We start from the raw sequence: 102,357 nt of genomic DNA on the forward strand, positions 1-102,357 counted from the left end.
TCAGCTCCCAAAGGAACTTGGATCAGCAAAGGGTCTTACTTCACTTGTTCCCAGTCCAGCCTAGGCAGCTTCTGGCTGACTCCTCTTCCAAACCTGAACCTGAAACCAGCTTGTTCCTGGCCAATTCCCTGCAGTTCCTTGGCTGCAATCAGCAGGTCATTCAGAAATCCCCAGGATTTCTTCATGAGGTGGACATCAGAGGCAAGGCTGAGTCCGTGACGTTGTGTGTTCCTTGTATGGTTTTCCACCTGATTCTTGCGAAAGTTTTCTTTCCCTAATGGAGTAGGATGACACAGGAAGCTGCTGGTGAGAGAGTTCATAAGCAAGATAATGCCCATCACCTTCATCTAAACCTCGGAAGAAAGAATAACAATTAGCGATTGACATACTGGACAAAAGAACACATATCTGCTGTCCTTCCCTCATCCATAGACACTCTCAAAGTACATTGTGGTCAATTCAAACTCTTACAAAATGTTGTCATGCAGAAAATGCAGCAACCAAACTATCACAGCAAGCTGCAGTAAATACTAATGATATAACGATCAGATAATCTACTTTGCTGCTGTTGATGGAAAGATGAATATTGGCCAGGACCCCATAAGGAACTCTCCTGCTTATTGCTTTAATAGCCAAAGGAGTTTTAATGTCCACCCAAAAGCCCAAATTGATTCAGTTAGCTTGGTTTGCTGGAAGACTGGTTTCCGGTGCAGAGTAATGCCAAAGGCATGGGTTCAATTCCCACACTGACTGAGTGACCATGAGGCTCCTGCCTTCTCAACCTCTCCCCTCGCCTGAGAGGTGGTGACCCTCAGATTAAACCACCACCAGAAATCTCCCTCTGACGAGAGAGCAGCCCAGTGGTGCTCTGGGAATGTGGCAACTTTACCTTTTTACTTCTACCCTAGCATCCGTCACATAGCCCTTCGTACAGTTAGTTACGTTACAGTTTTGTTGTAGTTCTCCACATCTTTGAGTCCAGATACAGTTTGTGGGACAGGTTTTTGTATTTAAGGAAGGGTATATCTGCATTGGAAACAGTACAGGAAAGTAAAGGTTTGTTTATTCTTTCATGGGATATGGCCTTTGCAGGCAATTGCCCTGGAAGTGAGTCTAAAGTCACATGTAGGCCAGAACACGTAAAGAGAGAGCAGATTTCCTTCCCTCAAGAACTTCATGATGACAGTGATGATCATCATTATTGTGGAGATTAGCTGAATACCCAATTCCTTGCATAGTGGACTTGTACACAAAGTGGGGGGCGGTAGGAGGGAGAGAACCATTCTTCACAAAGCTGCGAGGGGGAAGCGGGGAGAACCATCCTCCTCAAAGCCTGTGGTTGGGGGGGGGAAACCATTCTTCACAAAGCTGGACATGAGCCATGTGTACCTGCAATTGTGGTTAGGTGAGGATTCCTAGAAGTATGCCACAAGGGTTTGTCCCAATGTATAAGACATGTATAATGTGGGATATTGTCAGCCTGTTCCATTTTCCAGGGGACAATGGAAAACATTTTCACAAAGGCTCCCCCAGGTTGCCAGTTATCTGGGATGGCGTGCCTAATAACAGTGAAGACCAGTCCAGAGTACTTAGAGAACTTGGACATGGTGCTTAGACGTTTCTCTCGGGCAGGTGTATACCTAAGAAGGAAAAATGTGTGTTCCAGGTGCCCCAAGTGACCTACTTGGGTTGTAGAATTGACCAATCCAGGATACGCCCATAGGAAGGTGTAAAGTGACAGTGATCAAAGGAGTCCCGACTCCCACATCTGTACTGAAGCTCAGGTCTTTTCTTGGGCTGGTGAATTCTTATGGAAAGTTCATACATAGCCTGGCCTCTGGCCTGGCACCCTTACATCTGCTATTGGAAAAGGCTTCGCCTTGGAAGTGATCTCATAGCCAAGACATAACCTTTAGGGAAGTGAAGAAGCAGTTATCATCATTGAAGGTGTTGGATCATCACAATCCCAAGCAAGATCTGGCACTAACATGCGATGTCTCCCCATACAGCATCAGGATAGTGTTAGCTCACAAATGGCCCAAAGGAAAGGTGCGCCTGATAGTGTATGCATCCCACACTTTACCGCAGGTAGAGAAGGATGGTTTGGCGGTCATCTTTGTGAGAAAGTCCCACCAATACCTTTATGGATATAAATTTGTAATATTAACCACAAATCCCTGCTAGAGCTAGTCAGAAAGGACAGGGCCACACCCTTCCAGTAGCTTATATTGACTTCAGGAGTGGGCTCTCATTGTAAGTGTGTATAATTCCAAAATGGAGCACCATATCAGGAGGCCACGTAACAAATGCAGATGCTTTGAGCGCCTCCTGTTGGCAGATACACCATTGGCAATGTCACTGCTGGAAGAGTCCGTTCTAGTTTGAAACTTTCTGGGCACCCTTCCGTCACTGTTGCCAATATCAGACTGTGGGTGCAAAAAGATCCGTTCCTGGCAAAACAAACAGCTGATGGTGATGGGGGAAACCAACGGGCTATCACAACCAGAATTGAAACCTTCCTGGGCCCAGACAGACCAGATCTCAGGAGAAGCATGTTATAGGGAGCAACAGTGATTGTCCTGAGGAAAGGTCACTGCCAGATACTGGCTGAACTCCATCAGGGTCATCCAGGGATTTCCAAAATGAAGATGTTGGCGTGAGGTTCTGTCTGGATGACCAGGATTGGATACTGACATCGCTGCCTTGATGGGGCAGCGACCTGAGTGCCAACAAGGACAAAAATTATCCCCAGCAGCTCTGATTATGCAAGTCCTTTCGTGCGCTCACCATTCTTAGTCACTGGACACCCACTCAAAATAACTGGACGTGCACAGAGTTCATTCATCAAGTACAAGATGACAGTAGAAAATCCGAGAGTGCCTTTTGCAATACACGGACTCAACTCAAAGTATCAGTCACAGTTAATGGGCCATCATTCACCAGCAGGGAATTCGAGTATTTCCTAAAGTCAAAAGGCATTCAGCTCCATATCAAAAGGCATACAAGGAGAGCTTCATATCATCCATCATTCAATGGTCTGGTGGAAAGAGCAAAATGCAGGCTTAAAGAAACAACCTCCCAGCTTCAATAGATACCAAAGAGTCACAGTTCCAATTTGATTATCAGACCATCTTTCGTGCAATGACAAGGCTAGGTAAAGCACAATTGCTAATGGGGAGAAGACTCTGCACCAAGTTAAATCTGATCTTCCCAGACCTGGGGAGAGGGTGAAATAGCATCAGGAACACCAATGCCAGACACAAGACAGAAACAGCTTATTTAAGGGACAAAGTTTGGCGTTGAAACCACGGGAATGGCCCTGCATGGGTAAGAGGCATCATTGACGCAGGGTCAGGTCCTGTGACTTATAAAGTTCAGGTAGGTGAGGCAGTCCTGAACAAGCACATGGACCACATGCAAGCTGCCGACTGACAAATGGAGCAGGAACAACATATACTCAGCCCCTCAGAGCAACTGGAAATGCTGACTCTTCTTCCTCTCCATCTAGCATTGAAGAAACCTCGGAAGAATTTCTTCCGGTACACTCCGTGTGCAAGAAGTGGGCTCTAGTCCTGTACACACCACCCATATCCTCAGCTGAGTCGGAGGAACCGGACCTGGTGCGAAAAATCCCCAGGAGAAACTAGAAGACAGCCTCTGAAACCAGGCTGGGAGAGGACAGAATGTAATGATTGTAACAAGGTCAGCCAGATGGACCTCAACATCAACCCCTGCTACCCCCCCCCCCCCCCCCACCCCCCCCCAATTGGGGCTGTTAACATGGTCCAATCTGGGAGCCCTGGCTGACGGATACAAACAGGAGCATAAGAGGTTCTGTTCCCTCTGAGAGCTGGCTCTGAGGGAGCTGGGTCAGTGTCAAGTACTCTCCACATATAAATAATGGGCAACTTGGCAACAGGATATCAGACTCTGTGGAGTTATTTCAGTTTTTGTCTTTTATTGTAGATGTAATCACATTCGCATATTGCATATATTTCATGTCCTGATTTAACAGTGATCCATGTCAAACTTTCAGAATTTAAGGGATGATTATCTTGTTATCAACTCTCCATATTCTTAATTGATGAAGACTTGTAAAAATTACAAACTCCTGATCAATCACGAAAATCTTATATAAATTTTAATTCTAAGTGATTTTCTGGATGAATTTAAATATTTTTGAATAGTCTAATGTAAGGCACTTAGTTTGCAACTTTCACAAGTAAGATCCTTTCCTATGCATTATTTTAAAATTTAAAGTAACTGTAAGTAATCAAATTTATTTCAGAATCCTAGCCTGAAGGTTGTAACATTCCTGGCTTCCAATCAAGATCCAAAATCTGTTTGTGATGAAAGTCTTTTGTAACTGAGCGCATCATAATAACATCTTACATATTGCAACCAAATATTGATTTTAGATATAACTTAACTTTGACTTGACACTTTTAGGTTTGGTTAATCAGAGACTAGGCTGTTTTTTACATTTCAATATTGGCAGTACTTCGCATCACTGGTAATTTCAAATTTCTGTTAAATAGGCATCTTGTAAATTTCTTAAATAATTTGAATAATTCCTAATCTTACTTCACATAAAACATGCTGTATATAAAATATTCAAACAATACTTACGATTTGGTGTCCCTGGGATGAAGCTGATTAAGTTTCCTCAGACTAGTCTGAGCCTCTCTAACCTGTGGTTTGCTGCATTTAAATACTCGGCGATACAGCCAGTCTGGTATCATTACAGATCCTTTAACAAATTACAGATATCAGATTACAGGAAGATGAATATTGAATGGCGAGAGCCACTAGCGTATCTTCAGGGCAGGTGAATCCTGCCATTCAATTGCGAAGAACATTTTTCTGATGCTTTAATGAATCACTCATTGAAAGCAGAATCTTCAGTCAGTCTTTTTTTATTGTGGCATGAGTAATAGAATCTCTCAATTTATTTTCTTCATTATTAATAAGAACTGGAAAGTCATAGGAATTGATGGCAGCTTTAAACATTTTAGTGACAACAATTAGGTTGAATGAATGCTGTCGCACATCGCACTGTTTGCCTTTTAAGAAATGCATTGATTTAATATTGTACAAAAAAACTATATGTAAACTTTCTGACTGATTGATACATTTACCAATTAAGAGTTTAACCATTTTTGACTGGTACAGGAATTGAACCCACACTGTTGGAACTCTCACTGACATTTCATTATTTTTATTCTTTTTAATACAGTTGTGGAAAGGATAGGCTTTGTACAAAAGTTAAAATTTTTAATTGAACAAAAACAAATTTTTGACCGTGTGAGAAAGGAACTTCTGAAAGTTGACTGGAGTAGACTGATCACAGTTAAAGGAATGACTGGCAAATGGGGGGCTTTCAAAAGTGAGATAACAAGAGTCCAGGGGAAGTATGTTCCTGTTAGAGTGAAGGGAAAGGCTGGTGAGAGCATACAGTCATAGAGATGTACAGCACGGAAACAGACTCTTCGGTCCAACCCACCCACGCCGACCAGATATCCCAACCCAATCTAGTCCCACCTGCCAGCACCCGGCCCATATGCCTCCAAACCCTTCCTATTCATATACCCATCCAAATGCCTCTTAAATGTTGCAGTTGTACCAGCCTCCACCACTTCCTCTGGCAGCTCATTCCATACACGTACCACCCTCTGTGTGAAAAAGTTGCCCTTTAGATCTGTCTTATATCTTTCCCCTCTCATCCTAAACCTATGCCCTCTAGTTCTGGACTCCCCCACCCCAGGGAAAAGACTTTGTCTATTTACCCTATCCATACCCCTCATAATTTTGTAAACCTCTATAAGGTCACCCCTCAGCCTCCGATGAAAAAGATATTGAGGCTTTGGTCAAAAACGGGAGGCATAGACAACTGGAATCTAATGAATCTTGTAAAGAATTTAGAGAGTAGGGGCATTCTCAAGAGGGAAATCTGAAGGGCAAGATAGTCTTGGCAAATAAGGTTAAGGATAATCCAAAGAGATTCTATAAGCACTTTTAAGAGCAAAAAAGCAACAAGGGAGAGAATAGGGACCCTTAAAGATCAATGATATCATCTGTGTGGAACCATAGGAGATGGGAGATATACTAAATAAATATTTTGTGTCAGTCTTATTGTGGAGAAAGAAATGGAGGCTAGAAAAGGAGAAGTCTGGGAACTATAGACTTGTTAGTCTGACATCAGTGGTGGGTATGTTATTGGAGGGGATTCTGAGAGATAGGATTTACATGCATTTTGAGAGGCAAGAACCCTTTAGGGGTCGTCAGCATGGCTTTGTGTTTGAGAAATCATGTCTCACAAGCTTGAGTTTTTTTGAGAACATAACCAAAACGATTGAGGGCATAGTGAGAGATGTCTACATGGATTTAGTAAATCTTTTGACAATGTTCCACATGGTAGACTGGTTAATAAAGTTGGATCAGGATGGCTTGCCAATTGGATGTAAATTTGGCTTGGATGTAGGAGACAGAGGGTGGTATTGGGAGGTTGTTTTTTGGACTGGAGGCCTGTGACCAACAGTTTCCATAGGGATTGGAGCTGGGTCCACTTTTGTTTGTTGTTTATTCCGATGAGAACTTAGGAAGTTTGTCGATTACATCAAAATTGGTGGTATAATGGACAGTGAAGAAGAATATTTAAGATTACAAGGGGATCTTGATCAAATGGGTCAATGGGCTGAGGAATGGCAGATGGAATTTAAATGGATAAATGTGAGGTATTGCATTTTGCTTAAAAAAAACAAGGTCAGGACTTATCCAATTAATGGTAGGGTCCTGGGTGGTGATGTCAAACAGAGAGACTGAGTCGTTCAGGTACATAGTTCTTTGAAAGACAGGGCAATGAAGAAGACATTTAGCATGCTTACCTTCACTGCTCAGACTATTGAATGAAGGTGTTGGGATGTCATATTGCTGCTGTTATAGAATTTTGGTGAGGCCACTTTTGGAATACCATGGACATTTCTGGCCGCCCTACTATGGGCAGGATGTTATTGGATTTTGAGATTCAGAAGAGATTTACCAGGATGTTGCTGGGACTGGAGGGTTTCAGTTATAAGGAGAGGCTGGGTAGGCTGGGACATTTTTTACTGAAACATAGGAGGTTGAGGGGTGACCTCATTCAGGTTTATAAAATCATGAGGGGTGTGGATAGGGTGAATATCAAAGGTTTTTCCCTAGGTGGGGGAGTTCAAAACTAGGAGAAAGATTTCAAATGGAACTGGGGCAACTTTTTTCACACACAGGATGGTTCGCAAGTGGAATAAACTGCTAGTGGACCAGTCGGACCGAAGGGTCTGTTTCTGTGTTGTATGACTCTGAGTCCATTTTATCAATTTTGATTTGAAGCTGTGAATTGGGAAGTGTGAGCTGGAGATGACTTGTGGACTTTGGGAAACAGCTTATGGTGAAAGGAAAAGAACACAGCCAGGCCTGGAGGTTAATTGTAGGCTGATCCTTGATCAAAACATTCCTACAGACACACTAACCCAGAGAAAAGCATCATTTAAACAGAGAGCAGAGATTGGCTTTTACATGGGAATGGGTTTTGGCAAGTGTGAAAGAGGCCCTACATTCAAGCAGAGGCAGACATTGAATGGTAATTGAGGTCTCAGAAAAAGACCGTCTTTCTCTCCAGGTGGAGCCAGAGTTGGAGTAGTTGTTGTTTTGAGCTGCTTTTCCAGGGAGAGGTATTTCACTACTGCTGACACAAACTGAAGATTTGAAAGCTCCCTGCCTGATCTTCCACAAATCTAAGTTCTGCAGTTCTGCTACATGATGGAGAACACTCAAAAGAACTACCAGTTCAGAAATATCCCAATCCCCAATGACGGCGGAATCTGGCACATTGGTGCAAATGACAAGAGTGAAGCTTTACATCCATCTTCAGTAAGAAGGGCCGAGTTCATGATCCATCTCGAGTGGTCCCTGAGTCATGAAGGCCAAACTTCAATGGATCTGCTTGACTGGAAATAGCTGGAGGCAGGAGGTACTGCAAAGGATGTGAGCCCTGACAACATTCTAGGATTAGTATTAATAGACTTGTATGTCAGAACTAGCCGTGCCCCTCGTCAAGCTGTTTTAGTACAGCTACAACACTGGCATCTAACTGGCAAAGTAGAAAATTGCTCCTGTGCAGAAGGACAAATCCAACCTGGCCAATTACTGTCCCACTAATATATTCTTGCTCATCAGCAAAATAATGGAATAGGTCATGGAATTGCCAGTTGATTGCACTTTCAAAATGAAGTATCTACTCAGCACTCTATGGGGTCCACCAGTGAGACTTTACTTCTGACCTCATTACACCCTTGGTCCAATCATGGATAAATGAGCTGTACTGTAAAGGTGATTTGAGAATGATGCCCTTGCCATCAGGATAGCATTTGCCTGAGTATGGTATCAAGGAGTCCTAGAAAAACTGGATGCAATGGGAATTGGGGGCAACAGTCTCCCCTGGTTGGAGCTGTACCCGGCACAAAAGGAAGATAGCAACAACCCTGGAATTCCCTCTAACAGCCCTCTGGCTGTCTATACATCTCAAAGGTTGCAGTAGTTTAAGAAAGTAGCTTGACATTTATCTTCTCCAGAATAATGAGGAATAGGTAATAATTGCAGGCCTAACCAGTGATTCCCACATCCCATGAACAAATAAAAAGTATTTGTAGGGAAGTAGGGGTAATATTTTCAAAATGTTCAGAAAAGGGTGGTTTTTTTCTCATGTGATTCTACTGCCTTCAGTTTGTGATTTGTATTCACTTCATTTTTTGAATTACTATAGGATTTCATCTTTTAAACACTAAGCCAGGCACAAACTTCAGCCTGTAGAAGGCTAAATAAATGTCAAAAGTTATGAAATTTCCTTGAGCAGAAAAACTTTGTGCTGGTATGTCTAGATGACAGCAGTGTGAGCAACTGCATGGTGAAGCAATAATCAGAATTTAACACACCATGCGATGTTTGTAACCCATCGCCTGGAGGGTGGCAATAAGAACTGTAAAGGCAGCCGACGTCAGCCCTAACGCAAGTACCATATCTCATTTGGATGCTTGTTCTGCATTACGTGGGAAATATCTACTTTATGTGCCTCATTAGCACAAAATAATTGCTCATTGCTTTTGGGGAATGGAAAGCTAAGAAGGGACAACAAAATTGTTATTTGCAAAACATCATTAAGGGATGTTACTTACTTGTCCAAGTAAGTGACATATATAGAGACTGTACCTGGTCTGTATACTAACCATGCAGAATCACATGGATGATTGTCTAATATTGACTCAATTTCCTAACAGAAACATAGAAGCAGGAAGAGGCCACTCAATCCTTCAGGCCTGCTCTGCTATTCATCACAATCATGGCTGATCATTCAACTCAGTTGCCTAATCTGGTTTTCTTCCCATAACCTTTGATCCGATTCGCCCCAAGTGCTATATCTAGCTGCCTCTTGAATACATTCAATGTTTTGGCATCAACTACTTCCTGTGGTAATGAATTCCATGGGCTCACCAGGCTTTGGGTGGAGAATTGTCTCTGTCCTAAATGGTCTATCCTGAATCCTCAGACTATCCATTGGGAACATCCTCTCTGCATCTACCATGTCTAGTCCTCATCGCGATTTAGTATTGAGCTTCACCGTCAGATGTGTTGAAATAGCAAGTGAGATCTATCGGCTGGCCATTGATGGTAGTGCCTTTCACAGGCAAAATCATTTCCTTTTATCCCTCACTGACAGCCCCAAAGTCTGCCCCAGGAACAACTCTTTCCCAAGTGCACTTTCAGGCTCTGCTCATTCAGCCGCTCCCAGCGTTGATGTTCCTGAATCTGTCAATTCTCCTGGTACAGCTCCCATGTTCACTTTGAAAACTTGTAGTAGTCACACAGCTGCTTTAGCCATTGAGCATCAGGTTGGACCATCTTAAACACCATTGAACCTTAGTCTCTTCTAATCCCCCCCCCCCCCCCCCATATATATACACACACACACACACACACACATCATGGTCTTTGACCTGCTTTCAAAGGTCGGAATAGCTTTTATTTTGGGGAGAGGATGTAGTGATGATGGGATTTTTGAAACCAAACTATTTACATTTAGCTCCAACACAAAGGAGGACAGATTAGTGAATTTGGGGGAAATTTAAACAAGTTATTCAGCAGGTAGGAGATATGAAAAGAGAAAGCCAGCTTGATTGGCAACCCATTCATCACATACATAGTGCACTGTAGTAACTCACTCAGCACATCCTCTTTTTAAGACAGATTCTTAAAAACAACCTCTAGCTGAGGTTTTGTCATTTATCTTGTATTCCTTTGTAGCTGGTGACAATACTTTTTGATAAAGCTTGTGTGAAGCATCTTGGGACATTGGAATGTTGAAGTGACTGTTATAAATGAAAGATGTTGTTGGCTCATTAGATAAGCATCACGTTATGAATCATCGACAAAGCCAGATTATTGTAAAGTTTTATTCAAAATATTACAGTGAAAAAAGCCCTCATCCTTCCTGATCAATTAGACGTTGTCTTGTCTCCATCACTATTTCATCCATTATTTCCGGCTTCAGAATATCTTTGATCTGTAATAAGATCAAAAACAACATGGGCATATAGACCTTATACACAGTGAGCACATCTTTGCTTCAGTGGTAAAAATCTTAAAATCAGGTAATCACGAACCTTGCTGGATGCAAACCAATGCAAGATAAGAATGCTCAATCTCTTAGGGATCTGGATATACCTGATCAAGCAAAAACTTTTATGGTTTATAAAAACAGCCCCAAAAAAACACATTACTGACATGTAATAAAACAGATACATAAAATCATAGAATCCCTTCAGCACAGAAAGAGGCCATTTGGCTTATCAAGTCTGCACTGACCCTTTGAAGTGCCTCTCAAACCCCATACCCCAGCCCCATAACCTCGGAGGGGTTTATTTTGCAACCAATCCTTGGAATGTGGGAGGAAATTAGAAGAAACCCATGCAGACACGGAGAAAAGTTGCAAACTCCACACAGTCACCCAAGACCGCAATCAAACCTAGTCCTTGGCACTGAAAGGAAACAGTACTAACCACTGTGGCCACCCCTACCCAGGAACATTTAAAATGTATTCTCCCTTGTCAACTACTGACAGACAAAAAAAGGTAGACAGTAACTTCTCAATCAGGAAATAAATTTGTACATAGTGCTAATCTATAAATTACAATGACTGACTATGCATGTGTATCCATCCTCCATTACTGCAAGTGCTGCTTTTAATGTAGCAAATACATTCACAATATTATTTAAAATGACATTTGAAGTAGGGGTATTAAGTATTTAAACAGTACTATCTCAGTAACTTTAAGCCAGAAAGAATGAAAACTACTAATAGATGTGCAGAAATTAGACTCAACTTTCTCCAACCATGAAACAAGTGCAAAGATTTTGTTTTAAATTTCGGATTCTTCAAAGCTGCTCCATTTTAGAAACATTACCTGTTGATGCATTGAAGCTTCATAGCAATACAGAATGCTGGTGTCATACAGCAACAGCTTGTGAATATTCAGAGCAATGATGCAATTGCGGAGTCGTGCGATCACCTCTCTGTCTGATAAAGGAACTGGCTTGATCAGAAACAAAAGCAGGAGCAATGACATTACTATTGTGTGACATACAAATGTGCAAGTTAGGAATAGGAGAAAGCCACTTGACCCCTTAAGCATGCACCATTTAACAAGATCATTCTTCTGATCATCACCCCAGACATTTTCAAGGCCCTTGTTTGTTAAGGATCTGTCTTTAAAAAATACTTAAGACTCTACTTCAAGAATTATAAAGTCTCTCAACCCTCAAAGAAAGAATCACCTCGCCTGTCTTAAATGGGTAACTCTGATTTAAATCTAGAACTCTGTCTCTACAATTATCTGGGGAGAAAAATTCCAATAGGACAAATTCTAGTAATTTCAGTGTTGAATGCATCTCATGTTCATCTGTGTCCCCTAGTTTTAGTCTCTTCCACAAGGGGAAACATCCTTTCACCATCCACTGTGTCAAGTTCCCTCTTAAAGTTTCAATAAGATTCTCCATCTTCCAAACTCCAACTTTCATCCCCAACCCTTCAGCACTAACTTGGTTCCTCACCTCCAGGTTAGTCACAAATCCTCCTGCCTCATCGTCCTTCTGCTCAGTAAATGGATAAATCCAGATGTAGCCATTATTCCCAAGGATGATGGCAGCTCCACAGGGCAGGTTATGAAAGTGAGTCTTGCGACGTTTTACGAGTGAAGGGGATACCTGGACCAACGTTCCCTGGCCCAGCTGACCGAAGAGATTAAAGTTGAAGAAGAAAGAAAATGGATAAGGAGTCTCCTTTGCACAATGGCAAGTTCCAACATAAATGTAAAATACAGGAGTACTATAAGTTGTTGTTACAGTGGGATCCCTGAAACCAATTTACAGCACCAATCAAGCTTCATAGAAAAGGCTCCCTATATACAATTTCTGCATCAAGTCTACAACACATGCAAAGAGCATTCAACTTAAATCTGCTTTCCCAGTAAACCTGCAAATATTTCTCCTTCAATTATTTACTCAATTAAAGCCTATACTAGAATATGTATCCACCCACCTTACCGTCAAGCCATTCAATGCAAATCCTAACCACTGAACTGTATAATTCTTTTCCACTTGTCACTTCTGATTCATTTTAATCACCTCAGATCTGATCCATTCTAAGTATTGGCTGTGTACATGCCCAGTACGTTATGGGAAATCAAAATGGGCATTTTACACAACAGAAGTGTAGGGGATCATCCAAAAATCACTGCACTGCAGCTAATACTCCTTTAATTGCTGACCTACACTGGTTTCCAATCCAGAAATACATCAATGTTAAAATTAATGCCTTGCATTCAATGTCTCCAGGCCTTGTCCCTTCCCATCTTTAAGACCCTCAACCCTACAACCCTCCAAGATATCTGCACTCCTCCTTCTATGAATCCTCAAATGTCATTGCTTCACCATCAATTGTCATGCTTTCAGCTGCCTAGACCCCAAGACTAGAATTGCTTCCCGAGATTGCTCTCCCTATTTAAATCCTTTCTTGACTAAGTTCTGGATCACTTGCCCTGATATCTCCATATCACTCCAGTGAAGTACCTTGACAAGGGTTTTACTAAAGTAAAATGTGCTACATGAATAGAAGCTTTTAAATACCTGAATTTCTTTCTTCAAAATTGAGAAAGAAGCATTAGAAGTTGTATTACCTTGCCATACTTCAGACTCCTGGTGTGCAAGGACAGAGCACCATCTGCAAACACAGCCTGTACCTCTGCCTGAATATGTGCTAAGGAAAGTCAACAATATGTAAAGAAATTAAAAAGGTGCTGATCAGATCATAATTTAACTGAAAATGAACGACTTCCTCTTGTTCTTGTGGATGCCACATTTGATATTGAAGGATTCAAATGACATCATTATTGGTTCAGCCAGACAATATTCACTGATGGAAGTCACTTTCACTTGTGTTGAAATCTTTTCAATAATTCTGCATTTTCTCTCTCTTCCCAATGGAGTCTCACATCAGTGATCACCAGAGAGATAGATAAGACACAGGGACAAACTGGCAACAGAAAGCTAATGTCACTTACGTGTAGCATTAATCTGAGACTTTTCCTCTGCACTAAGTTCGCAGATAGGATTGAGGAGAAAATAAATTAAAATCAGTTTGAAAATAAACAAAGCTGTCCTCTTCTTAAAATGAACTGACTTCAATAATATTTATGCATTTCTTAAATTAGCATGTTTTTCATAACCCATTTCCCATTGAGCAAAAGCTCTTTAAGGTCTGAAAAGATTATATTCCCTATATAGCTAATCAGGCGTTTCTGGCAAACAGCAGCTCTGGAGAAATTGTATCCTGCAGTCACAATCTCAACTGAACAGGAAAATGAAGCATCCAGGTCCATAATTTACTGAGCAGTGTCACATCTCTCCAGGAGTGCCCCACCAAGGAAACTGCCCCAAGAACTCTATGTTACTCAGTTTAAAAAAAAGGATACACTGATCAAGTCTCCTTCTTGCAGATAATCCCTCATCATCAGTTCGTCCTCTGCAGATCTTCTTCTCTGTAAGTAGTCAAAGGTTATGTAAGAAGATGAGAAATATTTGGACAAGTAGCCTGCTTCAGCACTGATAACCCACACACAACATTTAAGATAGCCTTGGATTAAGAAGCAAGTCTGAACCCATTGTCCTGACCAAATTAAAGACGAATAGAAAGAGATATATAAAGAGTATGGGGCAGCACAGCGGCTCAGTGGTTAGCACTGCTGCCTCACTGCCAGGATCCCAGGTTTGATTTCAGCTTCGGGCAACTGTCTGTATGGAGTTTGCACATTCTCCCAGTGTCTTTGTGGGTTTCCTCTGGGTGCTCCGGTTTCCTCCCACAATCCAAAGACGTGCAGGTTAGGTGAACTGGCCATGCTAAACTGCCCATACTGTTCAGGATGTGTAGATTAGGTGCATTAGTTAGGGGCAAAATATAGGGTAACAGGGTAGGGGAATGGGTCTGGGTGGGTTACTCTACAGAGGGTCGGTGTGGACTTGTTGGGCTGAAGGGCTTGTTTCACACTGTAAGGATTCTATGATATCTGGGTTGCTTGCTCGTCTTCACTGAACTGCACGGCATCCACAGTCCATAACATATTCCACTCCAGAAATGTTGGAATAAAAATCCATGTTGACGGGGCTGAACTGGATCACCGTCTTTCAGATTAGTAATTAAACCCAGGCCTTATCTACCCTCCCAAAATATCCCACCTCAGTAATTTGAAGATGGCTTAGGAGTGTTCTAGACAATATCTATTCTATAAACATCACCAAGACAGATTATCCAGTTAATATCACACTGCTGTTTACAGCCGATTGCTTCATCTTAAGTGACTGCCAAGTTCTGGCATTCCAACAGAATTATATTCCATCAACTGTAAAGCACAGTGGGACATCCTGAGAGCCTGAAAAGTGCTACAGAAGTTAAGTATTTTTCCTTCACTTACCAGTTCACCTCCAGGAAGGTTAACAGATGATAGAAGCAGTACCGAGTCCAGTCTGGCGTTGGTCTCCACTTTCCATCGCTTCTGTTGCACCTATAATTGTTCAGGAAGGTTCAGTTACATTGCTGCATGACTCAAATTCAGCCTCTGCCGTTCTTCAGGCCAAGGGATTCTTAAAAAATATCAACAGAAAAATTAACATCAATCAGCTCTTTATAGCAGCAAGATATCTTGCATGCAGAGAAAGATGGCCGAGCACTTCACATTGTGCCGTGACAAAATGAGGGATTAGTAGGAAAATTAAAGCAAAAATACTTTTAAATTAAGACGGAGGACAGGCATGAATTGGTTACTGAATGACAGAGCGAGAAAGGGGTCCCATGCTTAAACAAACAGCTAACAATAGTAAAAATATCATTTAAGAGTTAGCCAGTCACTTGACCTGCTCAGCTAGACAATAAAATCATGACAGATCTGACTGTAGTCACAGCTCCACATTCCCAACTTGTCCTAATGACTAACAAAGAAATTGGCGTGTAACAGTTTATCTACCTCTGCCTTAAAAATACTCAATGACCTCACCTGCACCATTCTCTAGGGTCGAGAGTTCCACAGAATGATTTGGATATGAATACAGGAGGTATGGTTTGTAAGTTTGCAGATGACATCGAAATAGGTGGTGTGGTAGACAGTGAAGATGTTTATCTTGGAGTACACAGGATGTTAATCAGATGGGCCAATGGGCTATGGAATGGCAGATAGAGTTTAATTAAAATTAATGCAAGGTGTTGCATTTTGGTAAGGCAAACCAGGGCAGAACTTGTACAGTTAATGGTAGGGCCTCTGACATGTGACTTTGTAGAGGTTTATAAAATCATGAGGGGCATGAAAATGCTGAACAGCCAAGGTCTTTTTCCCCAGGGCAAGGAAGTCCAGAACTAGAGGGCATAGGTTTAAGGTGAGAGGGGAAAGATTTAAAAGGACCTGACAGGCATATTTTTCACACAGCGGGTGGTGAGTAGAAGGAAATGAGTTGCCAGAGGTGGTGGTGGAGGCTGGTACAATTACAACGTTTGAAGGCATCTGGATGGGCATATGAATAACAAGTGTTTAGAGGCAAATGGGCCAAATGAGACTAGATCAGTTTAGGATATCTGATCAGTACGGACAGGTTGGACCAAAGAGTCCGTTTCCATACTGCAAAACTCTATGCCTTGCAACCTTTTGAGAGAAAAAAAATTCCCTATTCTTAAATGGGAGACCCTGATTTTTAAGCTGCATTCCCTAGTTCCACTCTCTCCCATAAAACAGAAACACCCTTTCAATATCCACCTGTCAAGTGTCAATCACCAGAATATTAATTCAGAGAACCAACATTCTGGCAACTTGGTTCCAAATCCCACGGTGAATGGTAGAATCTGAATTCAATCTGGAATTAGGTAACAAAACTATCTGGTTCACTAATATCCTTTAGAGAAGAAAACCTGTCACCCTCACCTGGTCTGGCTACATGTAACTCCAGACCCGGTGGTTGAATTTAAACTGGACCCTGGGCAATTTGGGATGCTAGCATTGATAGCCCAATCCTATTTGTCCTTGAGAATGTAGTGGTGAGCTACCTTCTTGAATAGTTGCTGTCCACTTGCTGTACGTTGATCCACAATGCCAGGAGGGAGGGAATTCCAGGATTTTGACCCAACGACTGTGAAGGAACAGCGATGTATTTCCAAATCAGGGTGGTGAGCAGCTTGAAGGGGAACTTGCAGGTCGTAGTGTTCCCATGTACCTGCTGCCATTGTCCTTCTAGATGGAAGTGGTCATGGGTTTATAAGGTGCTGTCTAAGGATCTCTGGCAAATTGCTGCAGTACATCTTGTAGATAGTACACACTGCTGCTACTGAGTGCTGGTGGTGGAGGGATTGAATGGAGATGTGATACCAATCAAGCGCATTGATTTGTCCTGGATGGCGTCAAGCTTCTTGAGGGTTGTTGAAGCTGCAGCATCCAGGCAAGTATATTCCATCACAGTCCTGACTTGATTTAGGGATGCTGGTGTTGGACTGGTGTGTACAAAGTTAAAAATCACACAACACCAGGCTAGAGTCCAACAGGTTTAATTGGAAAACTAGCTTTTGGAGCATTGCTCCTTCCTCGGGTGGTTGTGGAACCTGATGATGGAGCAGCATTCCAAAAGCTAGTGTTTCCAATTAAATCTGTTGGACTATAACCTGGTGTTGTGTGATTTTTAACATTGACTCCTGACTAGTGCCTTGCAGATGGTGGATAGAGTTTGGGGTGTCAGGAGGTGAATTACTTGCCACAGTATCCCTGGTCTCTGACCTGCTCTTACAGCCAATGCGTTTATATGGTAAGTCCAGTTGAGTTTCTGAGTTATCATTGAGTCAATGATACCCCAAGGGTGCTGACAGTGGGGGATTCAGTAATGGCAATACCATTCAATGTCAAAGGGCGTTGGTTAGACTGTCTCTTAGTGATGGTCATTGGTGCGAATGTTACTTGCCATTTGTCAGCCCAAGTCTGAATATTGTCCAGATCTTGTTTCACTTGAGCACAGACTACTCAGTATCAGAGGATGCACGAATGGTGCTGAACACTGTGCAATCATTGGCGAACATCCCCACTTCTGACCTTATGGTGGAGGGAAGGTCATTGATGAAGCAGTTGAATATTGTTGGGCCTACGACACTACCTTGAGGGATTCCTGCAGAAATGTCCTGGAGCTAAGATGACTGACCAGCAACAACCACAACCATCTTCCTTTGTGCCAGCTATGACTCTAACCAGCGGAGTGTTTGCCCATGATACCCATTGATTCCAGTTTTGCCAGGGCTTCTTGATGCCATACTCAGTGAAATGCGGCCTTGATGTCAAGGGCTGTCACTCCCACCTCCCCTCCCCTCTGGAATTCAGCTCTTTTGTCCATGTTTGAACCAAGGCTGTAATGAGATCAGGAACTGAGTAACCCTGGGGAAACCCAAACTGGACGTCACAAAGCAGGTTATTGCTGAGCAGATGCCCCCTTCCATCACTTTACTGATGATCGAGAGTAGACTGATGGGGCAGTAATTGGCCGGGTTGGATTTGTCCTGCTTTGTGTGTGCAGGACATACCTGGGCAATTTTTCACATTGTTGGGTGGATGCCAGTGTTGTAACTGTACTGGAAGAGCTTGGCTAGGGGGAGCAAGTTCTGCAGCACACGTCTTCAGTGTTATCGCCGGAATGTTATCAAAGCCCATTGCCTTTGCAGTATCCAGTGTCTGCAGCCGTTTCTTGATATCACACGGAGTGAATTGAATTGGCTGAAGACTGATATCTGTGATGCACTGGAGGAGCCCGACATGGATCATCCACTCGACACTTCTGACTGAAGATTGTTGCGAATGCATCAGCCTTATCTTTTACACTGATGTGCTGGGCTCCTCTATCGTTGAGGATGGGGAAATTTGTGCAGCCTACTCCTCCAGTAAGTTGTTTAATTGTCCATCACCATTCACATCCAGTTGTGAAAGGACTGCAGAGTTTCGATCTAATCTGTTGGTTGTGGGATCATTTAACTCTGTCTATCACTTGCTGTTTATGCCATTTGGCACGCAAATAGTCCTGTTTGGTAGCTTCACCAGTTGACACCTCATTTTTAGGCATGGCCTCCTGCACTATCCATTGACCCAGGGTTGATCCCCTGGATTGATGGGAATGACTGAATGGGAGATATACCAGACTATGAGGTTACAGATTGTGCTGGAGTACAGTTCTGCTGCTGTTGATGGCCCACAGCGCTCATGGATGCCCAATCTTGAGCTGCTAGATCGGTTTGAAGTCTGTCCCATTTAGCACGGTGATAGTGACACACAACACGATGGAGTTTTTCTCAATGTGAAGGCAGGACTTTGTCTCCACAAGGACAGTGTGACGGTTACTTTTACCTAGACTGTCATGGACAGATGCTTCTGCAACTGGCAGATTAGTAAGGATGAGGTCAAGTTTGTGTTTCCCTCTTGTAGGTTCCTTCACCAACTGCCGCAGACCCAGTAGAGCAGTTATATCCTTTTAGGACCCGACCAGCTCGATCAGTAATGCTGCTACGGAGCCACTCTCGGAGATGGACACTGAAATCCCCACCCAGAGTATATTTTGCACCCTTGCCACCCTCAGTGCTTCCTCCAAGTGTTGTTCAACATAGAGGAATACAGATTCATCAGCTGAAGGAGGACAGTACGTGGTAACCAGTAAGAGGTTTTCTTGACCATGTTTAACCTGAAGTCATGAGACTTCATGGAGTCCAGAGTCAATGCCAAGAACTCCCAGGGCAACTCCTTCCTGACTGTATCCCACTGTGCCGCCATCTCTGCTGGGTCTGTCCTGCCGGTGGGATAGGATATAGCCAGGGATGGTAAAGGTGGCATCTGGGGTGTTATCTGTAAGGTATGATTCAGTAAGAATGATTATGTCAAGCTGTTACTTGACTAGTCTGTGAGACAGCTCTCCCAATTTCAGCACTAGCCTCCAGATGTTGGTAAGGAGGACTTTGCATGGTTGGCAGGGCTGTTTGTGTTTTTGCCACTACCTTTTCCAGTTCCAAGCTTGATGCCAGGTGGTCCGACCAGTTTCATTTCTTTGTGACTTTCTAGCGATTGATAAACTGAGTTGTATCAGTTGTATCAATACAAATTGCTAGGCCAATTCAGAGGGCAGCTGAGAGTCAACCGCATTACTGTAGCTCTGAAGTCACACATAGGCCAGATCAGCTAAGGATGGCAGATTTTCTTCCTGCAAGGGACATTAGTGATCCAGATAGGTTTTTCTGACAATTGACAATGGTTTCATGGTGATCAGTCAACTCTTAATTCCAGATTTTTTTTTATTGAATTCAGCCATGGCGGGATTCGAATCCAGGTCACCAGAACATCAGTCTGGGTTTCTGGATTATTAGGTAAATGATAATACCACTAATACTCACCAATATTCCACATATCTGTAAAAATACTATGCTTTTAAACTTCATTCTCTTTGTGATAAACAACATCATAACTTTGATTCAAAGAAATAAATCTTAAGACCAGTTAATGGAATAGAGAATATATGCAGGGATGCATGGAATTTGTGGAGTAGCTTGGGGTCTACTAATTCACAAAATAAAGGTGTTTCACAAATTTCTCACTGGCTGGCAAAGACTGTTGAGTTCAATCACAAATATGCATGCAAAAGTAAAGAAACTAGACCCAGTCACACAAGATATATTCCAACATAAGATATATTCCCAGCAAAATCAAATTTTTCTAAATCTTATTACATCTTTCAATACATTCTTTTTGGTTTAACTTCACCATCCTTGCCTTGTAATATCATTCTTGTCTATACTGAAAGTAATAATCTTCATCAGGATGCTCTTCTTAGTTGTGATTCCCTCGTTTTTAAATCTCTTCCCCATGCGGAACAATTTTCCGGGGTCAGATTTTGCTAGATCCCATCTCCATGTTGAATACACAGCACATCACAGTTCCAGTAATAAGGTCCACTCATTTCGTTGTCAAATGTGTGCATAAAATTTCAAATTAGTATCCCAATGCTAGTTAGATATCTTATTATCATGCAGATAGTTTCAATTGATTAGCTTCATCCAAAAACACTTTGTTTGTCCTGTTTTAAGTGCATTGTCTTCCCAGTCGCTAAAACAGTACTGCAGTTCTCTCAATTTATTAAAGGATATGTGTATTTGAAATGTTAAGTTTAGTTTCTTAATTCTTTCATAGGATGTGGGTGTCATTGACAACGTCAGCATTTGTTGCCTGTGACTCAAGTGGCTTGCTGGGCCATTTCAGATGGCAGTCAAGAGTCAACTTACTAAATTGATGTAGGCCAGGTTTCTTTCCTGAAAGGACATTAGTGAGGCAGATGGGTTATGGCAACATTTGATGGTAATTTCTGGATTTATCACTTAACTTCAAAATTCCACCATTTGCTGAAGTGGGATTTGAACCATACCCCTACGTCCCCAAATTCTTAATATGGCTTCAGAATTACTAGTGCAGTGTCATGATCTATTGTCATTATCTCTATTATCTCCCCAGCTCTGCAACTTGAAACAAACCGGGTGATTTTGAAAACTTACCTCTGTGATTCTGCCCACAACGACATCCCCAACTTCCCCGTTATATCTAATGAAATAAGAATTCAAATTGACAGAATTAATAGACTGTGTTTGATGACATATACTGGCTTCCACTGCAATGTAAAGTTTAAATCTTCCATTTTTTGTGTTTAAATCCCCTTCCCAACTCTAAACTACTTCAGCCCAGGAATTCCACATTCTACCAGATGTGGACTCTGACATAGTCCCCTGTTCCTTATGTCCCACCAATGCTGCCTATGCCTTCACCCATCTAGCCCTTCAAATCCAGATTTACCTTCTGAAACGTCTCCACCACTCTCCTCTTTTAAGATGTTGCTTAAAAAAGAAGCCATGCAGTCAGATTTAGAAAAACAAAGAACATTTAAAAGTAAACTAGTCACAACAGAAGTGAACCTCCACAAGTGAAAACACAACCAAAGCAACTGTTTTGCTGCTGGCACATGACAGTGATAGAAAACAGATCAACAAATGTGAACCAAATGTATTTTGATATTTGCACTTTCATTAATTGCTTAAAATAATCTCTCTCTCAGATCAAATATTTGTCACTGCTCTAATAGCCTCTTCTTTGGCTTAGTTGCAGATTGTATCTCATTATGTTCCTGAGAAACATCTTGTGATGTTCTAAGTTTTGTAATCGAAGTCATTTTATGTTCCCGGTTCAAATACAAAGCTCTTCTAAATTGTCACAAAGTCATGGGTTTATGGCTTTCGTAGTCAATTGGATGAAACTTTAGTGTTTCAATTTTCAGCTCACCAGAAAAATCCTGCATCCCAAACTAGTGAAAACAAAATTTGGTACAGGTAGTCACCCATAAACAGCTGTATATAGACCATGGCCCCCAAAGAAGCTTTGTATTGGTAATATGCCTTGAGTTAGCAATGTCACTTGCAAGTTAGAAGATTGTGGGCTCAAGTCCCTATCCTTCTACACTGACCCATTCCATGTTAAGCAGGTTTATTTGGAAGCACTAGCTTTTGGAGTGCTGCTCCTTCATCAGGTAGCTGTCCAACATCGGCTCCTCCACACCATTCACTGGCAGTCCAGTGAGGGTATAATAATGCTGGAGGTGCCACCATGTTATCACTGATTTTTTAAAAATGTATTTATTCATTTGTGGGATGTGGGCGTCACTGGCTGGCCAGTATTTACTGCCCTGTCCCCAGCTGTCCATTGAGAAAGTGATTGTGAGCTGCCTTCTTGAAGTTTCTGTGGGTCAACCCACAATGCCAATAGGAAGGGAATTCCAGGATATTGCCCTAGTGACAGTGAAGGAACAGCAATATATTTCCAAGTCAGGATGATGGGTGGCTTAAGGGAAACTTGAAGGTGGTGGTGTTCCCAGATATCTGCTGCTCTTGTTCTTCTAGGTGGACGTGGTCATCAGTTTGGAAGGTGCTGTCTGAAGATCTTTGGTGAATTTCTGCAGTGCATCTTGTAGATCGTACACACTGCTGTTACTGAGCGTAAGCAGTGGAGGGATTGAATGCTTGTTGGTATGGTACCAATTAAGCAGGCTGCTTTGCCCTGGATGATATCAAGTTTCTTGAGTGTTGTTGGGACTGCAGTCATCCAGGCAAGTGGGGAGTATTCCCTCACACTCCTGACTTGTGCCTTGTAGATGATGAATAGGCTTTGGGGGGAGTTGGAATGAGTTACTTGCTACAGTATTCCTAGCCTCTGACCTGCTACAATAGCAACTGTGTTTGTGTGGTGAGTCCAATGAGTTTCTAGTCAACGATAACCTCCATGATGTTGATAGTGGGATGTTCAATGATGGTAACACTTTTGAATGACAAGGGGCAATGGTTAGATTGTTTCTTACTGGTGATGGTCATAGCCTGGCATTTGTGTAGCACACAAGTTACTTGCCAATTGTCAGCCCAAGCCTGGATATCGACCAGATCTTGTTATATTTGAACGTTGACTTCAGGTGGCTGGCATTACTGCCTCACAGCGTCAGGGATCTGGGTTCAGTTACAGCCTCAGGTGACTGTCTGTGTGGAGTTTGCATGTTCTACCCATGTCTGCATGGGTTTCCTCCATGTGCTTCAGTTTCCTCCCACACTCCAAAAGATGTGCAGGTTACGTGAAATGGCCATGCTAAATTGCCCACAGTGTTCAGGGGTATGTAAGTTAGGTGCATTGCTCATGGGAAATGTATAATAATAGGGTAGGGAAATGGGTCTGAGTGGGATACTCTGCAGAGAGTCAGTGTAGACTTGTTGGACCAAATGTCCTGTTTCCACACTGTGGGGATTCTATAATGAACTACTTCAGTGACGGAGGTGTCACAAATGGTGCTGAACATTGCTAATGACTGCGCAAATATCCCTACTTCTGACTTTATAATGGAAGGAAGGTCACTGAAGAAACAACTGAAGATAGTTGGGCCTAGGACACCATCCTGAGGAACTCCTGCAGAGATGTCTTGAAGCTGAGATGACTGACCTCCAACAACCACAACCATCTTCCTACATGGCAGGTATGATTTCAACCGCTAGAGTTTGCCCCCAAATACCCATTGATTACAGTTTTGCCGGTGCTTCTTGATGCCACACTTGATCAAATGCAACCTTGATATCAAGGGCTATCACTCTCACCTCACTTCTGGAATTCAGCTCTTTTTGATGAAAGTTTACTCGCTAAGCTGGAAGGTTCATTTTCAGACATTTCATCACCATACCATCAGTGAGCCTCCGGTGAAGCGCTGGTGTTATGACCCATGTTCTATTTAGGTGTTTAGGTTTCCTTGAGTTGGTGATGTCATTTCCTGGTCTTTTTCTCAGAGGGTGGTAGATGGGGTCCAAATCGATCTGTTTGTTGATAGAGTTCCAGTTGGAATGCTATGCTTCTAGGGTTTTGTGTGTGTGTCTCTGTTTGGCTTATCCTACGATGGATGTGTTTGTTGTAGTCAAAGTGGTGTCCTTCCTCAACTGTGTGCAAGGATGCCAGTGATAGCGGGTCATATCTTTTTGTGGCTAGTTGATGTTCACGTATCCTGGTGGCTAGTTTTCTGCCTGTTTGTCCAATGTAGTGTTGGTTACAGTTCTTGCAAGGTATTTTGTAAATGACACCTGTTTTGCTTGTTGTCTGTATGGGGTCTTTTAAGGTCAATAGCTGCTGTTTTACTGTGTTGCTAGGTTTGTGGGCTACCATAATGCCAAGAGGTCCGAGTAGTCTGGTCATCATTTCCGAGATGTCTTTGATATAGGGGGAAGTGGCTAGGGTTTCTAGGCACGAATTTTCACAAAACCCATTCAGCTCTTTTATCCATGTTTGAACCAAGGCTATAATGAAGTCAGGAGCTGTGTAGACTTGATGGAACCCAAGTTGGGTTCCCTGAAGACCCCTTCCATCACTTTACTAATGATCGAGAGCAGACCCATTGGGCAGTAATTGGCCTGGTTGTGTTTGTCATGCTTTCTCTGCACAGATCATACCTGAGCAATTTTCCACATTATTGGGTAGATGCAATGCTGGGTAGATGTTTAAACATGAGCCCTACTGAAAGAATCATGGGGGTGGGGCACGAGTGGCATCGTCTTTCAGATTTTAATACAACCACTGCTTATGAAAAGGGAATCAAAATCGGTTTTAAGATTTGCTCTTTGCTTGATGACCAAATGCACAGACAATAAATGTTCAGGACTTGCCTGGTTTGAAGTGGCTTGACACATATCAACTTGTTCACTCTTTCCACAGCTCCAGCAACTGATGCAATTAGCTTGTCATCTTCCATGTAGGTACCATGACCTCTGAAAAAGACAAGACATATACTGTAATGAAAGTACACCAAAAAGTTACACACCCAAAGCAGGCTAATGGATATCTTTTCAAAACAAAAACGTTCAGCACTGAATTTGATTTTTTTTTGTCTACTTCTGTCACCATTGTATATTTTGGCTAGAACAAACGGATCAATCTCAGATTTAAAGTTATTAGCTGGACAACCATCTGCTATATTTAGTGTTTCCTAACTTCTAATTGCCATGGCCTTAATTTTAAAGAGTTGGTAACGTGTGGCACTGAAAAAGCACATAAAGTCAGGCAGCATCTGAGGAGCAAGAGAGTCGATGTTTTGGGCCTAACTCTTCTTCAGGGCTGGCTGTCAGTCTGAAGAAGGGTTATGCCTGAAACATTGACTTCCCTGCTCCTCAGATGCTGTCTGACTTGATGCGCTTTTTTCAGCACTTGACTCTCTGGTATCTGCAGTCCTCATTTTCTCCTCCTCTGATTTTAAATATCATGTCCACTTAGGATAACTTCTCTGTATCAAACAAACCCCTCTCATACACTTTCTAGGTCACTGATTCCCAACGGATATGTCACTTGCCACGTGGTGAATTGATATTGAGTATTATGTTACACTAAAAATTGAGTTGTGGTAATACACTCTGGATGCAACTTAGTTTATTTTCTGGTGGTTTTCACAAAAAAAATTGATGTACCTGAGCAACCAACAGTGTTGCATGGGTGCAATAAGGGCCAAAACGTACACTGCTGGCTAACAGGGCAGTGCATGAAAAGAAAATCATCTTAATAAATTTGTTGAAGAAAGCAGTATGACCTGAAAAGGAAGGTTACGAGAGGTTGGCCTTGGGCCAAGTCTCCAAATCGAGAGCGTGGTGCTGGTAAAGCACAGCAAGTCAGGCTTATGCTCGAAATGTCGATTCTTCTACTCCTTAGATGCTGCCTGACCTGCTGCACTTTTCCAGCGCCACATTCTCAACTCTGATCTGCAGTCCTCACTTTCTCCAAGTCTCCAAATGCTGTGTTCAGAAATGTCAGGCAAAGTGCAAGTAAAAATCAGAGCACAGAAGCCAATACTGTAAAGACATGTGATGACTCTTTTCCTCTCCACATCTCCTAATATAGCAATTGTAATAAAAGTTTGAAAAACCTTTTTAAAAATAATCTTGAGCACATGTCAAAAACCAAGACCAATTAAAAGCATGTCACCACCGCTTTTGAGATTGTGTACAATGCAGGTTACAGTGCAGGAAATTCACTTTTGAGGTTGTAGAATGGCTGTGGCAGGTTTACCAGTATCAATTGCTGATGGTCAAAACCTCAAAACTAAAGTTTCCTACAATCACTACAGTGTGGAAAGGGGTCATTTGGCCCATTACATCTACACCAACCCTCTGAAGAACATTCCCACGCCCCCATCATATCCCAGTAACCCCACATTTATTATGGCTAATCCAGCTCAGCTGCATGTTTTTTGGACTGTTGGAGGAATATGGAGCATCTGGCAGAAACCCATGCAGCAAACATGCAAACTCCATCCAGTCACCCAAGGCTGGAATTGAGTCCATGTCACTAAGCAGCAGTAGTGCTGACCACTGTGCCAATTATTTTATTAAAATTGCATTTATTTTGTATTGCAGCAAGTGTTGAAATATCAACAATCAAAGAAAGCCAACTCAGGGTGAAACTAAGTCACCCTTATAACTATCTATCTATCCAAACTCTGTTAACGTATATAAGACACTTGTTAGATCTTAGCTGGGTGCCACTTTAGGAAGGCTATGAACGCATTAGAGAGAATGCATAAGCAGTTTGCAAGAACACTTCCATGGATGAGGAGCATCAGTAACAAGGACAGACTGGAGACTGTGGAACTATTTTCCTTGGAGAGAAAGCAGCTGAAATGAGATTTGGTAGAGGTTTTTGAAATCAAGAGCAGGCTGAAGAGGGTAGATAAGAAGAAATTGTTCCCATTTTTTGAAAGGAACAAGAACAAGAAAGCATAGATTTCAAGTGACCTGCGAAAGAAACAAGAACAAAGTGAGGAAAAGAGGTTTTCACACAGCGAGTAGTCAGAGCATGAAACGTACTGTTTGGGAATGTGGAGGCAGCAAGTTCAATTGAAGCGTTCAAGAGGGCATAGGATGGTCATTTAGATAAAGTAATGTGCAAGAATTGGGAAAAAGCAGGAGACTGGCACTAGACGATGATACTCTTGCATCCACTGTGAATGTTGGAATTCAGAAATAAAAACAGTGCTGGTAAAACTTGGCAGAGAGTAACAGTTCACATTTCGAGTCCAATACAATTCACCTTGTCGGTTTTGTCTTTCCTAATACCTAAATTGGAAGTTTCCAAACTAACATTTCTTTTTGCTTTATATATTCTGCAGCGTCCTTAGTTTTAAAAGTTAAAAACCACACAACACCAGGTAATAGTCCAAGTTTATTTGGAATCACTGCTCCTTTGTCATTAAGGCACAGACGAGACCTGCTCAGTTACTTACAGGTGTGGTAAATAAGAATAAAAGTCAAAATTCTGCGGATATTGGAAATCTGGAATAAAGACAAAATGCTGGAGAAACTCAGCAGGTCTGGCAGCATCTGTGGAGAGAAAAAATTAACGTTTTACATTCTGAAGCAATGGTCATATTGGATCTCTCTCTCCATAGATGCTTGGAGAAACCTGCTGAGTTTCCCAAATATCACTTGGATGTCTGGTGTCGAGGCTGAATTAATGAATTAATCTAATTCTATTTAAGGAAATCCGAATTTGAACGGTTTTCAGTCACTGACCGTTGATAAAATGATATCAATCTATAGGCCGAAGGTGCACAGTCTACACACATGGATTTGCTCGCCTCTGGGTACCGCTGTCACGTTTTAAAACAGCACGTTACCTCATTTTTTGAGTTAGTTTTACCTCATGAAACCGGTGTCGGTAGTGATAGTGTCGCCCGGTGATACCAGATGTTTACCGACCTCCACCGGTAAAAAGACACGCTTTCGCGCCTTCGCTAACCGAATGTCCACCGCCATATTTGTTACTGGCACACCATCCTTCAGTCACCACTTATAATGATCGCCGCCATCTTTACTATTGGCGAACAGGCATCAGCCGCCAGGTATGACTGTGGATATAGGCAAAGGATCTTCCGTGCTTATCACCACTTGGAGATGCCGGTGTTGAACTGGGGTGTACAAAGTTAAAACTCACACAACACCAGGTTTAATTGGAAGCTCCGAAAGCTAGTTGTGCTTCCAATTAAACCTGTTGGACTATAACCTGGTGTTGTGTGATTTTTTTTAACTTTGTATCACCACTTCACCATCTTTAATGCTGGCGTTGCTGACGCAACTGAATTCCTAATACTGGAAGTCGGAAATAAACAAAAATGGAAATAATGAAAAGATGCACAGAATTAACGTTTCACTTCCACAAGTTTTCGTCAGGTCGCTCAAATATTTCTCGCATTTTGTTTGTAAAATCCAGCTTTTGCCATATTTAAAAGTGATGCTGATATCGTCAACTGTACAGCCGCGAGTTACACATTATTTGGAGGTGCGGTGTTGGACTGGGGTATACAAAGTTTAAAAAAAAATCACACAACACCAGGTTATAGTTTAACAGGTTTATTTGGAAGCACCGAGTTACACAGTTTTTTTAATTTTTAATTAAGATTTCCATCATCCGCACACTGAGCCGCTAGCTGCCACCTTTAACACTGGCCAGACGTGCCCACGCTATTTCCGCCATTTTTAACACTGGCCAGACGCGCCAGCACGATGTCCGCCATGTTTAACACTGGCAAGACGCGCCAGCGCTATTTCCGCCATCTTTAACACAGGCATTCCATCGGCCCCAAATGTATCGTTGCCATGTTTCTTACTGGCAGACCGTCGAATATGGTCGCTGCTGCCGGCGTCATTTTTGTTACTGGCAGAGGTTTGTCTCCATCCTCGCGGCCTCCATGTTTGTTGTTTGTGGGCAGTCTCTGCACTTTTATTCCGTCCTTAACAACGAATCAGCCGCAGGTTTGCTCTTAGACGGAACAACCTAAGAGAGTTAGAGTACATTATTGTCGCCAGTACTTTAACGCGTTTTACAAGGTTGTAGTTGATACGATGTTTGTTTCTGGAAATGGTGGGTGCCGCCATTTTGAGTCCACAGTTAAACCCAAAACAAATTCTAAACATTACCAAACTTAACCATAACTAAGAGGAGATAGTGAGGACTGCAGATGCTGGAGATCAGAGCTGAAAATGTGTTGCTGGAAAAGTGCAGCAGGTCAGGCAGCATCCAAGGAGCAGGAGAATCAACTTTTCGGGCATGAGTCCTTCTTCAGGAACCATAACCATAACTAACTAATATAAAAGCACACGTGGTAAATTTCTGGTCTCTGGATCCATTGTTGATTAATCTTACTTCGTGGAATCCCAACGATGCGGAAAGAGGCCATTCGGCCCATTAGACGTACCATGAGCCTGCACTGAACTTAAGAGCACCCCACCCTGTCCCTGAAACCTCACATTTATCATGGCCAATGCATCTAAAGTACACATCTTTGGTCTGTGAAAGGAACCCCAACCCCCAGCACAAACTCCACAGACACACGCGTGGTCACCCAAAGACTGGAATTAAACCAGGGTCCCTGGCTGTTATGAGGCAGCGGTGTTAACCAATGGGGCCAACATCCTGCCCCAAGCCACACTTCTATTGAGGCTGAGTATATTAGTTCATCAATACCTACTCAGTGCTTTAAAAATTGCCTTAAAAAAACCTTGTGTTTCTTAAATTTAGAAATAAACATGCTTCTACTATTGTCAAAAAAAGTGACATGGGAAGGGACAGGTTCTGGAATGCACTCCTTAGATGGTATGATTCACTTGTCGGTATGATATAAGTAGAAAACTGTCAAGCAACACAGAAAGGGCAGGTGAGTGGATTTCATTGGTTGTCCTCACTGTCACCCTTTGGGTAGATTGGTGCCTCCTTAGATTCCTGTTCATGGTAATACTGGACAAGTCAGATTCCAGAGTAACATCTGGATTGATGAACCATGCCTTTTTTTAAAAAAATGAACTACAAATGCTGGATAACAGAAACACAAAACAGAAATTGCTGGAGACACTCAGCAGGTCTGGCAGCAACTGTGTCGCCTCTGAAGGAAGGTTACTGGACTTAAAACATTAACTCTGCTTTCTCTTCACAGATGCTGCCAGGTTTGCTGAGTTTCTCCAGCAATTTCTGTTTCTGTTTCTTATGTCCACAATTCTGTTCCTGTAGTGTTAATCACCAGAAGTTGCCAATGTATCTTCAATAAAAAATGTAAAATTTATTACACAACAGAGAAAAAAAACTAGAAAATCGAAAACCATAAACACCCAAAAAACTTATTTTTCCCAGCAATATTCTTTATTGGTATTCATTCCTAATGTACAGATACCTATCTTCACTGGTTTGTTATGCAACTAACAAGGCTTATATAACAAAAATCTTGACAAATTGATATTCTTTCTGTACACAAGATGAAATTATTTCAGTTACTTTATCTCCCTAACACACTGTGTTGTTATTAGATAGCTTAGACAAATGTTTAAGGGTCAAAAGACAGAAATATTATGGCACAGGTGGAGGCTATTCAGCCCATCCTGTTAGCACCAACTCCTCAAATCCACATTATTACCTCGTGTCAATCTTCTGCTCTTTCACATATCTTTGAACATTATTCTTCACCAAATAATCATCAGGTGCTCTCTTGAATGCCTCAGCTGAACCTGCATCCATCACACTTCCAGGCATTATATTCCTTCTAATGGCTGTTGCACACAGTATGGCCCGTTTATGCATATAAACTAGGAACAAGAGAAGATTGTTTAGTCCCTCAGCCTGAATGGCGTATGACTACATCTAACTTATATGTTTGTGTAAATATAAATAGGAATATTGTCTGTGCTAGGCAAAGGATTACCTATTCAAAGCCCTTCTTCCATACATCTGTATATATCTTCTAAATTGTAAATTTATACAGCATTTTTCACAATCTCAGGATATCCTAAATCTCTTCTAAACCATGATATTAGTGACTTCATTAAGGTTACATAGCATATTAATTGTTACATCCCACTTGGGATGGTGTGCTGATGATTGAGCCTCACTATTCCCCAGGGTATCATAAGATTTAATCAAAGTCTGTACCGTTCCCAATTTACCTGACTGATGGATTCAAGTTAACAAAAAACAATGGCCAGACCCCCAAAAAAATACATTGGTGTTAAATCTGGAAAAAAAGATCCTGGGAAAATCAAAAGCATCAGTCCCCAAGCCTCAGTGAGGAGACTTTCTTCTTCTAAAGACAGTCTACTGTCTGATCTTTTTCTTCGGTTTCTTTCACTTTATGGCAGGAGGCACATGGCAATTGATACAGTCTTTGTAAAGGCTTTGCATTACTGGTTAAAGGCAACAAGTCATTGCAACTGTCAGGAGAAAATAATTATGTTTAACCAGGCCTTGGTTGGTTTTCACTGAATAGCTGTAGAGACAGAGCCTGCTTCTTCCAGTCTGGAGACTTTCTGCTCTCGTACACTGCACGCATGGCAACTTTCAGCTGCCCAGGATCCGATCACAGAGCTATTGTCAAACTGATGACCTCAACTGCTCTGAATGAACAATCTGTTGCTAGCTAAATTCACTTTGTAAACAAACACTTGTACTGGGTGAAGAGGCATCTCTTCTACCTACTGTGTTTAGATAACTGAGTTACAGTAACTTGCCTTTGAAGGTATAGCATTTCCTTCCACAGTTGTTGGTTTTAAAACAAAGTTTTTAAAAAAATTTTAGTCCACAATCAAAAATAAAATAAAAAGGTGTGTTTTTTTAATAATCCCAGTTAATGTTACTGTGGGACAAGTCAGATTCAGAGTAAAATCTGGATTGATAGTTTTTTTTAAAAAAAGGTGGTCTTTCACCGAAATAAACACAAGACTGCAGGTTTTGTTTGAAAACGGTAATTTATTACACACAAAAGAAATAAAAATAAATAAACCAAAACAAAGACATCTAAATATAGCAGTTTGTTGTGCTGTTGTTTTGAAATTTTTCAAAGTACCATCTAGTCCTCAACACCAAGTCTTCTCTATTAATTAAAATCCTGGATGCAGGTTTGCTCGCTGAGCTGGAAGGTTTGTTTTCAGATGTTTCATCACCATACTAGGTAATATCTTCAGTGATCCTCCAGATGAGGCACTGGTGGTGTAGCCCACTTTCTATTTACGTGTTTGGATTTCCTTGGGTTGGTGATGTCATTTCCAGTTTTTTTTCTCAAGGGGTGATAAATGGGATCCAAGTCAATGTGTTTGTTGATAAAGTTCTGGTTGGAATGCCATGCTTCTAGGAATTCTCATGCATGTCTCTGACTTGTTCGAAGACAAACACTACATTGAAAAAACAGGCAGAAAACTAGCCACCAGGATACATGAACATCAACTAGCCATAAACAAACATGACCTACTCTCACTAGTATCCATACATACGGATGAGGAACAACACCACTTTGACTAGGACAACACATCCTCTGTTTGGACAAGCCAAACAAAAATTCCTAGAACTGAAAATGTGTTGCTGGAAAAGCGCAGCAGGTCAGGCAGCATCAAAGGAGCAGGAGAATCGAGCGCTTTTCCAGCAACAGCAGCAGGTCAGGCAGCATCCAAGGAGCAGGAGAATCGATGTTTCGGGCATGAGCCCTTCTTCAGGAATGCGTCCTGAAGAAGGGCTCATGCCCGAAACGTCGATTCTCCTCCTTGGATGCTGCCTGACTTGCTGCGCTTTTCCAGCAACACATTTTCAGCTCTGATCTCCAGCATCTGCAGTCCTCACTGTCTCCTCAAAAATTCCTAGAAGCATGGCATTCCAATCGGAACTCTATCAACAAACACATTGACATGAATCCCATTTATCACCCCCTGAGAAAAAGACCAAGAAATGACATCATCACAGGAAATGACATCACAACAGGAAATGACATCACCCACACAGGAAACCCAAACACATAAATAGAAAGCAGGCTACACCACCAGTGCTTCATCTCGAGGCTCACGGAAAATGTTACCTAGTTTTCTTAGTCCATGATTGGTTTCCCTACAGTGTGAAAACAGGCCCTTCGGCCCAACAAGTTCATACTGACCCTCCGAAGAGTGACCCACCCAGATCCACTTCCCTCTGACTAATGCACCTAACGCTGTGGGCAATTTACCTAACCTGCATATCTTTGGACTGTGGGAGGAAACCGGAGCACCTGAAGGAAACCCACAAAGACACAGGGAGAATGTGCAAACTCCACACAGACAGTCATCCGAGGCTGGAATCAAACCTGGGTCCCTGGCGCTAGCAGGCTGCAGTGCTACCCACTGTACCACCTAGTAATGAAACGTCTGAAAATTGAACCTTCCAGCTCAGCAAGCAAGCCTACATCCAGAACCTGAGCTACAAATCTTCTCAAAAGTCACTAATTAAAATCCAGAGAAAGTTTCTCTCCCCATCAAATTTACTGAATTGCTTCTTCTCAGTTCCAGTCCTGTGAGCTATGAAGCTTTTTTCCTTGACTTCTCACAATAGAACTTAGAGTTTTCCCAATCTTTTAATCATTGTCAGTATTCTAACCAGAAACACCAACCTTTCACCGAGGTAACTTAGTTTCTTAACTGTTCTTAACAGTATCCTTTTTTCTAGCATAGATTATCCTTTTCACCCTAGTCAGGTCTCCTTCAAACTGAGCCCAAAGACTTTTGAATTTAAAAATTACTCATCCTAGATTCTGGTACAGCTAATGATCTGATGTTTCCTGTCTCATGACATAATCCTCCATTCAATTTCCTTTAATATTCCCAGATGCCTTGCTTCTTGGCACATACTGGTTTTAAAATCAGGCTGTGGAAAGACTGATCTAGTTAACTTTTAGCCCCTTCAGGATAATAGGCCAACGAACATGCTACTAGCTTGAAATCCAAAAAAAAGCAATCATACTCCTATCACAAGACTCTGGATGCCTGTGGTCGAGGAGAGCTGGAAATCATACTGGTGCAAACTTGTGAACATTTATTGACTTAGGCAGATATCAGCAGGACTCATTTGAACCTACCCTCGATTCCAGTAAATGATTGATTAATACTAATGATGATGATGATGCACTCTTTGCATGGCAACCATTTGCATACAGCTGGATTCTGCAAATAGCTATGTAATAATGACCAGATAATGTTTTTTAATGATACTGGATGATAAATATTGGCAACAGATATCAGGGAGACCCTCTTTAATCATCTTTGAAATAGTGGTATCTGATTTTTAAATTTTAGACCTACCCAAGGAGACAAATGGCAACTAACAATTTACGTCCCAAACAAAGATGCACTTTATCAGGACTGCAGTGAAACCAGATGCTGGATTCTGTTTTAAGTGAATCCAACCAATACTTTTTCTGTCACCCAATTTGTCTGCGTAAACAGCTACATGGATCCAGTTTTAATTCATCCCTTTCTACTCACTCAGGTTTTGCCCAGCCTATTAGGCTCACTTTATAAATTACAAAATATTTTTAAAAATCTTAGTTGACTGTAATAAGGCACTAGAAATGGGTCTTTTGTTGAAATTGAACTTCAGCATCTATGGAGAGAATTAGAATTAAAATTTTCAAACCAAAAATTTTTCATTATTTTTATTCATTCCGGAGGTGCCAGTGTTGGACTGGGGTGGACAAGGTCAGAAGTCACACGACACTAGGTTATAGTCCAACGGGTTTATTTGAAATCACAAGGTTTTGGAGCGTGGCCGCTTAATCAGGTGAAGTCTGAAACTTCATAACCAGAAGTGTTTGGTTAGAACACTTGATGGAGATTGAAAGATTGATTTAGATTATAACCTGGTGTCATGTGACTTCTGACTTTATTCATGCTGAGACTGTAGACGTTGCTGTCTACATCAGAACAATTATCTTTTTTTCTTTCTCTCACCACCAATAACAAATCAGCCAACTAGTCTGGGCATTTACTATTTTTATTTCAGACATCCAGCAATCGCAGTTACTGGACCCAAAACATTAACTCTTTCTCTCCACAGATGCTACCAGACCTGCTGAGTGTCTCCAAGTTTCTGCTTTATGCCATGAGCACTCCATATACAACAAAAATGAAATATTGCCAATGCTGGAAATCTGAAATTTAATGAAGTAAGTGCAGAAAATTATGGAAACACACAGCAGGTCTGGTAGCATCTGTGGAGAGAAAGAGCACCTGTACCAAGCACCTGTAGAAACGACCAATGAACCTTTCAGCTCCAGGTCAATTCAGCAATACGCAGGTTGGTGGGGCCGTCATCTTTATTCCTGGCGACAATGAGCATGGAGAGCGCCATCTTTCATGCGGGCAACGAATTCGGGCCCTCCCGGCCGCTAGCGGCGCTGTGTTGGGAGTTTTTTTAAAAAAACCCTCTTTCGGCCGCGAGTCTCAGGTATTCCTTCTCCCGCGAATGAAAACGGTCGCGGCGACGAATATTCTGCTCACCGTTAACAATAGAAATTATCGTCAGATTTTAAACCGTAATTTTGGTTAAAAAAAAAAGAGGATTTGGTCGGCGCGATGTTTCCTCAACAACGACAGCAGCAACATTTCCAACAGCAGCTACTCCAGCTCCAGCAGCTCATTCACCAGCAGCGGCAACAGCACCGCCACCCTCACCCTCACCCGCACCAGGGAGGATCCAACCGGTAAGGCCCTCAACCCAGGCCGGGGATCAGACTAGGCCCAGTATCATCTCCACATGAACAAGGGGCAGAATTCGGGATGCGCTGTGGTGGGGAAACGGTCTGGGGGGGGGGGGGGGGGGGGTAGGAAACGTGTCACTGAAAGACAGTTATAAGTAATGCGTTTAAATTACTAACTGTTTGAAATCGGATTTTTTTTTAACGACAGCTTTCACTTTGTTCGCCCGCTTCTGGGAGGGAAGGCGGTTTTTGTCTGGCGCTGCATTTAAAATAAATGTCAGAACAACCTTAGCTGAATGGGCATTTGCACTTGTCCGTGTTGCTGTCCAAACTTGACACACTCAACTACGGGAGTGCTACACTGTTGGCGGTGCTTCCTTTCAGATGAGACATTAAGATCCACCCCGCACAGACAGCACTTTGTGAAAAAGAACAGGGTAGTTCTTCCCTCAGTTTCCCGGGGCACTATTTATCCCTTAGCCAACAGCATCTAACACGTTATCCAGTCATTCATCACATTCCTGTTGTCGGACTCTTGTGATGTAGCTAACCCTGGATCCCAGCACCTCTGAACAAACTGGTTAGAAAATATCACATTGCAGTTCGCACTTTGGCTGTCATGTAAACTACATTACAACCGCACTTCAAAGCTTCCTTCGTTGGTTGTAATTTGGAGGTCTCGCGTTGGACAGGGGTGTACAAAGTTGAAAATCAACTAGCGAAAGTGAGGACTGCAGATGCAGGAGATTAGAGACGAGAATGTGATGCTGGAAAGGCACAGCAGGTCAGGCAGCATCCGAGGAGCAGGGGAATTAACGTTTCAGACAAAAGCCCTTCATCCTGATTCCTGAACTGCTGTGCTTTTCCAGCACCACACTCTCAAAAGTTAAAAATCACACAACACCAGATTGTCGTCCAATAGGTTTATTTGGAAGCACTAGCTTTCTGAGTGCTTTTGGTGTTTGTTAGTTATAAAATGCTTTAGTGCCCTGAGATTATGAAATTTAAAGTAGAAATGTAAGTGAAAAACAGTGCTGAAAGTACTTAACAGGTTTAATGACATCTGTAGATGTTTTGGGAATTTGACCTAACCTGACATTTATAAGAGCTGATCCTAGAGGAAACGTTGGGATGATACTTCAGAAAAGAAATTGAGGGTTTGGTTAGGAAAAAGAATGAAGCATATGGAAGGTATAGACAGGATAGATCGAGTGAGTCCTTAGAAGAGTATAAAGGAAGTAGGAGTATACTTAAGAGGGAAATCAGGAGGGCAAAAAGAGGACACGCGATAGCTTTGGCAAATAGAATTAAGGAGAATCCAAAGAGTTTTCACAAATACATTAAGGACAAAATGGTAACTAGGGAGAGAATTAGGGCCCCTCAAAGATCAGCAAGGTAGCCTTTGTGTGGAGCTGCAGAAAATGGGGGAGATACTAAATGAGTATTTTGCATTAGTATTTACTGTGGAAAAGGATATGGAAGATATAGACTGTAGGGAAATAGATGGTGACATCTTGCAAAATGTCCAGATTACAGAGGAGGAAGTGCTGGATGTCTTGAAATGCATACAGGTGGATAAGTCCCCAGGACCTGATCAGGTGTACCCGAGAACTCTTTGGGAAGCTAGAGAAGTGATTGCTGGGCCTCTTGCTGAGATATTTGTATCATTGTTAGTCACAGGTGAAGTGCTGGAAGACTGGAGGTTGGCAAACTTGGTGCCACTATTTAAGAAGGGTGGTAAGGACAAGCCAGGGAACTATAGACCAGTGAGCCTGATGTCGGTGGGCAAGTTGTTGGAGGGAATCCTGAGGGACAGGGTGTACGTATATTTGGAAAGGCATGGACTGATTAGGGATAGTCAACATGGCTTTGTGTGTGGGAAATTATGTCTCACAAACTTGATTGAGTTTTTTGAGGAAGTAACAAAAGGATTGATGAGGGCAGAGTGGTAAATGTGATCTATATGGACTTCAGTAAGGCATTCGACAAAGTTCCCCATGGGAGACTGATTAGCAAGGTTAAATCTCATGGAATACAGGGAGAACTAGCCATTTAGATACAGAACTGGCTCAAAGGTAGAAGATTGAGGGTGGTGGTGGAGGGTTGTTTTTCAGACTGGAGGCCTGTGAACCAGTGGAATGCCACAATGATCGGTGCAGGGTCCTCTACTTTTTGTCATTTACATAAATTATTTGGATGTGAGCATAAGAGGTACAGTTAGTAAGTTTGCAGATGACACCAAAATTGGAGGAGTAGTGGACAGTGAAATAAGGTTATCTTAGATTACAACAGGATCTTGACTAGATGGGCCAATGGGCTGAGAAGTGGCAGATGGAGCTTAGTTCAGATAAATGTGAGATGCTGCATTTTGGAAAAGCAAATCTTAGTAGCACTTAATGGTAAGGTCCTGGGCAGTGTTGCTGAACAGAGACCTTGGAGTGCAGGTTCATAGATCCTTGAAAGTGGAGTCACAGGTAGGTAGGATAGTGAAGAAGGCGTTTGGTATGCTTTCCTTTATTGGTCAGAGTATTGAGCACAGGAGTTGGGAGGTCATGTTGCTGTAACATTGGTTAGACCATTGTTGGAATATAACGTGCAATTCTGGTCTCCTTCCTATCAGAAAGATGTTGTGAAACTTGAAAGGGTTCAGAAAAGATTTACAAGGATGTTGCCAGGGTTGGAGGATATGAGCTTTAGGGAGAGGCTGAACAGGCTGGGACTGCTTTCCCTGGAGCGTCGGAGGCTGCGTGTTGACCTTAGAGGTTTACAAAATTATGAGGGGCATGGATAGGGTAAACAGACAAAGTTTTTTCCATGGGGTCGGGGAGTCCAAAACTAGAGGGCCTAGGTTTAGGATGAGAGGGGAAAGATATAAGACAGATCTAAAGGGCAACATTTTCACTCAGAGGGTGGTACGTGTATGGAATGAGCTGCCAGAGCATGTGGTGGAGGCTGGTACAATTGCAACATTTAAGAGGCATTTGGATGGGTATATGAATAGGAAGGGTTTGGAGGGATATGGGCTGGGTGCTGGCAGGTGGGATTGGGTTGGGATATCTGGTCGGGTTGGACCGAAGGGTCTGTTTCCATGCTGTACATCTCTGACTCTATGACTCTATGCAAGAAACTGTTAAATTGATGTATCGTACACTTTTTGCATTTATAGTCATACACATGGAAACAGACCCTTCAGCCCAACTCATCTGCACTGACCAGACATCCTAATCTGTCTATACCATTTGCCAACATTTGGCCCATATAGAACCTTCCTATTCATATCCCATCCAGATGCCTTTTAATTATTGTAATTGTACCTGTCTCCACCACTTCCTCTACAGACAGGCAGGAGGCTGGAAGAACACAGCAAGCCAGCCAGCATCAGGAGATGGAGAAGTCAACCTTTTGGGTGTAACCCTTCTTCAGGGTGCTTCTCTCCACCACTTCCTCTGGCAGCTTATTCCCTACATTCACCATCGTCTATGTGAGGAAGTTATCCCTCAGGTCCTTTTTAAATCTTTCCCCTATCACCTTAAACCTATGTCCTCTAGTTTTGGACTCCCCTATTGTAGGAAAAAGACTTTGTCTATTCACTGTATCCATACTCTTCATGATTTTAGAAACCTTTTACAAAGTCCATCCTTAGTCTTCGATGCTCTAGAGGATAAAAGCTCCAGCCTATTCAGCCTCTTCTCTTGCTCAAATCCTCCAATCCTGGAAACATCCTTGTAAATCTGTTTTGCGCCTTCTCAGGTTTAACAACATCCTCCCTATAGAAGGGAGACCATAATAGTGTGCTGTATTCCAAAAGTGGTCTCTCCAATGTCCTGTACAGCTGCAACATTACATCTCAACTCTGAAACTCAATGTTATGACCAATGGAGGCAAGTACTGCCTTCAAACCCTGTCTACCTGCGACTCCACTTTCAAGGAACTATGCACCTACACCCAAAGTCTCTTTGTTTGGCAATACTCCCCAGGTCCTAACATTAACTGTATAAGTCTTGCCCTGGTTTGCCTTACCAAATTATCTTGCCTTGCATTTATCTAAATGAAATTCCATCTGCCATTTCTTGGCCCATAAGCCCATCTGTTTGAAACATTTGTTTTGGGAGTTTGACCTAACCTGACATGATTATGTCCAATTCCTGTATGCAAACCTCACTGTCACTCTAAAGTTAGTGTATCTGGATAGGTATATGAATAGGAATGGTTTAGAGGGATCTGGGCAAAGTGCTGGCAAATGGGACTAGATTAGGTTATATATCTGGTCGGCCTAGACAAGTTGGACCGAAGGGTCTATTTCCGTGCTGTACTTCTCAATGACTCTGTGTCTGAAATTTATGATAATGCTCTTCATTGAAGCTTGAAAACTGCATGCTGGCTTGAAGCAAAGAGTGCTATCATCAGAGTCAAGTGGTTTACAAGCAGTTTTCAAGTCCGAACGATTTAAAGGCACAAAGCAAAGATAAAAGATAGCCCATCAAACTAAATTCCTCAGGAAACCACAGCATCAACTTGAAATGTATCCTAAGATGCTGCATGACAATACATTCAAATAAAGGTTATCACTGTTCCAAAGAGAAATCGGATGAATAACTTTTTCTTTTAAAAATGTTGAAGAGTTGGTATTGGGGATGGGAATGTGAGAGAAATGGAAACTTTTAGAGGAGGAGTTCTGGAGTTTAAAGGTGTTGAAAGTTAGAGGTTTAGTTAGGTAAATTTAGAGAAACTTAAATGTTTGAACTGGGAGAGAGTTACAGATGTGGACAGGTGTGAAGCCATGGAGAAATTTTAACAGAAGGATTAGAATTTTAAAATAGAGGCATTTGAGGGCTGGAATCTAATGTGGATAAGTGAAGAGAGTCTACTATTTACAACCTGTAACAGAATTGGTTCTCTACATTATTACTGTTGAAACTAATAACATTTCATGCATGCTGGTATGTCAACAGATTCTTTGCTGTTTGAGATGGCAGAATCTTTGCATGTTTAAATTGCATGCAGCTCATGTTGATGAGGTAAATACTGGAAATACAGCTTTAAGTACTTGTTTTAATTGGTGACCAACTCTGGTATCCTTTGATTTTCTTAGTCCAAAACTCTATGCATATACTTAATGGATGAGTACACCAGCTCTAAAAGTTTCATCATCCTGTGGGTGAAGAAATTTGTCTTTCAGCCCTAAATGATTAAACCTTTATCCTGAGACTTTGCCTTCTACTAGTTCAGGTGCTTCAGCTGTAAGAGAAAGTCACTCAGCATCTGTCTTGTCACATTAAAAATTTATGTTTCATTGAAAGGGTAGTTTGCTATATTGCTCTCTGGTTTCTGCTGATGGATAACCAATTGCTGGGGTCTGCAGTAAATCAGCAGTGACTGATGTGCTAGGTCTCTATTTGTTACGCTTTTTAAAACAAGTTTTTAAGAGCTCTCCTTTGATTCCAATGCACGGAGCAGTTATCACAGGTACATTGCACCAAGAACCTAATGTTGAAGAATGGGGAAAAACCTTACGTTTTACATCATTTTCATAAACCCGGGACTCTTTACAACCAACAAAGTATATCTTGAAATGTTGTCACTATAATAAAGAAAGAACTGTGGGAGCCAAATTGTATAGCAAACTCTGACAAATAGTAATGTTAAAAATCACATAACACCAAGTTATAGTCCAACAGGTTTATTTGGAAGCACTAGCTTTTGGAGTGCTGCTCCTTCATCACCTGATTGTGGAGAATAATATTGTATGACACAGAATTTAGAGCAGCTTTTAACATTACTATTTATCAGAGTTTGCTGTACACAATTTGGCTTCCACAGTTCTTTCTTGATTATAGTGACAACATTTCGAGATATACTTTGTTGGTTGTAAAGAGTCCCGGGTTTATGAAAATGATGTAAAACGCAAGGTTTTTCTCCATTTTTCAACATTAGGTTCTTGGTGCAATGTACCTGTGATAACTGTTCTGTGCATTGGAATCAAAGGAGAGCTCTTAAAAACTTGTTTTAAAAAGTGTAACAAATAGAGTGTATCATTTAATCTCTGATAGTGCATATCCATTTGAGTAACATCTCAGATCTGAGATAGGACTCAAACCCACACTCTGTATTGAACCATGGCTGACACCATAAACTTTTTAATGGACTCTGAAATGGTGGGACATCAAATGTTAAGGAAAAATATAATAAATGCCAGGACCCTGAACAGCATTGATGTACAGAGGGAACTTGGGATTCAAGTCCATTGCTCACTGAAAGTGGCCATGTAAAAGTGTATGGCATGCTTGCTTTTATTGGTCAGAGAATTGAGTACAAGAGTCAGGATGTCATGTTGCGGTTTTGTAAGACTTTGTTTAGACCCCATTTGGAGTATTGCATTCAATTATGGTTGCCACATTACAGGAAGGATGTGGAGGCTTTGAAGAGGGTGCAGAAAAGGTTTACCAGAATGTTGCTTGGATTGGAGGGTATGAGCTGTAAAGAGGGGCTAGAAAAACTTGGATTGTTTTCTCTGGAATGGCGAAGGCTGCGGGGAGACCTAATAGAAGCCTGTAAAATTGAGATGCATAGATAGGGTTGATGGTTAGAACAGAAAGGATTAGTTTAATTTGGCAACATGTTTAGCACAAAATCGTGGGCCCAAGGGCCCGTTTCTGTGCTGTATAGTTCTATGCCAAAAGAAAATGGTGCTCTTCTGTTAGGACATATTGGACATGAATAAAAACAACACAAATAACATATAGTAAGGCAAGAATAGAAAGAAAGCAAGCAATGCATAAACTACTGAATTTGCAGCCCATTAGTATAGACAGGAATTTGACCTGATGGACACCAGTTTTGAAAACCTGTATTTTAAATCCCCAAGTAATTCATGATGGGTCAAGGACCTTTCATCTTAATTCAGGATTGTCAGATTCAGCTGTTGGAGGGAGATTGACAAAATATTAATGTTGTGTTTAGCTGTATGTTTTGAGGCATGATGTAAAGATGGTTACATACTGGGAAGCTGAACTGTATTCTGAAAATGTCCTGATGTATTGACAACAACTTCACATGCAAATTTCCTGATATTGTTTACATCCAGCCCTGCTGTCAAAATACGATAAGAACCCCAAAAGGATTCATGCCATTTAAATGCTTAAATTAGAGTGGGAAATACCACAAGGAAACCTGAGCAAAATAAGTCCCACTGGAGAATTGGAATTCTAGAACCATTATTAACACGTACACAGATGGTGTGTAACACAATACTGCAATGAATTGTTACTAGACTTATTAAAGATTAAAATTGTTGGTATCACTTATGGTGTGTTGGAAAATCCATGTCTGTTACATTTTTATTTCAATCCCATGAATGTCTTTGTTGGGGAAATATTTTTGTTTTTTAATATGATTAATTCTCATTGTAGAGCCATGCAACAGCACCAGCACCAACACCACCACCCTCAACAGCAGCAACATCAGCTGCCACAACAGCAACAGCTAAACCTACGTCCAACCAGTCAGCCGTCACTCCTTAACCCGAATCCTATGCTGCAGCGTGCCCTGCTAATGCAGCAGATGCAAGGTAGCATAATATTGTCTCTCTGTTAATAGAAAGTAGACAGAAATTTACCCTGTTATAACACTTTCTTGAATACTTGTAACATTTCAAGCATTTGCATTAAGATAACATTTTAATATTTTGAAGCTTACTTTTATAAGCTTACTCTTGATAGCTTCCTAGACTAAAATAATATTTAACACCAGAAAAAAGAAAGAATTGTAGACATCTTTTAAATTAGTCATTCTGTATCTACTCAAAGCTGTGCAAATTTGCTATATGTCTGTGTTTGTATTGTTTTTTTTGGTTCACTGCATGTCTTAATTACATTAATTGATCACAAATACTGTTCAAAAACACTTCCTGAACAATTGTTTATGCCAATGGAGAGGGTGTTCTGGTATCTATGGTGATATAGAAACATGGGTTACTCTCCCAGTATGTTGACCCTCATACAATATTGTTATAGATCTCTGAGATTTGCTGGGCCTTTGCCAATTCTCAGCTGCTGTGTACAGAAGTGAAGCTTGGTGCTACTTTTAATGTTGCTGACTTGTGATGCTTCTAAATCCTGTGCCCAATCGTATATTTCCATAACCTAGTAAAAGTGCCCTTAAAACTAACTACAATGTGATTTATTTTTAAATCTGTAACTGAATTTCATTATGTTGCATTTCATTAGATTTTTAAAAGATTGTGGTAGGATCAGGCAAAACCAACATTCCATTGTGAAAGAGAACAAATATTTTATTTATTAAGAGTCCTTTGTGGATCTCAGCAATGTGGATGAAAGGAAATCTGAAGAAATGGTATATTTGGATTTCCAAAAGGAGTTTAATGAGGTGACCCCTCGAAGGTTACTATACAAATTAAGATTTTGTGGTTTAGAGATCAATATCATAATATCATTGGATAAAACATTGTTTAGCTAATAGGAAATAGTGTATGGATAAAGAGATCTTTTTCCAGGTGGCAGACTGTGACTAATGGAGTGATATGGGATTCAGTGTTAGATCCTGTACAAATTACTATCTGTATCAATTATATGGATGAAGAGACTGAATGTATGGGTAACCAAGTATTGCCAATGACACCAAGATAGGTGGGAAAGTAAGTTGTGAGGAGGTGATAACCCATCAAAAAGTTGATAGATAAAGTATTATGTGGAAAAGTGTGAACTTAACCACTTTGACAGGAAGATTAGAATAGCAGAATCTTACTTAGTTGGTGAGAACTTGAACTTATTGGTATGGATTGATCTGGGTATCCACGTGAATGACAAAAAATTAGTATGCAGATATAAAAAGTGACCAGGAAGGCAAATGGAATGTTGGCATTTATTACAAGGGGACTGGGATATAAAAGTAGGGAAATTTTATTGCAGCCGTACAGAGCCTTGGTAAATTCCTATCTGGAATATTGTGTATAGTTTGGTCTCATATATGAAAAAATATGTAATTGACTTTAGAGAAGATTCATTCAACTCATTGCTGAGATGAAAGGCATATCTTAAGAAATGTTGAGCAAGTTTCATCTTTACTATTGGAATTTAGAAGAATGAGATTGATCCATTGAAGGGACTTTGTAGGCTGAATGCTAAAAGGATTGAAATGCTGTCCCTCTTGTGGGGAAGACTAGAAACAATGGACATAATATAAAAATGAGAATTCTCCCTTTTTAAGCTAGAAATGAAGATAATTTTTTTTCTCTGAAGGTTAGTGGAATTTGTTTCCTCAAACAGTAGAAGCTGGGTTATTGAATGTATTCAAGACTGTGTTAGTTAGAATTGTATTAGGCAAGGAAATCAAGGTTATAGGGTTACAGAGGTGAAATTCAGACCTCAGTCAGACCATAATCTTATTGAATGGCAGATAAAGCTTAAAAGGGCTGAATTCCCGACTGATGCTCCTAAGTAATGTTCATTTGTACCCTTTTAATTAGATACTCAGATCTGTTGTTTTGTGTACTGTGTTTCAGCGATCAATGTAGTATACATTTTTGAAATACTTTTCCTGGCAACTTGCACATTAACCAAGTATTAATTTGTTAAAGCAAAATAATTTTTGAATCACCTGAATGGGGTGCCCTGAGGGTTTGATTTTAGGACCATTGATTGTTGCTTATAAATGACTGAATTGTTCAGACAGTACAATTTAGAAGTTTATGGATTGTATAAAACTTGATAATGTCATAAATAGTGAACAGAGTAACAGACTTCAAGAATTCAAAGAATGTTGAAATACTTTCAACAGCTAACATCTTCTCGAGAGTTTCTCCATTCACAGATAAAGCATGCCTTTGGACCACCGCCCACCCCTCCACAACCTGATCCAACAGACTCAATCTGCTCCCCGGGCACCATCATGTAAAGTGAAGAAGCTGACAACAGTGAAGAGGAGGTCAGTACGCTTTTTGTCAGTGGCCTTCCTACAGACATTAAACCATGTGAGCTTTACCTTGTCTTTTGAGCATTTAATTGATATGAAGGTTCACTGATCTAACTAATATCACAACTGGCCAGTTGGCTTTGTTACATTTAACAACAGAGGAGCAAAGAATGCTGCGTTCACCTAGCCTGCAGTTGCAACTGCTGCACACTCAAATGCGTTGGTATCCTCCTTCTGAAGCATCTCCGGAGGGATAGAAGTCTCATCAGTTTTGTGAAGCATTTAACTGCCCTTATCGAAGATATCAGATTTCTCTGAGGAGTGACGCAAGAACAGATTGAATTCTGTTTTCAGGTTGGACTTTACTAAATGAGATTTTGAGAACTGGCTCATTTCCTCTCGACTTGGAGGGGATGGAGTGGTCACTAAGGACTGTGGATTTAAGAACCTTACTGGTGAATTTTTTTTCCATATGGGACGATTCTTCAAACTCTAATTATTGTAAAGGACTAGTAATTTTTGTTGTTATAGTCATTGTATGCTGTGTGTCAATAACTTGCTGAAATACTGGCTGTCAGAGTCTTATGAAAGTGGTAGTGCCATCTCGGTGGTTGTCATGAAATGATAAAGGAGGGAATGAGAATATGTGTAGGGTATAAGCAGACAGGGAAAGAGTTAAGTTCTGAGTTTTGTGAAACAAGAGGTTCAGCTGAGCCAGACTCAGATCAGATAAGAACTTGCAGTTAACAATAGGGTGCTGGAGGCAAGGGTAATGGGTTAACAAGGTGGAAAAGCAATCATTCTGTAGGGCCATTTAACAATGTTGGAAGCATTCAGTACGTAAGGTCAGCTAACAAGAGGAAAAGTATCCGTTGTATGAATCCAGTTAACAAGGTTAAGAACATCCATTGTATGACAGTAAAGGGCTTGGTCTCTGCTATTGATATTCGTTGATTATAATGGTCACCCGATTAATATGTATGTAGCCTTATCTGGATGCTTCTCCCTGCAAGTGACTATATAATTTATTAAGAATCTGCTGTTCCAGAGAAGACTGTGAACTCATGTCTCTGTGCACATGGGCGATCGTTCTGTCTCCCTCTAGGGCCCGGAATAAAATGAAGGTAAAACTGTACGGTGTCTCTGAGCATTTTGCTTCAACTGGTTGGGAGTGGGGGGAACTGGACGACCATTCCCCCCTCCCCCGCAACCCTCTCCCCATCTTCAAATCAAAGAGATTTTGAAGAGAATGGTTCAAAGTTACCTGTTTATCTCAATGTGGACATGGGTGAATTAGTTGTAAGCCATATGATTCACCCAGAAGAGCCCACTTGAACAGTGGTACTTGTGCTACCTGTTTGGTACAGCTCTCTAACTAGTTTCACTCCTTGGCAGGTTCTGCCAATTTTTCCTTTCAAACATTTTGCCAATCTCTTTCGATTGTTATTATTAAATCTTCTTCTGCCATCCTTTCTAATATACAACAACTCACTGTGTGCAATAAAAAGATGTTATCTCATTTACCATTGATTCTTGTACCAATCACTATAAATTGTGTCTATGGTTACTGATCATCCTGCGAATGAAAAATTTCTTCACATATACCTGTTAAAGCCCTTCATAATTTTGAACAACTTTGTCAGAGTTTATTGTTTCAGTCAACATTTTCTAGTCCTTTGGAACCTTAGAAACATCAATCAGGCCATCTATAAGTGTTTTTTTTTAATGATAATCCTCACAATTTAAGCCTACCTCCTTTTCTATCATTCTGGTTGCTGCCACCTGTGTGCATTTAATAGGGCATTGCTTAGCTCAGTTTGCCGGACATCCCTTTTGCAATGTATAGTGATACCAACAGCATGGGTTCAATTCTCACAACGTGGAAGATCTTCTTTCTCAACCTCTCCCCTCGACTGAGGTTCTGGTGCCCCACAGGTTAAACCATAGCCAGTTGTTTGTCTCTAAAGAGAGAGCACCCCTATAGAACTATGGCGACTTTACTTTTAATAGCAGTTTTTGTTTTGCACAGTCGGATTTTGGTTTAATTTGTGTTTCCTGAACACAATTTGGCTTTAACCCGATTGATGAATTTAGACTGTTATTTTCCTTACCTCCATTGGCTATAGTGTGATTCTGGTCCCATTTGTTTAAATAGTGCAGCTATTGCGCGCTTTTCTTATAATGCAAGTTTGCAGGAGAACGAGACTATCATGTTATATCAGAATAGCAGGACTTATACACTTAATGGTAAGGTCCTAGGGAGTGTTGCTGAACAAAGAGACCTTGGAGTGCAGATTCATAGCTCCTTGAAAGTGGAGTTGCAGGTAAATAGGATAATGAAGGCGGCGTTGGGTATGCTTTCCTTTATTGGTCAGTGTATTGAGTACAGGGGTTGGGAGGTCATGTTGTGACTGTACAGGACATTGGTTAGGCCAATGGAATATTGCATGCAGTTCTGGTCTCCTTCCTATCTGAATGATATTGTGAAACTTAAAAGGGTTCAGAAAAGATTTACAAGGATATTGCCAGGGTTGCAGGATTTGAGCTTTAGGGAGAGGCTGAACAGGCTGGGGCTGTTTTCCCTGGAGCGTCGGAGGCTGAGGGGTGACCTTAGAGAGGTTTACAAAATTATGAGGGGCATGGATAGAATAAATAGGCAAAGTCTTTTCCCTGGAGTTGGGGAATCCAGATCTAGAGGGCATAGGTTTAGGGTGAGAGGGGAAAGATATAAAAGAGACCTATGGGGCAACTTGTCACACAGAGGGTGGTACGTTTATGGAATGAGCTGCCAGAGGAAGTGGTGGAGGCTGGTACAATTGCAACATTTAAGAGGCATATGAATAGGAAGGGTTTGGAGGGATATGGGCCGGGTGCTGGCAGGTAGGATTAGATTGGGTTGGGATATCTGGTCGGCATGGACGGGTTGGACCGAAAGGTCTGTTTCCATGCTGAACGTTTCTATGATGCTAATTGAAATAATCATCCAATACTCTCTTGAATGCCTCAGAAGAATCTGTACCACATTTCCAAGCTTCTTTTGCAGCGCCCTTTAAATCTATTTCCTCACTTCTTTCATGAGTGGGAACAGTTTCTCCATATCAACTTGTATCTAGCCTGCTCATGATTTTGAAAACCATTTAGTACATCCCCAGTTGGCCGCCTTTTCTCCAAGGGAACAGGCCCTATGTCTTCAATCTATCCTCATTACTGAAGTTCCTCATCCCAATATTGTAAACTGCTTCTGCATTCTCCAATGCATTCACGTGTTAGGTTCTTTTCTGAAGGTTTCACACATGAGATGCAGTTTGCACTTCTTTGATTAGATTTCCTACAGTGTGGAAACAAGCCCTTTGGTCCAAACAGTCCACACTGACTCTCCGAAGAGTAACCCACCCAGACCCATTTCCCTCCGACTAATGCACCGAACACTCTGGGCAATTTAGCATGGACAGTTCACCCGACCAGCACATCTTTGGACTGTGGGAGAAAACCGGAGCACCCAGAGAAAACCCACACAGACATGGGGAGAATGGTCAAACTCCACACAGACAGTCGCCCGAGGCTGGAATCGAACCTGGGACCCTGGTGCTGTGATGCAGCAGTGCTAACTACTGAATCACTGTATACACACACACACACACACACACACACACACACACACACACACACACACACACACAGAGTTTATTAAAGCTTGTACAAGTTGGGTGACTCCCTTTAACCATCCTTGCAGTCATGTAAGGTCGAGTCAAAATGAGGTCCTGAACAAAGAAAATACGCCCCCTTTTATACAGGTCATTTCGCCATGCCTCTGATGTTGTGGACACTCACCCACAGTCACATGCCCTCAAGATAACCCCTAGTTACTCACAGTCACCTGTTACCCTAGGTACAATGGCAGGATGAGATCATCTTCGGAGGTAATGCAAATGCTAATGCCCTCATCCTGAGGAATCATTATGCAGACGATGTCCTGACTCAGTGATTCCCCAAGACAATACAGGTGCGACATAACTCTGGCCAGAAAACATTTCTGAATGAAAGAGATTGATAGTTTAACTTGCCAATAGCAGAAGAGTAGGGGCAAATGACTATATAAATTAAGTGTGAATTAGAATGGATGGTCATTTGCATTCTTTCATGATTGTCATCCCCACCCAAAGACAATGCAGCTTAACCCTTAATATTACATTAATGGCCAGAGAGGTATTCCCATTTAATCTTTTAACATTACATTCCTCCCTTTTATCATTCCATGATAACTATCAAGATGGGACTGCTACCTTTCACAAGAATCTTACTGCCAGTATTGAAGCCAGTTATTGATACACAACATGCAATGATTATAACAATAAAAAATTTCTAGTCCATGCAGTAAATAGAATTTGAAGAATGTTCCCACGTGGGGAATAAGTTCATCAGTAAATATCTTAAATCCACAGTCATAGAGTCATAGAAACGTTCAGCATGGAAACAGACCTTTCGGTCCAACCCGTCCATGCCGACCAGATATCCCAACCCAATCTAATCCTACCTGCCAGCACCCGGCCCATATCCCTCCAAACCCTTCCTATTCATATACCCATCCAAATGCCTCTTAAATGTTGCAATTGTACCAGCCTCCACCACATCCTCTGGCAGCTCATTCCATACACGTACTACCCTCTGTGTGAAAAAGTTCCCCCATAGGTCTCTTTTATATCTTTCCCCTCTCACCCTAAACCTATGCCTTCTAGTTCTGGACTCCTCAGGGAAAAGACTTTGTCTATTTATCTTATCCATGCCCCTCATAATTTTGTAAATCTCAATAAGGTCACCCCTCAGCCTCCGACGCTCCAGGGAAAACAGTGCCAGCCTGTTCAGCCTCTCCCTGTAGCTCAGATCCTCCAACCCTGGCAACATCCTTGTAAATCTCTTCTGAACCCTTTCAAGTTTCACAACATCTTTCTGATAGGAAGGAGACCAGAATTGCACACAATATTCCAACAGTGGCCTAACCAATGTCCTGTACAGCTGCAACATGACTTCCCAACTCCTGTACTCAATACTCTGACCAATAAAGGAAAGCATACCAAACGCCTTCTTCACTATTGTATCTACCTGCGACTCCACTTTCAAGGAGCTATGAACATGCACTCCAAGGTCTCTTTGTTCAGCAACACTCCCTAGGACCTTACCATTAAGTGTATAAGTCCTGCTAAGATTTGCTTTCCCAAAATGCAGCATCTCGCATTTATCTGAATTAAACTCCATCAGCCACTTCTCAGCCCATTGGCCCATCTGGTCCAGACCCTGTTGTAATCTGAGGTGGCCCTCTTCACTGTCCATTACACTTCCAATTTTGGTGTCATCTGCAAACTTATTAACTGTACCTCTTATGCTCGCATCCAAATTATTTATGTAAATGACAAAAAGTAGAGGACCCAGCACCGATCATTGTGGCACTCCACTGGTTCACAGGCCTCCAGTCTGAAAAACAACCCTCCACCACCACCCTCTGTCTTCTACCTTTGAGCCAGTTCTGTATCCATATGGCTAGTTCTCCCTGTATTCCATGAGATCTAACCTTGCTAATCAGTAACCTGTCTAGGTGACATTCTCAGTGCTTGGGAGTGTCCTGTGAAGCGCTTCTGTCATGTTTTCTCCAGCATTTATAGTGGTTTGTCTCTGCCTCTTCCACTTGTCAGTTTCAGCTGTCCATTGCAGTGGCCGGTATATTGGGTCCAGGTCGATGTGTTTGTTGATAGAACCTAGACAGAGGACGATACATCTGCAACATAAATTCCCAGCTTGGCGAACAGAACCACAACAACCAGCACCCGAGTTACAAATCTTCTCACAAATTTTGAATCGGTCTCCCATGGGGAACCTTGTCGAACACCTTACTGAAGTCCATATAGATCACATCTACTGCTCTGCCCTCATCAATCCTCTTTGTTACTTCTTCAAAAAACTCAACCAGGTTTGTGAGACATGATTTCCCATGCACAAAGCCATGTTGACTATCCCGAATCAGTCCTTGCCTTTCCAAATACATGTACGTCCTGTCCCTCCGGATTCCCTCCAACAACTTGCCCACCACCGAGGTCAGGTTCACTGGTCTATAGTTCCCTGGCTTGTCTTTAACGCCCTTCTTAAACAGTGGCACCACGTTTGCCAACCTCCAGTCTTCCGGCACCTCACCTGTGACTATCAATGATACAAATATCTCAGCAAGAGGCCCAGCAATCACTTCTCTAGCTTCCCAAAGAGTTCTCGGGTACACCTCATCAGGTCCTGGGGATTTATCCGCTTTTAACCATTTCAAGACATCCAGCACTTCCTCCTCTGTATTCTGGACATTTTGCAAGATGTCACCATCTATTTCCCTACAGTCTATATCTTACATATCCTTTTCCACAGTAAATACTGATGCAAAATATTTATTTAGTATCTTCCCCATTTTCTGCAGCTCCACACAAAGGCCACCTTGCTGATCTTTGAGGGGCCCTATTCTCTCCCTAGTTACCCTTTTGTCCTTAATATATTTGTAAAAACCCTTTGGATTCTCCTTAATTCTATTTGCCAAAACTATCTCCTATCCCCATTTTGCCCTCCTGATTTCCCTCTTTAGTATACTCCTACTTTCTTTCTACTCTTCTAAGGATTCACTCAATCTATCCTGGCTATACCTGACATATGCTTCCTTCTTTTTCTTAACCAAACCCTCAGTTTCTTTAGTCATCCAACATTCCCTATACCTACCAGCCTTTCCTTTCACCCTGACAGGAATATGCTTTCTCTGGATTCTTGTTATCTCATTTCTGAAGGCCTCCCATTTTCCAGCCGTCTCTTTACCTGTGAGGATCTGCCTCCAATCAGCTTTTGAAAGTTCTTGCCTAATACCGTCAAAATTGGCCTTTCTCCAATTTAGAACTTCAACTTTTAGATCTGGTCTATCCTTTTCCATCACTGTTTTAAAACGAATAGAATTATGGTCGCTGGCCCCAAAGTGCTCCCCCACTGACACCTCAGTCACCTGTCCTGCCTTATTTCCTAAGAGTAAGTCAAGTTTTGCACCTTCTCTAGTGGGTACGTCCACATACTGAATCAGAAAATTGTCTTGTACACACTTAAGAAATTCCTCTCCATCTAAACCTTTAACACTATGGCAGTCCCAGTAGATGTTTGGAAAGTTAAAATCCCCTACCGTAACTACCCTATTATTCTTACAGATAGCTGAGATCTCCTTACAAGTTTGTTTCTCAATTTCCCTCTGACTATTGGGGGGTCTATAACACAATCCCAATAAGGTGATCGTCCCTTTCTTATTTCTCAGTTCCACCCAAATAACTTTCCAGGAATATCCTCCCTCAGCACAGCTGTAATGCTATGCCTTATCAAAAATGCCACTCCCTCTCCTCTCTTACCTCCCTTTCTATCTTTCCTGTAGCATTTGTATCCTGGAACATTAAGCTGCCAGTTCTGCCCATCCCTGAACCATGTTTCTGTAATTGCTATACTATCCGAGTCCCATGTTCCTAACCATGCCCTGAGTTCATCTGCCTTCCCTGTTAGGCCCCTTGCATTGAAATAAATGCAGTTTAATTTATTAGTCCTACTTTGTCCCTGCCTGCCCTGACTGTTTGACTCACTTCTGTTCTCAGCTGTACCCGTCTCAGATCGATCTCTTTCATCACTATCTCCCTGGCACCCCCCCACCTTACTAGTTTAAATCTTCCCAAGCAGTTCTAACAAATTTCCCTGCCAGTATATTAGTCCCCTTCCAATTTAGGTGCAATCCGTCCTTCTTGTACAGGTCACTTCTACCCCAAAAGAGATCCCAATGATCTAAAAATGTGAATCCTTCTCCCATACAACAGCTCCTCGGCCATGCATTCATCTGCTCTGTTCTCTTATTCCTGCCCTCACTAGCTCGTAGCACTGGGAGTAATCCAGATATTACTACCCTTAAGGACCTCCTTTTTAAATTTCTGCCTAACTCTGTCATCTCCCTTCAGAGTCTCAACCTTTCCTCTTCCAATGTCGTTGATTCCAATGTGGACAGTGACCTCCTGCTGGCCCCGCTCCCCCGTGAGAACATTCTGCACCCTCTGAGACATCCTTGATCCTGGTACCAGGGAAGCAACACACCATTCTGCTTTTTTGCTGCTGGCCACAGAAACGTCTGTCTGTACCTCTGACTACAGAATCCCCTAACACAATTGATCTCTTGGAAGCCGACGTACCCCTCGTTGCATTAGAGTCAGTCTCAATACCAGAAACTTGGCTGTTCGTGCTACGTTCCCCTGAGAATCCATCACCCCCTACATTTTCCAAAACAGCATACCTGTTTGAAATGGGACTCTTAGAGAGCACTCCACTCCCTCCAAGCCAAGTGGAATCTAGCCAGTTCTCCAAAGTCTCCTTCAATAAAGTCCAACCTGAAAACGAAATTCATTCTGCCCTACTGCATTACTCCATGGGGAAATCTGAATTCTTGGGTAAGGGCAGTTAAATATTTAACAAAACTGGCCTCCTTGCAGAGATGCTTCAGATGGAGGATACCAGTGCATCTGAGCATGCAGTACAGCACCTGCAGCAGCAGTGTAGGTGAACGCAGCATTCTTTGCTGCTCTGCTCCCACTCTGCTGTTAAATGTAACAAAGCCAACTGGCTGTTGTGATGTTAGTTTGATCAGTGAACCTTCATATCAATTAAATGCTCGAAAGACAAGGTAAAGCTCACATAGGTCAATGTCTGTAGGAAGGCTACTGACAAAAAGCATTGTTAGCTCCTTCATTTTCCATGCTCATGACTGGGAAGCTGATTGATCCTTTGGATCAGGATGTGGAAGGGTGGGCGGTGATCCGAAGGCATGCTTTACCTCTGAATGGAGAATCTCTCAAGAAGATGTTAGCTGCTGAAAGTATTTTTGTATTTCCTCTCTCATTCCTTCCTTGCCAAGGTGGTTAACAGTATGAAGACAGTCACACCCTTAACTACACTAAATTGTGTCTGCCTACTTAAACCTTCTTTGAATTCTTGAAGTGTGTTCATTATTTGACATTATCAAGTTTTATACAATCCATAAACTTCTTAATTGTACTGCCTAAACAATTCAGCCATTTCTAAACAATGGTCAGTGGTCCTAAAATCAAACCCTCGGGACCCCATTCAGGTGATTCAAAAATTATTTTGCTTTAACAAATTAATACTTGGTTAATGTGAAAGCTGCCTGGAAAAGTATTTCTAAAATCTAGAACAGCAAGAAATCAATAACATGTTTCCTGTGCTTTAGCCATTAAGAGGCAGTTTCAGTTCAAATTTAAATCTCAAATATTTGCGGGAAACAAATGCAGAATATATTAAAATATGTTCTCCAATAGAAACTTCCTAAATAAAACAGTCGGAATTACGGTGGCAACTTTGGTAGAGATCAACCTTCTTAGAGTTTGCAATATGAAGGGGGCCAATGAAGCCTTAATAATTAGCAGAATTTAAACAGCTCAGCCTTGAGTTCTAATATTCTCTAAAATCTTAACAAAACATCAAATTAAAAATGCAGTCTTCTTTTTGTGAACACTCTGCATTAAAAACACAGCAGTAAAGATATTTTAATATAATGCTCTCTCATCTGGCTAAAGCATGATCACTGACCCAACTGTTCTTTGTAACAGGCATTGTAGAATTTCAAACAAACTGGGGCTTAAAGTTACAAGTTTGATAATTTTAGAAAGTACATAATGTTATACAATTTCAATGTAGAAACAAAATCTGCACTATTACACAGCCCACAAAACACATTGAACTCAGTTACTGATTCAAACAAAACAAAACAGTTACTTAAAAGGATTTTCTGAACCAGTATTTTAACAAACCAAAATATTTAAATATTGAACACTCTCAGTATAGCACAATTTATATTGAAACTTCCCCTCCTCGACTCAAATACTAGTACCACCTTAATTTCAGCGTTTCTCGATTTTTTTTTTCAAAGAGCCTCTGGTCAGAATTCTTCTCATTTTAATACGGGAGAACAACACTCGCATTTGAGAACCCCTTCAGTTCACCTGGTGATGATCCATGAAATGGAAAACGAGGAGTCAAAAAAATGGAGGAGGTGTCCCCAAAAGATCCACATCAGAATCGGACAAAAATAAATCACTTTCACAGACTCCGAATCAACCGCCACGGCACCAAAAAAAAACACAGGCATTAGTCCAAGATTCCCAAAGTTTCGTGAAACCCACAGCGCCTGGCACGTGATCACGAAAACATCCTCACTTCAATGGAAACAGGACCGAGGACCACCACCCGACTACCAGATGAGGCTGTGAAGGAAAGAAAGACCAGTTGTACCTTCACAACAAAATCATACCCTTAAAGAGAAAAGCTTCACAGTAGAGCACACTGCATTGCAGTCCAAGCCACTCTTCCCCCAGAACAAAGACTTGCAGAGTCAAGTTCACAGCACAAAAACTCAGACAAAGCTTCCCCAGCAGTCAATGCGTTTTACTGTCGGGACCCGAGTGGACCGGCTCCACTTTCTTCCCCTTCTCCCAGTGATGCCCTGTTGTCTTGTAAGGGGCGGCGTGGGGGACAAAGGCAACAATTTTATGAAGTATCAAATTCTACCTTTATTTTACTCTGGTGCCTCAAATCTCGCCACTAGAGGATTTTAAACTTCTTCCCTGGAGGATGTTAAACTCCCTTTTTCCCTGGGGACTCTAACCCCTTTTTAGGTCTGGGACTCTAACCCTGATTCACCCCTGGGACTCTTAACCCCGATTTAACTGTGGGGACTGTAACCCCAATTCACCCCTTGTTAAAACTCTTTTAAAACCCAGCTTTGCACAAAGTGACTCTGTGCAAGTATGCGAGTTACCTCAAAGATTCCGTCACCACCGAGTCCCAGGAGGTGAAGGGGTCATCTCAGTGGTAGATTTAGAGAGAAATCAATGTGAAGCTTACCTTGTGGGCCCATCCACCTCACACAACCAACACTCGGACGATCGCTTATTCAGTTCACCTGGAAGCTCCGTGTATTTTGGAATCCCACTGCTGTCACCATACGTTAGGTGCTTTTGCATGCAAGATACAATTCGCACACACCAACTTCTGCAAACAGTTAAAGTTTATTAAAGCTTGTACCTGCTAGGTGACCCTCCTTGCAGGCACGTGAGGCCCTGAACAAAGAAAACACATCCCCTTTTACAGATCTTTCCCACAGTTACGTGCCACTCAAGACAACCGTGAGTTACTCACAGTCACGTTACCCCAGGTACAATGGTAGGATGAGATCAATCTCTGAGATAATTAAAATGCTAATGCCCCAGTCCTGTGGATCATTATGCAGACAATTTCCTGACTCAGTGATTTCCCAAGACAATGCAGGTGCCACTTAACTCTGGCCAGATAGCATTTCTGAATGAAAGAGATTGAATGATAGTTTAACTTGCCAAAAGCAGGAGAGTATTAGCAAATGACTGTCTAACTGAAGTGTGAATTACAATGGATGGTCATCCACAGTCTTTCATAATGGTTGTCCCCACTCAAAGACTGCAGTTTAACACATCATATTACATTAATGTCCAGAGAGATATTCTCATGTAATCTTTAAACATTATACACATGCTGCCTATGTTATGTACTCAAGTTGACGTCTAACAAGTGTCACATAGAAATTCAACATTGTACTCTACACCCCTGTTAATAAAGCTGAGGACACCATATGCTTTCCTTACTGCGCTCTCTACCTCTCCTGTCGCTTTCAGTGATGTGCGTATTTCCATCCTAGTCTCTCTGCTTCTGCATTACCCTTTAGAATTGTACCTCCTATTTTCTATTGTCTTTCAATGCTTTTCCTACCAAAATGCATCACTTCATACATCTTTGCATTGAAACTCATCCACCAACTATGCCCATTCCAAGAAATTGTCTTTGTTTCTTCTGGAATTCTATACTACCCTCCTGATGATTTACGTATCTACCAAGTTTTGTTAAATGCAAATTTTAAAATTGCCCCCAGCATACCAAGGTTGAGGTTATCAGGAAGAGCAAAGATCCTCAAATCAATCCCTTGGGAATTGTGCTACAAATCTTCCTCCAGCCTGAAAAATATCTATTGGTCATTACTCTGTTTCCTGCTCACTCAGTTCGTTTTGTATCAATGTTGTTACCTTCCCTTTTGTTCCATGACCTATAACTTTCCTCACAGGTCTGTTGTATGGTACCATTTCAAATGTCTTCTGGAAATCCATGAATATCACAATAGCAGCATTACCCTCATTGAGCTTTTTTGTTACTGCTTCAGAAAGTGCCAGCAAGTTAGACGAACGTGATTTCCCCTTTAGAAATCCAGGATGATTCTTTTTAAGCAACCACCTCTTTCCATGTAACTAGTAATTCTATCCCAAATAATTATCTCCAGAAATTTCCCCCCCACTGAAGTTAAATTGACCGGTCTGTGATTACTGAGCTAATCATTACAACCTTTCTTGAGTAAGACTGTAATACAGGTATTTGCAATCTTCCAGTCTTCTGACATCTCCTCTAGGTCTAGCCAGTTCCCTGCAATTTCTACTCATTCAAAATCCTTGATATGAGATTAGATTAGATTCCCTACAGTGTGGAAACAGGCCTTTCAGCCCAACCAGTCCACACTGACTCTCTGACCAGATATCATTCTCATCTGGTCCTGATGCATTGTCAACAGTCTATTCAACACATCTGCCATGTCACTTTTATCAATCTTGTGACTGAGTTTCCTCCTCTGTTGCATTGGAGTGAGTAGCATCTCTCTCTTTGGCAAAGACCGATGCAGAGTATTTGTTTGACACTTGCCTCCTGTCTCCAGTTTTTTAATCAGCCCTAATCAGCCACACTCCTTTTACCCACCTCTTGCTATTCATTTGCTAGCTGCCAGTCTTTTCTCATTATTCCTTTTTGCTTTTGCAAACCCCACCCTCAGATTTTCTCAATTTTATTTTTACCTGACACTATGTTTTTTGATACTAGACATATTTGATTGGATAGTTCTGTAGATTTGCATCTATTTCATCCTTCATGTTGCCTTGATCAAAAGAACATACTTCAGAACTGTTTAGTTTAAATCCTTTTTGATTGATATATAAGTTTAACTGTCATTGTTAATTCTTATTAACTCTTACTGTTAAACTTAAAAATCACACAACACCAGATTATAGTCCAACAGGTTTATTTGGGAGCACTTTCTTTCGAAGTGCTGCTTCTTCATCAGGTGGTTGCGGAGCAGGACCATAAGACACAGAATTTACAGCTATAAAATACAGCTATAATTTACAGCTGTACAGCTTTGAAAGCTCGTGCTTCCAAATAAACCTGTTGGACCATAACCTGGTGTTCTGATTTTTAACTTTGTCCACCCCAGTCCAACACAGTTCCTCCAAATTTTATTGTTAAGGTATGGTTTTTTTCACCAAAATGCATTTTCTGCATTAAGAGTTATTGTGGAAAGAACTTTGTTAATTTTCTTTCTATTTTTAATTATAATTGTTAAGCTTTTGCTAAGAGTCGATGTGAATTGTGTCTACATCTAATGTGGTAGACAGCATTGTAATAGATTCTGTTTATTAAATCTGATTCTCATAAGTATCCAATTTTACAGGTGGTCTTCATGGTTACAGCATGACTGCCCCAGGTCTTCAGCCATTTTTCTCACCAGGACCCCGAGCATCAATTCTGGGCACCCCTCCCCTTGGCATCCAGCTCCAGACACCTCGCATCAGATTTGGGAACCAATTGTTCCAGCAACATCACCGAAGATTTAACAAAGTAAGTGGAATCTCAGTTCAGTGGCATGAATCAGATGTTCTAAGTGGGAAAGCTGCAGCGTAGAATTTAAATTAGCTAATGTGAAAGAAATGGAGATTGTCCAGACAAAAAAAAATTACTAATAAAAGTGACTGTTTTTTTAATATAAAAATTTAGGTTTGTATCCAAATAAATGGCCAAGGAGTTAACTACCTTGGATAATACTAATCTAGACAGAAGATTCTCAACAAGTACGTTAGTGCAGTGAATAATCTCCAGGCAGTCACTGTAAGAAATGAACTAAGCTGGAGGAATGTAAACTGTTTTTCTATTGCAAAGGTTGGACTATCAAGTGCCTGAAGAGATATGACTATGCATCTTCATAAATGTCTGAATGTAAGACAGATGAGCTCTGTTGTGTTCTGTAAAATATATTGGAATATATTTTCAAATGCAGTCCTTGCCCCACCCCAAAAAATTCATATGCTCCACAGTCCAGAAGAATAAATGCAGTAGATGTGTTTGGGTATATTATCACCTCAAGTGTCTCTCCAAATCATATCTCCATCCTGACTTGTACATAAAGCGTCGTGCTACATTGTCACTGGGTCACTTTCCTGAAATTTACCTTAGTGTTATGGGAGACCTCCTCCCCCCGCCCCTCTCCACAGACAGCTGTGGTTCAAGGAGAAGGATATGTAGGAATGGGTAATTTGCACTGCTAATGAAACTTACATTTTTGCATCCCTACAGAATACTTTGAACAGGCCTTCCCCTGTTTGACTAACTTTTGATATTTGATTTTGGTTTGAGCTTTGACAATATCACTCCCCATACTCAGTTGGCACTGACTGAGTAAGAGGTGCATAGTAACGTTTGATTTGATTTATTACTGTTTTGCGTACCAAGGTATAGTGAAAAGCCTTGTCTTGCGTGCTTTACAGACAGATGGTACTATACAAGTGCGTTAGGGGAACAGAATAGAGTGTAGGATACAGTGCTATAGCTGCCAGGAAAGGTCAACATTGTCATTAAAGAGGTTGATTCAAAAGTCTAATAACACTTGGGAAGAAGATGTTCATAAATCTCTTTGTATGTCTATACAAACATTTGTGTATTTTGCTTGATGGTAGAGGGTGGAAGAGAGTATAATTGGAGTGGGAGGGGTCTTTGATTATCTTGGTTGTTTTCCCAATGCAGCAAGTATAGATGAAATCAATGGATAGAAGGCTGGTTGGTGTGATGGGCTGGGCTATGTTCAGAACTCTTTCTTTCAATCTTGGAAGAGCAGTTGCCGTACCACGCCATGATGTATCCAGATAGCACACTTTCTATGATGCACCTATAAAAATTTCTAAGCGTCTTTATGGACATGCTGAATTTCCTTAGCCTCCTGAGGAAGTAGAGGTGATGCTGTGCTTTCTTGACTGCAGAGTCAATGTGGCTGCACCAGGATAGATTGTTAGTGATCGTCACTCCCAGGAACTTGGCGCTGTTGGCCATCTTCACCTCAGCACCATTGATACAGACAGGGGCGTGCCCTGCACTCCGCTTCCTGAAGTCAATGACCAGCTCCTTCATTTTGCTGACATTGGTGAAGAGATTGTTATCTTTACATCAAGCTGTTTTTTAGCAATTATTTTCAGATCTAATTGAATTCAAATTTCACCATTTGCGATGGTGGGATTTGAATCCATCTCACCAGAACTTCACTCTGTGGTTTTGTAATTGCTAGATTAGTGACAATACCATTATGTCACCACCTCCCTTTTTGGCACATTCTATTATCAAATGTTAACAGAAACAATGTATTGCTGTCAGGCATTCAGGATGCAAATGTGTTACCAGATGCTGTCATCTTGACAGGCTTGTTAAAAGCAACATTGGAGAGAAGATATTAACTGCTAAACTGCTGCCGTGATACCAACTCTAATTGCCATGTGAATGCATGATTAGACTAGCACCTTTGGGATTGGAGAGCTATTTGGCTCCAATTAAAATCCTTTTCTTTCTCAGTCTGCTGTTCAGAACTCTTATGTGTCAGGTCAGCCAGCGACATTGTCCCCTGGGTGAGCTATTACCACAGCCTCATCTTCCATGTGGAAAAATGTTTCTATATGATGTCTGAGCCCATGGTTTAGTTTTGGTCTTAACTTTATTATGCTGAATTCAAATTTTTTTTTCTCATGCAGGATTTTAAGAGAATGCATGATATGAGAAGAGACCGCTATCCACCACGAGAGCCATTCCGAGCAAAAATGGATGAACAGCATGATGCTAATAAAATCAACGAGGAAGCGGCAGGTACTAAGTATGCAAAATTAAGAAAAATGACAGTACCATTTGTAATTCAAAAACCTTGAACTGTAAGGGAAATAGAAAGGCAAAGCAAATATATTTTCTCCTTCTAACCTTTCGGCTGTGTATATTTGCTAACCTAAGATCTTGGTCTTTTCTCTCAGTACGCGTACAAAGTTTATGGTGGATTTCAGATAGTTTAGGTGTTGTGGCTCATTTTATGTGGATAGGTATACATATACCTTGCAGGGGATTGCTTGCTGATGAATGAGGCTGATGGTGTGTGGAATTAATTTGTTGCAGAATAGTGCACCTTGGATAAACTAGCTAGTCTTTTTTGTCCATTCATATAATGCACTCAGTTGTATTTACCATAAGACATAGGAACAGAAGTAAACCAATGAAATTGTGGATGATCTGATAATCCTCAACTACATTTTCCTGAGCTTTCCCCAATTGCCTTATTGGTTTAAGGTTTAATCTGTCTCAGCCTTGAATATATTTAACAGTCTAGCTTCTCTGAGAGAAGGAATTCTTCCTTACCTCTCTCCTAATCCCTTAATCTGAGATTATGGTCTCTGGTCAAGAATCTGAGGGGAAATGAACCTTTGCACATGTACCTAATCAAGCCCTTCTAAGAATCTTGAATGTTTCAATAAGGTCACTTCTCATTCTTTTAAATTTCAATGAGTTCAGGCTCAACTGACTCAAGTCCCTCTCCACATGAGAAAATCCCTCTATATTTGTGATCAATCTAGTGAACAGTCTCTGGACTGTTTTCAGTGCAAGTGCATCTATTCTTAAATAAAGGAATTAAATCTATTTACAGTATTTTAAGTGTGGTCTAACATGTATGTTTTACAGTTTCAGCAGCACTTTCTACTTTTATATTCCATTCCCAATAAAATAAAGGCCAGCATTCCATTTGTCTCCACTATTACTGAATTTTTATGCCAGCTTTCTGTGATTTATGCACAATAGCTCCCAAGTCCCTCTGCAGCTCTCTGCAGTCTTTCTCCAATTAAATAATATTCAGCTCCTCTATTCCTGCTGTAGTGAATGGCCTCACATGTTCTCCACCTGATGTTCCATCTGCAATGTTTTTGCCCATTCACTTAACCCTTCTGTATTTCTCTGCAGACCCTTTGTGTTATCCTCATTGCTTGACTTCCTATCTACTTTTGTGATATATCCAAACTTGCCTAGGGTACATTCATTTCAGGTCGTTAATATATGTTGTAAATAATTGTGACCCCAATAATTACAATCGCATTCCAGTAGCTACAGTAAAAATGCCACCTCTAATTCCAATGAATTATCCAATCTTCAATCATGCTGGTGACTAACCCCAACATGATGGGCTATTATCTTATTAAGTAGTCGTCTTTCAGATTTCAAATATTTTACATCTTTTGGTTCCCCTGTATTTATTCTGCTTGTTATCTCTTCAATTCTGTAAATTTGTCAGGCATTATTTCCCCTTGTGAAGCCAAGCTGACTGTGCTTGACTATATTATGTATTTCTAAATGTTCTGCTATTACGTCCTTTATAATAGCCTCTAACATTTTTCCCAATAGGAGATGTTAAGCTTATAGTCAACTTTATTTTGTCTTACCTTTTTTGAATAAAGGTGTTAATTTGGCAGTTTTCCAATCCTGTGGGGCTTTTCCATAATCTAAAGTAGATGAGTGCATCCACAATCTCTATATCTACTTCCTTCAATATCCTAGGTACATGCCAGTGAGTCTATAGGGACCTCTTGGTTTTTAGCCCCATTAGTTTTTTTCTAGTGATAGTTATGATCTTTATTTCCTCCCCCTTTTTACCCCTTAATTATTTACTATTTTTTAAATGTATTAATGTTTTTTATGTGAAGACCAATTGCAATTTCATCCCTTCAAATTAAGGTTCTGCAAGTGAAGATGCCTATATAATATGCTACTGTCAGTGTCTTTTCCAGTTTAATGTTCTTGAGGATGCAGTCAGAATTGGGAAAGGGATGGGGTGCATGCTCAGTACTAACTGACTTTCTGTTTGAGTTGATTTGTTCACTATTGCTGTTCTTGTGCGTCATTCTTTCACATGACGTTTGCGGTCCATTGTGAGTATAATATTGCTTAGTGCTGAACATGCAAGAAATATTGGACTGCTTAGTGTCATTTTGTTTTGGAAGATGGTGAACTGCCCAGAGTAATTCTTGAGCCTTAATGTATCTTATCACCTGCCGAAGTAGTTACTGCATTAGCATTTCTCAGCTCTGTCTAGAATATTTCAGCATTTTATGAAGCATTTAGTGTCTGAGATGTGATTCTTTTGAGCTTATAATTTGTAATTACTAACTCCTGTAGTTTTTGTCTCTTCAAAGTGTTGCAAACATCATGCATGTATGAATATTTTATATCATTGATAATTTCTTTTGAGGAGTATTCCTCTAAGAATGTTATGAGAAATTGGTTAAGTCCAGAGTGACCTTTCTCCTCACTTCTCTTTGCTTTACCCCCTCTTTTATTGAATCTGTTCTACTGTAACGTCTGCAGTGTAATAGCAGGCTTAAATAGCAAGAGCATCTCCAAATTTTAGAACTCATTAACATTTGATTTCCTGCTTCACCGTTACACTTGTTATCATATTTATATTTTGAAGTTGTCATACTCGTTGCTGCATCTGAAACTATTTTACTACAGCTCTAAGCATGTCATCTCATCATTTCAAACCCAAACATGTAGGAGCCATGGAGATTAGTGCTGATTGTTGAATACCAAAAGTTCAGTTTTGGTTCGAAAATGTCAACACATATATTTTTCTTATGTGCACGCATCACAAAACTTCAACACTGATTTACTTATTCTTTGTATTCACCCAATCGAATTCACCCCAATCGAGTTCACACCCTATTATCCCTTATTTAACATAGAACCATCACCTATTCCCTTGTCTCAGTTTGGTCTTGGGCATCCCTACCAGACTGTACTCAATGATAACATGGTTGAGATAACATTTTTTGAGATCCTACTAATTTGATAGAGTAAGCAAGTCTCAGTTGTATTTTAAATGAAATAATTTGTTCTGATCAGGCAATAAACCTGCCAATGCAAAAGATGCAGCTGGCTTTGCATCTCCGAAAACTGAAGACTCTTCACAAACTGATGAACCAGATGCAAAAAGGAGAAGACTTGAGAGGTATTAGCAAGTTTTTATTTTCAGTTTGTTTCTGTTTATTCGATCTGTCCCTGAGGTAATGATCTAATGCTGGACTATCATACTTAGACACCATCTGGTACACTGGTTGGCTGGAATGCCTACTCTTCAGATGAAAACATGAATAGTGGGCATTATAGGAGCTGCAGTTGGCCATTTAGCCATATTATCCTGTTTTGCCATTCACTTAGATTAGATTAATTACAGTGTGGAAACCGGCCCTTCGGCCAACAAGACAACACCAACCCGCTAAAACGCAACCCACCCAGACCCATTCTCTTACATTTACCCCTTCACCTAACACTATGGGCAATTTAGCATGGCCAATTCACCTAACCTGCACGTCTTTGGACTGTGGGAGGAAACCGGAGCACCCGGAGGAAACCCATGCAGACACGCGGGGAATGTGCAAACTACACCATCAGTCACCTGATGCGGGAACTGAACCCGGGTCTCTGGTGCTGTGAGGCAGCAGTGTTAACCACTGTGCCACCGTGCCACCCAAAACATGTTGATTTGTAACCTAATTCCACATCCGTACCTGTGGCCCATATTGCTTAAAATATTTTCTAATAAATCTGTACACAGGGGTTATTGTAAAGGTGCTAAACTTTTATCTTCACCTGACTCTCCTCTTTCCTCTCTCGATAAAATCAGTCCTAATTTTTTTTCCTCTGTACACTACCTATGTCAGCCGGTCCAAGTCTAACAACTGTCATTTGAGAACAAAGCTGCTGCATTCCCATTTCCTATCCCGGGCGTTATGTGCATTGGGACCCCCACCACGTACGAATCAGGGCTCAGGCCTCGCAAAAGTGAGTTCATGGGAGACTTTGGATTTTTGTTATGGTCAAAATTTGGGCCTAAGTGATTATCTTAACTGCACTGCTGAAACCAGACTCCACTCTTTGGGTTAGTGGTGAATCTATTCAACTATACTCCAGAGACTTCTTTCAATGAAGTGTCTTTTAAAATTTAAATAAAAATGAAGTGATCTGTATCTCAGCAGTTCGACCTTCATGCAAAGCCTTTTTCCAGGAATGATTGTGTTCCAAGCATTGTATCATTCTGTTTAGATTCAAGAGTGATCAAGCAATTGCCTGCCCTCTATAAGTTGCCCTAGAACCTTGCAATTAGTTGTGAGTAAAACAGCTTCCTTGAGGACCTCAAGTGATTTGAAAGACCCAAAATAATTATCTTTTGCTCCAATTGTAAAGTGTAGGATAAACATCTTGGAAACAAGGGACTATCTGTGTAACCCTGTGAAGTAAGGTGACAGTCCTCTGATAATGTTTTGCTTGCTAACGGTTCGATTTGAGAGTTTCGAGAATTGTAAGTGTTCAAAGGGGCATGTTTGTGCCCCACAGTTTAAGCTTTGTGTTAATGACCTTATTCCTAGATTTGTAATCCAAGAATGAAATAATCAAAGTGTGTATGTTTTCAGAACTGTATGTTATGACCAGATTTAAAGAATAATTATTATAATATTGGTTATAAATTCTGCTGAAGTAGAATTACATTTGAAACAAAAATGACAATATGGTTTCTAGTCATCTTTCATTACCTTTTATATGCTTGAAGATAAGATGAGCTGTATCTGCATCTCCTAGAACCACAGCAGCAACTTGCATTTAGCACCTTTTTAAAGTAGTAAAATATTGCAAGGTGCTTCACAGAAGTGTACCAAGACAGAAATTGCTACGCAAACATGAGAACAGGAAAAGAATTGGTTTCTAACACCATCATGAAAGGATTGAGAAATACTGATTTGGTGGTTAAAAGGTTGGCCAAGATACAAGGGATAGGTCCCTGTTCCTTTTCAAAGCAATGTCATGAGATCTTTTACAACCATTTGAGAGGGGACATGGGGTTTTGTTCAATTTTTCATCCAAAAGTCAACAACTTTAATAGTGCAGGTCTCCTTCAGTACTGAACTGAACTATGTATGTTCAGGTCTTTGAATACAATTTGAACTCAGACTTTTTGACTCCTCGCAAGAATGAGAAAGTCAGCTGAGCTACAGCAAACCTAATTTGTGAATACAACTTGGTCTGTAATTGTTTCTAGTGGAAAAATGAGGGAGCATGCAGCATTTTTCTTTTTTTTTTGTCTCACCTCTTTTTTTGCTTCTACTAGGGATAAATATTCCAAGCTTTATATGTCAACATTATTGGAATGTTCTATTGAATCTTGTGAAACAGTCCTCCACTCCCATCTTTAAAAGGAAGTACACTTGAACACTTTGAGTCTCACTTGTGTTGGGCCACATTGCGATTGGATTTGTAATTACCTAGCATGTCTAGATATTGTTACATGGAAGCAAAATATGGGGTTACTGTCAGTGGTCTACTGGTGTCTGAATTTGTTGTTGAATTAACTTTGAATAAAGTTAAATTCTTCTTTCAACAGTGAAAATGATGATAATCTCATTAAAGATTCTGATGATGGGGAGTCAGCTACAAGCAAGAGCAAACTGAAGGGAGAAGACAGAGACAAAGGTACGTGAAGCTCCAGAGTAGATGTGAGAGGGAAAATCCATATTAATTGTCAGAGGCCGATAACGCAACACATCATCTACATTTGTAACTTGCCCAGTTTGGGTTCTGCCAGGGTCATTACCTAACCTCATTGTAGCATTGGTTCAAACATGAACAAATATGTTGAATTCCAAAGGTGAGGTGAGAATGATAGTCCTTGACAAGGCCACAATCGACCAAGTGTGGCATTCAAGGAGCTCTAGCAAAACTGGAATCCATAGGAAATAAGGAGTTGGAGTCACACCTGACACATTGGAAAATAGTTGTGCTTGTTGGGGGTCAATCATCTCCGCTCCAAGACATTTCTGCAGGAGTTCCTCATGATAGATATAACCGTCATAAAGTTAGAAGTTGGGTATTCACTGATGATTGCACAACGTTCAAAGCAGTCTGTGTTCAAATGCAACAATATCTGGACAATATCCGGACTTCGTCTGACAAATGGGAAGTAATATCTGCGGTACACAAGTGGCAGGCAATGAAGTCTCCAATCTAATTCCCACACCATTATGTTTAATGATATTACCATCTCTGAATCCTCCATTATCAACATTCTGGGGGGGTTACCATTGAACAGAAACTCAACTGGACTAAACATATAAATACTCACAGGCTAGGAATACTGTGGGTAACTCGCTTTCTGACTCCCCATCTACAAGGCACAAGTCAAGAATGTGATGGAATGCTTCCCACTTGCTTGGATGGGTACAGCTCCAAAATTACTCAAGAAACTTGTCACCATCCAGGACAAAACAGCCAGCTTGATTGGCATCACATCCACGAACACCCACTCCCTCCACCACCAATACTCAGTAGCAGCAGTGTATACTATCTACAGGATGCGCTGCAGAAATTCACCAAAGATCCTCAGACAGCACCTTCCAAATCCACAACCACTTCTGAAGGACAAGGGCAGTAGATTCATGGGAACACCATCACCTGCAAGTTTCTCTCCAAGCCACTAAATTGGAAATCTATCACCATTCTTTGTGTTGCTAGGTCAAAATCCAGAATTCTCTCCCTAATGACATTGAGTTTACCAATAGCACATGGACTGCAGTGGTTCAAGAAGGCATCTTACCACCACTTCCTGAAGGACTAAGGATGGGCAATAAATGCTGGCAGCAAGCGACACCACATCCCATGAATGAATTTTAAAAAGTCAGTAATGTATTGCAGTTACAGTGGCCAAGGTGGGGCATCCCATACCTCTTCCTCTTAAGTTAAAAACAAAACTGGAAGGTACGGAAAGCAAAGCTGTTGTTCTCTACCTAGATAAATGAGCTAAACCACTACCTGTAAAATAGTCAATGCCACAGCTCAGGTACAGATAAAATGCTAGATAAGGGTAGGAGTGGAACATCTCAACTGAAGGACAATATCTAGTGGAAAATTGTCTAGATTATACATAGAAGAGATGCCTTTTTATTGCTGAAAATCTCAAAATAAATCATTTATGTTTTCAGGCAAAGAAATGCAACTGAAGTGTTGAAGTGTTATTAGAATTTAAGTTAGAAATAGATAACATACTGTCCTTGAATTTGATGTTAACGCTTGCGTGACATGACAGTATTATGGAGACCTGGAGTGCACATGCAGCAGCACTAATGTGTAATTTCCTGCGATGATTTTCTTCAATAGTTAATTCAATGGACTAAATAATGAAGTCCTGATACAGCAAGCAAATAGGAAAACAAGTAGCACGTAGGTCTTTGATGCAACATGATTGGAGGTGAAGAGTAAGGAAGTCCTTCCACAAGTGTAAAGGACTTTGAACATTTTCAGCTTCCATATCAAAGAAAGGATGTACTAGCCTTGATGGCAGTAGAGTGAAGATTTACTAGGTTGGTTCCTGGACTGAAAAGCTTATCTTTGACGAGAAGCTAACTGTATTGGGCCTATATTCTCTGGAGTTTAGAAACTTTAGAGCTGATTTGGTTGAAATACACACAATTCTGAAGGGATTTCATGAGATCAAGACTGGGATTATTATCTCTGGCCAGGAAGAAACCCTGAGGCCAGGAACACTGTCTCAACATAACAAAACAATAATTGAGGATTGAGATGAGGAGAAATTTCTTAATTCAGAAGTTTGTGGATCTTTGAAATTATCTACCCCAAAGGATTACAGGTGCACTGTCACCTAATATATTTAACGATGTTTGATCAGAAAATCAGGGATGTGGGGAGAGGCAGAAAAGTGGATCTGAAGAAAAGGATCAACCAAAATTGTGATGAATGGTGGAGCAGTCTCATGGGACTGTGTAAGGTCTACTCCTTCTAACGTTCTTGTGATTAAGTGCCAAGTGGGAAACAGTGCGAGAAACAGCCCGGCAATAATGGAGTATCAAGCCTTTAAGACATTTCCAAGTGCTTCTAAACACATTCAAAAATCAGTCACTGTTATGCAGACAAATATAAAAGTTGGTCTCTATTAAACTGAGCATCTTGGAGATTTATTTTAGCTTGTGAGTTTCTGAATATTATGAATTTTAGCATTCTCATTTAGCTAATATTTCACTTCCCAGCCTTGCTGCTGGGTTTACATTTTTATGATCTAGTGAATCCTGGAGCTACTTTAATGGAATAAAACTCAGGTTCTGATTAAATCACCTCAGATCCTTCATCACCTGGTTTGGAGTTGTGTTAAGCTTTTTCAACACCCATACCCAGATGTAGGCTACTGTTCTCTGCTTTGCCTGCTTCACGTACGAGGTCACAGGAATTGTAAATCTTTCCTTATAGTTCCCAGGCTTGCTCATTAGAAACTTTTTTTTTATTGGGAAGATGTGCCATGTTATCTCCAGTGACCAGTTTTCTGGCAAGGTCAGATGCTTTTAAATAAGGCTTTTGTTTATAAAACTCTGTTGCTTTGGTGACAGGTTCATTCTTTAAAATAATCTGTTCACAGAAACCAGTGAATGTGAAGGCAGTGGAGATCAGAATTTGGAGCACAGTGCAGCTAACACAGAGGTGAGAATATTTCTCAATGAATGCGATTTCTTAATGAATGCGATGAGTATGATGTTTCAATGGAAGCCAAAGCTGCCTGTGAAGATGTGCATCTTTTACACTATTCTCTGATAGAAGTCATCTCAGCTGATCTGTTAAATGAAGATCGACTAAAATCTAGCTTGATTAACTCAACATGGAACTTGGTTAGCAGGTCTTGAATTTTAGTCAAAGCTTACTATAGTACCGCCTGCTTACATTCTTGAGGGTGTTTCTTCATTTTGAAGGCTGTTCTAGAATGTTATATGAAAAATATGCCCTTTTATGTTGAAAAATCCCAGTAAAGTGAACAGGAAACCACTTGATTAAAAAGCAAGCAAGAGTAATGACAGCTAACATGGATTCCAAAAGACTGTAAATAGAAAACAAGACTGAATGAGGGTGATAAGGAGCTTTTGAGTTCCTGAGAAATGATGATACTTGGGACACATCACCACAATTGAAGAAGTGTTGATGGAAATTGTTAAGAAATCTTCAGTCCAGGGCATAACGAAGGCTCAGCAGCATGGGAAATATTGCTCGGACCATTATTGAATGTGAGTTGCTTGCAGAGATATAATGTTGACAAGCAAGAGGTTGGAAGAACACAGCAAGCCAGGCAGCATCAGGAGGTGGAGAAATATTGCATTGTGTCAACTTGGAGTCAATTGGAAACCAGGTCTGAAAGGCAGGATGCCACAGACAGGTGCTAGGTGCTTCATTATTCTTGTGTGTGGGGTTATCATTGTTCAAGATGGTCAGCAGACAAACCAAGCATGGTTTTCTTAAACTGTTCCTTTCCCTTCTATTCCTTGTGATCACTATCCCACATTCAATCCTGACACCTACACACTGGTGACAACTCCTCCCTCAATTTCTTGATATGTTGAGTAAACAAATGAAAATTTATGCCTTCCAGATGCTGAGCACCATGAGTACACTGAAAGTGACAATTCAGCAGAGCAGTGAGAGTCGGGCAATCAGTACATCTGCACCAGACTCTGTGACCAAGGGTAGTGAGGACTCAACTGAGGAGATGGATTCTATACCTACCAAGTTCATCTGTTATATCTGCAATGCTAACTGTTACAATCAGAAGGTAAGAGATCATCAGTGACTTGTAACTGAGCGATATCACTGAAAAGAGTCAACATGGTAAATTTGCTTTTCTAACCTCCATTTACTCAATTAGCCAGTGAAATGTTTTATATTTGTGCTGTATGTGTATGAACAGTGGAGCAAATAAGTTTTTTTTTCTTCACAGTTTGCAAGTAGAGCTTTCTGACTTTTTTTTTTGAAAATGTGATCAATGTTTGTGATGGAAGTTGCATCATTTCAAATAGGCGTTCTTCAGAAAGAAAGTTTCCATTTTCTGAATAAATGGCCAGTAGAATGGAAAATGCGTGATCTCACACTTGTTCATCCACAGTGAGTGCTGGTATACCCCCACAACTAGTGCAAAGCTGTCTGTCTCTGGAGAGCAAAACTATCAATGTTGATTTGAAAAAAAGCACTCTTGTGCAAAGTGCAGATGCAATATCTAATCTGGATATGCTGATAACCATCGAGCAGAATAGTATATAAAACCGATTACAACACAGAAGGAACCATTTAAACATTAGTTCTGTTAGTTTTTGTAAAGTGCAATCCAGTTAATTATATAAGTTTTGCCAATTCCTGTGTCATTTTAAATTCCTTTCAAAAAATCCAACTTTTCCTTTTGTTTCTTGCATCATGTAAAGTTCTGCTGTTTTGTTATCAATACCCTAATGGAAGTAATTATTCTAAAGCCTTGCATTAGTGATATCGTACTAAACTTCATTTAATTCTCCAGATCTTCAGCAGTCTTCTGAATGTAAAAGCAGTTAAACTAGTAAAATTTAGGAGTTTTGGTACCATATTGTAAGATGCACTCCCTGGGAATTATTCAAAGAATGAACACTTGTGTCGTAACTGAAGTCGGGTTATCTCTGAAAAATGGCTAGGGCTGTGCAGCTGACTGCACTGACAGTTGTATGCACTGACAATAATGTCTACCTGACGTGAGCAAGGTCAAAATAAAGAGTTCACATGTTACTGTGAGCCAAACAGGGCAAGTAAGACATTGGCATTTTGAGAGGCGGTTTGAATGCAAATAGCAAGCACTGATCTGACAGTAGAATTTGAATATATCGCATTATTCCAAGAGGACATCTGTTCACAGTCAGCTAATGCAATATGACAAAATGTCAGCGCTATATCACATTCTGATAAAGTATCCGATTGTCTGGATGGGGTTTTGCAAGGAATAGAATCATGATATTTGTGCCATTAACGGGCATTGCATCTCCATGCAAAAGGAGACCAAACAGGTTGCTATAATTATAATGGTGGTTTGAAACCAATGCAATGAGCTACACAATCATTGAACCCTTTTAGCCAAAGTGATTGGACAAACCCGAGCATATGGAATGGCTTGGGGGCAAATACACACAGCTCAATGGTTGCATTGTTCTATGCATCATATTGCATAGGACATTAATAACTGTAAATTGCACAGAAAATGTATCATTTTGCAAGGAACCCATTCATTCTGAGGAGTATGCTGTCTGAAAAGTCAGAGTTTTTAACAGAACAGAAAGAAACCCATTGCCTAATCATGTCAGCTTTGTTCTAAGCGTTTACATTAAAATGCTGGCTGTTGAAGTAATTAGTATAAATCTGTTTTGAGAAAAGCCTTATTATAATTTTCATCGAGTCCAATATAGCCAGAGATTAAATTCTTAATGTTTGCATTTGAAGTTGTTAATGTCTAAGTTTCTCTTTCGTAATTCTATATTTTCAATTTATTTGAAGAATTTTCAAAAACACATGAATGGAACTCGTCATCATCAGCGACTCCTGGAGATTCAGCAAATGAGTAATGCTTGTCTGGCCACAATGATTCCCAAATCAGATGGAATTGGAAGAGGCAGGGAAAGGTACGTGAAAATATCAGACTTTGGAAATTCAGAGCAAATGCTTCTAAAGAATTCCACAAATTAGAAACAAAGAATTCACAGCACGAAAGCAGGCCTTTTGGCCCAAAAGGTAAAAACAATGACTGCAGATGCTGAAAACCAAATACTGGATTAGTGGTGCTGGAAGAGCACAGCAGTTCAGGCAGCATCCAACGAGCAGCGAAATCGACGTTTCGGGCAAAAGCCCTTCGGGGTCCAAGCAAATTTCATGCTCTTCCTCATAAACTTCTTCACAGCATTTGTCACTGAGCCAAATCAGTTAACCGTTCTCCTTTCTTCCTATTGTGTTTGTTTAGTTTTCCCTTGAGTATATCCAGATTATTCACCTCATTTACTTGCGGTGCTGATTTTCATTTTATGGGTAAGGAAGTTCCTTCTGAATTCCCTATTGGATTAATTACTAGTTTGTATTCGTAGCGCCTATGTTTACTCATCCTTGCAAGTAGAGATGTTTTCTCTACATGTATGCCATCAAATTTATTTTTATAAACTTGAAGGTCTCTGTGAGGTTCCCTCGCAACTTTCTCTCTTCTACAGAAAAGAGCACCACCTTGTTTAATCTTTGTTCATAAGTATTACCATATTATTCTTATCTGTCTTATGATAGTCATTTGTTTTGTACCTCTTTTGATGCCACTGTGTCCTGTAATTTGGAAACCAGAAGTACTGTAGTACTCAGTGTGGAGTAACCTTGTTTCTATATGTAATTTAACTTGTGTAGTTATTAAGACAAAAGACATCCTTTCTCATGCACTCTCTCATGGATCCTGGCAATTATGCATCCTTAAATGTGGTGCCATCTATTTTTAATCTTTTGCATGATCTCTTCAATGATTGCTCCATAAATTCTAATACCTGGAGCCTCCATGTAATTAAATCCCAGTGACCTCCCTCTACTTGCGTTTGTACATTTTTTCATATTCACTGGTTTTGTGCACCTTGGCGTTCTGGTAAAAACTGTTGTTGATGTTGGTGCTATTGCTCATTAGGATCAAGCCTAAATTACAATTTTTAAGATCTAATGACAGCAGCAACTCGAGATGAAGTAATTAAAGGGCCATGGATTTTCAAATTTCGACTTTGTTCCTACAAACTTTGTGCTATCCTAGTGAGCTGCTTTCAAAGATGCTAATGTTGCAGATTTATGATCTAATTTTTGTTCAAACAAGTTGCATGTGGCCTTAGTGTTGGGTGGTGCTTTTCTGCCTTAAAGGATATAGAAACAGTAGGCTATTTAGCTGTGAGAAGCATCACTAATCAACAATGATATGGGTTTAGAGAGGCTTTGATTCTAATCACCCCAGCTAGGATATGTAATGCCTTGGCTCACACTGAGAATGGCTAACTCCACACAAGTTAAGGATAGAACCTTCCTGGTTTGTATGAATCACCCATTAACTGACTTCATTCACCAAGGTATTGGGAAAGTGCCTAAAGTAGTTAGGATTAATTGATTTATCGAGCTTTATATCTTGTGTGCCATTGTTACATACCAGTATTGGTTTTGTACATCATGGCAAAGTAGTTAAGCACAGAGAGGTGGGAGGCATCCTAATTCTTTTCACTTTTATACCCAGGCACACCCTAATTACAAAATTGATAATATTAAACTGTTGTGTGGTTTAAAGTACAGTAGTCCCCAGCACCCATGAGATACGTTCCACAACCTACCACAGTTAGGGGCAAACCCATTCATTTCGATGGGAAATGTACCATCCTGGCAGCCTCCTGGTCCCTGGTTCCGGAAGGTTCCCTATAATGTTCGAACCGCGGATAATTGAAACTACGGAAAACGACTCCGCAGTTGCGGGAGGTCACCCTGTCCCTGGTGTTGTTTTGAATTGGAGAGTTATACTCTGGCTTATAAAGGTTCATTATCAGGGCAGATTGTACAACTTGAGTATAGAACAATGAGGGATGATCTGAATATGGTATTTTGAATGTCCAAAAGCAGTGGACAAGAGTTTTAAAATTAGGGGGTTGCCCGTTTAGGACAATACTGAAGGAACTTTTCTTTCTTGGAAGGTTGTGAGACTGGAACTTTCGGCTTCAGATATGGTAGATGTGGGATTGTTGAAAATTTCGAAGGTGGAAATAGATCTTTGTTTGGGAAGGGAATGAAGTGTTCTCATACATAGATGGGAATGTGGAATTTGGAACACAAGCTGATTAGTCATGATCTTATTGAATGGTGGATCAAGCTTGAAACGCCAAATGACCTGCTTCTCTTAATTTGTATGAATGGATTTTTTTTCAGGGAAAGAAAGAAACTACTACATGTAGTGGAGCAAATCCAGAATAGAGGGACAGAATCTTGATGTCAGAACTAAGCCATTTAGAAAGGAAATTTGAAAATGGTGTAGAAATGTGAAATTCTCTCACGCACACTTTAAGTATCTCTATATATGTATACACACACACACACCAGGTTGATGTTCTTGGGCAAAGGTATTGCTGGATATGGAACAAAGTCAGATAAACAAAGGTTGACACCTGATCAGTCATTATTTGAGTTTAAGTCAAAACTTAAGCAGAAACTACCTAATCTCCAGTTTCCTAAGTGTTATGAACCGGGTTATGCAGCTAAATTCTTATCTATATGATGGTGAAGTGAAGGCCAAAAACCTTTTCGATGAAATATGCGGGGAGGTGGTGAGACATGGTTAAATCCAAGGCCAGTTCTAAATAACCATTGATTGTCTTACAGTGACAAGAAACGGCCCAGATGGTGCAGCACCTGTCAGGCCCATTTCCGAGGGAATGTCATTGAGCATCGCAGGACACCGAGACACAAGGTAGACAGAAAACATTTCTCTAAAAATTGCTAGACTCATGTCTGAAAGAGAAATCTAACTTGCCATTTGATTAGAGATCAACCCCTTTCGAACCATTGAATTGTCTTTCAGGCGCTGTCTAGACTGCTTTGCATTTTTAGCATTTGCTGTTTTCCCTGTGTGCAATTGTACTTTTCTATGTCTATAAACAGTAAATTATTGTTAGCACGTGTAAAGGGAACCAACTTTTAAATGAATAGCATTTTTGCTGAAAAACATATGCACATTGAATAAATGTTTATACTTGTGATCTGCAGTTTATGTCGGGTTTGGTAATATTTCTTGGAGGTGCACATGATGTTTGACACTATGCCCTTCATGCTAAAAGTGAAACTTTTAGCCAAAATGCAGAATAGGCTGATTGAAAAACCGATGTAATCGGTGTCTGTAATGATCCATGTGGCTGAGTAGCTTGCATCTTTAGATTTTTGATTTTAAAAATCTCCTCATCTCCTTTTTGGGTGCTTTTATTGGCTTATTGTATTCCTCCTGTTACTTTCTGCTGTGTGTTTCAACTATGTCTTTCATTCCTTGAGTAGAGAGGTCCTTCAGTCTCTACAAGCAGTGGAGTAAGTGTTGAATGTTTTGGAAAATTTGCAATCTTAACAGTAGCAATACAGTATACAGGCAGAGGGATAAAACAGTACCTGAGCGCACAGCCTCCAACAGAAAATTTAAATATGTAAAAGTCAACATAGTGTCAAAGTCGCATTTGAATAGTGTCACTTGAGAATACAGACTACCATTTTAAGATACCTACACTTAAAACAGGCAGTCACTTATATTGGCCAAGAAAAACATAACTAATGATTTGCATCAACATGATTATCATTGTTGCTGGTTATCTTGAAGCGTTCCATTTATTTCAGAAACAGTTATGCTTGCTTAATTTGTATGAATGGATTTTTTTTAAGGGAAATAAAGAAACTACTACATGTAGTGGAACAAATCCAGAATAGGGGGACAGAATCTTGATGTCAGAACTAAGCCATTTAGAAAGGAAATTTGAAAATGGTGTTAAGTTGCACTGGATACAAGAAGAGGTCAAAGAACTTTATTAGCATTCAATTACTTACTGTATACTGAAGGATTTCTAATTCCTCCCTCACCTACACCCCAATTCCCCCATGTTGTGTGACATTACAGTCGGTACTAAGCTGTTACTGGAGTTTAAGTAAAGCCAGTTGCATTGTATTCAGCTTTTTAAATAATATATTCAGTGTAGATTCACAACGTTCTTGTTGATTCTTGACATAACCACTGCCCATTGTATATTGTGGGAGCATCAACTTCACATTAATGTGCCATATAGGAGTAGAGATGTAGTATGTGGCGCTATAATATGCTCCATTATTAATGCACTATATAAAATTCAGCGGGCACGTTCCTCCTGCATTTTATTGTATATTTGTGCTTTAATGCAGTGGGGTTTTGTAGGTTTTTCCAAAAGTTCAGGTGAGCTCCAAATGTTGTTGATGGCTTGGTCCCAGGCGTTCCTGTCACTGTGCCCACATGGAAGAAAAAAATGATTATTAAATGAGAATGTAATAACAGCTGCCATTGAGGCAGGTAATTGTAAGTTCTAGATATATGATGTGAATGGTAACCATAAATGCTGCTCATTGTTGAATACTCGCTCAATAGGGAATGGTAGAGTTCATATCTAGCACTTACGTAGCTGCATTGTGCATATGGTAAGTGAAAACTCCAAGACATAACCCTGAATTGAAAACTGTGTTCAAGTGGCATCTTATTCTGCAGTGAGAGCAGAGGGCCATGAGAGCATACCCAAAGTTGCTTATTGCTTGGATTTATCTGTCTGTTTTGGGGAACTTGACCACCTACTATTCATGTGCAATCCTTGATGAATTATATAAGGCAAGAAAAATAATAGCACCTTGCATTTATAGAATGCCTTGATTTGGTAAAGCATTGGAATGTGTCATCAGGAGTGTTATTAAACATGATGATTGCAGAGATGGACAGCTTCAGGGAAGGGGTTCCCGACCTTAAGTCTCTGCATTTGAAGGAATGGCTGCCAGTGGTAGAATAAATAAAATCCAGGAATCCATAAAAATACAGAATTTAGGAACTTTGAGATTCCAGAGGGTTTAGGGTCTGGGGATATTAGAACCAAGGAGTGGAGAGGCGATGGAGGGAATTGAAAATAAAAATGGGAATTTTAAAACTGCAACATTGCTTAAAAATGAACTACTTTGCATTAGTTTAAGTTACGGAAGGTGGAACTAAAATAGTTCTGTGTGTGCAAAGATGCTGTCTGTCCTGCAAAGTATTTTCAAAATGTTTTACTTTTAGTTCCAGCATCCACAGTATTTTATTTTTACCTATCTCTTCAACCTCATGGATAACCACTTATCTTGTTTCACCTTTACTTGGTTCCTAACTCCAAGAGCATTTTGCTACTGTGAAGGCAATTTATTAATGCAGTGGCTGAGATATCTCTCTTACTTTCCGAAAATGTTAGTCTATTGGATGTTGCAGAATAAGGCCCTGCTATATCTTCTGCCAGTCAAGCAGTTTGGAGGCATTGCTGGACCTTTTTCAGGAATCAAATCCTGGAAGCATAAATCCTATCCAGCAAGAGCTGTTGGTCAGTCATTGGTCAGGGGCTGTATGAAAGCTGTGGATGCTGTTTGGAGGAATTCAATATCCAGAGAACTAGTGTTTTAGGTGGGCGACAGTTACACGTTGAATGATGTGAGAAAACAAGAGGCATCCCACCTAATTAGGTTGCCTTACCATCTCTAGTACCATTGCCTCCGTACAGGAAGATTCCACCAGCATATGAGTTGTTGCCATCACCAATTGATATGACAATAATCACTACCAACTAAAACCCTAAGACATAACTGCACAAGTAGACCATTCAGCCTCTTGAATCTGGTTGACCTGTTAATTCTTAATTCCACTTTCCTGCCTCTGTGCTGCAGCTTTCTGCAGTCTTTCTCCATCTAACTCATAATCAGCTCATATTTACCCACGTTCTATTCTATCTGCCAAATCTTTGCCCAGTCCTGTCCATATCCCTCTGTAGACTCTTTGTGTCATCTTGGCCACTTGCTTTCCACTAATTTTTGTGTCATATGCAAACTTGGCTGCCCTACATTCACTTTCTTCATTAAAATCATTAGTATATATTGTAAATAACTGTGGCCACAGCATTGATCCCTGTGATGCTTCACTAATTATGGTTTGCCATCCTGAAAAAAAGCCTTTATTTCATTCTCTGCTTCTATTAGTTAGCCAGTCCCCTCTCCATGCTAACATACTACCCCCACAACATTGAATGTCATCATATTAAGTAGCCTAACGTGTGATGTGCGATACCTTATCAAATACATTTTGGAAGTCCAAATATATTATGTTTGCTAGTTTCCCCAAATATATTCTGCTTGTTATCTCCTCCAACATGATTTCACCCACATGATGCCATGCTGACTCTGTTTGATTATATTATGTATTTCTTAATGCTCTGCTATTACATTCTTTAATGTAGGCTCTAACTTTTAATATGTAAAACCGAACTAGTTTATAGTTTTTTTTTGTTGTCTCTTCCCCTTTTTGAACGAGGGTGCTACATTGGTAGTTTTCTAATCCTCTGGGACTTTAAGAATGCTTGGAAGATTACTGCTCTGTTCAAGTGAAACTCCTCCCAGAGGAACAGCTTCCTTCTACCCAGTACTGGTGCCAGTGCCCAAAGAATTGAAGCCCTTCTATACCAATCTTTGAGCTATTCATTTAATTCCTTAATATAAACAAGGTTTCCTGTGGCTCAGGCAGTAATCCCAAGTTTATTACCTTGGGAGTTCTCCTTTTCATCTTAAATCCATTTAAAAAAAATTGTCAGCAAAACCTCCTTTCTAGTCCTGTCAGTGTCATTGGTGCCAATCTGGAAAATGACAACTGCATCTCTGTCCTCCTGCTCCAGGTTCCTATACAACTCTGAGGAGATAATGTTAGCATCAAGTTAGCATACATTTTTGTGATTCATGCCCACAGCTGCAGAGAGCTGTATCTATCCTCCTAGTTCTATGTTTCCTACCACTACTATATTCCTATTTCCTCCCTCACCACTTGCATAACTTCCTGTATTACAGTAGGTTTGTTCATTCTCACTGAGTTTCCCACTCTTGTCCATCAAGCTTGCAGGGACCTTGTAACTGTCGGGCACTTGCAGGGGCCAAGGTTCCTCAAATGCTATGTCCATTTCTCGTATCTGCCGACACTGCAGCTACACATTCCTGTCTCTGATTACAGAACAAATTGAAAAGGCCTAATCTGAAGAGTGTGACCGCCACCTGGCATTAAGTGTCTAACTATTCTCTTCCTTGTTGTGGGGGCGTGCCTATGGCTAGAACACCAGCACCTCAACTTAGAGCCACAGTGTTTTGAGTTGCAAACACTTTGTGCAGATATATTCACCTTGATGTGCAGCAACTCCCAAATGCTGCTGCAACAACAAGATATCACCTGTTTTGTCAATACTATCGTAGGAAATAGCAAGCTGTCTTTAAGGATACATGCGTCAGTGTGTTTTTTTTTTGGAATGCCCTTTAGAAAATTAGATAAATATTTCATTTACTCAAATATAGCTCCCTTTTAAAGGAAGCGCTTGGATTTTATCTGGAAATTTGAGTGTACATCATTCACCAAAAGATGTACAGTCAAGTAATAACTTCCCACAGAGAATAGACCTGTGTTTCAAGAAGACAAAATTGTAGTATTATGTATGTGGAACTAATTGGATAGCTTTTCCAAAGAATCAGGACAAGGGTGATGGGCTAAATGACTACATTCTGAGCTGTATCTTTATATGTAGTCATAGAAAATCGTAGTAGTAGAGAAAAACATGAGAAGTATTTGATAACAGTTTCTGTAATTCGAAAGGCAGACCAAAAATAATGAGACTATTAATACAACATTAATTTAGGTGCTGACCCATACACCCCAACCGGTTTTCAATTAGTCATCTTGGAATAGTGTGCGTTTATTGTCTTGACTGCTGTTTTTCTTATCTAACAACTGATGTTTAAAATTGAGAAACTTACTCTATAATTTAAGAGGAGTGAGTCATGCATTGTGGGCAGTTAAAACCATGTCACATGGCACTGGAGTCCTGTGCAGGCCTAAACAGAGAAGGGTTGAGTGGACTCCCTTCCCTGAGTGATATCAGTGAGCCATGCCAAAGATGTGTCATTAGATTCTTTATGTCTGGTTGTCATTCTGGATAGGCACCAGAAACATGACCTCAAGTTTGGGTTTACGATTTGTCACAGAAAGATTTGTGCTTAACACCTCTGGGCTCCTGGCCCAGTGCTGTCAACACCATATTAACATATCCTGCCATCTATCTTCTCACTAACAGAAGAGATAAGTGCATCTCCAGCTTGAAGATATTTTCTAATCAACCTGTTCAGTGATGTTATTACACACCTTCTTGAATAGGTGGGACTTGAACACTTGAACACAAGAGCCCCATCCCCAGCCTGAATCCTACACTATGTTTGAAAAATGCAGCTGTTTCAATGTCCCATCTCTGTGCTGTAAGTTAGGTTCAGCTGGCTCTTTTTTTTTGAGGGTGGGCCTATTGGAGATTGCTGGCCCTATCCCTCCCCTTCCTGTAGCTGTGTCATTTCTGTTCTTTGTTTCTCACCAGCTTGCTAAGTACTCGCTGCGGCCTTTCTGCACTGTCTGCAGCCGACACTTCAAAACCCCCCGCAAGTTTGTGGAGCACATGAAGTCGCCAGAGCACAAGCAGAAAGTGGAAGAGGTACACTGTGCTTTTTCTAGGCTTTTCACTTGTTTCCATAGTGGAATACAGGGGAAATAAAAAATTAGACACATGTTAACATTTTGCTTCTGAATAGTCATTTTCATGCTTGAGGAGAGAACTGTCGGGCTATAGTCTTCAAAAACATACTGCATTTAATGAAAACATCAAAAGTGCTTCACAAGACAATTATCAAACAAAATTTAACATTAAGCTATATGGAGAGATGCAAGATAAACTGAAAGTATATGAAAAGAGGAAGGACTGAGATATTTTGACAGAATGTTCCAGAACTTAGGCCCTTTTAGTCTGCAGGCACAAGCATCAAATGTGGTGGAAGGAAAGTCCAGGAACGACTGAGACTAGAACTGGAGAGGAACAAGGATTAATAGTTGGAGTACTGGACGGGTCACAGCGATTGTGAAGATTGAGGTGCTGAAGGGTTTTGAACACTATGATGATAAGTTTAAAATTGGTGTTGGTGAATCGCAAGCTTATGGAACTTAATGACCATCCTATTTTGTAATGACCGGACTGCTACCTACATCTGATCAGAGATGAGTTGGACATTGAGTGCACTTCTTAATGTTTTGAGATGCATTCATCCAAGACTTTTAACTTTTAAATAGTTGTAAATTGCCACTCAGTCGTAAATTTTTATTTAAGTATAAAAGGTGTTATTATTTGACTAATGTTCCACATTGGGCATATTCTTTAGTTCCCAACTTGGCTTCTAGTCCTACTTTTATCTTAATTTCAGAAGGTTGTGGGTTTGAGCTCCATATCACTATGCTCACATTGCACTGTAATACTGATGGAGTACGTGCATCTTTGAATAAGACATTAACAGAGTTCCTTTCTACTGACACCAGAGCTATAAGGAAAAATGGTAGAGTTGCATTCCACAAAAAGAAAATCAAAAAAGCCAAACACTTCAGCATTCAAATTAATTCTGTGATTTTTCTGTGCTTTCTTCTGGGTCACTCTTATTTGTGATTATAACAGTCTAAAATAACTGAGACATGATTGAAGTGAGCACATTCACTGTACAATGCACACATTGTAGAATGTACATTGTACCCTCAATATGAAACACCCTCCAATAATATGTACGCAAATCTTATTAACTTAGTAATACAATTATTTCCAACCGTAGTGCGTGAATTAGAGTGATGGAGGACTGAACCTGCTCATCACATATTTCCAAGACAGGGATACTACTGTTTGGACCCTGACCACCTATGCTCATAGGTTTTGAACTTGACTCACTTGCTGGAAAGTCTTGAAATGTGTTATTGCTCAAATTCTCATTAATGATTTTTAGTATACACCTGAAAATAGGAGCAGATCTAGGCTATTTGGTCCTAAAACCTGCTTTGCCTTTTGATAATGTGGTGACCAATCTGATTGTGGACTCCGTTCTACTTCCGTGTGGAGTCTTCCACTCCTGTCAGTAGAGTCTAACTCAGCCATAAATATATTCACTGACTCTGCCTTTTCCACTCCATGAAAGAAAGAGTTCCATAGACTAATGACTCAGAGAGAGAGAGAGAGAAAAAAACCTCCTCCTCTACATCTTAATGGAAGACCCTTCATTTTGAAAGAGTATCTCAGAGATCAGCCTGTCCCACAAGGGGAGAACATCAGCCTGTCCCACAAGGGGAGAACATGCTTTCTGTATCCATCTTGTCAGGCTCCCTCAGGGACTTGGATGTTTCAATTAGAATCAGTGCTGAATATTCTAAGTTCCAATGAACCTAGGCCCCAACCTGTGCACCCTTTCCTCACAAGAGAACCCCTTTATCCTTGGAATGAGTTGTGGGAATCTTCTCTGAACTGCACACCACAACAATTTATTGAGTTGTCTGAATTCTCCTTGTTCTTTGTTTTTAAATCTGCTTGGTAGCTGTATGAACTCTGTTGAGTCTCCTTTATGTCTTTTGATAAGCAGGATTAAGTGCCAGCCTTCATAGTGACTGAAGTTTCTGTTCTGGAAAATAGAAATGGAATGTTTTTTGAACCAAGTCATTCAACCGTTATTGAGCAATGGCACATAAAGTTGAATCTTCCCTATTTTAAATTAGAAATGCTTCAATTTATAGAAGACAAGCTTGTACAGTCACGAACTGTGAAAAAAATACTTTTCACCTAACATAATTCTTTGCCTCCCAAAACGATAAAATTTTAACAGTATGGGACAGGTTAAACTCAGGTAGGAAGTTCCTGTGACCAGGCAGTCCAAAACCAGGGTTCACAGCCTGAGAATACAGGGTAAGCCATTTAAAACTGAGATGAGGAGAAATGACTTCATTCAAAGAATGGTGAGTCTGGAGAATTCTCTGCCACAGAAAGTGGTTCAGGCCAAAACATTGTTTTCAAGAAGGAGTTAGATATAGTTTTTGGGGCTAAAGGGATCAAAGGGTATTGGAAGGAAGAGGGAACAGGTACTGAGTTGGATGAACAGCTATGATCCCATTGAATGACAGTGCAAGCTCAAAGGGCCTCCTCTTCCTCCTATTTTCTATGTTTCTAATTTTATTGCATACCTCTACTCTCACTATTTATCTCTCCATCTTATTCGACTAAATACAAGTTCAATTGCTTTTTAAATGCCACAATCGTCTTCCCTGCAAACTTACCAAAGCTTTCTCTAAAGCAGATGACTCATGGACCCTTCAGGCTGAGTATTATTTAGTTGTCCACTGCATATCCCCTCCAATTGCAATGTTAAAGAGTCATGATTTCGAAACCCTTTGTCTTGCACCGATCAGGGCAAGGATACCAAATTTCAAAGGGAATCACAGTTTGTGTTACACTGGAAGAGGATACTGATTGGTAGGCAAATGGACTTGCTTATCTATATATTCCTCATCTACATACTCCTGGGCAGCAACATTTGAAAATGTGGGACCAAATTGAACGTGTATGTTGATGATAGTCCTCCTTTCTTACTGTCTCGTAGTTAACCATGTGTTCACAACTATGGCAACCTGTTTGACACCACACTCAGTTTACAGTCACGTATCCTATCAATCACAAACGCTGCCTCCCTAACATTCTATGTCTGCTTCACCTCACCCTGTCTGCTGCCAAAACATATACATGTGTCTGTCATCTCCAGGTTTGACTGTCAAAAAGGTGCTGAGTTACTTACTTTACAAGTGCATCCACAGAAATCCATGTTTAGCCATTTAGATTAGTTTCCCTACAGTATGGAAACAGGCCCTTCAGCCCAAGTCCACACTGACCCTCCAAAGAGTAACCCATCTAGACACATGCCCCTACCCTATATTTACCCTTGACTAATGCACCTAACACTATGGGGAATTTAGCATAGCCAATTCACCTGACCTGCACATCTTTGGACTGTGGGAGGAAACCGGAGGACCCAGAGGAAAGCCACATGGACACTGAGAGAATGTGCAAACTCCACACGTATTTGCCCGAGGTGGGAATCGACCCAGTGTTCCTGGCACTGTGAGGCAGGGAGTGCTGAATTGAATGGCCAGTCAGGGCACCGAAAGAATGACTAATCAGGGCAGATAAAAGCTGTCCTATTGACTATCTGTTTGGGAAAAAAAATTGCATCTTAGCCACACAGTACGTTGAACTGTGTAAATTTCAGTTCATTTAGTACTCGCTGTCTATATCTGTCACTGCTCTAAGTCCCACTCATTTTATCCTGAGCCCACTGACCTTCCTTTGTCCCTGAGCTCCCAACTTCTCATCTTTTGTGTCTAAATTTCTGCAAATAAGAAATTAAATGAGAAAATACTGAATAATGCACAGCTAGTCAAGCAACCTGTGTGGAGAAACAAAGTGAAGGTTACTATTTTAGATTTAAAGACTTCTTTTCAGAAATTGTGTTCAGCTCTTAAATTCTTGACAACCATATTTATCAAAATAATATTTTGTGGTCTAGTATATTTCAGTGAATCAAACTGTTCTCTGCTGAATTTACTGAGAATTACATGTTTTGTATCGGTTATACTTTTGAGATGGGCGAATATTTTAGATTTCAAATTTTTCCTCCCCCTGCTTGTTTTATTTGTTGACTCCTTGCAGTAATGAGGTCACTAGTCCATACAGTCCACACACTTAACTAGAGTGACCATCAATGCCACTCGGTCATTTGTACCAAATAGCCCAGTGTGGGCTGAATAACATCAGATTTTCCATTAATTGGAGACTGATTGATTAATTCATATCCAGTCTCACATCAGAGCAGTATATTGGATTTTAATCAACATTCACCCTCCACCCTTCACCCTGGCACTCTAGCCCCAGGATATACAGAGGAACCTCAATTATCTGGCATTCGATTATCTGGCAAGATCCCAAGGACCTGATGCTTGGCTAAACTGTTATCCAGCATGAGCTTATCTGGAATTCGATTAACCAAATGAAATACTGCCCACCCATGTCCTTTGGATAATCACGGTTCCTCTTTATATTCTCTAGAGTAAAATACAGCAACTAGTCAATCAAGATTGACAGCCAAATAAAAACTCTAGTGTTGCGAGACAGCCATCCGTCATTGCCACTGCATCAGAATTTTGGACATCCATATCTGGCTCCATCATGGACAATCATCATCGCAAAGTCTGTAGCAGTTGATGGAGAAGCCCCAGTACCATTTTCTTACAAGTGTGATCTTGCTTACATTGTCCACTTCTTGCGTTAGAATAAATACAGTTCAAACATTAAAATCAGATGAGCTCCGACAGTATTGCTGCACTTGTGGAATGGTGTAATATCATTGTGACAAGTTTATTTAAGCAGTTTCTACCAAAAGTATAGACTGAGAAATTTAAGGGAGAAAATTGTTCTCTAAAAGTGGATGCACAATATTTAATTCCTGATTTTGTGGATAACAAAATTCAAATGTCATGCCACGTGAACATACAATCATCACCAACATGTGTAACAATCAAACATGTATTTGTTTTCAGGTTAAGCTGAAGCGTAGCTCCCAGGATAAAGACCAGGCTGGACAAGATGATCCAGAGGACCTGATCACTGTTGATGCAGTTGGTTGCTTTGATGAAGATGATGAAGAAGGGATGACTGAGGAGGATGATGATAGCATTTCTGATTGTTTAAGTGATAGGGATTCTCAGGTTTGTCAATATCCTGTTAGAATGGTTTGTATTGCTCTGCATTCAGACATGTCTAAATAACCCTACTTGCTATATGATTTTATGGGAAGTGACAAATTTTGTGCAGCTATATTTTAAAATGCTGTGTATCAGCTGTTGCAAGGTTTTACAGTGTGTATTTCCTTGATGTCGTGGGTCCTTTACTATTTTAAATGCGATGTTGCATGAGTATGTGATGGCATTGATTCCTTTTACTGAATATCAAGCACATTTATTACAACATCCAAATGCACTTAAAACTAGTGCTTTTAACTTGGTTGAACATCCCATTTCCTTCAAGAGCGTTGTGCAACAGAATTTGATGAGTCACGTAAGGAGTTTCTAGGGCAGGTCACTAAATGTTTGACCAAAGAAGTATGCTTTTAAGACTGTTTTAAAGGGAAGAGGTGGCAGACAGGTTTAAGGAATTCAGCCACTTAGGTCTGAGGCAGCTGAAGGCACAGCCACCATTATTAGAATAATTGGAGGTGTGCAGAATTGGATGTACGTGGAAAACTCAGAATTATCAAGTTGAAAAAGTTTAGAGATTGTGATGGGTGAAGACATTGGAAGGATTTGAAACAAGATAGAATTTTAAAATTCTAAGCTGTTTTTGAGACTGGGAGTTAATATGGGTCACTGGATTCAGAGGTGGGAAATGTATAATTGTCCGATTCAAAACTTTCTGTGGAGGAGTAAACTGCAGAGACACCACAGAGGCTTTTAAAGTATTGAAAGGTGAGAGGTTGAAATTAGAAATTGTTCGATATTGACAGTGATTGTTAGACATACCTCAATTCCAAAGTTTACAACCTTTTGAGCAAGTTTAGAAGTCATACCAAAAGAATGGTAAATAAATAGAGTAGCCATTCAGGTCAAGGAAATTTATGTATAGCAGCCAATAAATGTTTTGTAAAAAGGAATTAAGTTAATAAGACAATGGAGATAATGACAGCAGAGAAATCGCTACTGCGTGTTTGTTTATGGGAGGAGAACTAAGGGTTAATTGATCTTAAATTAGGGGGTCAAAGATTGTATATGGATTGGGGAGCAGGTAAAATTTCTCCGATGAAATATCCTTGAATAACTCTGGATAAAATAAGCTTGGTGGAACAAATAACCCTTTTTCACTGTGGATTTTGTTAATTGCTTGGCTTTTCTTGAAATGGCATGGAATTTTACAACCTCGTGAATAAAATGTACATTTTTGAAAGGGAAGGAAAAAGTAAACATATGCTTTGTACATCTAGGCATTGCTGTCAGAGTTTGAGAAGGAGCCATATGATGCTGAGGCTGTGTATGGTGAGTACAAGAGAAGTAAGCTAATGTATTTTGCTTATTGCTTTTTTTCCCATTAAAATCTATTAAGTTTGTTTAAATAACACATTAGAGAATTATATGGATACTTGAATCTGCAAGTAAAAGAACTGTTAACCTCTGATTTTGCAACAATTTTAATTAAACCAAATGAATTTACTTGGTAACATCCAGTTGTGTTTACCTCACACGTGAAGTGCCCCAAGGCAGTTCCCAGAAATGTAAGTGGACAAAGATTGACACTATGCCTAAAAGAATATATAGGACGAATGACTAGGTTTGGTGAAGAGATGTATACTTTAACGAGGTTCTTAAAAGAAGAAAGGAAAAACAAATAGGTTTTGGGAGCGACAACAGAGCTCAGGCCTAGGTGGCTGAAGTTACAGCTGCCATTGCAGAGTCCAAGAGGCCAGAGTTTGAGGAATGCAAAATTCTCAGAGGGTTGAATGGTTTGAGGTATTTACTGAGATTATGGTAAAACCAGGTCATGGATGGATTTGAGCACTAGGATAAAAATGTTAAATTTGTGCCTTAGTGAATTGGGAACCAGAATAATGGTGTTGGGTCTTGGTGAGGGCCAGGATTTAGGTGATGGAGTATTGGCTGAGTTCATGTTTATGGAGGGTGCAAAATAGGAGGCTGGTCATAGAGCATTGGAATAGGCATACCTCAGTGAAATAGGACCATGAATGGGGGTGTCAGCAGCATTAGACTCAGAGGGCTGGAGACGAACGATATTACAGAGATGGAAGCAAGTATTATTGATAATGGAAAGGATAGGTTACAGTCTGGACTGAGTAGGTTGGAGTAGGGTGGGGTGGAATCATTAATGAGTGAAGCAGCTTGAGCTTGGAGTCTAGGCCAGTATCAGGATTAGTGGTGCTGGAAGAGCAGAGCAGTTCAGGCAGCATTCAAGGAGCTTCGAAATCAACGTTTCTGGCAAAAGCCCTTCATCAGGAATAAAGACAGTGAGCCTGAAGCATGGAGAGATAAGCTAGAGGAGGGTGGGGGTGGGGAGAGAGTAGCATAGAGTACAATGGGTGAGTGGGGGAGGGGATGAAGGTGATAGGTCAGGGAGGAGAGGCAAATAAAGGGACAACTCCAGACTTAAAAGGGAGGGGAACAAACTATTTCCAGTGTCAATTGGCATAGAAGCCAGGAAAGCAAACTGGGTGCTCCACAGATAAGTGGGAATAGGGTTGAGAGAGCAGTTGGTTTCCGCAATCAAGGAGAGGACATGAGCATTAATGAAAGGGCAACCAATTGTAAGGGTCTTTGTCAATGGACTAATAATCTGGAGGCCTACATTAATTCATCAAATAAAAAAAATTCCAATTGCACGTGGTAGCTGGGAAATTTTAAATTCAGTTAATTTTTTTTTTAGAAAGCACCTGGAATAAAATGTTAGTTTTGTAATTATGACCTAGTAACTAAATGGCTTACCAGGCCAATCAGTTGTACCAAACCATTACAAACATGTTATCATGGGAGTATGTCCACTGTGAGGACTGCAGCAGTTCAAGAAGCTAGTTAACTACCACTTTCTGGTGGACAGTTGAGGACAGTCCATAAATATTGGCTTTGCCAGTGATACCCATTTCTCATCACCATCTTTTAAAAAAAAACTAGAAAAAGAGAAACAAGGTGGGGAAGATTACATGGTGGGAGAGCAAATGACACAGCAGATGCCAGTCAATGGCTCATCTTAGTCTTGTTGGCTTTGATGTTAAAGAAGTCCATGAGTTTTTCACATTTTTTTGGAGGAGCCAGGTGAAAATGGTTTGAGGATGATTGGTAACTGAGAAAAGGATCCAGAGAATATCTTGTTTAGAGTCTCTCCAAATGTTTGTTGCCAAAGAAATTGGTATGTTGATGTTTTTGTTTTTAGATTTTTTTATCTTTGCTAAAATGCTTGTTCCTATGGAGACTGTTGTGTGCTGTGGTTAACATCAGTGGTTTAAAATGATCACGTTCTTTTTAATGCCAGCAGAGCCTTCCATTTTTAAAAAAAAAACCAAGCTTCCTAAGTAAAATGATTTGGGCTCAGTGTGCAGCACTTAACTACATTCTGATTTGTTCATTTCAGTTAGCGATTCATTAATTTCCCTCTGTGCAGAATCAGGCAATGATGACATACTAAACATTAATGTTGTGGAGGAAGGGGATGCATTGTCAGGTTAATATGAACAGAGATAAATCTGTACCTCATTTGATAGTTAATCGGAGATTACCTTGTGTTATTGGCTTGCAGAGTGGGAATAGTCTGATTTGTTAGAAAGAGAAGGCCCTCTCTTGTAACTTTCCTGGGTGGAGATGTCTGCTTTCTGTAATCCTTGTATTCCCTCAATAGTACCACAATTTTGGTCCAATCGAAGAGAGTTCCAGGACTCGTGAGTCCCAGATACTTGCACAAATGTCTGGTTGTGCAGCATCCAATAGTGCACACTGGTATTGAATTACTTATTTCACTATTTGCCGTCCTCCAGTACAAAGCAGTTGGCAAAATTTTCCTGGAACTGATCACCCTTAGAAATAGGAGTCAGCCATTGAGTCTGCCCCCCCCCCACCCCTTCAATTAAATTGTAACTGATCTGAACTTTAACTCTCTTTACCAGCTTTGATTCCCCAAATCCACCAAAAATCTATCTTTCTCAACTTTCAAAAGTCACATTGACTGCCAGCATCCACAGCCTTCAGGGGGTGCAGGATTCAGACATCTGCTATCTTTTGTATGAAAAAGTGTCAAAGAATTTCGCTTTTGTATGGCCTAGTTCTAATTCTTCTGGATTCCTCTACCAGCAGAATTGGTTTCACTGTAATGAGCCTATCAAATTCTTGAAATCTTTTAAACATCCCTATTGGATGACTGTACAAACTTCTAAGCCCAAGTCTATACAGAACAAATTAATGTAACCTAGTCTTATAATGAATACCATCAGCCCTGATATTAAAAGTTCACCTTTGTGTTTGGCCTTTGCATGTTCTGCATAAACGTACCTTCGAACACAAAATTTATAAGTTCAAATTTTTTTTAAAAATTCATTGGAGAATTGATCAATGAAAATAGTTTCAGCTTAACTGCCACTGCTGGATCCATAGCCATTGAGTTCTCACACTGCACAACAGACCCTTTGGAAACAAGTTTGAGTGGGACTTTTCTTTTAAAGTTCAGATTCTTTTCCAAAATTGGATTACCTTTATCTTATCTCAAACCATTTCATACACATCATTAGATCTCTCATCTGAAAAATTATTCTCTCATTACTTAGCCCATTCTAAGCATCTACTATTTATCTACTTAGTGCAGATAAATTGGTGCTGTAAACTGTCGAAACTGATTTCTGTAGCATAAATCTATGTATCCAGACTCATTCCTGTGGCTTTCCATTATGATATCATTGCAAAGCTTTCCTCTTGTTAATGCACATCCACGCATCTCTGAATTCTGAAAGGTGATTTCTGCTTTTTGCACATTGCCATCCTAAAATGCTAATCATGCTGACTGAGGCTGAGAGCCTAGTTTCTGTTAACTCTTATACAGCTGACTTTTTGTTGAAAACAAAACTCTTGTATGCATTACCTTTTTTTTTACTTCTGATAAGTTTTGTGTGTTTTGATGACAAGGGCACATTCAATGTAACATACAGTGATCGTCTTGGTTCCCCTCCCCTTCACAGGCCAGGAATTTGTGGTCCCTGTGACCGGTTTCCTCTGCAAGCTGTGTCACAAATTCTACCATTCTGAGTCCACTGCCAGATTTACCCACTGCAAGTCACTGATGCATTTTCAGAACCTTCAGGTTAGATGGTTGTTCCATAATGTGGCCTGTATTTCATTCTCTCCTTAGTATCCTTTTTCTCTCTTTTCACCTTGTCTCTTTCCTTCATTTTTACACTCTTCAACCTTCATTTATTCCTGCCTTCTCTTCCCTACCTACTTACCTTCCTCTTCTCACTCTTGGCTACCCATATCCTCCCCACGTTGTATCCCACTTTCTTCACCACATCCCCATTTCCTTCCTGCTTTACCACACACTCTCACTCTCTCTCACCCCTCTCTCTCCCTCCTCTCTCTCTCTCTCTCTCTCTCTCTCTCTCTCTCTCTCTCTCTCTCCCCCACCCCCCTCTCTATCTCACTCACTCTTTCTTGATCTATCTCACTCTCTCTCTCTCTGTCACACTCTCTCTCTCTGTCACACTCTCTCTCTCTGTCACACTCTCTCTCTCTGTCAGCATTTTGCTCTTCTAATTCTGGTGTTTGCCGTTGTCTCAGACTTGCTTTAAAGTCCCTTCTTTTGAATCCAGTTTTATTACTGTAATAATAGTTAAGATTTTTCCAATTTAAGCTAAAAGCCCTGAGCTTTGTAGTCTTTTGCTGCTGTTTGATATAAAGTTAGTCACGTGTTTGTTGCTGGCTGCTTCAGATTTTGCCCTGATCAGTGTACCTCTACTCATTAACAGGTTAACATGACCAGGAATATGTTTACATTTAATCTTCCTACATTTTGCCCCTTGATTAACTTGGCAATCCTAGAAATTGGAATCTTAGCTTTGGATACCAAACTGGAAAGGGATGAAATGTTGTGAACCTGCTTCATCAATCACTGTTCAGTCTGTTCATGAGCTTGAATCATCAGGTAAAGCCATTACATTTGGGACTGAGAGGCTGTGGGAGCAGAGTGTGATATGTTTGAAAATATTACATCAAAGGAATTTTATTGAATTTGGGTTTGAGGTACATTGTTTGGGCAAACAAGATTAGCTCTGCTTTGCATCTGTCCCTGTATGCCAGATACTTGGATGTCTTTTAAAGCTATCTGTAATTGTGAAGAAGTTCCCCTTTAGTGAAAAATGGTAATGATTAAATACAAGTACCTTTGAGAAGGAAAATTGGAGCAAGTCTGTGACCTATTATGCATTCACCTTTCATTTGAACTGTTTCTGTTGATGTTGGTTTGCATTGTGGGTTTTGTCATTTCTTCTACTTTTGAGGTATTTGTGCTGTATTGCAGCTTAATAGTCATCTGTCCCATATTGCTTCACTTTTCATTTCAATGCTTTTGTCTAGTTTGTGGTCTGTACTTTAAAGTCTGTCGTGTTGAAACGCATTGCCATTTTTCCATTTTCTTTGTCTGCTAATCCTTGTGATTTCACATCTCTCCTTTCAAGTCAACATTACAGCATTATCTCTCTTGACATGTTAATTGTTCTGCAAAAGCAATTAAGGAAAAATGTTATGTTGTCCATTTTACGTTTCAATTAAGGGCTGATTTGCTGCTTCCACTCCCATGCGTGCTGGCCTAATCACAAAAACTAGGAAATGATTCCACAAAATACAAGTGGAGCAGACTTGGGATTTAAATTCAGTCAAATGTTTGTTTGTGTCCCTGTCTGGAAGTGTATGGTGCAACCATGTCTTTTAAGCTAAGCGTCGGTAGGTGACTTGTACTGACTGATGTGCTTGATCCATCCATAGTTTTATTTTTGCAGGGCAAACAATTCTGGCTTATCCAGAGAATTTATAATTGTATTTGTTACCCAGATTTGAGTAGGGGGTTTATTACCAGCCTTAAATCTTCATCTTTTACTTTTTCTAGGCCATTTCATTTCAAAAAAAGGACAAAACCAAGGGTACTTGGGCTTTGATTGGGCAGATTGCCATATGTTTTAAACTTCCATACACTGAGGTTAATGGAAGCAGTGTTTTAATTTTCCACCTTATTATTGGCTTGTTTTCAGAGGTTTCAATCTGAATTTTTAAGCCTAGTTGGAGGGAGGGTTGTTGACCTTTTCTGATCTCTTAACCTTGCTTGATCGCAGACACTCAAGACATTGCTGGGACCTAGAATTCAGAAGAGTTTGGACAGTACTGCACTGTAGTTTGTACTTTCATTGTCTTTAGTTGCTGATTGTGTATAGAGTTTGGACAGTACTGCACTGTAGTTTGTACTTTCATTGTCTTTAGTTGCTGATTGTGTACTGTGTTTACCTGGTGCTGAGGCCACTGGTGGTACCTCTTTTCACAGAGTGAGACACCTGCCCGGTTAAAAGTTAGCCGCCTTTAGATTCAGATAAAAGAAAAATGCTATGGATGTTGGAGATCTGAAATCCAAACAGAAAATCTTGGAAATACTCAAGTCAGGCAGCATCTGCTGAGGGGGGGGAAAACAAAAACAGGTCAACATTTTTGGTATATGAATCATGGAATAATAGAATCCCTAAAGTGTGGAACAGGCCTTTCGGACCAACAAGTCCACACTGACCCTCTGAAGACTTTCCACCCAGACTCATCTCCCATTCTTTCCTCATCTTTCATCAGAAGTTTTTCTCTCTCCACAGATATTACCATGCTTGTACAGTATTTCCAGAATTTTGTGTTTTTATTTTATATTTCCAACACCTGCGGTATTTTGCTTTGTATAAAGACAAATTGCATTGCAGCATATTTCATTGTGGGCCTGTTCTTGTGCAAGTAGTTTATGCTTCACATTTGGCATGAACTCCCAGAAGATCCAAAATGCATTTTATTGGTTTGTTAACTCTCAACTTATTGTGTGAGGTTCAGAAATGGTGGTAGCAACAACAGAGAAGAGGTCAACCAATCCATTATTTTTGGTTCCCAGTCGATGTCAATTTAAAACATACATTTCAATGTGGATATCTCTGCTCATCCAATGCCACATATATTTGTAGAACTAAGAGATCAGGCCTATTCACAGAATTTCTTAAAGCAAAATTTGCATCTGTTACATGGTGAAAACACTGAATAGCATTGAGGAACAAGTCTAAATGGAGGAGTATAAAGGATGCAGTTCTGGCCAGTAGTTAATTCTGGAGCAAAACTGGGAACTAGTGGATAGAGTTGTTTAATATAATAAACTGAGTGAAGAAAAACAAATTCCAGGTTATTAAATGGTCAGGATCAAAAAGCACTGATTTTAAGATGATCGGCAGAAGAACCAAAGATGACATAAAGAAGATATTTTTGACCCAATAAATGTTTATAATTTCAAATGCACAGCCAGATATGATAGTAAATTCAGGAGGTATTCAATAGGCAAAGGTGGGAAAGAGAGAGGAGTAGAGGTCTGACTGTTTGCTGTTCAAAAGAGCCAACACAGACTGTGGGTTACATGGCCTCTATCTGTGCTGTGCTTTTCTAAGATTCTAAATATTTTTGGCTGTAAGATTTTCAGAATGAATTAAAAATCCAAAGGTTTGGATTTTGTTAATGAAAAGGGTTGGAGGGTTTGAACTATGTGGAGAGGTTGAATAGGCTGGGGCTGTTTTCCCTGGAGTGTCGGAGGCTGAGAGGTGACCTTGTAGAGGTTTATAAAATCATGAGCAGCATAGATAGGTTAAACAGACAAGGTATTTTCCCTGGGTTGGGGGTGTCCATAACTAGAGGGCATGGTTTAGGGTGAATGTGGAAAGATTTAAAAGGATCCTAAGGGACAACTTTTTCACGCAGAGGGTGGTGCATACATGGAATGAGTTGCCAGAGGAAATGGTAGCGGCTGGTACAATTATAAAAGGCATCTGGATGGGTACATGAATAGGAAGGATTTAGAGGGATATGGGCAAGTGCTGACAAATGGGACTAGATTAATTTAGAATATCTGGTCGGCAAGGACAATGTGATTTCGTGAAAAATATTTCATTGGCTTTAGTATTTAAATGGAGTTCTCAGTTGAATGTAAGAAATCTGTTAGCATATTGGGCATATTTTAAAGACAGGAAATTTATCAAAGGTCGACAGCAAAGCACGTGTCATACTAACAACAAGAGACTAAAACTACACTCAAAGAAATATGTTTTAAGCAATATCTTAAAGGAGACTAGAAGGGTGAAAGTTGGAGAGGGTTAGGTGGGAAATTCTAGAGTTATAGTGCCTAAGCAGCTGTCAACTAGTATAAAGTGATTCAAATGGGATATGCATGATGCCAGAATTAGATAAATACTGAGTTCCCTGAAGATTCTATGGCAGGAGGTGATTACAGAGGTAGGATAAGGAGATCTGAAATAATAGATGTCTGAAATTAAGTATTAGCAGGCTGAATGAGAGGGCTGCAGATTTTGGTGGATGGATGTCATCTGATAATTGAAAATGATCACATAAGTTGAAGGACTGAGCTCGTAGGATTCTGGCACCTTCTCAGGCAATGGATTATGTTGTGTTGGGTACTAAACTGAAACCATGTAGCTCCCATAAAGTGCAGCAGAAAACTGGACAACAAGTAACATTCTCACCAATTTTGTAGCATTAGCCCAAGATTTAGGAGCAGATCACTTCTCTGAATACTCAAGCAGAGAACAGCACAGCATTGGAACTTAGAAAGGAAGGCATTGCTTTTTTTATAAAAGTGTTACAATCAGCATCAAAAAAACTAAATTGACCTAAAGTATGCATTTCGTAACTGAGACTTCCAAACATTTGGTGCCTTTCCCCATTTTTTTTTGTATTTATTTATTTTTTGAACAGGGTTACAAAGCACAAAGAGCCCAAGATTGTTCATCAGCTTCTGCTCAAGACCCAGCTCCATCTGGGGTGAGTAGCTTTGGTTTAACAGATGATCACCAATCAGGTCAGAAGGAGGTGAACACTGACAGAACATCTACTGAAGATGCTGCCAGCGAGCCTGAAACGGAGGAGGTGAGTGCTAATTCTGAGATCCAGGCTCCAACACTGTTGGGTGTTGATGATGCTGTTCCCAGCGTGGGCCAGGACAATGCTTCCCCTTCTCAGAATCTCCAGCTGAAGAACTCCAGTGATGGGACTGGAGAGATCTCTGAGAGTGCACCTGTCACAGACTTTGCTAGCAAACTAATTGAGACCCCTACCCCAAACAATGAAGCACTGGGCAGTACCAGTTTAGCAGTGGAGCAGATGTCTGCTTCTGAGAAATGTGAAGGGAGTTCTATTACTGGCAGTGAAGCAGCAGATGATGACCAGGATGGAAATGAAGAGTGTGACCTCAGCTTGACCAAGGCTGAGGAACCTAGTGAAACAGAGGATGGTGAAGAGGAGCCCCTGGTTGAGAAGGAATGCGAAGGAGTGACTGTCAAAGAGGAAAGTAATGATGCAGAGGTCGTAATTGATTGCATACCCTTGGAATTCAATACTCCCAAAACGAGATCTGGGAGGGCAACTAGAGGCCGTCGTTTCTCTGCAAGACGGAAGAAGTAATGAAGGATCCAAATCTTTCTTTACCACAGTAGGGGAAAATGTGGGTTTATCACTGTTAGATTCACAGTGGACTGTCTATCAGTGATAATGTATTTTTCTTTCGTCAGTGAGGGAAGATAATGTGCAAGTCCACTGCTGATTATAAACTGTAGTGTCTCAATGCAGTACCTGTTCAAAAATATTTTAGCACCTTCTTATGAATTGTAAAGTAGAGGCAACTTAAATGCTCCAAAGATTTTAGTGTTGTAACTTAGAGCATTAGCCTTCAGTGTTTGCTTTTGGAAGTAACATCACTGCAGTTTTTACTTCTTGTACTGCAGCTGGGTAATTCCTTCTGTTTGAATACTGTCCCTTCACTGCTGATACCTGAATCTTAGGTATTGTAAAACAAAGTAATTCCTTGTAGGCTTGAAACCCTATTTTTTTATTTTAAAAAAGCCTCCTTTCAAATCAGCAACTGCTTATAGAAGACATTGAGGTGTAGCATGGCCAAGTAGGGTGCTTCTACTTGGAGCCCTTTGCTGTGGATTATTGCATTGCAGTACATAGCAAACATGTCACTGAGTGTGAAGTAGAAAATGGAATCCTTTTGCTGAATCCTGATTAGTGGATTTCACTTTTTTAAACATTAGAAAAAACACACTTCCATTTGCTGTAAAATAGCTAACTGATTTTCAAACTGAGCAATAACAGATTATCTGCACAATGTGTGCAAGTTGCACACTTGCATTATAGATGGTAGAAACATAATGTAGCATACACTCACAGACCTTCCAAGGTTGTTGCACAATTCCCAGTATTGATTCCAAAAGCACTTGTTGCTATTTGTCCTTTCTTCCTGAAGCAATGGCCGGTGGGGGGGGGGGGGGGGGGGGGGGGGGGGGGAGGTGTTATGGGAGAGTGAATGGGGTTTCTGAAGTAAGGGTTTTCAGCTAAATCAGCACAGTGTGAAGTAAGGGTTTGGGGAAGAAAAAGTTTCTTTGTTTGAGCTATGGGTTGGGGGTGGCATAAAGGTGTTTCTTTTGCATGGTTTGGAATCAGCTATGATGAATTAAAATGAAGCAGCTTGTGGGAAAAGGTTTTTCAACAAATTCACTGAATCCCTTTCTCTAAACATCAGTTCTTGATGCTACATGATCCCACTAAAACGCATGTAGTTCTGGCATTAACATTAGATGATACTATTCTAGCTTTACTGACCAATCAACCAAACTAGCACTATTTTTAATGACCAAAAGGATGTGGGTGATAGTAGCAAACCCACATTTATTGTATTTCCCTAGGTAATTTGGAAAAATTAGTGGGCTGCTCTCCGTCTTTCCACATGTGTCCTCACAATGAGGGAATTTCGGCATGTTGAATAGCAAGGGAAAGGCAGTATATATCCAAATCAGGATGGTGTGCCTTAGATGTTGCTGTTCTTCTCCATCGGAGAGATCCCTTGTACAAGGCACCATATCTTCAGCTACTTTAAGAAAAACTTCCTTTGGCCAAAGAACACACTAAGAAGCTGTTAACCTTATTTGGGCGGTCTAACTGTAATGGCATGTAATGCCATGACACTAGTAGGATTGAAGTGTGAAATTACAGCAGTATTTAACAAGACTGGCTCCTGCCGTTTGTAATCCAGCATAGTCTTTGCTTTCTAGTCCTGGAACCATGTACTCCAGGTACAGAATGGGTAGAATAGTTGGTGATGGTTGGTACAGGACTTGGGAAGGACTTTTATGTTTTATTTTGGTCTGTTGATATGGCAATGCAAATGCGAACATTAATTGTGCCAGCCAATTTTCCAAGAAGTGCCACCAGTGATTTTTTAAAAAATTTTGAATCTGTTTCACTCAGTGTTCCAGTAAACTTGTTTTAAAACTGTACTGTGTCTATGAACTACTACTTCAGAGGGCCCCATTTCATGGTGTCCAAAATAGCCAGCTGTCCTTGAAATAACAGAATCCTAAAGTATGGAGAAATTACTCCTTTCTCTGGCTTGGTTTGGCAAATATGACTGTCCTTGAGCAGTGGCTGCCCTGGACCCCAACCCAGAGTCCTGTGTCCCAGTTTAAGCTGCAGTAGGTCAAGGAAACATAACATCCCTGGAAGTACTTTATTACGACTTTAACAACAGAACTCAACTTGATTTTATTACTAAGTAACCCCTTTGAGAACAGCAATTAAACTTCATTTTGACTGAGGATGGACGTTGAGAGAGGAGGTCATATCGGTGTATGAGACACTTGTTTGTGTGTCACCCACATTTCTCATCTGAATGCGCGCACACTTGTATTTTTAAGGATTGGGCTACCAGGAGTACACATGGTCCTAGACATACATAGGATGTTCTTAATTTAATAAAGAAGTTGTCAACCAGAAATAGGATCAGGAGCAGACCCATCTGGTGTGTTCCATCACTCAAAAACGGTCATAGCAGATTTTCTACCTTAACTTCATTTTCCTGCTATATATCTTAGAATCCAAAAATCCATCAATCCCTGTACTTTAATGTACTCAGAAGACTGAACATTTCCGGCCTCTGGGATAGAGTCAAGGCAGAACTGGAATCTGGAACATTTGATTCTGCTACCAGGTACACTGTCAGGGTTCATACAGGACCCTTTAGTCCAGTGGAACACCAGTAGAATGAAGAATGTGTTAGGTGTGTTTTTTTAAAAAGTTTGGGGATAATTATCACCATAACCTATTTGGCTTGTATGATTTGACACAAGTCCCCGTGTGGGACCAGAATTGATAGCACATTCTGCACAGAATTGTTCACACTTGACGATACTCCTCTATCCCCAGACTCAAATCTCCTTTGTGAAAGGGCCATTTTCTTCCATCAGATGGCAGGTCTTCATTTCAAATGGCTGTTGAAAAGAATGTGTGTTTGCTTCATCACAGTATATGGTTCTCTGTATTCCTCTTAATTAAATACTCCGAATAGCAGTCTGTAAAGCCAGTACAGACATCAGAGCATCTGCTATTTTTGACTGTCATATCACCACCTCAGATTAGTCATTTGAGAATCTAGTGTCATAAACACTTTTATGAATAGATGTGATGTTCATAGTCTTACAGTGCTGTCACCTGGTCTAAGTTCAGTTGCTCTTACTTCAAAGAAGAAAAAAGCTGAATTCTTTCTACTCTAGTTAAAACCTGGAGTTAATAAGCAAAATACTGTGGATACTGGAAAACTGACACAAACATGAAAAATGCTGGAGAAACTGATATTGCAGCACCTATGGAGAGAGTAACAGCTAATGTTGAATCCATGTGACTTACTTGGTTCTGAAGAAATAGCACCGAACTCTCTGTTAATTCAGTTTCTTACGTCCACAGATGCTGCCGAGTTTCTCCAGCGTTTTGTTTGTGTTTCCTGTGTAATTTTCTTCCCAAATGGTCCCAATATTTCAAACTGAGATGCCATGTAAAGGAAATTTGTTCAAATAAACTATCCAGTTCTCCATCAGGAGAAAGTGAGGACTGCAGATGCTGGAGATCAGTGTTGGAGTGGGGTGCTGGAAAAGCACAGCAGGTCAGGCAGCATCTGAGGAGCAGAAGAATCGAGAGCGAGCCTCATTCCTGACGAAGGGCTTATGCTCGAAACGTCTCTTCTCCTGTTCCTCAGATGCCTGACCTGCTGCGCTTTTCCAGCACCACACTGACTCCGTTCTTCATCAGGTTCTCATTCCATCTCCCGGAGCTGGACTAAACAAAGGTTCAAATGTTGGAGCCCTTCATCCATGGCAATCCATTCATGATTACAACCAAGAAAGTTGCTTCTGTCATTCGGACGGTACCTTATTCACACACATTTGGAGGTAGAACCACTGTATACAGTGGAGTGCATATACTCTTTTTAATCTGTTTTATGCATCCTTGACCAAGCTGATCTGTAAAATATCATAAATGCATCATCAGCAGTTAACAAATCCTCTTAAGAGCATGACATTGGGTTTGTAGTAAAGGAATATTTTGGACGGACAGTGTTCAGTGTATTTAGAGTAATGGGGCATTTAAATGCTACTGTTTTTTGAAGATGGTTGTCCCTTATGTTGAGTAATTTTTTAAAAGTAATTTCATGTTGCTGTTTGTGAATAATGTCGTTTTCCCTTATCCGAAATAAAACTGTTTTCACAGTAATTTCAGAAAGATGTTTGTTTTAGTGATTGAATTGGCTTGCAAAGAGGTTTTAAAAATAAAACTTCAGTCACATTTTAGTTGAAATATTTTTTAAATATATAGCAAATTGTATCTCACTAAATATAAATGATAATTTTAGAAATTCTTTGCACTTCTCCACCCGTAGATTGAGATTTCTTGCTACTTAATTTTTCAAGTTAGAATGCCCTTGATATGAAAAGAGTCCTAGCAAAATGGGAAGCAATGAGAATTAGGAAGGTAGGAAGATGGTTGTGGTTGTTGGACATGAGTCATCTCAGTTCCGTGACATCTTTGTTGGAGTTCCTCAGGATGATGACCTAGACCCAACCATCTTCAGCTGCTTTCTCAATGATCTCCCCTTCATTCAGGCAGAAGTTGGCATGTTTGCTGATGAGTGGACAATGTTCAGCACCATTCAAGGATCGTCAGATACTGAAGGCCCAAATGCAGCTAGTTCCGGACAATCCTCAGCTTGGGCTGAGCTGTGGCAA

General features: G+C 40.6%; 2 protein-coding genes across 5 annotated transcripts; one reads left to right on the top strand and one right to left on the bottom strand.

Annotated features, from left to right (window-relative positions):
* Positions 1-10,465: 10,465 nt before the first annotated feature.
* exosc2 (exosome component 2) lies at positions 10,466-28,184 on the bottom strand. Its single transcript, XM_072565967.1, has 9 exons — positions 27,879-28,184; positions 24,860-24,961; positions 21,182-21,227; positions 15,054-15,143; positions 14,058-14,123; positions 13,263-13,331; positions 12,139-12,315; positions 11,493-11,621; positions 10,466-10,591 (listed from the first exon to the last, which is right to left on the bottom strand). Exons 1-9 carry the CDS (start codon positions 27,992-27,994, stop codon positions 10,511-10,513), a joined length of 876 nt encoding a protein of 291 aa, XP_072422068.1. The 5' UTR covers positions 27,995-28,184; the 3' UTR covers positions 10,466-10,510.
* Positions 28,185-35,428: 7,244 nt separating this feature from the next.
* On the top strand, positions 35,429-101,854 carry LOC140469446 (uncharacterized). 4 transcript variants are annotated; one of them, XM_072565968.1, is made up of 15 exons: positions 35,430-35,715; positions 43,122-43,279; positions 59,270-59,436; positions 61,608-61,719; positions 64,789-64,894; positions 67,322-67,410; positions 70,361-70,422; positions 71,360-71,539; positions 73,276-73,400; positions 76,147-76,234; positions 81,951-82,064; positions 87,017-87,184; positions 88,453-88,504; positions 92,197-92,318; positions 97,001-101,854. In XM_072565968.1, the coding sequence occupies exons 1-15, from the start codon at positions 35,588-35,590 to the stop codon at positions 97,703-97,705; spliced, it is 2,376 nt and encodes a 791-aa protein (XP_072422069.1). In that variant the 5' UTR covers positions 35,430-35,587; the 3' UTR covers positions 97,706-101,854. The 4 variants fall into 4 exon arrangements, with proteins under 4 accessions (XP_072422072.1, XP_072422069.1, XP_072422070.1 ...); XM_072565970.1 differs by lacking the exon at positions 35,430-35,715 and adding an exon at positions 45,508-45,654 and having other exon boundaries at positions 43,167-43,279; XM_072565971.1 differs by lacking the exon at positions 92,197-92,318 and having other exon boundaries at positions 35,429-35,715; positions 97,001-97,235.
* The last annotated feature ends 503 nt before the right edge of the window (positions 101,855-102,357 follow it).

This window comes from Chiloscyllium punctatum, chromosome 49, assembly GCF_047496795.1.
Source record: "Chiloscyllium punctatum isolate Juve2018m chromosome 49, sChiPun1.3, whole genome shotgun sequence".
NCBI classification, from domain to species: domain Eukaryota; kingdom Metazoa; phylum Chordata; class Chondrichthyes; order Orectolobiformes; family Hemiscylliidae; genus Chiloscyllium; species Chiloscyllium punctatum.

Bases quoted from the DNA above. Each gene is read 5' to 3' on its own strand.
- exosc2 (XM_072565967.1), bottom strand. From the start codon at position 27,994: ATGGCGGTGGACATTCGGTTAGCGAAGGCGCGAAAGCGTGTCTTTTTA. The intron at 24,962-27,878 runs GTAAAACTAACT...TGTCTTTTTCAG, and splicing joins ACCGACACCGGTTTCATGAG to AGGTCATGGTACCTACATGG. The intron at 11,622-12,138 runs GTGAGGAACCAA...TTTCTGATCAAG, and splicing joins GATTTGTGACTAACCTGGAG to CCAGTTCCTTTATCAGACAG.
- LOC140469446 (XM_072565968.1), top strand. From the start codon at position 35,588: ATGTTTCCTCAACAACGACAGCAGCAACATTTCCAACAGCAGCTACTC. The intron at 67,411-70,360 runs GTACGTGAAGCT...ATCTGTTCACAG, and splicing joins GGGAGAAGACAGAGACAAAG to AAACCAGTGAATGTGAAGGC. The intron at 92,319-97,000 runs GTTAGATGGTTG...TTTTTTGAACAG, and splicing joins TGCATTTTCAGAACCTTCAG to GGTTACAAAGCACAAAGAGC.